Raw genomic sequence first — 110,714 nt, 5'->3', positions numbered from 1 at the left:
TTGGTGACATCCAGCCCACATATGGCCAAGCTCCAGTAAAGGAAGCTCAATCACTGTCGCTTTTGGAGGAGCAAAACCAAGTCAGGATGCTCCGAGTGGTGAGAAAGAGGCTGCCAGGAGGAAGAGGAGCTCGGTTTGGGTTTTTCCTCCTGTTTTATTTATTTATTTATTTATTTTTAAAGTATTAAAAAGTGGCAGTGCTAGCGAAGGGTAATTATCCCTCTGTTCCAGCTGAAATACAATTAAGGCAGCTCTCAATGAGCCCCCGGGATATTGTGGTTTACTAATTAACAAGCGGATATGCTGTGGCCCCTGTCATGGCAATTACAGCATGAGACAGGCTTCAGGAGCTCTAATTACACGTCAGCCCGCGACACACGCTGCAATACAAATTAACGAGGGCCAGGGCTGGTGACAGAGGGAGTTCACCCAGTGAGGGGCTGGGGAGGGACTGGGGACAGGGATGGGGATAGGGAACGTGGTGTGGTCTCCCAGCCTTGGGAAGCAAACTGGGAATGACATTGGTGCATGGCAGTGGTACACGGAGATGCGGGAGCCTTGAGCACACTTTGCTTTGCTTCTGCAGCCTGATGAGATGAGTGGCATTTTGGAGGGCTGCAATGAATAGCAAGTATCACATTTTCCATTGTTAATTCCCAGACCAATAAAGCTGCTGTTAAGAAAAGAAGTCATATGGGAAACACCCAACAGAGCTTTGGCTGCTGACAAACAACTCACATGGCTCCCTGAGCCAAGAGAAATTATTCTGACAAATTGTTTACTGGGAAAAGGGGAGTGGCCCCAGGTTGAATTCACTGAATATCTTTGGCCAGCTATGAAAAAATAGTAGTAATAATAATCAGGATTTTTGTAAATCCAATTTGATGCATTCCATTTTAAAGAAAACTTTTCATTCAGAACATACTAAAAAGATGTATTTAAATTGAGATGTGCACCTGAAGGGGACATTTTGTTTCTGACAGAGCGAGATGACGTTTATAAGGTGCTGCATTTCAGGAAGGGCAGTCCCACAGGAGAGGGATGGGGAACACAATAGGGACACTGGGGTCCTCTGGTGGGACCAGCAATGCAGCACAGGGGACATTGGGACCGTGTGCCACATCCCCCCTAGAAGCACCTCCTCGCTCATCCACGCACAAAACATAGAATAGAATCATAGAATATCTTAAGTTGGAAGGGATCCATAGGGATCATTGTGTCTAATTCATGGTCCTATGTAGGACAACTCAATACGAGAGCACAGAGGGTTCACAGCAGATGGGTGATTTGCCCTGAGAAGCTGTGGGTGCCCCATCCCTGGAGGTGCCCAAGGCCAGGTTGGATGGGGCTCTGGGCAGCCTGAGCTGGTGGGGCAGCCCTAAGCCATTCTGTGATTCTATAATTTCTAGTTGAGGATTTGGGGCTGGGTGTGCCCAGATGGTCAGGACCAGCATTTCTGGGGAGGAAGGAGAAGGACATGAAAGGGTGAGAAAAGGGGAAACTGACCCTGTCCCCACACCCAGATCACAAAGTCACCAGAGGCACAGCAGCCGCAGAGTGGTAGCAGGGGAGGGCAGCACCACCTTGTGCCTAAGTCCCAAAATAGATCTCATTAACCATCGCAATTAACACTAGATGGGCCCTGTCTCCTCCCCACCACCCCAACCAGGGCCATACATAAAAATAACAGTTTATTACACAGCAGGCACAGCCTGGCTTATCGCTACAGACAGGAAATTGCTGCGCAGAAACTGCACGTTTCGCTTTTAATAAGTTTGGCAATAAAATGTCTCATCAAACGAGGCCATGACAGAGCTATAATGAAGCCTCCGTGCAGCCCCTAATTGCTTACTGCTCTCCTGGGGGTGAGCCAGCAAAGCGGGGTGGGCTGGGTTTGCTTTCCTGCTGCCCGACAGCCCCATAGCAGCATCACCCTGAGCTCCCCACCTGCTGTCCCCATGGCCATAGGATGCCCCCAGCCCTGGGGAGGAAGCAGGGGATGGGGACAGCCAGCAGCACGCAGGTGGTTAATAGGAGAAATGGAGATGTGTTGGGGCTGGGATTGGGAAATGAGGCATTTTCGAGTCACAGCAGGGATGTGCTGGTGCTGGCAGGGGTCCTGGCTGGGCGAGCAGCTTTGTTCATCTCGGCACCACGCTCAGGGACTTCACCTGGAATTGCTGATCCACATTCATAAACATGACCACATTAATTGGCCGCCGCCGCCGCCACCTCCCAGTGCAGGGACTTGGCGTGCACTCAGCTCCCATCCCAAACATCCCGTCCCCATGCCTGCAGCCACCACACACAGGCAGGGACACGGCTGGGGACGGGGAGAGGACAGAGGACGAACGCGTCTGCCTGCAGCCACCCACGGGCACCCACTGCAGAGCCCCGTGTTAGACATAAATCACCAACATCCTCAAAAAAGAGATCTAGATCTTTGCAGAAAGCCCTGAAGGCATGGGCAGGGATGGCCAGCAGCAGACACCTTGCCCAAAGAATGACCCAAAAGCTCTCCTTGCAGGGGCAGGAAGGGGACACAGCCACTCGGTGCTCAGTGTGAGCCCAGGCTTGGAGCAGGGCCAACCTCGTAAATTATTCATCCCACACATTCACCCTGTTACTCACTCCGTGATCCGCTTCAAGTTTTACTGATTTTGTTATTATTTCCAACGGCACAAACGCTGCAGAAATGTCCCTGGGCTCCGGCGTGCTGTGTACGCACCACAGCACTGCAACACCAAGAACAGTGCCAGCAGCGCTGGGCCCCACACCACTCTTCTCCATGGGAGCACCCCTTGACATCTCCCTTCCACCTCTGTTCCCACGTTCTCCCTTGTATCAGCCAGTCGTTTTTGCCCCTTTGCATCCTTTCTCCCCAGTGCGAGCTCCTCGCAGTACATTTGTTGTGTTCCCCCCCCCCCCACACTCTTCCTCCCTCTGTGCTGTGGGGTGTGCATACTGCCTGCTGCTAACCCAGGGTCAGTGGGATCAGAGGGGCTCTCACGTGGACCAACTTAAAGCAGTTTTGACTTTTTTTTTATTGTGATGGAGACAAAGGGCACTGCTATTCGCCTGCAACCTGTCCTGTAAAACCAGAAAAAAAATGTTTTTCTTTTCCTCCCAAATGCCATTAAAGCTCTCACCAAGGTTTCTGTGTGAGCACGAGGGTACTGGAGCAAAGCCCATACACCCTGCAAAGCACAGAGCCTGGGAAAGAGCTGGCTGAGCAAAGGATGCAGTTGGTGGACGGGGCTACTGGGGAAGCCAAGGTTGAGTGACCCCCACGTACGACAGCGGTGTCCCAAGGAGATGCTATCAGCCACCACACCGACAGGCACTGGGGGGCCAGAGGGGTCTCCCAGTGCTCCAGCCTCAACCAGGGATCCAGTAGCAAAGCCTCTGGGGCTGCAGCTTGTGCATACAGACCCACGGGGTGACAGAGAGCTGAGAAAATCCCAAAAGCTCCAAGGAGCCAGCCCCAAGAGCTGCACTGAAATAACTGAGCTGAATAGGAATCTCTGCAAAAACTCCTGCCCTGGCTCCCTCATAAGTTGTCCAGCTGCTCTCACTAGGGGAATTAATTAGCTGAGCAGGTGGGACGTAAGGAAGGGAGGCTAAACAGGAGGCAATGGGTTTGAGGAAGAGGTTTGCTAGCTGGAAGGAAAGCCATAAAAGTACACGGAAAAATTAAACGGTGCTTTCAATCTTCCCTTTCCAACCAGGCAGAACGGAGCAGGGCAGAGGGTGGGAACACCCATCCTGCACCCCTACATCCCCACAATGGTGGGTGACATCAGCGTGGTGGCCACGGGACAAGGACGGCTGCAGTGCCCTCTGGAAGACTAGTGATTTTGTTGTTGTATGGCTCATCCCACCACAACAAGTCACAGTCTGCCTTAGGGCGCACGGTCTCTCCGGCGCTGCAGGAGCCTCCCGGCCCCATAGTGAGGATGAGATGGTGGTTGGGCTGCTCCTGGATCCTCCTTCACTTCTGATCACCTCGGACATTGCTTTTGTGAAAACCCAAAGCAAAGCAATGAGAGGTCGGTCTGAAACACTGCTGCTGCTGTGTCTTGGTTGGAGCTGCCCCACCAGGGATGTGCACCCCATGTCACCGCCCCTCAGCTGCGACACTGTCCCCAGCAGCAGCTCCCCACACTACAGCCCTACAGTCAGGGTACCTATAGCCAAACTACAAGCACAGAATGGTTGGGTTGGAGGGGACCCTAAAGACAAGTTCCAACACCCTGCCATGCACTGCTTGGCACCCACCAGCCCCGGCTGCCAGGGCTCCATCCAGCATGGCCTTGTGCACCTCCAAGGACAGGGCACTCACCATTCCTATGGGAAAACTGTTCTAGTGCCTGCGATAACCTCAGAATCGAACACCTCTGTTTAAGCTGGAGCATCCTACAGTTGGGATACACTATGGCTAGGACACCCTATCACCAAGGTACCCTGTAGCTGGGACACCCTATAGCCCAGAGCATCCTACAGGCAAACCGCCCGCGCCCTATACCCGAGGCGCCCGACCGTTGGGGAGGAAGTAGTCCCGCCCCTCCACCGCGACGCACCAACCCCGCCCCTCGTATGCAAATCATTCCTCCCGCTCAGCCAATAGGAAAGCAGAGGGGGAGTGGCCACGTCAGAACTTGCCCGGGCATGCGAACGCGGCGGCTTCCGGGCCGGACACGTGGGAGCTGTGCCGTGCTGCGGTGGGTGCGGGGGTCCGGGCTGGGTAGTGCTGGGGGTCAGTGGGGCGGTTATACGTCTGAGGGTGGGAAACGGGGCAGGCAGGGGGCTGGGGTTGTGTAACGGGGCGGGTGAGGGTATGGGGTTGCGTAATGGGGCGGGTAGGGGCCCGGCAGTAGACAAGACGGGACTTAGGGGAGTGTGCGGTGATGCGGGGGGAGGGAGTGGCAGTGGGGCTGAGGATGGGATTAGCAGTTACAGAGTGTATTTAGGGAGGAGGCACTCACTGTCCCGTGCCTCCCTTCCCCCTCCCCCCCCTTCCTCTCAGGCATGTCTCCGGGAAAGAGCCACGTGATCCCGCTGCTGCTTCCCAAAGCCTCCGCGCCCACCCCTAAGCGCACCCATGGTCCCGCCGGGTCCCCCAGCCCCAGGATGACGCCGCAGGGTCCCGGCAGCAAGAAGAGGAGCCGCAGGCACCAGCGCTTCATGGAGCGGCGGGCGCTACTGGAGCAGAGGGGGCTGCTGAGACCCCGCCGCCGCTTGGGCACCCAGGGACCCCCGGGTGGGCTCAGCAGTGTGACACCGCGTGGCTGGAAGGCCCCCAAGCTCGGGGACGGCATCGCGGGCCGCTGCTCGGGGACGGCCGCGGGTAACAGCATCACAGGGGTCCAGCCGTGCCTCCCACGTCCCAACAAGTATGTGGCCATTGACTGCGAGATGGTGGGCACGGGCCCGCGGGGCAGACAGAGCGAGCTGGCACGCTGCTCCGTCGTCAGCTATGACGGGGACGTCATCTATGACAAATATGTCCTGCCCCTGCTGCCCGTCGTGGATTTCCGCACCCGCTGGAGCGGCATCACCAGGCGGCACATGGAGAGTGCCATCCCCTTCCGGACTGCCCAGGAAGAGGTGAGGTCCTGGAGCTGCAAGAATTAAGGGCTGATAGTTGGGTTTGTGGCGGCTGTGCGCAGTGACTCTGGTGTGTGATTTCATAGAATTGTTAAGGTTGGAAATGATCACTAAGGTCACCCAGTCCAACCCCACCCCTCCCCCGCCATGCCCCTGACCACATCCCTCAGTGCCACATCCCCACGGTCCTTGAACACCCCCAGGGATGGTAACTCCTCCATCTCCCTGGGCAGCTGTGCCAGGTCATCACTGCTCTTTCTGGGAAGAACATTAGCTCAGAAATGGGGCTCACTTGTTGCTTCTCATTCCTTGGAAACGGGGGAAAAAGAACAGACCTGAAGAAACAGCACTGAGTGCAAAGTGGTTTATTCTATACTTAAAGTGCTTCTCTTGCTGCACCGCCCATCTAACCCCACTCTGACTCTTCCAGATCCTGAAAATCCTGAAGGACAAGATTGTGGTCGGGCATGCCATCCACAATGACTTCCAGGCCCTGAAGTACTTTCACCCCAAGGAGCGGACGCGGGACACCAGCCGCATCCCACTGCTCAACCAGAGGGCCGGGCTGCCCGCTGGGGCCAACGCCTCTCTGAAGAGCCTGGCCAGACACCTGCTGCAGAAGAAGATCCAGGTGAGCCCCACAGATCTTGGAGGGAAGTGGGAGTCACGGTTTATGGGGTCCTGGATCAACTTGGGGAGGCAGAGACAGTTTTGTGTGCATGTCCTTTGGTGAAGAGATGTGCTCACCTTTTAGTTCCATCCAGTGTTGCGTGTAAACCTTCAACTCTTGTTCTTAAGACAAGCCAGGAGTTAGACTTGATGATCCTTACGGTTCCTTCCTACTTGAGATGCTCTGTGATAATGTTTTGTTCTATGATTCTAAGTGCTGTGGGTGATTTTTGCCGTCCTCTTTCCCTAATGATGCTTCTCCCTTTTGCTCAGGTGGGCTGCAAAGGGCATTCATCAGTGGAGGATGCACGGACGGCCATGGAGCTGTACAGACTGGTGGAGGTGCCATGGGAGGAGGAACTAGCACGCAGCCAGCCCCCCAGACCCCCCAGCCCCACAGACCCCAGCTCTGACAGCCACCAGTACATGGATGACCAGTACTGGCCACAGGACCTGATGGTGGGCACCCTGTGACCAGGGACAGTGCTCTGTCTGTGGTGTTGGGGATGTCCTGGTGCCTTCACCTCTGAAGCGTGGAGGGACACACGGGGTCATGGTACCACCCTGGAGGAGCGCAGTGGTGGAGTGGTGCTCTTAGGGCTCCTCTGATGCCCTCTCTGGTGTCCTCTTGCTGCTAATGGTTGGAGAGCTGAGGCGAGTGGGTTCTCTGAAGGTTACGTGGTCCATGCTGCACGCCGTGGCCTTGTGACAGCAGTTCAGAGTGGTTGTGCTGCTGCCTGGTTGCTGCAGAGCATCTGGGGCTGGTGTTACACCACCAGTGTCCTCCCCATATTCTTTGCACAGTAAAACCTAGAAGGGAAGTCCAGGTCTAAACAGTTTCTACATCCCATGGGCGACAGCTTAGAATGCACTTTGTCATATTTGTCCAGTTCTGGATTAAAAATGACTGTTGCAAAAGCCTTCTGCGTGTGCTGGTGTGATCGAGTGCTGTGTTCCAGCAGTTCTAACTCACCTGACATTGGAAGATGACTCTTTGGTGGCCTGATCATCGCTGGGGTAAACAAGTCCCAGAGCTGGGGTGGTCCCCTCTGCTCTGAGACTCCTGCAGGGACACCTGCAGTGTGGGGCAGGAGTTGTGTTCAGCCAAGGCTGGGGAGTTCAGAACACACAGCTGTCTCTAGGTCCTGTCTGGTGAAACCAGGGTAGTGGGCTGGATGTTTATCAGCTGTGACTCATCCTGCATGACAGTTGGGCACAGGCAAGAGACAGGAGCGATTGAAAAAAAGAAACAATCAGAAAAGCGTTTCAAAGTCTTAGCCAATGTTTGAGTGCAGCAGTGCAGCTCGTGTGGAAGCATCGCTTCTGTGCTTCCATTCCCAGCTCTTGGAGAATGTGGGATACGAACTGGGGGTTGGGGTGGGTTTATGTTGGCTTGGAAGGGCTGAAATGGCTCTGCTGGGAGGCCCATGACTCCCTAAGGCACAACTGGAGCGATGTGCTGGTGGTGGAGCATCTCTGCAGGGCTTCTGGGGAAGCTTCAAGAAGGAGACGAGAAAGCAAACCCTGGGACAGGTGTTAGGATAGACCTGCTGACATCAGGTTTGCTCAGAATAACACGGATGGCAATGTTCCCCCTTTTTCCGCTCAGCGAACCGATCAGGGCTTTAATCAGGATTTTCACAGATGTCTGTGAATATTCACCTAAATGTCAGGGAGCTGCTGTGCTGTGCTGCTGCTGGTGGTGCTGAGCATCCTCAGGCAGGCAGAGCACAGGAGCCAGCTCCTGGCTGACGTTACATTTCGTGACAACTCAAGGCTGGGCAGAAAAGCCGTCGGTTGTCTCAACGACCCTGAATAATGATTAACACGAGCCCACGATTCCAGCAATGGGAACTCGGGGCTTTTTTATCAGAGGAAAAACATTGTCAAATGAGTTCTTTCAGGCAGCTGCAGGAGCAGGTAACTGATAAGCTCGTCATTGGAGTGGGGCTGAGCCAATGGGAGCCGATGGCGACAGCTTTTTCTTCTGTCTAGCAACAGCTTCTCCCTGAGCAGCAGATAACAATTGGAGCCGCTGTTACAGAGGCCTCCCTTCCCCACCATCCGACTGAATGGAGCTCCTCATGAGGGACCCTCCAAAACTGAATCCGGCGTGGGTTGTCCCATTTTGTGCATAGTTTTGGTGCTTTTGGTTGGGGGCTTTGCAGTTCTTGGAGCAGGGTGCTTCTGCCCTGTGCTGGCTGTGTGGCCGGAGATGCTGGACTCCGCTCCTTCTGCATGGCTGTGGGATGGCCATAGGGTGGATGTTCAGTACACAACAGGGTTTTGAGCAAGAGACCTCCAGGGATGTGTCTCTCACTCTGTAAGCGAAGTCATAGTCCTCAATGTGGTCATGGTCCCCAGCGTGGTCCTGTGCACGAAGCGATGCGGGTACCAAAGAACAACCCCTATCCAAGGGCATTTTGTACTGTGTCTGCTTTGCTGTGGGGACGTGGAGTGATGATTTACCCCATCTGAGGCCGTTCATTGGAAACCAAGCTGGTTTGCAAAGGGGGGGAACCATCCTGCCTGCACCCGGACCCCAGCATCACACTTCTCTCCGCCCGCCGTGGGAATTATAAGGCAGAAAGCTTGCTGCCTGCTCTAAATTAACATCTCGGGAGCCCTATTAACCTACCTGGCCGGAAGAAGCAAATAGGTGTGATCCAGCAATGAATAGGCACATCTGCGGGTCGCTTAGCACTGAGCTGCGGGAGGGGTGTGCGGGTGCCGATTGGCTGCAAAATCCCTTCCCTGCCAATGCAGGGACAAGTGTGGCCTAGCAACAGCTGTTCCCTGATGAAAAACAAGCCACTTCAGCTTGGCGACTCGCTGCATTGGAAAGGAGACGGCACGGTTCCCTGCGCCCCATCTCAGAGCCATGATCCCAATGAGCTGTGAGGTGCATGGGGTGGGCTTGCTGTGGGTACAGCACACAGTGCTAGGAAGAAACCCTCCCAGTGTCAGGGCTTCCAGCAGTGCAGTAGGCTCCCAGTGAGGCCCCATCAGCAATGCAGCTCACAATGAGGCGCAGTGATTTCAACACTGGTAGTCTATAGTGAGAGCTTTAAGCTCTGCACCATCCTTGTGGTGTTCCAGCCTGCTGTTTCCCACCCCTGCTTGCCTTGTGTGCAGATGTTAGAGCACTGAGGGTGGGCTTTTTCAATTTTCTGAGTCAAAAGTTGGGGGCTGGAGCTGTCCAGAGGCCAGGCCCATGCTCATGGGAAGTGCAGGGTGCATCAGGAGTACTCCTCTCTGGGATCTCCTTGCAAAACAAGTCATGCATGAGCACCATGTTTCTTTCTCCAAATTAGGTAACAACAACATCTGGTCACCTTCCCAAGGCCGTCAGGCACAGGGCAGAGCAGCAGGTGTTAGTGTTTGGAGGTCAGGGAGGCATCCTGTTCTGAGCACGGGTTAACAGCAGTGTGCTGCAGTGATGGATGGATGGGTGTGTGATGGGGGCAGGCATCACCGAGTCATAGAACTGCTGAGATCACGCACTCCAACCATCATCCCATCCCCACCATGCCCACCGAGCATGTCCTTCATCGCTGAACATTAACTGGACGGGAGAGCGAGGGAAGCAAAAACGTGCTTCTGCCCTCTGGGCTGATCCCCCGAGGACAGCCCCGGCTTTACTCCTCTTGGCCCGCTGCGGGTGCGTTCAGTGCCGCTGTTCACTAGGTGGTGCCCTCGGGCTGACGATGTCCCAGCCTCTCCCTCCCGGGTAGGGCCTTTGGGATGGCTTTGGGGAAAGTCACAAGCTTAAAAACCCACGAGCTTAAAAATCCCAGGTCTTTCCATTGGGGATGCTGTTCTGTGGTCAAATGATACCCTGCCTTGGAAGGACACTGTCTGTCACACATCAGGGGCACATCCTTTCCCACCACCTCTCGCCCTTGGGAACACCAACGCTCCCAGACTTCTGCCCAGCAGATAAAAGCCCATGGTTCTCCCATCATTACAGTGTCAGGAAGAAGCCTGCTTGTCATCTATCTCTGTGTCACTTCACAGCATCCTCTCACAAAGGATGATAAAGGGTTGTGTCTGCAGCGTGTGCTGCCTTTGGCATGAATGCGCTCTCCATGTTGGATTGTAGCTCAGGAGAGAAAACTTGCAGCAGAAAAACAAGTCTCTCTACCTGCCTGCTTGTGCCAGTGTGTTCTCACTGACAGGCCACAAAGTAACCCACCTGGATTTGATGTGTTTTGACACACTTCCCAAATGCCCGAGGGGTTTAACAACGCGTGAATTTGGGAATTCATCAGTCAGGGGAACGTGATCACACGAAAGGGGTCAGTGGGGATTTTATAATCAAGTTTGGAAGGGAGCCTCCTCACCGCAGCTTTTCTTTGCCTCTCACCAACACCCTCAGTGTTTTATTGCACGGAAGAAGCCTTTCCAAGCAAGAAGGAAACTGAGCTCTGGATCAGCTGTGGGTGCCCCTGTTCAGTGCAGGGCAGCTGAAACACATGGCCTTCACGGGTCCCTTCTGGGAGCTGTGGCCCATGCACTTCCCCTTCTGATGCAAGGAGAGCCCCACAGGACAGCTTTGAGATAGCGGATCTGAGGCACCGTGCTTTGAGAGCACCTTCAGCCCCTACAGGATGAATGGGAGCTGTCCCCTTCCTGACACCCACATCCCTTTCAAATTGTGGCTCATATCCCCACAGCTTTAAAGATAGGAGAGACAGAAGGAGGCATCTAACAGCAAAGAGCAGGTGAGCACGCACGTCCTACTGCTGTTCATTAAAAATAACTAATAATCTCATTTTTTTCCAGCTCAGAGAAAGCGCTGTGTGTAAGTAGATAAGAGGCTTACATACCCAGGAGGCTCAATTAACGTTCTTAGTTCACGTGGCCCCAGGTAGAGGCATTGCTGACCCTGGGCTGCTGCTGCCAACTGTTTAAGGAATAGCTTCCTTTTAAGTCTTCATAATCAGAGGACTTTTTTTTGTTTGTTTTTAAGGTGTTTCCAGCACTCCTCACCTCTGCTGCACTTTGGTGTGATTTTCTCTGACTTCACAGGTACTGCTCACATACCTGCAGCCCAATAAAAACTACTTCTCTTCCCTCCCTTATTACCCAAACTCTTAAACAAAAAGGATTTTTCCTTCTCCGAGACAGGTGAAAGCTTGAGTTGGGAATATTTGCTAAGAGATGCTGATGTTCTTGAGATATTTGGGCACAGCCGTGGCTCTGAGCTGTGCTATGGCAGTGTTAATGGGTACAGTGCTGGCATGAAGAGCTGTCAGTGCTCAGAGGTGCAGCTGGGGCATGGCAGGATGCTCTGGGGAGCTGACCCTACTCACAGATGTTCTGGAACACATACAGAAGCACTCAGTGCTGATCTGAACGCTGCGTGCCATCCCAGGGCGAGGTGCTCACTGTCCCTGTGTGCAGGACGCACTGTGCTCCCAAATTCATCCTGTGTGTCTGCTGTGAACTGCTATGAACCCACAGCACACCCCTTCCCCTCCTGCCCCGCTCCTCTCTGCCAGCTTTCCTCTGGGGCTGCACGGTGTCTGCAAAGGACAATGTGAGCCAAGCTCTGCTGGCTAAGGTGGGGAAGACTTCAACAGCATCTGCACTAAATGGATGAGAGAGAGGACGAAGTGCTCTCTCTGCTCCTGAAAGGACCATTTAATTCACTTTCACCCTCTCCCCCCTCCCCTGGACCTCCCTGGCATGCAGGACACAGGGACTTTTATTACACCGCTGCAAACCTGGAAGGGAACTGATCAGTTCTTTGCCTGTTCCACTCCTTGCAGAGCACTGTCTCCTCTGTTGGGCCACCAAGCTTACGTGCTGGCAGCCACGCACACACTGCCGTGGTACCAGGACAGCTCCAGTGGTCCTCAGAACAAGATTTGCAACAGAAAGGGATGCTCTTAGTACATGTTCTAGAGGGACCTTTCAGAAGCCCTGGACTGGGCTCTGAGCACCTGATCAGCTGTATATGTCCCTGTTCATTGCAGGGGACTTGGACTGGGTGGCCTTTGAGGGTCCCTTCCAACTCAAACGATTCTATGGCTCTATGATTCTAAGCCCTGATAGGGTGACAAGGTGACTGTTAGGTGTGCAGGATGCTGTAGAATGAGTCCAGGCTTGGTCACTCCTCCCTGCTGTTCCCTCGCTGTTTCCACTCTGGGCTCTCTGCCTGCCTCCCTCCATCCCTGTGCACTGAGCTGCAGGACACAGCTGCTCATCAGAATAGCAGAAATTCCAGGAATAGTTGAAATTCATTTGGCTTCCTTCTGCTGGGGATGCTGCAATCTGCTTCACCAGTGCATTTGTCCCACAAATCTCCTTGCCTTGAGTTTTCCAAGGCAATGCAGCCCAGCTGGGCTAATATATGGAGTGCAGTGGTGGGAGTAAGTTTGTCTCAGCTGCAGCTCTATGGGGCTCTCCCCCGTGCAACAGCCCCAGAGGCAGCAGCAGCGTAAGCAGCACTGCTATGGCCCTCAGAGCACAGCAGTGCTCACAGCTCTGCAGCAGTGATTTGCCAGCTGCAGACGGCTGTAAATCAGAGGGGCTGAATCTTCCTCCAGAGCAGACAGCTGCAGAACTTGCTGGCTTACAGGCAAACGGCAAGGGAAATGCTAAGCTGCTAGGGTGGGGCTGTCTCCAGTTAGCCGACCTGTTGCCATGCAAGTGCAACATCTGGATTTTCTTTTGTTGCTCTGACACTGCTTTTCCAGCAGAAAGATGCCCAGCGTTCTGCCCTTCTCCAAGGCCCCACCTTTCTCAGCACTAATCTCCTGGCAGCCACGCTTCCATACTGTAAGTGTTGAAATGCCAGCTGTGCTGCCTGGCTCTGAGCATTCACTTTCTTTACTCTAAGGTGAATCTGAGCACCGTAGCAAGAGCATCAGGCCTTTCAAAATTGGAAGTAATCCCTACCCTTGCTAGCTGGAGTATGCTGCTTTTGGTTCAGAGCAGCCCAGTGAGGTCAACTATCTTCCACAAGCTCCATACCATGAGCTCACACAAAGGGTCTGCCATGGGGGCTATGAAGAGGACTTTTTCTGAGCTCAACAAGCTCCTGGGGAAGATTCAGTTGATAAATAAGAGGCAGAACTTCAGAGCTGAGCATGGCTCATCTGGATAAAAGGTATGTTGATGGATATCATCCCTTTACTCAGTAGAGATAGGGAGAAACCTGTCTGCCAAGAGTTTGCTGAAGACTTTTGCCTCTTGTCCACTGGTTGAAAGAAAACGGAGCCTTTTGTGAAGTGTGTTTACTTGAAATGAGTTACTTGAACTCCTCCGTTCCCTAGTTGTCAGACTGGAGGATGTCTGTGGTGTCGGAGCAGCACTGTTTGCTCTGATGGGACACAGGTCAAATTTCTGGCTGAATCTCTCACTCCAAATACCCTCTCCAATATTTGCTTAAAAATCACTCTTTCCACATCCATTCTGCCAGTAATTTCTCTTACTGGAATCTCTTCTCATTCAAGTGCTGTCAAAAGAAGAAAAATTGCCCAAATAATCCTATTCCCTGGTGTTATCACATACTGGCTGCTCCATCCAGGATGTGCCCGCAGTAAGGCAGAGTCAGAGCTGCCAATAATAATCCTTATTATGGCCCTGCAAGAAGCCTTAAAAGGCGTGGTGGTTATGGGCAGGAAAACCTGCTGCTAGCAACCAGGTCTAGTTTATGCAAACATGACCTGACTCACAAAAGATGTAGTCAGATGGGGAGAGAGAGCTCCTTCTGTCATCCCTGGGCTCTTTCCGGATTACTGAGGGCTGGCTGAATGCTGGGATGAGCCATAGCCCATACCCAAGGCAGCTGGGTACCTTGATGCAGCATGAGCCCCCCGCTTTCCATCCTGAAGGTCAACCTGACCTGTGCATGGGGCAGCACATAGGACTGGGAGCTGAGCAACACCGCTCTTCTGGGAGCACGCTCAAGATCTACAGGAGGATTGGCCTCATTCTTCTGCCTTTTCCTCCTCAATTTTCCATGGCCTCTATCCAATAGACAGAGAGCAGTGACTTTCCTGAAGCTGACATCCCACTCTCCAAGCTGTGGGCACACAGACCTCGTAGCTACTTATCTTCAGCCCAGACTCTCTATTGCTTTGCTCATTGACCAGGGATTGGTCTAATTTAGGGACACATGGCATGAGACACCCTGTGCCCCCTCCCTCCTGCCCATGGTGTGCCCTGCAGTGAAGGCACCTCCAGCTAGTTGATGATTTTATCTTTATGCTAATGGAAAGTTTTCTTCCATGAGGCAATTTTTTTCCTCCTCTAAAATCCAGCCCTCAACTTAGGAAGGACAGAGCAAAGGTCTCTGTATATGACTTGTGGGTTCTGGCTGGCAAATCCTAACATATATGGTTGTTGACTTTTCAAGTTTACTAATGTACAAGTCACACATTTTGTAGACCAGCTGGTGGGAGGTATTTTCTTTAAGCTCTTTGAAAGCCTCAGCGAAGAACAGTGAGCGTTTCTTATCCGCAGGCTACATACTTATTTTATTCTTGAATGTTCTTAGTAACTATTCCCAGATTGAGTTCCTAATTTTCTTTTGGAATAAAGGCCAAGTTAGATTATAGATAGCAAGGGCTATTGGTAGAGAGGAGGGCACAGCTCAGATCCCTTTTGATCACTACATGGTGTTGCAGGGAGTTTAACAAGCCACACATTGCAAGGTGGAAATTACACAGACCAACATTTTGATGAATTATGTAAAGGTTTACATATACATGTTATACACATATAAAAAATACATATACAAACACAGGGAGAAAATGAGCTCAGCCTGGCACTTGCATTGCCTTCGTCACACAAGAAGCTCAGCAGGACTTATCAAGCTGTATGACGCCATGGATAAATGGGGGTGGCTAATTTAATGTCTCATAGCAACAACTTGAAAGGGAAAGTACTGTGTTTGAGTGAAGCTGCTGGTCAATCTGGGGAAGCAGGTTTACTAGAGGTTGGCTAGCATGGCAAGGTTGATGCATTCCTTGAACCAGGTGCCAGGGGGACTTTCTGGTGACTGCAGGCTGCCAGAAGCAGCCTCTTCTGGTGTACTTGTTGGTCGTCCCAGAAGAGCTGGTTTGTGCTGACAGCTTCTTAGTGAACCTGCAGAGATTTACAGCTTTTGCCATTGAATCATAGAATGGCTTGAATTGGAAAGATTGTAAATATCACTCAGCCTCAATCCTCCTGCCATAGATCAGGGCCTCATCCAGCCCGGCCTTGTCCACCCTAGCAGATGACACGCTGTTCCAAATTGTGCCCTTCCTAATGAAGCATGCTAGTTTGTGGAGTTTTGGGGCCTGGAGGTTCAGTCTGTGCTGTTTTCATTTTGGTGTGCCATTGTAGTCCCTGGAGGTGTTCAAGAACCACGGACATGTGGCACTGAGGGACATGGATAGTGGAAATGATTGGGGTGGGTTGATGGTTGGACTGGGTGATCTTAGTGGTCTTCTCACTTGTAACAGCTGTTCTTTTTCTCCTGGTCCCCTTTTTCCCTTCCTCCCTGTCTCTTCTCCCTTTGCCTCTCCAAGCCATCTCTTCTTAATTGACTGCATGTATTTTTTTAAATGAAAGGGCTATACAAACAGAGCCCTGCAAGTGCCAGGCTAAATTCCTAAAACAAGCTTTCTCTTCCGGGAGGAGACCTGAACACATTCACTCATTGATTGGGCCGCTAGCTGATACTCAGCTCACCACCCTCCTCCTGTATTTCAGATAGGTTTCCTTTTTTATTAAACATCTCTAAAAAGACCAACAGATTGCTCGTGAATGACCACACAGTAGAATCCTACAAAGCTCCCATTCATGGCCAAGAAACTTGTACAATCCCAGTGGTGCAACAGAAAGACAGCTCTTTATAAACCAACCTCAGTTAAAAGGTCAATGGCCATAAACTCCCCCTCCCTGCTTTCCTGAAGGCTTTAGGTTTTTAATAGTAATCAGTACTCTTTACTATCATAAGGAATAGGTCTTTTGAAGGATAGGGGGAAGAGCTGTTTTCCTTTGGCCTGAGGACTGCAGGGAAAGGGCGATAGTATGCTGGAGATGTGCCCCAGGGCCTTTTGAAGGGTGCATTGCAATTCCCTGTACCCAGGCTCTTGGTTGGATGGATTAACCCTGATTTGGCTTGGTTTATACTAGTGGCCTCGGAGAGCAGGAGGATGCTTTGGCTTAAGTATGGTCTGAAGCTGAAAGAACCTCCAAGGGAAGATGCCTGTAGATGTGGTCTTTGAGAAAAGGCAATGGAGTTGTGTGGTTGAGAATCCTAAAATTGGATCATCTTTTACGAGGTATGTTTCCACAATGGCAAAACTTTCAGGACTTCTTATACCTGCCTCTTCATTTAGCCATTGAATCTTCCTGCCATGAAACAGCTGCTCCTGCTGCCTGAGACATTCAAGCACTTGATCAGGAAAGCATGGCCAACTCATAGGCCTCTTCAAGGATCTTCCATTTGCAATAACAAGAGGCCATATAACAACACATGGCAAAGAAAAAACAGAAGTAGATCAGATCATCATGGACAAAAGAACCAAGTGGTCTGCGCCTGTGTGGCCAGCTTATGTCTATATGTCTGTTCACAACAGTAGAGCTATGGTAGCACCTATACGTTTAGATTCTAGAGACACAAGTTGAAGGAACACAAACACTGTCTCTTTGGAGCAGGTTCTTCTGGCAGATGGTTATGTTGAGGAGCCTAGAGACATCACTCAAGCGTGTGTAGGATTCCCAATGAAGAAAGTATACATGCTAAGTTAGAACCAGTGAGGCCTGTTAGCAGACATCCCTCAATGGATGGCCTGAGAAGAAACAACTTGCACCACCTTTGGCTTTTAGGAATTGACCTGCATACTTTCAATCTGTGAGTGAGAGCTATAAAGTGAGAGTAACTGATCCTGGAAATGTTAAGTAATGTTCGCAGGACAAAGTCCTCCATTGCAATAAATGACTCATGGGACTGTAAATAGGATGTCTTGCAGCTGAAGTATTTATGAATTGAGCACATATTAACTGTTTCAGAGACATCTCATTATTCAGGAATTAGTGGGAAAGAATTTTGGTTCCCCAAGGCAGCAGGGATGGATGGACAAGTGGGTCCGGATAAAGGCAAGTGTGTGCCCACTCAGGTGTATGTTCAATTTCAAAGGCATAAGCACAGAAACATACATGCTCAGTGTAATGAGAATGAGAGTTTAAATTCTTCCATCAAAAATATCATTCTTCAATTATTTTGGCATATTTAAGCCCTCATTAACATCCTTTAAATCTCCCTTTCACACACGTTGCAAAGCTTTTCAATGAAGGGCTCATCTTAATGGATTTGAAGGTAATCTTGTTTTTTTAGCAAATAAAATACAGGTTTCACTAATTAAAAATGTTTCAACATTTAGATTGGTGTTTTCTTTTCACAGCTTTAATTAAATGGCATCTTGGGAGAAAGCTTCAGGAGTTGGATACAAGTTTCATTTAATAATCCTAATATTGAGGCCAAAAAGGAACAAGCTGTTCTTGAAAGATTTTCATCTGGGAGATGGAGAGTGTGGGAAATGCTCATCTTAGCTACGAGCCACTAGTTCAGGTGGTGGGCTCTGAGAAACTCTTCCTGTAAAACAAACAAGGGGTTCATGAAGCAGAGGCAGCTGGAATGAACGGCTTGGTGGCAACAGATATGGACAGTGAAGTGCTCAAGGTTTGTAAGAAAACTGGTTTGTTTTTGAGGGCTCTTTTAGAACTCTAACCCAGTTAGCCTGAGCTGGCACAGTGGAGTGGGGTGGCCCGCTGCCTTGAAGCTGAGAGGAAAGAGGAGCAGGACACTGGCAAGATGTGAACTCCAATTGGCTTGACCACTAGGAAAACTCTGGTGCAGCTCCACACCCTGAACCTTCTCTCCCTTCTTTCTCTTTGAAAAAAAGATTGATCCCAGCCTGCCTTACAGTGGATACCCTATTGATCCAATCTCATTTCTTGACCCTGTAGTGGCTGGGAGACGTTGCATTGGTCCTCAGCAGGGGGCATGGTGTTCATAGCATGTAAACTGCCAAGGGACATTGTTCTAAGATCCACTGCTATTTTCTCTGTCTGGGAATGGGGAAAAGGAAAAGGCTTGCTTTACTCTGTGTAGGAAGGAGATCGCCAAAGCCAGCTTCCTTTGCCTAACTTGGGGATATGAGTTGCTCAGAGAAGCTGTGGGTGCCCCTCCCTGGAGATGCTCAAGTCCAGGTCGGATGGGGCCTTGGGCAGCCTGAGCTGGTGGGGGGCAACCAGCCCATGGCAGGGGGTTGGGGCTGGGTGATCTTTAAGGTCCCTTCCAACCTAAGCCATTCCACAATTCTATGATTCTCTGATTCAATTACTGACTCTGTGATACCTGGAATTTGGGCTCCCACCTTGCTCCAGTGACCAGGAATAGAGGTAGCCAGGAGGTGAAGATGAAGCTGGCCCTAGTCTATGTGGATATTCACAGCTCTGACCAAGGGACAGCCTGCTGTGCCACCATCCACTGCAAGCTGGAGGAGCTCGGAAGGACTATTTGTTGTTGGGAGCATTTACAGCCTTCACCGAAGCTGTGAAGTCACAAGGGACAAGGAGGTGGGAGCCTGAACATCACATTCAGCACAGAGGGTCTCTCGGTTCACTTCCATCTTTTCCACATTATAAAAGCTATTTTCAAAGCTTGACCTTGTGTTTCTTTATTGGTGTTGAGCAATGACACCACTTCCTCACTCTCAGTCACTTACATCCCTCCCACACGTCTGTTGAAGGACCAACTGTTAAAGGGTGCATGAGCCATCAGCCACTTCTGGAAAATATTAATGTTTTCCTGCCTGATATGCTCAGCGAGCCTGGAATGATTTAAATAAAAAAGAAAGGACAGTTCCACAAGATTTCTGGGAGGAGTCTCCAAAGAGGAACTTGCTGTCAGCCACAGCTCATGACTAATGTAATATAAAAAGCGTCTGTTTGGCAGGGCTTTGGGCAAGTGACTGTTTCAGGAATGAGGGTATTATTTAATGTGCAACACTATATTTAGGATTTGTAGACTGCAGAGTCGCAAGAAAATAATTGCATCAAGGAAATCTGGTGGAATCATAAACCATGAGAATGCAAAGCCTGAATCATCAGAGCCCGCAGGAGCCTGGGATTTATTCCACTGGCAGTCACCACAGCTCATCCATTTGTTGGTGCTCGGGGTATTTCCTCAGCGTTGAAGGGTTTATGCTTCAGTGTCGGTTTGTTTGCTGAGGCAATAACTGCAGCTTGTGAGAATGACTGAAGCTGTGAAATGGTTCGTAGTACCTTAGAAGGCAGATTTCAAGCTGTATCATTTTGAACTGCACTTCCTACTTCTGTCACTGATCCTGCTGAAAGCTCTGAAGACATTAACGCTTGGGAATTTGACTGTTGTTCAGATGTGGCTTTCCACATGATGATTCACACTGTCCTCATCTTGTGCATCCTGGCCTTCAAGAGATTACGTGTCCCTTGCTCTCAAGTATCACTCTAGAATACAAAATACCCCAAGATGAGATGGCAAAGCGTTAGGCTGTGACACCTCCAGCCCTGCCCACAGCAAGCCCCTCCTGCGTCAGCTGAAAGCCTCCCAAGGGGCTATCAAGTGTTTATGGCTCCAAGACACGGTGTTGCTTCTGTCTACAAGACCAGATGTTGCTCTGACTGTTGTGAAGGGGCAAGGATGAACCTAGTGGTCACTGATCTCACCTTTTCTAACACGAAGACATTTTTATCCTCAGGCAGATAAGACACACTCAGTGGTGTCAAGGGCTGGCTCAGGTGAATTTCCCTTCCAGTAGAATTCTTCGTTTTGTATTTGAGCTGGAGAGAAACCATAATGGGTTTCAGTTACCTGCATTTGGGCAGAGAAGACAAGGTTCTTGTCACAGCATTTCAAGGGACAGCAGAGCACACACGGTCCATGTCTCCTGGTTCCCTCCAACAGAAGGGCACGTATACTGTTCATGAAGAGCCACTTTTCTTCACAAGTCAACACAGTGCCATAGTGTCCTCGGCAAGCAGGAAGGAGGGATGGGGCAAAGGAGCACTTCAGAGAAAGAGATGAGAGCAGTGGTGACATTTATTTCAAGACCTTCACGATGAAAGGTTCCCCATGCTCTGAGGACTCATTCATGCCATTTCAGAGCTGGCATTCAACCAGGGCTCAATCCAGTGCAGAATAAAATCAGGCATTATGAAGAGATGGATGGTTGTAATTGAAATAATAACATAAATATAATTGAAATATAAATATATGTGCGCACACACACGCACAGTGTATAAAACCTCCGTGGAAGCAACAATAACCTTTCAGCTCCGCGAGCCAAGCAGCCTATTCCTGTAACCGCCTCTAATCTGTGTATTTGCACCTGGGGTTCTTTAAGGAAACGCAGAGTTGTAATTAACAGCGGGCGTGGAGGAGTCATATGAGTGGGATATTCACACTGCTAGACCAGAGCGTGAATCTGTACCGGGTCAGGAGCATAAAGAGGGCAGGCGTGCCAGCTCCGTCCCCAGAGGAACATTTACGTGCTCTCCGTCATCAAAGAGCCACACAGCACAACTCACAGATTTCCTCCAGTGACCGTAAAGTTTCTCAGAAAACTTTCCTTCTGAGTTAGCCATTCAAAAAGTTACTTTGTGCCATTAAAAAGATCCTTTTGGATTTCGCCAGGCTTCTGCACAGCTCCGGCAGCCGTGGAGTTGTCACCGAGCGGCCGTGAGACGGTACAGTGCCCGCATTGTTGGTGGGAGCCTTAGGGAAGGAGGTTTCTGGACATGCCCTAGCATCCACTTTCAGGTGATAACTTCTTGGCTAATAAACACATTTAAGACACAAAATATGAATTTCCCTTATTGCTTGTGACGGAGTGGCTGCCAAGCATCGGCAATTAGGGCTCTGCCTGGAGAGGGAAGGGGCTTAGGCAGTGCCTTGGGATGCAGCAGGAGTTCAAACTAGCAGCCTCCCTCGCTGTTGGGACTGCTCCTGAACCTGATGGAGATACGCAGGAGAAGCTTCCAGTTGTGCCTGCCCTCACATCAAAGTGTGATCTGCCTCACAGCTTCTGTTACTGCAGCCCCTTGGTAAATGGCAGCTTTTGCACGTCTGCCTTCTTGGCTGTTGTGTGATCTACTGAGCGGCAGTTTGTGTGAGTCTTCTAAATTCAGGAAATCTTATCATAGAGTCATTTGAGTTGGAAGGGACCCTTGAAGGCCATCTGGTCCAACTCCCCTGCACTAAGCAGTGACACCTACAGCTGATCAGGTGTTCAGAGCCCCATCCAGCCTGACATTGGGAATCTCCAGGGATGGGGCACCCACCACCTCTCTGGTCAACATGGTGCCAGCACCTCACTGCCCTTATTGTCCAAAACCTCTTCATGATACCCAATCTACATCTCCCTTCTTTTTGTTTGAAGCCATTTCCCCACATTCTATCACAACAGACCCTGCTGAAGAGTTCTGCTTTATCTTTTGACCCAAGAAGTCCATAGCCCCTTTTTTAAGCAATTTCTTTTCCAGTTCAGCTGGGTCCAGTTCAACTGAGTTCATGGACAGTCTTGATCAGACTGAAAATAGGATTAACAGTTCATGCAACAAATGCACCGAGAATGGCAAATCTCAATGAATCCGCTGCTGTGAGTAATTCACAGCACCACTGCCCTTTGTACAGCTCACCCCAAGTTCCTAGCCCTGTGGTGAACGGTTCTTTCATTTTCACAGATGGCAATGCTGTTTTTTGCCTGTCTTGACTGTTAGAGCCAGGAGTTTGACTCTATGATCCTTATGGGTATTGTCCAACTCTGGATATTCAATAATTCTATGATTCTTGTTGAAACTGGATATTATGTGCAAAATCTACGCACCAAAACCAGCAATGTCAACAGTATTTGGGACACTCCTTGATCAAAATCAAGGGTTTTATGAATCCTATTTCTAATGAGCCTCAGACAGCCCACAGATTAGTTCTCACCCATTCCTCTTGTCAGTGTTGTAGATAACAATGTGTCCTTTGAAAGGAGAGGATATTTGTATTGTTTGTTAAACAGGTTGGGATGCATCCTTTGCTGCCTTAAAGTGACATCTTGGTGTGGCTGGCAGGGTAAAGGCAGAATTTGACAGGATGAGTGATGGCACTGAGAGCAAGGTGGAGACTCTTCTTTGTCAGGGCAGATATTGGGTGGAGGTGTTTGGTGTGTGTTCTTGTTGGTGACAACTCTGAATACGCCAAAAAATTGTCATCAGTGATTAAGCTCCCTCACACAGGGAGGCTTTGGGAATAGAAGTCAATGGCTTCATAATTAGCAAAACTTACTGAGAAAAGCTTCTTGGATGCTTTTTTTTTTTCTCTCATCAAAGCCCTTCTGTCTCTAGATCCCCTTCTGAGCTGGTCTGTTTCCAGGCTCAGCCTTCTCGTGATGAGAAGAAGCGACAGCCCACCCCAGCTCACACTAGGCAGGATGGAGTCACACTTGCCAAAGTGTGATTCATACAGTGACTAAAGAAACTCCGAGGGTGCCTTCTCCTGGGAATGCCATCCAATGCGTGCCTAGCACCTGATGCTGTCTGGGTGGGGAAGCTCTCATGGTGTTCCCTGATGGGGCTCACCCAAGCCATCTGGAGGAACATCTTCACCAATAGGCTTGGATCTGACCAGCAGACCTGTGTTCTAGGAATGCTCTTTATCTGTTAGCCTTGGCTTATAGATCCAGTGTTCATCATACTGCACACAGGTGATGAAAATATAAATTAGTGGACACAGAAACCATATTCAGTCCAGCAGAACCTGCCTGACCATAGAATCATAGAATGAATTTTAGAATCCTAGAACGGTTTGGGTTGGAAGGAACTTTAAAGCCTATCCAGTCCCAACCCCCTGCCATGGGCTGGGTGCCCCCCACCAGTTCAAGCTGCCCAGGGCCCCATCCAACCTGGCCTGAAGCACCTCCAGGGATGGGACACCCACAGCCCTCTGGGCAGCTTGTGTCTGTGCCTCACAGCCCTCTATGTAAAGAATTTCCTCCTAACACCTTAGCTAAATATCACTTTTTCTGACTAGCTGCCATGAGACTTATGTGTCTCCTATTACTTCATGAAGAACTGTACATTATTGGAGAAACTGGGATGTACAGATTTCCTCTGCTTCCCCCCTCCCAAAAACAAATCACTGTTGAGCTGCCCGTTTGCTTCTTGGAGATGACACTGGGGAGAAGTTCCCATGGATGTCAGGATGGCCCTGCTTCCCTGAACCCTACAGCCCCAGCAAGTCCTGAGCAGCGTCCTGCAGTCTGGGCTGGGGACAGACAGGAGCTTCTAGAGGCTGAAAAGTGGAAGTGTTTTTTCAGGCATAAGGAAGCAGTGTCCTAAGCAGCCTCCAGGGCATTCTCCCGCAGTCTTGCTGGTTATGTCATGTCTCTATAGTGAGGTCAGCACTCTGTTATCGAGATGGGGTATCAATCACTCGCTGGCTGCATGGGCAATCTGGTGGGACATTGCTCCAGGAGGGCACAATGCAATGCCTCTCGCCCATGGTCCCTTCTTTGCACCATGTCTGTCAGAGTGCTGGAAAGAAAGGGCTGCTTGTTCCTTGCCTGTCATTAACAGAAAGCGCTGGGAGTGTAATCAGAAATGACAACTTGACTGAAACACGATGCCTCCGGAGGGGCCCAGCCAGCAGCAGAGCGGTGCAGTCCAGCCAGGCACAGACCCCTGGCTCTCCCTCCTCGAAGAAGCAGCTTGGGAAATGCTGTTTTCACAAAGGTATATTTTTCCTTCTAAAAACAATAAATGATGTTATTGAGGGGCAAAGCTGAAGTTTGGTGCGGCCACACACTGTGAGGTTTGGCTGCTTTCCTCCACTGTCTCTATGCTCCTCATTTCCCAAGGAGAATTTGGATGCTTCCTTCTGCTGCTGGGGCCACACATACAGGCAGAACAACCCTCAGGAGGAGCCCTGTACCCCAGCCAGCCCTGACCCTAATCCAGACCTCCACCTCCCTCCATCACTGCTGACCTGCATGATCAGAGACTGAAACCTCAAATCTCAGTGCCAAGGTTCGGTTCACCAAGCTGGAAAATCATGTGCAGACAGAAATGGCCATCCTCAGCTGGAGAAACCAACCGGAGCAAGGGCTGCCCTTTCAGCCCTATGTCCTCCACGATTTGTGCTGATTTAGGGCTGTCTTTACCTCTGAGATACAAGTGATATGGGAACTTTGTTGAGAAAAATTGCTCCAGCACAGATCCAATCTGTAGTCACAGGCATGGACTGATGCTTGGACTAGATGATCTTATTGGTCTTATTGACCTTAATGATTCAACAACTCTGTGATTCAGTCTCATCTGGACAGGGTTTAAGCAAGGAAGGAAAAGTAGCTTTGCGTCTGGCTTGGGCCATGCTTCATTCTCAAGAGCTGTCCTGTCAATTTTCATCAACATTCTTTCTAACTGGTAGCTGGAAAGAAAAAGTTCAGCCCCTACACAGATGTTAGAGAAGAAAAATTAGAGCAAATAAATAGTATCTGGCTTCGTACCAGGAGCCCAAACTATGAACAAAGCCCTACGGCTGGTCACCATTAAAGCAAACACAGGAGAAGAAAGCAGAAACTGGCCAAGCCCTTGATCTCCCCAGCACATGCGCAGCCCCACGCTGATTTCCGTCTCCTCACATCTCCTCCAGCTCTCTCCACACATGCACACACTCACCCTGTATCCCCTCACCCCACTCTGCTTGGCCTGGCCATGCCTGTGCCATGGGGTGATGCTGATTCACATCTCGTCACCGGCCCTTGGATCTGCTGCTCTGCACGTCGTTGGCACGCAGCGGGGCCAAGAGCCTTTCCTGGCGTGAAGTAGGGCACTGGGGCAAGCTCCTGCTGAATGCCGATGAGCGCCAGGCGGCACAGGAGCGAGGTTCCCTATTCTTTTCCCTTGGCTGCTGGCACATGTGGGGCAGGGGGATGTGGGAGAGGAGCGGCGTGAGCCAGAGCCAGCAGCGGGATCTCGGTCACACGCGGGGATGAATGCTAAGCAGACCCCACCGGGCGGGAGCACCCCGATGAATGGGATCCTTTCACATCGGGCTGACAGAGGAGGGATTTCATAGTTCTCTGAGCAGCACAGAGCTGCCTTAATCCAGCAGATACAATGCCCTGCTCATACGGCTCAGGAAACAAAATAAATATGTTCTTGCAAAGGCACCACAATGAAGCTTTCAAGGACTCAGCACGGGAAGGCTCTACCTGGTTCTTGGGTCCTCTCACGTGCGTGGGAGCTGGCAGATGGGCTCTTCGTTTTCCCTCTCTCTTTGCTTTTTCTCAATGCTTTCCTCCACTATTGAGCCAAGCTCTGGGTTGGAGGAGAAGAGCACTTCCATACATGAGCTCAACACAGCAATGTCCAAGTCAGCCCTATGTAAAAAAGCAGCCACGGAGCTGGAGAAGAGCAGTTTGCCCTGTGGGTTTGTCCTCCAGCAGATAAACTAGCCACCAGGACTGCCACAGCTTGGCAAAATCTAGTATACAGCAAGCTCTGAATGGCTCCAAGATGCTGTCTCCACTTGCATTCAGCCACAGCTGGAGAGCAGTGTTTAGCATTAGCAGCTAATGCAGCTGCTTGCTCTAGCCACACACCTGGACTTGGATGTTCTGCCTTTGTTCTGTACTGCTACTGCAGCTACATTAGCAAAAATTAAAGAAAGAAAGAAATCCACCATACAGCCACAGTACTATGGGAGGTCTAAGCCACACTGCACGGGGTGAGTTATGGTACTGCAGTCAGAAGCCTGAGCCCACCCCTTCCTCCTCAAACCATTGCATGCAGCCTGCAGAACAGGTTGGATGCCAATCCCCTTAAGGCACCTATGGTTCCTCCCTTATTTCTGCAACAGATTCACAGCTGAAGGAATCCCTCACTCTATAGGAAAGGGACATGATAATGTGACTGGGATGAAGGAATGGAGGCCCTTCATAGTGTTGCAGATGAAATCTCCCCAGGAACATCTCCATCGAGATGGGCTCATAATACCCAGAGGCTGTGACAGAATCGCAGGATGGGATCCCATGCTTGATGCCTGTCTCCATGCAGAGGAAAGCTCCTGTTATCTGCCAGCCCCAAGATGTGTCTCGATTTGGCCTGGATAATGGGAGCTCTGTGTGTGATTCCCGGCCGACGAGCTACCGGAGTGCCAGACTGTGTCAAGCGGGGTGTGAGTCACTGCTCACAGCTTCTGCTCAGTGGTGGAACAGAAATCTGCAATTCTGGCAAAATTTTGGCCTTTTTATAATCCTCTCTAGCAGCTTTGCCAAGCTGGTATTTTTAGCGTCCCAACCCCAAGCTGAATAGAGCTGCCAAAGGCTGTCATCCCAACTTTCTGCTTCTAATTTCCTTGCAGTGGAGATGCTGAGACGGCTGAGAATATTTCACTTTACCACCTGGCCGCCAAAAAGCTGGGTCTGCATTTTGGATGATGTCACATTTCCTGAGCTTTGGAGAACGATTGTCTCTCCTTTCTCCTTTGGCACAAAACAAGCTCAATCATTTAAAAAAAAAAAAAAAAAAAAAAAGAAACCCCTCATGAGCTGCCAAGGAAATACCAACGGGAGAGACAGGAACAAAAGGCCAACTGTAAACTTAGAGGAGACAAAAGGATTCAATAAATCTGATTATTTCTTTTCCCACCCAGACTGTAGCATCTGTGTCAACTGATGACAAGAAGAATTTGGTGACGTTGGAAGAAGTCGGAACAAACCTGCACTTCCTTCAGAGGCCTGTGCCTACGCCATCCATCCCAGGGGTTGTGGTCAATCTGGCGGAGCTCTCTGACACAAGCTGCCGCTCCCATGCCGCCCTTCCTAGCGGGATTCGTCACAGAGATGTCAAGAATCCTACTAATAGCAGCATGTGCTCTCAAACTCTGTGACTATATTCATTTGCGTGGCCAAGGACACCATTAATAGCCTGCACACATAGTAAATATAGCTACTTTTTAAATATAGAGCCATTGTCCAGAGGTATTTCCATCAGCCCTGTTTGCTCCCAAGCCACTTGGGCCCAGACGTCTCGACGTCCTAAACCTAAATGCAGATAGAGTGTGAGGCAGAGCTCCAAAGGGTGAGATGGAAGGGAAATCACTGCAGCCTTAATGGAAAAAAACATTCCAAGTTGCCACATCTCAGTATTCCTTCCTTATTAAAACCCAAGTAATCCAAAAAGTACAGTGACTAGATTATATCAGAGCTAGATGCTTGTGGAGAAAGGAAAGATGTCAGCCATGACAGAAACATCAGATTTGCTTAGTGGAGCATCTCGCTATAGGAACAAACTGGGGGTTGATACGCTGGGAGTTCCCACAGAAGCAGCTGTCTCCTCCTTGAGCAGTTATTTGTTAGGGCACAGCACTCTCAGCTTGCTACCAGAGTGACCTTAACTTCTTTGAGACTGTTTGCTGCTCCACAGCACCCAGCAATGAGCCTCTCTTCAATGATTTTTTTTTAGGATAAGAACTATCTGATGGTTATTTTGTTCTCTATGCTGTGCCATTCAGAGTTGCACACCGTTTTGGTTTGGGTTTGGGCTTGTTTTTATTTTTTTATTTTTATTTTTTTGCAGGTTGAATATTTTCCCGTTCTGAATGGAGAACGGGAAATCAGTCTTAAAGAGTAACAACAAAAAATAGCACCTGTATGGCACAGATGTGTGAACAGACGATTGCTAAGGCTTAAATACGACAGGGTTTTGCAAATATTTTCACTCAGCAGACAACACTCCACCATCCGTAAATAGCAGCAATTCAAACTGAGGGCTCAAGCTCACAAACACATGCATGAATCACCGTTTTTCTTTAGTCACATTAGCTACTAAATCCTTGGGAACTCCAGGCCTTCTGCTCTCCTTGCTGGGATGGGAAAAGGAAAAGCAAAAGGACAAATGCTGACTCAGAGCAGCAGAGAAAGGACAGGAGGCCTTAAGGGCAGCTCTGCTCTCAACCTGCCTATTCCAGGGGTGGTGGAAGGTGGCCGGTCCCCACTCCTTCACCAAGCAGCATCTGAGCAGCTGCTGAAGCATCTCCCCTCATGCAGTGGATGGCAGCCACTACACAAGCTTTGCTTCCCACATTCAGCCCTGTTGGTGGTTTTGGCAACAGTGTAGGCACGTCAAAATAGAAAGACTTCTGGGGAGAGGAAATGGAGAGAAATGAAAGGGAAGAGGCTTGAGAACAGATCTCTGTCACTGAATAGGCACTGAGAAATAGGCAGTGCTAATTAATGGGCGTTTTCAACATTATGTAAAATAATCTAAGCAGCCCCATGAGAAGAAGAGCTGCCCTGATGCACTGGGGATGTTTGAACCCTTTCAGATCCCAGCTGGCCCCATGCTGCTCCCCAGCAGTGGGGCATTCATCCTCCTCATCCTCCACCCATCAATGAGCTCACCCACTATACACCAGGCACTCCATGGGACTCACACTGAGATGAAACACAGCCAGAATGACCTTCCTTTCCATCCCACTGTTGTTCTCCATGGGGAAGGTCTTCTGGATGAGGGGACAGAGTGTACCCTCAGTAAGTTTGTCGATGACACCAAGCAGGGAGGAAGAGTTGATCTGCCTGAGGGAAGGAAGGCTCTACAGAGGGGTCTGGGTAGTCTGGATCGATGGGCTGAGGGCCGTGCAACTCCATACAGTGTTACTGGCTTGGGGCAGAGCAGCTGGAAAGCTGCATGATGGAAAAGGATCTGAAGGTATTAGTCAACAGCCAGCTCATCATAGAGTTCTCCAGGCCAGGCATACGGGGTTAACTTGTTTCCCAAACACTCTGTTGATAAATTTTACAGGAGGCTGGGAAAGTAATGAAAATAGTCTGCCTTGCATGTTTATTTGAAAAATGCCATAAACCTCCCTGAATAATTTTCACACTGAGGTGATCTGACCGGCCCTAGGTGGTGCAATTAAGTAGGTAACAGCTCTGAATCCCAGCGGGGCATGATGCTTGCACTCCAGTCATTAGCTGTCAGCTCCTGGCTGCTCCCACCTACATCCAGCCCTGGGACCCCCATGCAAATGGAATGTGGGGCTCACAGAAGGCACCTGAGCAAGGGGTATTCACTGGGAGATTCTCAGGTGGTGGCTCCAAAGGTGCAGTTCCTCAGCTGCCAGCATTGCCAGCAGGATGTGTCAGTCCAGTGCAGGAGGACAGGAAGAGGACATGGCACAGACTTCCCAAGCAGACCTGTCCATCCTTCCTGCCTGCGCAGCAAAGGGAAGCAAACAGCTTCTGTTCATTCCTCCTTCCATCTGCTATTGCATGATACAAGCCTGCTCTGCAGTTGTTTCATGTCTTTACCCCCTAAGTGGGGGAAGGGATTTTTTTCTCTTTCTCCTGGGTTTTCATCCCACAAACAGGAGCAGAGAACTGGAATCAAGTCCCTGACACCTCCACCCTGCAGATACCCTCCTGCCACGAGATAGCCCTTCCTCTACATGACAAAATTCAGGAACAAGCACAATCTTTCCTTTGCCTTCACAAGCTTTGGGTGTTTGTCACAGGAAAACAAGCCCAAAATATTGACTTTACATTGAAAAGGTTCTTCTATTCTTGGCTTTTCAGGGCTTCATATATATGTGTATATCTATATATAGATATAGATATAGATATAATTATTCCTATGATTCTCAATTAATTAAGAAGGGAATGGCCTAGCTTGGATATTATGAAAAACTTCTCCAAAAGAGTGCTGTTGCATTGGCATCTCCAAGGCTGCCCAGGGAGGTGGTGGAGTCAGTCCCTGGAGGTGTTCCAGAACCATGGAGATGTGGCACTGAGGGACGTGGCCAGTGGGCACTATGGTTGACAGGTGGAATGTTGAATGAGATGATCTTAAAGGTCTTCTCCAACCTTAATGATTCTACCATCCTATGAATTTTTGAAAGGCTAATTCTTGTAAACTTACCAGCTCTGCTGGCTTTCCCCATCCCTGAGTGCTGTTTCCTGCACACTTCTCTGTGATTTTCTGTAGAGCACTTGGAGTATAAAAATCCTGCTTGTATACATTAGCCAGAATCTTCTCTAATTAAGCACTCTGCTTTAATTATTCTGGGAAGAAATGGCTTGAGAACAGCTAGAGACATAGTGGAGGCTGAAGGTCCCCTCTGCCTGTCCAAGTCACACTCTGCGTGTGACAACTGGTGAAGCTGTCCCCTTGCTGCTCACAGCAGGACAGCATGGTTGGCACCGTGGCAGGCTTCTGGCTGGATGCTCAAACTGTCCTGCACGTGGGTCCCTCCCTGGTCCAATAACCAAAATCTGAAATTCACTTTCAGGCACTGGGTGGGGATGGGAGGATTTGTCCCACCCCAAAGCACGAGTTATCCAAGGTGAGTCTCAAACACACAGGGCTGACTCCAAATAAAAAACACGGCTGCTTGCACTCTGTATTTATGCATCCCTCTGCCCGGGTCTGGGTTCCATCCCACTTTTCCTCCCAGCACAATGAAAGGGCCATTCAGGCTCTCAGCCCCACTGTGGCTCCAGCCCTCGAGCCCTCTGCCAGCACAAGAGCAAGCACAACAGGCTTCCAGCAGGAGAAAATCTCTCCTGGCCTGGCTAGCCTTTACACTTCTTACACATAGAATACACCCCTCAGGCTTTTCTTTTTTCTCCTTTTCATGCTAATTGCTGTGATGGAGTCCATAGCAGCACATGGGGCAGCAGCAGCATGAGCTCTGCACAGCACAGACATGGAGCTCCATTCCCATGGCCCCACTCCTGATACAACAATGCATGGACACAGACTGTCTCATTTTCTGTCCCTGAAACATATTTCGTACCTGGTTTATCATCAATAAAGGAAAAATGAAAAACAAACGTGGACATGCTGCAGCCTGCTCCAGCGCTCTGATGCCTTGAGCCCTAGTAGCTGCCCCACAGCCATCCCAGAGCTGGTTGTTGTCCTTGTCAAACCTTAACCAAAACCAGCACCCTGCCTGCTTCATCTCATCCTCTCCTTTTCTGATTAGATCTATTTTCTCTGCCTATGCAGATTACTCAACCAACTAAGCCAGGGTTACTGTAAGAGGGAAAGAGGGTGACATAAGGAAAGGAATAATATCTTCAAGCTTAATGAAGAGTAATATATTTACCCTGATTTAGATTTACCCTTTATCTTTGAGCATAAGGATTTCCATCTGCTAAAGAAATTCCCCAGGAGAGTCGGTGTGCTTTCTTTCTCAGAGAGGCATGAATCCCATGCTGATCATTTATTCTAACAATTTTATTTCTTCCCAAGTGATGCTAGAGCTCACTTTATTTTACCTGATGGATATTTACAAGGGAGATGCTAGTTGCTTTTAAGATCATAATGAAGACATCATCTTCTTCAGTGGTTGCCTAAAATTCAAGCCAGCACCAGCTTCATTTTTCTCAGCTCTCTGATACAGAATGGACACAAGTGTAGGCATACAACTTTCCTATATATTTTTTTTCCTTGCTGGAAACTGAAAGCTAATCTGAATAGATGTTCAGGAAGAGCTCTGGAGCTTGCAGGGTGACCTTGTTCCTGTTGCCCTACATCTACCAGAGTAGACAGGCTATGGAAAAACTGGGATTCTCTAACTCACACGACCAAAAATAGGACCAGATCATAATGTTTTTTGGACATGGCCAATGTGAAAGCAGAGAAAGATCATCACTGCATCTTCTCTCAGTAGTTGTGTTGACTGTGTGGTGGGCAGCTGTTCTCCCAAAAAGGCACTGAACCCCATTTGCTGTGATTTAGGGTCATTTTTGTTGTGCACAGACACTCCTCCAGCCATTGGGAGCTTGCAAAAATATTTGCAAGTATGATGACTGTACACACAGCAGCACAAAGTCCTACCTGTGAAGGAAACATAAGCAGAAGCACTCAGTTTTTGTCCTGGCTTTTGAAAACAGACCTCATGCAATGAGGGACCAGACACTGGCATTCAGTGGCTGAGAGTATAAACAGTTAGTGAAGAAAGGTCACAGCAAATAGATAACACCTGGGCTGATGAGTTGACATGGGCTCTCCTTACAACAACAGCTCCTGAAGGAGAAACTCAGTTTGTCATGGCTGGAAGAGACATTCACCCTATTCTCCCATATTGGCCCAACTGCTCGTTTCAGACAGGTTTCTGTTGTCCACTCCAAAGAACACAGTGTTTTTTGGAAGCACGAATGCTGGGCTGAATATACAACACCATGTTGTTCACAGTGGGCTTTTCCATCCAGAGCCAGTTTGGATTAATTTTTTTCCTGCAAACAAACAAAACTCACTGTTGTTTCTTTCCACTTGCAGCGCATGCATAAGCTGGTACTGGCACACTGGTAAATGGGGCATCAGTGGTTGGGTTTGTTTGGTCCTCACCAGGAAATGCGGCTTGCCTGGGGCAGCCTGGCCCTGGCTCACTCCCTGCCTCATCATGTAAATGCAGAAGTTGTGATAGGTCTGTGATAAAAGCCCTTACAGAGCTGGGCATAAGGGATTGCCCAAGGACAATCTCCCATTGCCTCACAAGGCAGCAAGGGAACCTAAAGGAGTTAAGCCCCAAAGCAGCGGCTGTGATCACATTGTGCTCTGCAGCTCAGCTGGGCTAAGCCTCATAGAACTGTTCTCATGGAATCATAAAAGCTGGAAAAGTCCATTAAGATCATCCAGTCCAACCATCAGCCCATTGCCACATGCCTGCTAGACCATGTTACTCACAGCCCTTTGCAATTAACAAGGATTTGGCACCAGAGGAGTTAAACTTCAGCAGCAGGCCTGGAATGCACAAAGGTGTGCAAATGGCAGCCAGCCCTTCAGATGTGCCGAGTTTGACCAGGGTCTGCTAAATTCCTGCCTCTCCCCATGCAGTTGACATCTCCATCCCCACCAGCTTGCTGGCTGCTTGCCCTGCCCTGCCTCACTAGGTGAGAAAAATGAAAATAAGGATGACTATGAGAGTGGAGAAAATGCTGCAGCAGCAAAGGTGGTTTCTGGCAAAGGAGGGCTGGCCACGTCATGGATGCTTCTTGACTTCAGCCCTACAAGCAGCTCCCACCTCAGCAAGCAGCAGCTTGCAGGGCAGGATGGAAAAGTACCGGTGAGTGCAGCCAGGAGAGATGCTCTGCAGGCACTGAGCACTCCTGTGCACATATGCACCATGCACACACATACACCATGCACACGTGTGTAGCATGCACGCATGCATGTGAACTGTGCTGTGGTCTTTGGCACTGGGCTGCCTTAGGCAGGACACTCCTTCCTGCATGCTTCAATTCAGGGGGACACTGGAGCCTGCCATTCACCAGGAGCTGCTGCTAATGCACAGCAGTGTCAACTGGGTCTGAGGGCACACTAAAGCAGCATTGCAAAGCTCCAAGGTAGAAAAGAACTGGAGACAAGACCAAGTGGCCTCATCATTTTAAAGATGGTATGAAAAATGGATCTTAGGTTGGCTCTATACTTAGCACTGATCCAAAACCCCAGTACCCAAAGAGGAGGGGTTGCTTGGACAGCCCCGAGGTTCCCAAGCCTGTTCAGGTGATAAATTGAGGTGACTGGCAGGTTTTACCAAACTGCATGCCCAAGCACCAGCAGGTGTCCTGGAGGTGACAGAGCTCTGAGAGCTCTCTATTTTTTTATATTCATGCCTCAAAAACAGGAGGGGAGTGATTTATAATGGAGCAGTGTCACCAGCTGGCATGTGGAAAGCATTTCCTCCCTGTCAACAGGCAGGAGAGGAGCTGGAGGAAGCTATGTAAAACAAGATTTCTTCTGCCTTGATTCATAAAACGTTTCCCCAGATCAGCAGCCGAGCTGCTTTGAGCCCAGTTTGCAGCGTGGCATGGATCAGTCCCTACATTAAGGCTCATCCTGGTGCCACAAGCATGCCAAGCAGCACATGCCAATGACTATCAGCCCATATTTTCTTAAGCAGATGCTACATAAGGAATGAGAAAATTCAGATCCCTTATCTGTGGGCTTCATGCAGTGATGCAGAGGGAGAGGCTTTCCCCCACCTCTGGTGTGATTTGCCCATTAGCTCCCAGCTCCTGCCTACCAGCTCAGGAAGTAATTGGGACTACAGATCTCTTTACAATTCTCCACAAGCACATGAGTCAGAGCTGCTGCCTTCATTTGCTGGTAATCAGAAGAGTGAATGCATCCACACTAGCTCCTTGCCTTTTAACACCCTTAGAGGGGCTCTCAGGAGTTTCAATGCTTCGAATCTAGATCAGCTCTTGGCTCATTATTTATGGCCATTTGTCTCAAAGTGTACAGCATCCCACAAGCTCTGTGGTAAGTGGGATGTGAAATCACCTTATTCAGGAGTGTGGAAGCTCCTATGTTCTCTACCAAAACAGCATTGCCTGGAACATCTACCTCTGTGATTTTCCTGTGAGCTGTTGTCATTAGCATCCCTTCCACGCTCTGCATCACCATCCTCTGACACCATGCAAAGTCTCTCTCTCTAGGAAAGGGGAGGGAAAGGCAAAGAGCTGCCTTGCTCCACAAGCGATAATTTGTTACACCAGTGGATATTTTGGCTTTGCTAGGTGGTAGGCAGTCAGGACTTTACTCATTCCTTAGTTTACATCACTCCTGTGGCTACCACCATCAGGCAATCTGAGTGCTCCAACCTGCAAGGGCACGGCCATCACATACAGTAGTATGTAGAAGTATGTATAGGTACTGCTGCTCTTCCACTTGCATTTTATGATAGGAAATCCAGTTGCTGGGAGGACACAGCTTGCCAAAGGTCACAACGAAACCCCAGCAGAAAGATAGAGAACTGAAGAAAACAGTTTCAGGTTGTCATAGTATTAAACAGAGCATCCTTCCTCCTGTCAGGGTGTAGGTAACCCACAGAAGGCCAGCTCTATAGTAGATACCTTGCACCATGTACCATAATGAAACTTGCCCTCTGACGTTAGCACTATTGACAGATTATTTGGTGTCAGTCAAGTTTCTCATGCTGTTCTGCTTCGCCAGCATGGAAATTCTTGCTGAGAGGGTGCAGCCACCGAGAGCCAACCCAAGGAGGGCAATGGCAATGGTCAGGAGTCACCCTAGCCCCTCCTTGCTTTCTCCAGATAAAGGATTCAGCAACAGATACCTGCTGCGCCCTGCAGGGAAAAACACATCAGCTGGCACAGGAGCCTGTTGACTTAGGGAGGTGGCAGGGAGAGAACAGCTGTCCAGCCAAACTGTGCAGAGAGGTGCGGGGCCATACCTGAGCCCTGCGAACAAGGACTCTCTGTGCATGGACACAGCAGCACTCCCAGTCCTGCAGAGTCCAGCTCCTTGCCAGACGCCTGTGGTCTTCAGCCCCAGGGCAGGAGGACAAGGTGACCAGAGCTGCCTTCTCTCTCCTCAAATCACTGAGCTGCACAAATTGCTCTCTGGTGTAGAGAGCAACTTTAAATGAGACACTGCTCTGCTTTTTACGTGAAGGTTGCAATGCGATCTGTGCTGCCACTGAGACCAACCTGGTTTTAGGTTCTCTTTGGTTCCTTCAAATCCTAAGCAGGAATTCTGTGTTAGGGTCACTTCTTGGATTTCTTTGTCACCTCCACCATGCAGACACTAAGGAAACTGTCCCAGGAACTCTGGTTAAGAGCATCAGAAGCTCTGGCCGGGTTCATACAAGTCCCTCAAAGCATACCCTACTGCTTTAATTCTTATCCCTGCTCAGAGCTGTGTGAGGTCAGCCTGCCCCAGGTTGCTCTGTGGAAGTCTCAGCTCTAACAAACCAGTTCCTTTTCATTCCCCCTCAGCCCATGACTCAAAGGAAACCTCATTCCTCATCTCCAGCACCCCAGAGGGATCCCAGCAGGTACTTGCCACAGTACAGACCTCGGGAGTGGTGGGGTCCAGGTCAGGGAGGCAAATGTGCTGTTGCCTGGGAAGCTAGAAGCTGTTCTCCCCTTCATCCAGTTTCATAAATCCCCCATCTCATGTCATCTCATTATTGCCATGTTGAGAAATGGCCATTTGTTGTCAGTCTCACAACGCTCCCAGATTTCCTAATCCTGGTTCCCCTGATGCAGCATGTTTGAGATACCTCACTGCTAAACCCCTTCCCACCACTTGTGCCACCTGCTCTGCCACGCACTCCTTGCTCGCCGTCTGCCACACAGCAGTGGCAAAAGTGCTGCATCGTTGGCATTCATAGAGCAAAGACATGCCAATAGCACACTCATCTACCTCAGCAGAGAAAGAACCAATGTCACAAACCGACCTCAGCACTAAGGGACATGGAAAATTTGCTGGGAAGAGAGCAGCATAATTCCAGCAGCCAAGAAAGAGCACATCAAAGAAGCATTCCTGCAGCCCTGGCCAGCTGTCTACAGCCCCATTTCCCTCTTCACCTTTTGTCTGCTGCCCTGGGATGCTGCATGCCTGCCAGCCCTCCACCTCAGCACCCAGACATGGAGGTAAACAATGTGGCTGGAAGGGAGGGAAGAGCGGCAAGGAAGAGGTGGCCACCCCTAATTGTCCCAAGAGCTCCTGGGATGCTGCAGTCCTCCCTCCACCCCATCCTCCTCCCCGCAGGCCCAGCAGTGCTGAATAGAGAAGCTTGTTTGGGCATAACCAGGCTGGCATGTGCCAGGGGATGGAGATGAGAGCCACACACAGGACAAGTGGAAAAATCCAACAAACTCACCCTGCTGGCAGTGTGAGTAGAGGTTATTCTTGGCCACCCTCACCCTATACTGAAGACGAGGGCTGTAAACACCGTCCCAAAGCCTTCCTTGCCTCCTGGTACTGCTTTTCAATTAATCTGCATCCTCAGTTTCAGGCAATAGCTCTATATCAGGCAGCAATTCTCACCTACCTACTTAATCTCCAGTGCTGAGGTGTCCTTGTCCAGCAAAAGCCAGATTCATGCCCTCCTCCTCAGTTCCAGTTCACACCCAGAGGCACCAGTGCAACCTCTCACTTGTCGGTTCAAGCACCTTTCCACTTGCTTTCCTCCTTGCCACAATTGAGATTTTATATGGGTTTTGCTTCTCAGCTTTCTTTCCTTCCCGTTCCCTTCCTGGTCTCCAGCAACTGGTTGGGACACAGCCTTCCAACAGCCTCCTGGGTTTCCTCCATAGTGCACAGAAGACATCTGGCTGCCCTTTGCCACATGGAGTTTTAGGCAGTGAGGTGGAGGTGAGCTGAGAAATGGCTTTCTGGAGAGGAGAAAGGGCAGAGACCAGGAGAGACATTTCAGCAGGGAGTATTGGGCAAAGAAAGGGTCAGAGTCCAAGAGGAAAAGGCCAGATCCTGAGAAAAGGGATGGACACAAATACTTTAACATAGTGCTGAGGAACTTGTGTGCTTTGCTTCTCTCCGTAGTCTCCCATGGTCTGTGAATGCTCAACACTTCTAATTCTATTATGTAACTCAGGTTGGATATTAGTAGAAATTTCTTTTCAGAAGGAGTGATGAAGCACTGGCACAGCTGCCCAGGGAGGTGGTGGAGTCACCATCCCTGCAGGTGTTAAAGAACCATGGGGATGTGGCACTGAGGGACAAGGTCAGTGGGCATGGTGGGGATGCACTGATGGTTGGAGTAGATGATCTAGCGGTCTTTTCCAACCTTAATGATTCTATGACCCTCTGTATGCCATCTAGCCAAGCACCATATAGCCAGAGCTGCAAGCTGCAGCCACTGAGCCAGGCAAGGAATAAAGAAAGCAGCGCATCTGAATTGCTGAATTATCTGTACCACTCATAGAGTAGTTAAACATACTGATACTAATATCCTAAATATATCAGTGTCTGCTGCATGAGGAGACGAGGTCAAGTCACCTTGCCTTCAAAGTCAGTGGAGCTGCAGTGAATACAGCCCAGGACTCCTGCCTGTCGGTCCCTATGCTAACCACCAGGCAATGCTCCTCCCTAATGTCTAATAGCAGCTACCACAAATATGCTTCCCTCATCTCCTAAATACAGGAGGAAATAAATGGCCACAGTATATTCACTGAGTCTGTAGAGCTGCTGTTCAGCCCTTGCTCTGCCCTCAGGTAACCCGGGAAAGAGTGGCTCTTGTGAGACACACGGACATCGCTGCCCACAGGATGATGTAAGGTTTGAAAACAAAGTGAGCAGCAACAAAAAGGGGACAAACCAGCATGCAGCGAGAGCTTCATTTTCATTGGAGAGAGAAGGATTTACAAGTGAGCCTAGGTGTTGCTTGCCCTGCCTAGTGACAAGTGCTCAGAGCCACTGTAATGTTGTTTGTAGGCAGTTAAATACATGTAAATCAAAGATTTTAGCATGGCTCTTGGCAAGACGGTGTGCTCCACTTGTTCACTTTTAAAGCAGAAATGATGGTACTTGCAAATGTCACAAACGTGTGCGGAGAGCTCAGGCGGCTCAGCAGCAGTTGCCATGCAATAAAGCAGCAACACAGGTCTCAAGGGCACATCAGTCATCTGCACTTTCCATTTCCTTGAAACTAGGGTAAAACTGGAACCCAAGACCTTCATTTTCAGGCTCACTCAGCCTAAGTAATCCAAAAATCCCAGTAACAGTGAAAACTCCACATAAGTGAGGTCACATCCCACATGCACAGCTCTCTCTGTATGAAAGAAAATAGAGATACAGCAAGGTCTACTAGGAAACTCCAAGTCGTAGAGGCTGCAGAGCCCACAGTGATGTGTTTCATGGATATCTCCTGAGAGATATAGGTGCGGATAAGAGATATAGATGATGGACTTGTAACTGGAACGTGGGCAAGATTGAACAACTTGAGCATTAAAAAGATGAGAAGAGCATCATTGGATGGAAGAAGCAGGCAAGAGCTCTTTCACCATGTCAGAGAGGTCTTCAGGACAGAAGGACAGGCTGGTTGTACCCTCTGTCACAGGGCAGAATTTGGGTGGCTGCAGCAGTGGGAAACAATGAGGATCTTGGAGCTCTCCTCCCTCCTGATGCAGTGTGGTACCACTCCCACACCTGGCCACCCAGGCTGCCCAGCCACGGGGCTCAGGGGAGGTGAGCAGGGAGCATTGTGGCCCGCAGCAGCTTACTTTAATCCCATCCCCGATGCACATTCTGCCCTCCTGAACAGTTTCTTTCTTGCAGCTTGAACACTCCACATTGTCCTTCCCCACCATTTTGTAGGCAAGGCCCTTCTCCTGGTTGCTAGTGTTAACACAAGTTTCCCTTGTTCTGTCCCTTGAAATTTCCAGTAAAGCGCCTTTAATACAATCTCTCTGTGGCTGCTCTAATTATGTGTGAAATATTTTTTCCCCCCATAAACCAAAGAAAACAAATCAACACAGTAAGATCCTTTCTCTCAGGCTGTTTGGCAGGTCTCACGGTCTTCAAAAAAGTTACCAAGGTCCACACAGACTCTGCTGTCTTCTCACAACAGCACTTTTGGGTTCCTGTAAAAGGACCCAACAAAGGAAAGGGTAAAACAAATCACAAAGCCCTGAATACCTATTTTCCCACCTGAATGTTTGCAAGTCAAAGGGCAGGCCGTTTGCTGAGTGGCAGAACAAAGGCCAAGATGCATTTATTGAACCCAAGGTGAGACAGAGAGTTTAATTTGTTTTCAGAATACATGGAGGTGTTTGATCTCCTCCATATTAATGGCCCTCAGCCCCCATAGCTCTACCCTTAGGAAGTCCAGGGCTATATACAGCACTGACAGACTGTGAACACGGAAATCATAGGATCATGAAGTCAAAGAATTGTAGAATCATGGACACATGGTGAAATTTGGTAATCCTAGACTCACTAGAATTGTGGAGTCAGAATCATAGAACCATAAAATCATGGCATCATGTAATCATGGAGTCTTGAAATCATATAATCAAAGAATCACTGGATCTTGAAATCACAGAATCACAGAAACATGGACTCATGGAATCACCTCAGTTGGAAAAGACCTGCAAGAACACCAAGTCCAACCATGTACCTCAACTCAGTCTCAAATTTCATCCTAGAAGCTCAGGCTCTGGACTCAGCTAAATGGAGCAAAGGAGATCTGTAGATTCTTCTTCTACAGCTGCTGTACATAATAGAGAAGCAGGGACGTGTGGCCAACGGCACAGCTGCAAGGAGCTAAAAGGGAAGATGTCCAGAGGAGTGTTTGGTGATAAACATACAAGTATCTCTGTAACCTTCAGTGCTCCTCTGAGGTCCACTTGTGCTGGGGGAAGGACAGGAGAGCCCCAACCTGCTCCATCCCCAACCTGCTCCATAATCATGGGTTTTAAATTGCAGGTTTGATCTGGTACTCTGAAATCTGAGAGCTGAAAGGTGAGACAGGTTAGATCTTCCACTGCCAGAAAAAGATGATGTATGCTATTTGTAGTAATCCAGAGGCTATTTCTGGGCTTCTGAATTAAAGCTCCAGCTCCATCCACCCATCCTACAACCCAGACAGAGAATGGATCACTCTTCTGCATCAAACAAAAAGATGCATTTACTGAAGTCTGAAAAACAAGGAGTGAAACACTGAAACTGAAGGATGAGGTTTCACAACCAAGATTAATAATAAATGAATAAGGGGTGTGGAAGGAACAAACTACACACTCACTGTCAAGCCTGTGAATGGATAGTTCTCCATGTGTCAGGTCTGGAGAAGGCCCTTGTACATCTCTTCTTCCATTCAAGTCTGAGTTCTGATCACTCCAGAAGAAGGACTGGTAGCAGCTAGCAGATGATCCTACATTCACATCTGCTATATGTGGTCCATGCTGTTGGCCTGTGGGGCTTTCAATGGGATTTTGGTTCTCAGGTTGAATTTTTTTTTTACATGTTTTCCTTGCTCACCAGGATGAAACCTGAGATATGAATGGGGAAGGGGAAATGAGTACAACAGGACAGGTCTGAGGGGGTTAAAAGGATCAAGGGGAGTCTGGTGTTAACGGGGTGACAAAAGATTGACCTCCAAAGAGGAGTATCTGCTTCTGATGCTGAAAAGAGCAAAATCCAATGTAACTGTAGCTAGAAAAGCCCACTGCCTGCTGTGAGCATTCCTGGGCTTTCTAGTGAAAAAATTACTTCTGGGCTGTTGCGTGCCAACCAGGCCATCTGTCCACCATCCCTTTGTTTATTGGCTGAAAATGCTTAGTGTGGAGGATTCCTGGAAAGTGAAAACAAGTGCCTTGGCCTTATCCTCTGCAGGGGGATGGCAAGCAGGAAACCCTGCCTGAAGGCAGCCCTTGGCACGTGCTTTTTACTAAGTCTCTTGCTTTCGTGCCTGCTGTTCTTATTTACCAGTATGGTCACCTGAGGCTTCTCAAGAGATGTTCCACGGCACCTACCCATCTCAGGTCAATGGGGATAGGGAAGGAAGTGTCACTCCAGATCCCCCACTTTCCCTGCAGCTCCCTGGTACCTCAAAGGCACAAAAGGGATTGTGACAGCACTCCTCACTGGAGTGCTGACTGGCCCTTGAGAAAAGCAGAAACCTCATCTTGTTTCCCTTTCCCCGTGTTTGCATGGGACTGACACCTCCTGGTGGAAGAGATGCCGGTAATGGCATAATGAAATCAAAGGGAGAAGCTCTGTGCACAGGGCCCTGGAATCTGAGGAGACCCTAGCCCCCTTTGCCAGCAGCTGACCCCATGTGCGTTGTGTGCATAACCTACACAGGCAAGGCCAAAGGGATGGAGAGCTAAGCACCCAGCCCGGCAAGCCTGCTTTGCTTGACGTAATCCCTCCACCAGCTTCCAAGGTCAACAGCAAGCTGTTTGTATGATGCTGGGAGAGGGGAGGCATTCTGGGAGGAAAGCAAACAGAGGAGATGTCCTCTGCCTGCACAAAAGGTGCTGTATTCCCGTGTTGCTCTATCCCAGGCTGGAAGGAACATAAAATTAGCACTGTTTTCATTCATTCATTGTATAAATATTGTGCGTGTTGCCCACTCCCACATTTCCATCAGGGATGGGGTCAAAGCTAGGCTCAGCCCAAGCAGCTGGTTAGCAAGGTGAGGTGAGGGCACACACATATGCAACAGGGAAAAACAGCAAAGGTCCACTCAGGAGAGAAGCTTTCATGGATGGGAGGTGCACACAGCATCACTCAACCAAGGGAATGATCCTCTGAGACAAAAGCAATGTCATTGTCATCCAGAGATGACCAGGAAGGGCTTCATACTTATGGCACGCTTGGAGCACGGACCTGAGTGGACTGAGTGACAACAGGTCCCTTGTGCAATGAATTAGAGAATCAATAAATTTGGAAAAGATCATCTAGTCCAACCACTGACCTATCACCACCATGCTCATTAACCATGCTCCTAATCACCTGCAGGGATGCCACGCACGAAGCCAGACCCCACAGTGTCCCATTTAACAACCCCATATCAGGTTGTGGTCCTGGGATGCCGCTCTCACCTCTTGAAGGGAAGACGACCGTCATCCTGTACCCTAAAAACCCATTGTGTAGGAGGGTACTCTCATGGTTACTGCTCCATGGTGCTGAGCAGCCCCTTGGTGAGCATCTCCCCCCATTACTCCCTCCCATACACCCCAATTGCATCTATCCAAGCAGAGAGATGAAGAGCAAGGACAGAGACAAGACGCTCCATCCAGGTGATCCCAGCACTGACTACGTGACCAGAGATATCCTCACCCCTCCATGCAACACTATTAAGCAATCGCAAAGACACCAAGAGGACAGGAGAAGCAAAAAAGAAGAAAATATTTCATAAAAAAAAAATAAACCTCCTTTCCAAACAGAGCCCCCTCTGTGCTCCCCATCCCACCCGTAGGCCGGGGCTGCTATTTTTATCGGGTGAGGAATAAACCACACTATCGGGGTGGGGGTGCAGGGCGAGCCTGGCTGTTTACGTCTGCTGGCACGGGGCAGCAGAAGGCGGCCCATTGAGCATGTCCCACTCTCTGCTGCTGAATGGGTGCCTTGTGCAGCCGGAGGCTCAGGAAGGGCAGCGATCCCAAGCTGGGATGCAAACAGGGTTGGGAGAAGCAGTGTGTGAGCGTGGGGTTTGCTTTTTAAAGATGGGGTGAGTTTTCCACCCACAGTGACAAGGGAGGATATTCACTCCGACAGGTGCTGTGTTTGGGGGAGGCTCTTCTGTGCCCTTTTTACCCCCAGTGTTGACTATTCAGCCCCCTTCCATGCTCTCTGAGGGTAAAGCATCTCCTGGGAACTCTCAGGCTCCTCCTAATTTTTACCCAGCAGGATTTTGGCTCTGCCTTTCCATCCTTCTGGCTATTTATCCTGCCATGGGACCCCAAGGTTGGACCGTATGTTCCTCCCATGCTACAGTGACACAGGCTTTGCAGACACTTGTACATCACACTGTGGTCTCCCCAGCCTAAGACCATATTCTGGATAAGTGTAGGACCCAAATCTGACATTCTAAACTGATGGTGAGGCACCTGGACAAGATTTGCAGTGCCTTTTCCTGAAGACTTGGCACAAATGTTTAAATTGTGCACTGCCCCATTCAGCCGCCTTTGCAAGGAGTGGTTGGGATCCTGTACCCTTTTCTCATGCCCCTGCTAGTTTTTAAGTGCCTAGTTAGCATTAAATAGGATTAAATAATTCTAGAGGTAACATTTCTAGGACACGAAGCCCTCCTTTTCACCCTGAGAGGCACACAAGGGTTTGAGCTGAGGGCTGTGAGACACTTTGAGCTGGTGGTTGTGAAGAAGGGGCAACTTCATCACACTGAGTGGGTAGGTCTCACCATTTTTAAAAGCCATTTGAGGATTTTATTCATTATTCCTCTGTCCTATTCTCTGTTCTTCTTTTTATTCTCTTTATTTTTTGTTTTCTTGGGGTTATATTTTGGCTGGAAAGCCACCAAGCCTGCTTTTCATTGCTCTTGGAAAACTGCAAGTAACGATCAGCCATACCAATTCAATCTTTTTCTGCCCGATGTTATTTCCTTTTCTGCCTGTTTTCATCCAGCAACTGCTTCTACCATGCAAATTCTGGATATTCAAGAGGCAGATCTATTATTCACTCTTCCTTGGGCACAAGGTTTGTTCTCTGATCAAATATTTGCTCTCCCTGAAGGCTGAGCCTCACTGGGAACAGACACAGGTCTCCTATGAACTTCATAATGACATGTAACAGCCTTATTTCACTGTAAGCACTTCTCTGGTTTGTCACCTGTATTCCAAAGAACTCTGAATTGTTGCTTCCCTGCTTTAAACAAAAACCAAAAGCCACTTATATGACTGTTTGGACCCAGCCTCTGTTCAGTCTAAAAACAAACAAACACCACCCATTCCAATTGCGGGTTATGAATCACAATTTCTCTGCACGTCTCTAACTGTTTTTCCAATTGCTTCTGATGCAGACACAGAACGGGGACAGCCAGCAGGTACTGAGCCATTCCTACCCCTTTCCTGAAGTTGCTAAGGAACCACTTTGTGTGGAGCATCACATTTTCCTAGCTGGTCAGCCCCGAAGGGGAATTTTCTCTGTTCCCTGGCTTCAGCTCACTGAAGGTTCATATGGGGTTTTCTTCGCCAAACCACAGTGGGTACACAGGGCTCCCAGCCCCTCCCCAGCAAAACAGCTCAATGTATACATTTCCCAAAAGGACTTCACGTTACTCAGAGAAAAGGCTGCGGTGAGGCGCGAGATGTTTCAGAGTCCTTTGCACGCATGAGTCAGAACAAAATCACTCCGGGTTCATTTTATAGCTCCTGTCTATGTGCTTTTTTTTTTTGTTTGTTTTTTTTGCCCCAGTTGGAAATACCGAGCCCTGCCTAAAGCACAAGCCGTCATGCTCCCTCTGAAGCACGCCTCGCCTGTCCCTGTGCTGCCCAGGCAGGCGATGCTCCAGCACAGCCTGAGATGGCAGCAGCCCCTGAGACAGACCGAGTGCCCTTTAAGTCAGTGGGAAGCCCTCACTTGACCTTAAAGGACGGAATATTAAGTCTGATGATGATAGGTAGTGTTCTTCTACACCAGAAGGCAGGAAGAAATAACATACAGGAATTTTGGATGGAGCTGCAAATGCCCTGCCCTGTCTAGTGGCCACAGAGTATTTACCCTTGCTGCCCTTCTGCCCCCTACCATAGAAATATCAGGACAGCTTTAATAGTAAGTTTTCACATCTGATGAAGGGGGTGGTCCAAAGGGAAGATTCACAACCAAAATCCAGTAATGATTTCCTAAGGTGGAATAAAGTCAGACTCTGTGACCTTAGTGGTCTTTTCCAACCATAATGATTCTAAGGTCCTCCTGGAAGAAGCATGTCCCTACAATGCAGTCTGGAAGCACTGCTGTCAGGATAATGGATGCCCAGCTTTCATGAGAGGACACAAGCGCAACAGGGGGCTCATGAACTTCAAGTTTAGGAATGAGACAGCCAAGGAAGCAGACTATGAAATGAGGCATGACCCCAGTATAATTCACAGAGGGTAGGAAATCTGTTATAAGCCAGAAAGCTAAGGTGCAGGGAAAAGAGAGGGAAATGCAGGTATTAAAGATAATACTGGAAGAGAAATAAAGGGAGAAAGGCAAAGGACAGGTGCATGGCTTGGTGCATGGAACAGCACCAACAGAAGTGTGCTGAGTCCAAGCAAGGTTAGGGCCCTGAAACAGCCTCGTTGCTTTGGAGCACAATACACTCGGAAGAAGCATCCATACTGTGTCAGGGAGACCAGGATGAGGGCTTTCCTCCACTTAGAACTGTATGAGCTTCACCTTTCCTTTACCCTAGTGGTATTCTTTTCCACATTAAGGAAAAAGGGCTGTATCTCTTGGCAGACCAAGTGCAATGAATGGCTGGATGAAAAGCAGCACACTGCTGAGAATCTCAGCCTGGGCTAGTGGATTATGCAGGTTCAGTCCCAACCCTCTGCTCACCCTCAGCTTTCACAGAGAAGGCACAGAGTTCCTCAATCAGAAGAGGCTTTCCCACTTGTACAGCATCAGCTGTACCCCATCTCCTCCCCCAGTCCCTTCACAAGCCAAAGAGCAGGCCTGCAACATCAGACCCACTTCATTCTTCTCCAGTACAGCTTCTCCTACCCAAAGTCAGCAGCACTCCCCCACACAAGAAAAAAAAAAGCCAGAACATACTACAGCCTCTTCAACACCTCCCCACAACACCAGAGCTGCTGAGGAGTCCAGTACAGGATTTTCCTTGAGGTTTTGGGATAGTTACTTCAGTCTCCACCACTCTTAAGATCTTCTACAACCCTACCCACACAGCCTTCAGACAGCACCATCTCTTAGCCCCCTTCCTCTGCCTTCACATCTCTTATCAGTTATCGAGACGCACCAGGTGCTCTACATTTCCTAACACTGAGCACCCTTTCCCTGTTCCCACACCAGGACCATTTCCACCACCTGTCCCTTCCTCTGCACCCCCACAGCCAGCAGGGCCTAGAGGAGAGGTGCCTAACCTCTCCTCTCTTTGGGCTCCCCCATGCATGTGCTCATTTCTAGTCAGACTGCAGTGATATTGACTGCATTGCAGACACGCGTAATTTGCCCAGGTTCCTTAATTAGATTCATCTTATTTTAGTTTGCATAAACCGTGCTCTCTTTTTATTGCATAAACTATTTCTTCTCTCTCAACCACTTGTGGTGCTCTGTGTAGTTTGCTTCCAAACCAGAGGGCTAAATTTAATCCCCCACTCCCCATTCAGCTTTCTCCATTTACAGTATTTTTTTTTTTGGCAATGCCTCTTTTTTCCCCCTTTCTTTTCTTTTCTTTTCTGTTTTTTTTTTCTTTTTTTTTTTTCCCTCTTTCCAAGAGGCTGGGCTTCCTTTTCTGTCCTTACGCCCTCCTATTTCCCCCTGCCCCCTGGATGCCTGCCTACCTTTACTCTAAAATCCAGAGGAGGATCCAATACACTTAGTGTGCCAGCTCTTCAAGAGGTATCTAAGGAGGCTGACAGGAGTTTGATGGTCTCCCTTGCAGCCAGTGGCAGCTAATGTGGTCTGAAACCCTCTCTCTCTTTTTTGCCATTCACAAACAGCACTTACTCTTCAAGCCTGCTGCTGCTGCTGCCACTGCCTGAAACGACCTGAAATACCACACAGGGAATTGTGATTTCTTCTGGGGAACTGGGAAAAAAATAAAAAAGGCAGGAAAACTCCTCTGGAGATAGCGAAGAAGACATACAGCAACAGCAAGAAGTGGCAAGCTCTTTCCATCTTGAGCACCAAAAAACACCTACTTTCTTTGCCAGGTGTATGGGACTTAGATTCTCCAAGCACTGCACTGAACTGTTAAAGGTAAGGTGATGTGCTTTCCTTTCTTCCCTTCAGGTTACTTTTCCTTAACTTTCCCACTCCTTTCCTCGTTGCTTTAAGGGTGCAGGCTCTGAGTGCTCTGGTTCTTGCCCTGAGCAGAGAAATGTGCAAAAAGTTGTGCAGCGGCTGATGGAAAGTTTTCTGCAGAGCTGAGCTCCTGCAAAGAGAGCTGCTGCCAGAGGAGCCAGCCCGAGTGATGGGGCTGTGCTGCCAGCAGTGCTGCGGGGTGCTCCCCAACTCTGCTGTGGGGCTGCTAGGAGCAGACCCGTCTCTGGCAACCAGGGCTACGCACTGAGCCTTCAGTTTTCTTTGGGAAGGGAGGGAAAGCAAGCCAAGCAACTTGAGAGCGTGCACCCTGCCCCATGAGTGGGGAGAGCGGAGAGGGGACTGCCCCTCTTCTTGTCCCCCAAACCTCTCTCTGAGCTCTCAGTGTATTGGGGTGACGGGTTTCCACTGCCTGTGGCATTTCTCATCCCACTGCTGAGCTGATCTGCTGCAAACATCCCAAAGCATTGTGGTGCTCCTTCTGGTTATCGGTCTGATCGCTGTAATTGCATCATTACTGAGAACACAGAGGGTGCTTGCTGAACTCAGGGGGAGGAGGAGAAGGAGAAGGGATGGGATCAGGGAGATCTGACAGCGTGGCACGTGTGCTCTGATGGCTGTGAGTGGTGCCTGGTGCTGGCGGGACTGCTGGGTGGCATCAAGACCCCAGCACCAGGTGTTACCTGCCCTCCTCCTCTGTGCTTTTAGCAGTGGCTTGCACGTAGCTGAGCTTTTCTGAAAGAGCAGGCAGAGCAGAAACTTTTGTTCTTTGGAATCTCCATCAGAAATATCTCCTTTTAGGTCATTCTCCACTTTTTAAGACTTTTCTCTCGAACCCTGTGCTCAGTAGCAGCCTACCCTCTGCACGTAGCGGAAAGCACACATCTTAACGCAAACTTTTGAGCCAAAAAATGTACTTTTGAAAAGTTCTCCTACTTTTCTAAAATAACTTTGCCAGATGTGGAAAGGAAGGGAATATCCCATGATGAAATATTTGGGAGAGAGGAATTTCTTAGCATTCCTCACCAGTTTGCTTTTTGCCTACAACCTTCATAAAGAAGACATGGGGCTGGGGACTGGGGACTGCTCTGGGTGGGTTTTCAGACCTCACTGAGAAGAGCTGTTGGAAGTTTTGAAAGCTGAACTTTTTTTTTTTTCTTTGCTTTGGTTCTTTGGGGTCTTATTTTCCAGCTCACATGGTGAGTTGGAGGGGAGATATTTCCCCTCCCTGATACATTTGGAGGTGCTGTCAGAGCACGGAGGAGAGGCATCCCCTCCTGCCCTTGCTGGACCTGGGATGTTCTCATGATATGCTCTCAGCAGCCCCAGTGGTCTTTAGGGAAAGACTCCATCTCCTCTGCTTGAACTCTGGTTTAATGTTTCCTATAAGCATGGAAAAAAGTGGGATTTGACAGCAACGTGGGGGCTGGAAAACAGGTGGGCAAAGAGTGCCCAGGAGATAGGAAGATAGGAAGAGCGAAGGAGGCAGAGGAAAAGGAGAAGAGGGTGTTAAATGCTTCAGACTTAGCACCAGTGAAGAAAACAGCAGCTCATCACTGTAAAATATGACCTGTATGGAGAGGATGTTAAGGGGCTCTAGAGGAGGAGAGGTTGGATGGCATCCCATAAAAGACAAATGAATTATTGCAAATTGTTGTTCAATGCTATGGTGTCATCCGTGTGTACAGTGACCAGAAGCCCTGGGGACTCCAAAACTCACTTCATTGCAGGTCTTTTCTCTCCTCCACTCTCTCTGCATTCACAAATGGCCCAGGTCCGGTGACCTCACTCTTCCCTATGCTACCTTACACACAGCAAGGACGTGGGCTGGTGGAGGGCCAGCTGCTCCCAGTTCAAAAATCAACAAGACCTTTCTTAGCTGCTTGAGACATCTTTTCCACTGCCACCCTCTGCCATCTCCTTGCTTCCCCCCTCTCCTTGCTGGCGGTGGGACGGCTGCTCCACCGCAAGCCCAGCCTTCCCCAGACTGAGTCCTCCTCCTCCCACTCCCCCCAGAGCCTCCATGTGTGAACAAGCCGGGCTGTGTGTGCTGCTCGCAGGCAGCTTCCCAGCAGCAGCAACAAAAGCCGTCTTCATCCCAGCTCTGGACCACATACGGAGCCAGAGCGCGACGGCTGCGGAGCAGCCCGCTGCATTCAGGGCTGTTTAAAGAGTGAAAGAGACGGCAAAGAGAGGGAGCTGTTATATATATATATATATATATATTATTAAAAAAAAAATGCTTGAGCCCAGCGCAACAACGGAAACCTTAGAGTTTACTTTTAAAAACTCAGTGTTTCCTTGTGCGAGGGCCGAACAGCCCGGGCTGTGTGCACTGCAGGGCTGCGGGCGCTGCTGTGTGCACAAGGCAGGGTGTGTGCCATGCCCTCAATGGGCTCACAGTGCCGAGCTCAAGAAGCTTTTTGTTGGCCTCATGAATAGGTGGGGGGATTTGTAATGTTCACCGTGCTGCTTTTTTTTTTTTTTTTTTTTTTTAAGATGCTTCCCAGTGAGATTTTTCCTCCGAGTGCTTTACGATGGGCTTTCCCTTTTTTTTAGTAGAAATTTCCACTTCTTGCTTGAATGATATTCTCCCTTCCCAGTGTTTGCTCAGTGCAGACCAGGGTGCAGAAGAAAGGTGGTTGGAATGATGAGAAAGACCAGGGTCTGTGTGGGGTACCCCATATTCATAGAATCATTTGAGTTGGAAGGGACCCTTTGAGGCCATCTGGTCTGGTTCCCCTGCACTGAAGAGGGACACCTACAGCTGCTCAGGTGCTCAGAGTTTCATCCAGCCTGACCTGGAGTGTCTGCATGGACGGGGCACTCACCTCCTCTCTGGACAATATGTTCCAGTGCTTCATGATCCTTATCGTAAAAAACTTTTTTCTTATATTCAAGCTATATATCCTTTCTTTTAGTTTGAAACTATTTCTCTACTGCAACAGAGACCCTGCTCAAGGGCCTGTCCTCCTCTTTCCAGCAGGCCCTTTAGATACTGAGAGCCCACTATCAGGTTTCCCCAGAGTTTTATTTTCTCCAGGCTTAACATCTCCAGCTCTTTCAGCCCCCACATGATTTAGCTGCTGAAATACCCTCCACAGCCAGGCAGCAGACAAGCAGACTGCATTTCTCAGCTCCCCGTCCCCTTCTTTAGAAGCCAAATCATCTGGGTGAGTTCAAACACATGGTGGTTTCAGATGGAGCCATGTTACAGGGATGTGCTCTCATCACCAGAAAAAGGAGAGATGCAGGGACTTGGGTCATGTTGTGAAGTCCCAAAGCCATGAGTTCTCTGTTCCTGCCATGCAAGCAGTGATGAAGCCTCACCTTGGTGTGGAGGCCTGTGACAAACACAGGTTGTGTGGAATTTGAGCTACGGGTCATTTTGGGGAAGGAAGGCCTGTGCTGCTTGTCCTAAGCCTTGTGCTACAGGGATCTGTGCTGCAGGGAAGCAGTCAGTGCTCCTGGGCAGGCAGAGCAGGCCACACTCACGAGCTAGGCCCGAGTGAAGCAGATCTGTCCAGCCAGACATGCCCAATAAACCCTGCTTACATTAGCGGGAGGGTATGGAATGTAAATACTCATGCTTCAAGGCATAATGCAACCACTAAATGCCGAGTGTTAAAAAGAAACTTCCTCCTCAGCACTTTCTTCCCTCTTTTTCGATGATGAGAACTTTGCTCTGAAGTTGGTGATACAGATCTTGTCCAAGACAGGATGCTGGCCTGGACACACCACTGGTTTCAGCTGGGCTGGCAGTTTCCACGGGCCTTTGGCTTCTAAAATGCCCTTGTACTGAGCAGAGGACTTGGGTGTGTAATTAGCAGTAGTGACAATTACTGAAGGACAAAAGAAATTGTCTGTGATGGCCACAGGTTTGGCTTAACAGAAATTTAAATAGGAGTAACGTGACCAGAAGATGGTACATATTCTTCAGGGAAAACTAATAACAAATTACCAAGGAACATCTCATGATTCAGCCTTAGATCATGGACTGAAGGGGAAAAGTTGTGCAAAGAAGGTGCATAGGCCAGCAGCTGATAAACAGATGAAAATGGTGGCATGTGTCCCTTCCAGCTGGAGCTCTCATCCCTCATTCACACCTCGGTGCCCAGCACAGCAAAACCTGCTAAGATCCTTGCAGGTCAGAGGTAAACCCCCAGCACAGCCCTGGAAATCCAGTCCCCAGTCACTGCAGCCTTTACATGGGGCAGGGCAGATTCAGCCCAGCTGGTATAGACTAATTGGTTTCAGAGGACTACTCTGGATTAGCCGTGCTGTGACACAGCAGCCATAGACCCAAGTGTAATTAACATGACATCATCTGTGCCATGGATTCAAGGTTGAAATAATCACGTAGTTCACATATTGGAAATTACAGGATGGCTTTTGTATAAATGATTAACAGTCACTGTTACTTACCCCAGAAAAGTAGTTTCTGTGGTGTTTGGTGTATAAATAATATCCTGTGCCTCTATGGTGCTGAGCTTCAAAGTAATACTTCAGTGCTGTACCATAATGAATACCCTCCCATTCTGTAATGACTGGTCTGCAAATGATGTCTTTTCCCCTGTTGTAAATTATACCATGCATTTACTGCTGCTATTGCATCCCGTCTGGTTAGTAAATAATACTCTCTCCTTACTATTGTATCTGGGGTTTAAATAATACCCTGTCCTCCCGCAATACTTGGCATCTAAGTGTCACTGTGCATGGTACTTTGGAGATCAGAGAACATCCTTTCGCTGCTGAACAAATTGCAGCCTTCCTCTTCATTGTATTTGCCCTCTAAATATTACCCTGCTGTTTTCTATAGCACTTATTGTATAAATAATACCTTGCTGCCTTGTAGTAATTGATATGTAAGCTATACCCTCCGACAGCAGGGTACTTGGGCTGCTAATGCTGCTGAACACACCAGCAGGAGGGTGCAGTGCCTGAGACTATAGTGCATGTAGTCTGTATCCATTTCTTCTCCATGATTATTCCTGTATCAAGTGCTGACAGGCATGCATACATTCATTTACACCTTTCTGTTTGGAGCAATTCTCCTGTTGTAGGCAGGCAGGCTTGTGATTTTTAGGCATGAAGATCTCAAAGGTTGGGAAGTAGATCATAGAAGTGGGGAAGGGACCCTTATATGTCATATAGTCCAATTTCTCTGCAATGAACAGGCACACCTACAGCTCATCCAGGTGCTCAGAGCCTGGTCCAGTCTGACCTTGAATGTCTTCGAGGATGGAGCATTCACCAGTCATCCTTCATTTCAGCTCATCTTCAGTGCTGTGCTTCCAGTTCCCACTGTCATACCCAAAGTGACTTTACCTTACCATTACCACTCCAACCAAGACAGCACTGAATTCAGTGTGGGCTGCAAAACCTTCCTGAGAAGTAAGATAGGTTCTTGGATGAGTTGGACTATGCCACACACCACTTTGATAAGGCAAGGTGCTTAGACAGGTGGCAGCCAGCTCAGCATTACCCACAGAAACTTTCTGAAGAAATATGAGATGGTAACCCTCAATCGTAAACCACATTCTCTATCAGAAAAGTTCTGTTTTCCTATAGAGACCCCCCTTTCAAATAATTTATAGTCTTCTGCCCCTCCTATTGTTCTCCTTTAGCCAAGGTAAGGCATGTGACTGAGATGGTAAGCAAAGGTGCTTTGTCTGACACAAGCCCTCCTTCCAGCATTTCCATCTACACAGTAAACCGATGTACCACAGATAAAACACTGAGCCCTTTCTTTCTTGGGTGCTCAGGCCTCTGCTCACCTGTTTGCATGTTGTTGCACAGTGAGTGGTAGCTCTAGAATCACACCCGAAGTCAGAAATTCTGGGTCTGCTTGTGCTCAAAATATCAACAGCTTTCTCATGCTTTAGACTCAGACTAATGCTGAAGCATTTCTCATGCCTCCATATTGGGGATAATGAAGACAATGAAATGCAGTGGTTGGCATCTTCTCTTCAATCCTGGCATAGTTTGTTACCAATTTCTTCTATTCTCCAACTCTGCTGCAAGAGCAAGTGCAGCTGATTCTTTCTGTAGATCCGTGACGCCCCATTCTTCAGTGATCTCTCTTATCAGTGCTGTTAGTGCAATCAAACAATAGTATTTTGAAACTGATTGGGAATAGAGTCATTGGACACTCAGAAATCTGATTGGATTTATTTCCCTTACAAAATTATGTCCTTTTCCAGAAGTAGCTTTAGGGACTTGAGGCCACATTTTGCAGAAGCAGCAAAGTGCCTGAAGACAAAGAAAAGCACTTCTGCAAATCCTATTAAGCGCCTCACTCATCCATTTGCATCTTTAAGTTCTGAGATACAGTGGATGATTTGGCAGGTAATTAGACTTTTACTCATCAATTTGGACATTCCCAGAAATCTCACAGCAACTATTGGAGAGCACACTGTAAGAATTTCATCTGTTGCTGTTTTGTCAAAACTTACAATCAAGATCTTTCAAAGCTCAGTTCAGAAGTTATTTTCTAATTTTGTTCATGACCAGTAGTGCATGTTTCTTTTGCCCTCCAGAATACTTATATTTTTCACTGCCTTTTGCAACATCTCTATGGTAGGAAATACGTTGATCTGAGAGAGCAGGCATGGAGCATCCAACCCAAGGGGAGCGATCCAGCGTGGCTTTGAACATCTTCAATGCTGCAGCAGCATGCGGAGCTCTGAAGACCCCAGATGCTGGCTGGACAAGCCTGGGGTCTGCATGCACTGATCTTTTGGAGTCAGAACTTATAACAGCCATTGCCCCTCACCTTCCCATTACACTTCCTTTCAGAGTCACAAGTTGAAGCAGGACCGTGTTTGCCAGAATGCTCATCTTAAATGCTAGATAATATTTTCTGTTATGAAACTCAACAGCTAGTCTTACTCAACATTAATCCCATTGCTTGCTTTATGCAAATGGTGTGGATTGATGAGCATTAATGCCACGATGCCTTTTCTGTCACAGCTACAGAATTGCCACAGTCTGAAGACTGTTCGGTGATAGTGCCAAATGTTATGTATGATTAGATCCAGTTCTCATGCTGTGTAAGTGTGTAATAGCCAAGCAGGATTTTCCTTGCTCTATTGTCCTATGGAATTAATTGTTCTGTCTGAAAGTTGAGTGCTCTGTGCAAAGCTGTGGGGACTGGGACTTCCTCTCAAGTACTCTCCCTGTTGTCTATTTGTTTCGAGCAGTTACATGTCTAGACTAGGTTTTAAAACCAGAACTCCAGTTTGATGTCACAAACCCCAGGAGTAAATGGCAACATTTCTATTGAAGCCAGTGGAAACCGAATCCATCCACCAGATAATTTATCTACCCATCCTTCTGGAAAAAACTGCAAGATAGCTTGTTTATAATAATTCATAATCATTACTTATCTTTGAGTTGGTCTTTTGCACCAATAGTATAAAGCAAGTTTTACTTTTTCACCATTTCTCTTGCTAGTGCACTGTGTATGAGTCAAAATACTGGTGCAGCATGCTCTTCATCTGTGTCTGAGAGTGTCTGCTGGTTTGAAACACTTTGCCAGGCAGTTATTTCCCCTACAAGAGAATCTGTGTTGGTGCCTTTCTGTTCCCCCGAGATGTGGGTGCTGTTGGTTTCAAACTGTTCCACATACCTCTGGAAAAGCAACATTTTCTGTTGCCTTTACAGAATGCTTGACCAAATGGTGGGCAACGTTTTGGCTCTCCCCCTCAACCACATCTCATACCCAGGAATTTATTTGCCTCTCAGAAAACTTTGTATTCCCATTTAATTGCTGTTCTGGTTTCCTCCATACCTCATTTTCTCTTTTTGAAGGGATGATGTATGGACTTTGCCTAACAAACTAGATTTGGAGTTAACAGCATTGGCTCTCCGGATGTCTGTGGCTTGTGTTAAGGTTAAATTTCTTTCTACAGCTTGCACCTCACAGAATGATTTTCTTTTTCATGTTAAGAACCTTGTTTTTTATTCAGGATTCTCGTGGTCTCCCCAGATTCACATCTGCTCTGTAGACTTGGTCAGTAGCATATTTTCTAGTTTGCAAGATTATTAGGCAGGATCTGTTGTCTGTCTGTGAAGGGCTAATTCAGAGGAGCCCTGAGGTCTGCTTTGTAATGAGAAGATTATTGATATGCACTCATTGCCCCCAGACTGCAACTAATTTTGGAGAGGCTGATTGTCTCCGTCTTGCTCTCTCTTTCAATGTCACGTCATCATGGTTGCTTCCAAAGTAACACCATTCCATTGCCCATTAATACATTGCATGTGTGTTGAGAGAGTTTTTTCTTTGCACAACATACATTCAAGTCAAAGAGTTGGGGTGTTATTGAAGGGCACTGTTTCTATTCTTCAGGCTAATTTCCCCATGTGTTCAAAGGGAATCAGCCATTCGTTGTGGCCAGGTTTTTGAAAGATGCTGAAATCTCTCTCAGAAAAAAAAAAAAAACAAAATAAAAACAAAAAAAAAAACAGTCTGATCTGTTTCTAGACTGAACATTAAGTCTCATGTGATTAAATTAAATTGATCTCTTTATATTTGCTGCTAATTTCAGAAACTTCTTTTTGAAGAACTTTCTTAAAGTAGTTTTGAACTATCCCAAAATGGGAATCTCAGACAGGGAATTGAAGCCCACTGATAGTTATTCCCTCCCCTTCGCTGAGGGTCCCCTTCTCTGCTGGGTGGATGAATGGAAAACCCAGAGACTCACATGCACCTTCCTGAAGAGCTGGGACAATTTCATAGGAATCTTTTCCATCACCTTGCACCTTCCCTTCCAACTCCACACCAGCTTCACGAGGAAGGACTTAAGCCTTTTGAGGTCTCTGACAGATGGGCCAGGCAACACTGCTCAGCTTGGAACTATTTTCCTGTTATCCCTTTTCCTCTTCTTTTGTTTTGAGCTGAACAATTTGGCTTGGTTCAAAAGCATCACTGACGTAGAAAAAAACAAAAAACAAGAGAAGAATTTATTTTCTGCCTGGATCCCCAGTTTCTTTCTGTCTCAAAAGCACAGAGCAAGCTGAACCAAAGGCAGGAGTTATTGTTTGGATGAAGTGACTTGACAAGTGAATGGTCCTCAGAAGGACTGCTCCTAGCAAAGAGCGCTGAGCATCCCTTGATGTTCCCAGTGTGGTGAAATCCCCTTGGAATGATGGGACAGGGCATCCATTCCCAAAAGGAATAGAGCAATAAACAGAGCCCTTATTGACTGAGCCAGGTGAATTGAGTTAAACACACACTGTATGTCTTGGCTGAGAGGGAAGAGGACACCACATGCCTCCTGGTATGTGAAAGGTTTGAGCATACAGAAAAGGAAGGAATTGTACAGGGATGGAGGGCAACCAGGTGCTGTGAGATGGCGTCAGCTGGATCTTGGGTCAATATAAAGGAAAAAAAAAAACCAAAAAATACTGGAAGAAGAGACAGGACAGGGAGATTGGAAGAGATTTTCAACATACTTACAGGAAACCCCCTACAGTGCTCTGAAGGGATAATCTATATAACACTGCAGGTATTTTGGTTTGGCAATGCAACATTTTTCAGAAGACCTCTTCAATGGCTGCTGTCCTACAGGAATAAGAGACCTGATATAAAAGCTGACATTCCTAGCATGGAGAGATGTGTGAATAGTTAGGGGACAGAAGCACCAAACTCCTGACTTCCCAGCCCATCTTTACAATCTGAATATGAAGTCTGTGATCTCAGTACAATTTGTTAACTGGAAGGCAAAGCAAGCCCAATGCCTCCAGAACCAAGGAGGGAGTAGGAAAACCTACTGCAACATTTTAGTAAAGCCTCTCCCACACTGAAAGAGGTGTATAAGATCCTTCAGCAGCAGCAGCACAGTCCATGGTTGCACTGTGGCTAGGGGCTCATGTTGCTGTTGGAAAAGGTATCTAAAGTCTTTGTGTAAGCTGGTGATTAGAGGCTTGTGAATAAAAGACGGAGGGCTGCTTCTCTCCTGGGAGACTCTCTGCTTACCTGTACAGAGAATGCATACAGGAGTCACAGAGAGTTGGAGCACCTGGAAAAGGGAGAAAATAATAATCTCTTCCACCTCCCCTGGAAATGACACATATCTGTTCAGGAGGAAGAGAATATTTTCTGTCAAAAAAAAAAAAAACAAAACAAAACTTGAGTTCTGGAGAAAAAAAACATTGCCAAGAGACTGTTAAGATTTCAAATCTTGCAGATTCTTTGTGGCAAGTAGTAATATTTTCTCAGACTGCTGGGAGGAGGACTCTCTCCTTCCCAGCCAGTAAGCAGAAAGGCCCTGGCCCTCTCCCATGCCATTTGCCCTTTTGTCTTCTAGATCACCTCCAAGGGGGGAACAAGTCAAGATTCCACCTTCCTAGCAAAACTAAACTGTGCATGTCTTGAATTTATGAGACAGGAAATCTATTTGGGAAGAAAGCTAGATCTGAAACAGCCTCATTTAAGTAAATCTAAGCACAGTGTTTACACAATGTCTGGAATTAATGCAGAGAAAACTTTCAGGTGCCAACTTTGGAAAGAGAAAGTGGGGAGCAAAGAGAGGCCAAAACTGAGCCTGTGATGAAGCTAGAAGCTCTTCCTCCAGGTTGGATAGGAGGTTGTTTTTTTCCACTGTCCAACACCAACAGCATGCCATACATTGTAATGCAAAGACCAGATAGGAAGTGATTGCTCACCTATCACCTTTATGTCCATGGGGTGACGATGTGAGGGGGGTTGGTGTTACCAGCTACATGTGCTCACAGCACAGATGGTTTCAGCAAAAGTCATGACATTCTGTAGAACAGCAGAAGGTATCCTAGGCAAGAGGTAATGGCAGCCTTTGTAACCTACATGTGGTGCATATTTAACAAAGGGATGTTAAAACAAGCCAACAAGCACAATATTGCAATGATACCAACCAGAAATGTGATCACACCCATGTCATTAGCATGACCCAAATGTGCAGTTATTGCAGAGGCCCTACAACCATAGATACCACATGAAATCTGGCTCTCCCCTCAAATCTCTTAGGTTTGTTGTGCAACTTTCCACATTAGTTTTATGTTTTCTCTACCAAAAGGAAAAGTATTTGTCCTCTGTGAAGCTGATATGCCAGGGACCAGCTTCAGGATGTCTCTTCCAGTCCTGCCCAGTGCCTCATTAAGTGAATTTTCACACCGCATTTCCAGGGCTATTTTGGGCAGTGAAGTATTAACAGATATCAGACTTGGACAGTTGCTAGCAAAGTCAGCAAAGAGCTTCAGGCTTATGTCCCTGTGCCTACGGTTTCTGTACTGAAATGTGATCCCACATACACAAGTAAGGTTTCAGCCTACTCACAAAACAAGTGAAAAGACAAATCCTGTACAAATCAGTGTTTCCAACACTGCACATGCACCATTCATGCTCTCCAGCAAAGCAATGGGCCATCCCCTAAGTGGAGCAAATAGCTGCTGTCCACCAGCTTATCACTTATCTCATTTCTTCTTTGTGGGTTAAGTACTTCCTTGCATGCTGAGGGATATGTCATGATTACCAGTGCAAGAGCAAGGTCCTGAGGAGGCTTTATGAAGTGCATAATCATCTTCTTTAAAAGTTAGACGTTAAGTTGAAATGGTGCTCCAGGCTCTGCTACCTGAAATGACTGAGCCACTCCATGAAGGTTTTCAGCCAAGACATCTGTTTCATCTGGACTACTGAGAATTTGGAATAGAAGCTTCAGTGAGCCTCAAAGGCTCATTGTTCCCTTGCATTTGGAGGCTCTAGGTGCTGATTAATGCAACTCTTGTTCCATATTGAGCAGACAGAGCCACGGCAGCTCAACCTTAGTGCTGACACTGTACCTTGCATGACAGACTCTAGCTGTTGCCTCACCACAACGGACATCTCTGCCCTTTCAGGGTCAGGAAAATTGCCAGTGTGTGTTGCAAGTGACAGCCAGCTCTGGTTTTCCTGTGAGAGCTATTTTTTTTTGGGTGGCCAATGGCATATGTTTATGCTATTCTGGAGCAGAAGGCCCATGTGTTCAGCTTGCTTCTGATGGAGAAATGTTGCTGAAATTAATGGTGATAATAGTGTAAAAGCAGTGTAAATCAGGGGTGAATGAGGGCCATTCTGTGGTAGTTAACCAGGAGAGAGAGAAATGCCTGTAAAGCTTTTTGTATTCAGCTGAATGTTAGTTCCAGACCGTATGTCTGAACTTGGGTAGATAACTAGATCTAGCATTCAACTGTCTGGGTTTTACTTAGGTTCCCTTTGGCATCTTACTTGCTGAAGGCTTGTCCACACATCCTTGGGTATTTTAGCTCTTCCTGCAGTGTAAGTGCAACACAATTAAATAAACAACCAAATTATAACAGGCTGGAGATTTTATTGAAGGAAAGGCCATAATGATGCTGAGAAGGGATAACAGAACTATAATCTCTGTTTCCTGCCTTGTGCACAAAGCACACCTCTCTGCTGTCAGTTTGTCATTTCCCATAGCAATCCAAGCCAATGCTGCAGAACTGTTGGCATGAAGGATTCCATCCCTTGATGACACAATATCAGAGCAGTTATGCCATGTGTCTGTTTGATTGGGGGAAAAAGGAGTTTATTGTTCCAGGGACAGTTTCAGAAACAGAGCAGGCAGGAACAGCATCCAAACTGCTCTGTGCATAAAGACCTTACTCTCAGAATGGTTTGGAAGCCAGACAAAATGGAATATTTCTCCTATTTTCTTTACAGCTGAAAAAACATGAAAAATCACAGGAGTGCTTTTATTACCATATTTCGGTTCCAAAGTTTGCCTTATTTAAAAAAAGAAGAAGAAGAAAGAAAACGAGTTCTGCCCACCCACCCCCCCACACACACATTTTTTTTTCCCCTTCCTTCCCTCCCTTTTCCTGGACCAGGCTGAGGTATTTAACAGAAAAGCTCTCAGTCCTGCACAGAGGCTGGGAACATGCAGAAAGGACAATAAGGTGTTTGTTCACAGAGATCATAGAGGAGCTGTCTGTAGTTTTACGTAGGAGAGGAGAAACCACTCTTGGACAGACATTGGGCATGCTGTCCCAGCAGAGCTGAGGGCCCTCCTGGTGTCTGCTGGGTGATGGTGTCTCCTCAAACCTCACCGTGGTCCCCAGAGCTGGACTTGAAAATAATCACACTGGATGGAGGTGTCCTAGGGAAACTGTTATTCCAGAATGGGGAATAAACATTGGGGATGGAAAACCAGTTGAGAAGAGAGAACACAAGGCTAAATAAGTAGTGCTGGTTTTGACTCTTGTTCAGGAGCTTCTTTATATCCACAGTTTTGAAGGAAATGTTGTCTTTGGAAACACCCTTATGCCCAGGCATATCTTCTAGTTAATGAGTGGCATTTTATTAGCTGCCAGAAACAATACGTAAGTGTATTAAAGGTCTTCCAAAACTGAGAAACAAGGAAGCTTGAAGTGATCCATCCAAAACCAAACAAAAAAAAAAAATGACAACAGCAGGATTAAGGGTGATGAAAATAAATTTAATTGCAACAAGAGTGATTAACATGGTATGGAACAAGCAAAGGCCGCAGGAGAAACTGCAGATGGGGCTCAATTAAAATAAGCTAGAAGAGAAAATGCTTTCCAGCAAGCAAACAAGTTAGACTGCTGCAAATGGGCCATCTGGCTATTTTCCACTGTACAGTCTTACTGTGTAGGCACTTTGTTGGACTTCAACTGCCGTGGCTTTTCTTTTTCTTGCTCTCTCCAGATTCTTCATTGCTTTGAAAACCTGGGGACAGGGTTGGAAGAGTGAGAGATTAAACCTGTCTGCACATATGTACACACTTTGCTCCACACACACTTAGATTCTCAAATAAACATATTTATATGCAGCCAATTTAGGATAGTCTGCACACAACCTGATACAGAAGCACGGCCTTAAGGCGTAAAATAAAGTGGCAATAAACTTCAGTAAAAGAGATAGTTGTTCTCTGGGGCAGAGAGTTGCGGAGCCTCCCAGCATTTCCCGACTCTGTCATTTTTGGAAAGGCAAGAGTTTTTCCCGAATTCTTACTGGCCTGGGCTGAGCTGGAGAGGGTCACTGGTTAGGGCAGGTAGGATAGCTGGGATTTTTGTGGCAGTTTGGTTGGATTCTTGCTCCACTGCTTCATGCCCTGTGTGGAGATGGTTATCCTGCAGGGGGATACCTGTGATGTTGTGCCACTTGCGTCACCTCCTCCTCTCCTTTTGCCACAAAAGCTGCTTGCTTTAGCTCTTCCCTCAGCAAACAGAGCTTTACAAGAAAGTAATTTGCAGGACTAGAAGGTGCTCTGTAGCATGCGCCTTATAGAAAGCATAGTATGATCATAGTTCCTTGTGTGTCAGGATGTGAGCTGCAAAAATAAGTCTCTCTCTGTCTTAGGGCAGTCTTGCCTTAGTGCTCACCCTAGGGATAGCTCCACCAAAGGGTCTGCAGAGCTTTTCTTCCAAGTGACGTTTTCCACTAGAAGATAAGGAACTTGCAACAGAGTTGGAGTTTGTTGGCAATGACCTGGTACCACCTGCAGGCTTAGCAGCCAGGTTACTTTGTTAGAGCAGATGAAGTTATTGCCAGAAACCTATGTTACTTATGACACGTATGGGAGAAGCATTGACTTCAGCCACAGCTGGGGCCATCAGGAAGATCCTGAACAGGATCAGATAGGCAGTGAAGATCAGTCATCAGCTCTGAGGGATGTGTTGCACGGTCTGGTTTAGATGCTGAAGTGTATGACCCAATTCCCAGGGCTGTGCAGACAACATCTCCATCACCTGCACTATTGGTGTTATTCCAGCAGATTGTTGTCTTTATTTATACAAATCCAGAAGAGCTCCTTAAAGCAGCTCTTTGCTCATTATCGTGCACTTGGCCATCCCACTGGAGATATGCAAGCATTACAGCATGGAACCTCTGCCATAAAAATGGACAAGAATCAGAGACATTCCCAGCACCACAAATCCCAACCAGTGCTGTGTGTGGGCTCAGGGCCAGATCTCTTTGGCATGTTTATAGGGAGTGCAGAATGGAGATCAGCATTGGAAACAGCACCCCGAGGAGTAGGCTGGGTTTCTTACTGGCAGGGAGAAAACATATTGGAAGAATACACCCAAAATATTATTACTGTTATTTGTTTAACCACTGTTCACAAGGAAAAGGCTTTGCCTCTGGGCTTCTATAGGATAAGAGGAGGTTGGGTTTTTTTTCCTTATAAAAAGCCAAACCAAGCCAAACTGTGAAGATCCTGCTGGCCCCAGCTGTTATCCTACATGGCTATTTTTCCCTGTGAAAGATCAGCATAGAGCTTGAGTGAGACCAAGAGTTCATGGGCTTGTCCCAAAACTTAAAGGTATGCAAAAGTGCTGATCCTGTTCAAGCTCTTTGCAATACCTCATATGTTAACAGTGACTCATCTGTAACCTGGAGATGTTCTCTAAAATGCAGATTAAGCCCTTATCCATCTCCTCCACTGGCAGCTTACCTAAGTCTTTTTCTCCATCCTAATGCCTCTCCTGGGCAGACCCTAGGGATGGCTGGCTGAGGTTGAACAGGGAAAGCAGTTAACTCTACACTATGATTTTGCCTTTGATTCTACAAGGCTGTTAAAAAATTTGCATGATATTCATGGTTCTTCATACTGCTGAGAGCCAGGCAAGATGAATAATGCAAAAACAGAGATTGGAACATTGATACATTTGTATTCATGAATTTTCATGTCAGAAGGAATCGTTCTGGGCTGATCTCCTGTGCACCTAGACCCTTCAAACTTCACCCAGCTATCTCTGTATCAAGCCCAATAACTTACTTTGTCTAAGTCATATCTTGCAGAGGTCTCCAGCTATGGATTTGAAGATACCAAGGGATAGAAACTTTATCTTTTCCCTTGGCACCAGTTGCAATGATCCATCTCCCCGTGTTTAAAATGTGGGCTTTGTTTCCCATTTGAATTTTGTTGGCATATGGCTCCCAGCTATTAGTTCTTGTTATGCTCTTATGTTAAAGAGCCCTTTTGGGGGTTGATCCTTGAATTAGATGATCTTAATGGTCTTTTCATGACTCTATGATTATTGATATTATGTATCCTCATAGCATAGAACCCCATGAAAGTCAAACCTTATCAAAGTCTAATTACGTTATGTTACAACTGTGCAGGCAGATTTATCAGACAAACCTAAGAGTTATACCAGCCAACAGTACAAAGTTGGAAAGCACTCGCCTCAGCTAAAAGATATTTTATGTATTCTTCAGTGCTTAGTGAATTGAAGGCAGTGTCAGATTTTCCATTGTTTTGCCTGCAACTGATTGTCAGTCAAACCAGGAGGTTCTTCTTTCTGTGTCATTGCTAACTATTGGCACAGTGCTCTAGTGTTTAGGACCTGCCCCAGTGCTCCAGCACAGATTAGAAATGAACATCAGCAGGCCAGCAATCTATGCAGCCAGCTCTTTAAGGACTCCCGAGTATGGCTGATTTCACTCTGTTCATCCATAGCAGATGGTGTTTCCAATCCTTGCTTCTGAGGAGCAGAAGGCTCTTCTCTGCCCCCAGACCATCCCATGCCCTGTCTCTGCTATTGCCCAGCTTCTGGGTGCCAAACCCCTTGTCCTCTTCTGCATCACAGCAGCATGACAACTGTCTTTGTTTCCCTCTACTGATGGCCAGTACCATGCCTGTGGTTTGTTTTGTCTGTTGTAAGTTGATGATACACGTATAAATCATTCCTACCTAGAAGGACACACAAACACACACACAACCCTGCAGTTTTTCCTTAAGGTTAACTGCTCTTTAATTCAGATATGTCTGGTTTGACCTTACACAGCCCTACAAAATCTTCTCTGCCAACATGGTCCAGCCCTGTTCTGTCCTGTTTTTCACCAGTATAGCTATCTCTATTAACTAAAGACTTCACAGAGATGACATTTCGCGATGTATCATGTCGAAATGAATGAGCGCACGGAGGTCAATTTTTCAGCAGCGAAAGGCTAATGCTGGACTGTTCAGGAAGGGGTTTATTTTTGGCCACAATTCATGCCAGTGATGTTATTCAGTGGCCCTTTCTGCTAGATTGATAGGCTATATACTCAGGATGTTCCCTGCCAGCTGCCGCCAGCTGGGATCTTTCTGGATCACAGAAGAGAAACGGGCAATATTTGGACAGGTGACCTCAAAGGAAACTCTGGTGATTCAGTAGGTGCGGTCCTTCCTTCTGAGTCACTGTTGAAATGCAGTGCCAAACAATGTCGTGTTGCTGGAGGATACAGTTTTTATTGGAAATATTAAAACCAACTTGAGCACTTGCAGCTATTTTATATCTAATGATATGGTACAGAAGAACTATTGTGGATGATAATCCGTTTGGGATTAATTTAGTTGATCTAACCTATATTGCTTCTGCCATTCAGTGTCAGTAGGATGCTCTTTCCTTTTCATAAGCTTTCTGAAGTATCAGGATGCTCTGAATAGTTGATGGATCCCGACAAGATATTTATTGCATGGGGTTATAATGTCTAGAATCGCATCCTGTGGATTCCCTATATCAATATAGGACCCATTTGCATTTAAGTCTATGTATGCTGTCAGTGCTGATGCTGAAAGCATTGCACTGCCCCACTGTAACACTCACAGCTCCTCTCTATACAAACATACAGCTGTTATAAATCCTTTTTCCCTGTGTTGTTCCTGGCAGGTAAACTATGACCACTCTACTACTAGTGTTTGTGTGTTTGCAAGCCATCACCGCAGCTGCCTCCACAGAGCTCTCAGGTACGTGCTGCAGGGTGCAAGGAGCCAGCACTGAGCACAGTGATCCCATCACCAAATGTGGACATCTCTATGTATGTCCAAGACTTGCCCTGGGTATGCATGGGGCCCTTCTCTGGATAGGTGTGATGCCACCATTTGTCGTTATTGTGCTTGAGAGGCTGGGGAGATAGCTCAGTCAAACGTGGGTTTATGGGGAAGTCAAGGGAATTTCAGCATTCCCCCTTTCTTCAGCACTATCAGTTGTGATCTCATGCCTTGGATGGTACCCACACTGCAGTAGGCCCCTTCACTCCATTCTTCCCCACACCCCCAAATCCCAGGAGCCACCATGGAACAAAAGTAATTGTAACCTCCATTTCTACAAGGCATTTTCAGCAGACTAGATGAAAAGGGTACACTTGAACAGGTCAGCGTAGGGGGTTTTCAAAGCAGACAGAGGCATTGTAGCATATGGAAGCACTGGGTATTGAAGATGAAGTGCACTACTGGTGTAACCCTTGCTTTGTTTGGGAACTGGCAGTCAGTAGCGATGGCCTGGAAGTGAAGATACCTGAGCAATCTCCCCTGCGTGTTGTCCTGGGAAGCTCCCTGAACATCCCCTGCTATTTCAACATCCCAGAAGAAGAGGACACCAATGCTCTGCTAACCCCACGGATCAAATGGAGCAAGCTTTCCAATGGAACAGAGATTGTCTTACTAGTGGCCACGGGTGGGAAGATCCGGCTCAATGCAGAGTACAGAGAGGTGATCTCGTTGCCCAATTATCCTGCCATCCCCACTGATGCCACCTTGGAAATCAAGGCGCTGAGATCCAACCACACTGGGATTTACCGCTGTGAAGTGATGTATGGGATTGAGGACAGACAAGACACAATAGAGGTCCTGGTGAAAGGTGAGATCTTACCCTCGCTGCTTCCCTCCAGGATATGGCTTGGGCAGAAAGGAGAGAAGGTACTTCTTTGTTCATAGGCACCAGCCCTTCTGGTCAGGTCACACAGGGCCATGTGCAGGTGAGCACAAGCCATGGGCCAAGCATTTATTTCAGCAGTGTAAACAAATCAGTAGAATGACTCATGGCAGAATATGATGCCAATAAACTGACTCTTCTGACAGAAAGTGAGTTATAGAGATGGCAGGATGATGTCTTGGCAGGAGGTGGTGCTGGATATGCTGGGCCATTGCTCAGAGGAGTGAATCAGGAACAGGGCTAGTGCAAAGCCTTTTAATTCTTCCAAATATTACAGGAGAAGGGATGCCCTCGGATGCCCTCAGCTGGATAAATGATCTGTTCTGGAAATTTTTTCCCCAAAGTTCATTCAAGTAATAGGTGCATAAAATAAGTGAAGTTGAGGTTCCTACAGTCCTTACCTTTATCGAGGGTTTTGCTTTCAGTGCAGGCCAGGAAGACAGCTTCCACCACAACAGGAAAAGCCAGCAGGCTTCTGCTGGTCTCATGCTCTGGAGTATCCACATCACAGCCCCCTCGTTGCCTCCTGGTGGATTTTGCACTGAACTTGTGCCAGACCAGAGTGTACAGATAGCCATTCTTTGTACAGAGTCCATTTATAAAAAAAAAAATAGATATCTTCAGAAAATCTACAGACTTTAAGTGGTGTGCCTTGGTACAAATGTCACGTGTTCTACAAGGTCCACCAAGTCACCCTTTAGCTTAAGGTGCTCCAACTTAGATCACCAGTATAAATAACACACGGTTTCTCACCCCTTTCTTTGAATCCCTGACTCCTTTGGAGGAAAAGGGGCTGGCTGCAGACAGGTCCACCATGGCCATTGTGTTTTCCAGGTGTCGTGTTCCACTACAGAGCAATCTCCACAAGGTACACCCTGAACTTTGAGAAGGCAAAGCAGGCCTGTATCCAGAACAGTGCCGTCATTGCCACCCCTGAGCAGCTGCAGGCTGCCTACGAGGATGGGTACGAGCAGTGCGATGCCGGCTGGCTGGCTGACCAGACTGTCAGGTAAGGGCAGATAAAAGCACAGCAGGGTTATTTGGGAAGGGCTATTTTAACAAAGCCACTGACGGAGGATGGTGGGAAATGCTAAGAAAACCCACAAGTGTGGCTCAAGTATGCTGAGCCCTGTGTCCCCCATCTGTGGGCAGCTTGGCCTCTGATGTCTTTGCTGGTTCTCAGGGCTGTCACAGGTTGAGGAGGACACTGGCTCCCCCTGTCCTGCTGCCCCATCCTGCTTCTATGCACCTTGTCCCCCAGGTACCCTATCCATCTGCCCCGGGAGCGCTGCTACGGTGACAAGGATGAGTTTCCAGGAGTGAGGACCTACGGTGTCCGTGAGACAGATGAAACCTATGATGTTTACTGCTATGCAGAGCAAATGCAAGGTGACTGGGGGGTTCTCACTAGATGCAGAAGTAGCCAAAGCTCTAATTGTGCCTAGTCCAGACAACAGGGAACAAGTGACCTAGAAGATGACAATTTAAAGGCAGAATTCACATCCCCAGCAAGGCCAAATATTCTCTACAGTCTTTCTGTTAGACCTTGGGCAATTTTAAAGTTAAATGACTAATGTAGCCTACAGGGTACAGTTGGTCTAACCTCCAACAGAGCTGTTCCATCCCACATGTCTCTGACCATCCATTCCAGGGTGTGATTTCCAGAAATGTCCATCACCCATGCTTACAACAAGGATCCACTGAATTATTCCGCTTGTCAGAATTGAAACCGATCCCTAGACTCCAGATAGTTGTGTGTTCCTCCAACTAATTTACTCCATAAGACCCCTTTTCTTTTGGTCCTTAAAGACAATCACCAACACGAGGCTGCAGTTCAGCTGTAGGTACTTGTCATTTTATCCAGACTCAGGAGTGGGAAGAAGATGGAATGGGAACTGGGATTAAACTTTCCAGCTAACCCCTGTGCTAATGGATCATGTGATTGCAGGCAAAGTCTTCTACGCCACCTCCCCCGAGAAGTTCACCTTCCAGGAAGCTTTTGACAAATGCCACAGCTTGGGAGCCCGCCTGGCCACCACAGGCGAGCTGTACTTGGCCTGGAAGGATGGCATGGACATGTGCAGTGCAGGCTGGCTCGCTGACCGCAGCGTTCGCTACCCCATTTCCAGAGCACGGCCCAACTGTGGAGGGAACCTGGTGGGTGTGCGGACCGTTTACCTGCACCCTGCCAACCAGACGGGGTACCCTCACCCCAGCTCCCGCTACGATGCCATCTGCTACAGTGGTGAGTGCTCTGGGTGATGTCTCTTTCTCCTGCCTGCGCTCCTCTCTCTGCAGTAAGAAGGGGACAAAGCACAGCCGCACGCGGTCAGCTTAGGGCAGGCAGAGGGGACAGCATTCACGTAGGAGTCCGTCTTTACAGAAATAGCATGTTCTGAAAACCCTTTTATTCAAACTTATTGTGCCCAGATCTATGCGTGATCTGTGTATCAGGAGGCCTGAGCACCTTGGTATCCATCTTTGTGATCTTCTTGGTATCCATCTGTGTGATCTGTGTTCCAACAACACGTCCTTCCGGTTATCTCAGGGCATTCATTCAAAATTGCTGAGTACAGCCAGTCCTTGCTTGAGCATCTCTGGCTAATTTATTGAATCCTTTAAGATCTGAGAGGCACTGGCTTAAATGAAATAGCAGGAAAATGGAATTGGAAATAAATAGAGTGAGGGCAGCAGTACTATGGGCAAAGCCTGACAGCATCTTGTTAGCTCTCCCTCCCCAGCTGAGACCTGCCTCACTGCATTGCCATCCCTCCCTGACCCTGCTCAGTTTAGTGCTGCTCTGTGAGTCCCCATCTGCAGGCTGACCTGCTCAGTGGGATGTCAACAAGCATATTGTCCTAAGGGACATGACTCATGCAGAAAAGTGATTTGGGTTGGGGAAGGTGGGAGTAAAGCACTTGTTTAAGTTTGCTACACCGAGTGGCCTCGGCTGCCTTGGTGATGGAGGCAGCATGTTTTTATGTGATGAGTTCCCAGGTCCCCAGCTGAGCAGAGCAGGAGGTAGTGATCCTGATGCAACTTCACGCAGTTAGAATAAGGATCCCTCGTACACATTTCCCCCGCCCTCGTGCCACCTTGAGTTCCTGATGCAGGCACTAGAGGTCAGTGCAGACTCGGATATGGGCAGGTTGCTGCCGGGAACTAGCGATGGGAATGGGTGAAGTCCTCTGCTTTTCCAGCTGCGAAGCTTGGGGTCAGTCACTGCCTCTAACTCATGGATATCCAAGATCGGTTTAGATGGGGCTTTTGCAGCTTCGTCTAGCAGAAGATGCCCGTGGCAGAGGCTCAGAACTAGGTGATATTTTAAGGTCCCTTCCAACCCAAACCACACTGTGATTCTGTGATTCTGTGCCCTGCTGCCATTGGAGCCAGCAATCTCCATCTCCCCCCTCCACAACAGCACCAGCAGCATACACCTTGCTGGACTGACTGTGTCCCGCAATCCTTGTTTTGTCCCACAATGTAGGTGATGACTTCGAAGCTTTAATCCCAGGGCAGTTCACTGATGAGGTTGGCAGCGAGCTGGGCAGTGCTTTCACCATACAGACTGTCACGCAGACCGAGGTGGAGCTGCCCCTGCCACGCAATGCCACGGAGGAGGAGGCCCGTGGCAGCATCGCTACCCTGGAGCCCATGGAGATCACAGCCACTGCCACTGAGCTGTATGAGGCCTTCACCGTCCTGCCCGACCTCTTTGCCACCAGTGTCACAGTAGAGACAGCTTCCCCAGGGGAGGAGAATGTGACCAGAGAGGAGGTCACAGGGGTATGGGCTGTGCCTGAAGAGGTCACTACGTTGGTCTCAGGCACTGCTGTCACCAGTGGAGTGGTGGAGATGAGCTCTGTGGAAGAGGCCATAGGAGTGACTGCCACACCAGGACTGGAGTCTGCCTCGCCGTTCACTGTAGAAGATCATGTCGTGCAAGTGACAGCAGCCCCTGATGTTGCCCTCCTCCCCAGGCAGCCTATTTCCCCCACTGGTAAGTCACCAGCACTCCAAGAAGCCTGAAGATTGTCTAAGAATAGTCTGATCTTCTGCCAGTACAAAGGGCATCCAGATCTCTAGAGGTATACAGGCCTGTTTGGGTGCTTGGAGTCGCAGGCTGAATCCTTCCACTATGGGTGGGAGAGGAGGTCATTGCAGGGGGGCTGTGGGCTTCCTCATCATAACCAGGAAGGGGATCAAATGCCCAGTGCCTGAGACTGCAGCAGTGTTATTCTGCATTCCTTTATGCCTCTGGGAAGGGGAAGGTCAAGGGGAGTGGAGGATATAGAGATGCCCAGAACATCTCCTTATAATGCAGTAGAGCTCAATGAATGAGGGATCTCCATCCAAGTGAGTTTGCAGGAGTGATCCTTCCATTGCTACCGGGAAGATCCTGTCTGGTGACGCATCTCATTCCGGGGGTCCTAATGCCCTGTTTCACCATGGCTCCTCTTCCTCCAGGTGTGGTGTTTCACTACCGTGCTGCCACGAGCAGATACGCCCTGTCCTTTGTCCAAGCCCAGCAGGCCTGCCTGGAGAACAATGCTGTTATTGCCACTCCTGAGCAGCTGCAGGCTGCCTACGAGGCTGGCTTTGATCAGTGTGATGCCGGCTGGCTGCGGGACCAGACAGTCAGGTAAAGCCATATGCATGAATGCATCTCTGTGAAATGACTATTCAGCCATGAACAGTGGATGCCCCGTCCTTGGTGACATTCAAGATCAGACTGGATGGGGCTCTGAGCACCTGATCAGTTGTAGTCGTTCCTGTCCATTGCAGGGGAGTTGGACTAAATGTCCTCTAAGGGTCCCTTCCAACTCAAACAATTCTATGAACTTGAGGCTTCTCTCTGGTCTGCACTGCTGCTCTATTTGTCTGCAGCTAAAGCTGTCCCAGCCTAAAGCTGTCTCATCATATAGTGGCCAATAGACCCATTCTTCTCAGTCTGTCCCACTCTTTTCCTAATCTGAGTATATATCCTGCAGTTATTTATTTCACAGTGAGTTGACAAGTATGAAAAAGACAGAGGAAAGTTTGTATTCACTGCCTCAAGCTGTAAGTGCAGATTAAATTTGTTTCCAAGTCATACTGGGGCTCCTGAGCACCTCTAAATGTGTTAAGATATGATGTCCTTTTCCCACGTGTGCCGAGATCCTTCAGCCCAGAGTACATAAAGCTGACTGTGGGTCACCTCCTCTCTTCTTTTGCCAGGTATCCCATAGTGAATCCCCGCAGCAACTGTGTAGGAGACAAGGAGAGCTCCCCGGGCGTGCGGTCATACGGCATGCGCCCGGCCTCAGAAACCTACGACGTGTACTGTTACATCGACAGGCTAAAGGGTATGTTCTCCCCACTCCCCCATGTGTGGGTAACAGCAGTGCTGGGCAGGCACGCCACAGGATGCCAAGGCTGGTGGGGTTCAGACTCACACTCGTTTTCTCTATGACCCTCAGGTGAGGTGTTTTTTGCGACCCAGCCAGAGCAGTTCACCTTCCAAGAAGCTCAACTATACTGTGCGAGCCAAAATGCCACGTTGGCCTCTGCTGGGCAACTCCACGCTGCCTGGAAGCAGGGCCTAGACAGGTGCTACCCTGGGTGGCTGGCTGATGGCAGCCTGAGGTACCCCATCGTGAGCCCCCGGCCTGCCTGCGGTGGGGATGCGCCTGGAGTGAGGACCATCTACCAGCACTACAACCAGACAGGATTTCCGGACCCTCTGTCACGGCACCATGCTTTCTGCTTCAGAGGTACTGTCCCACCCCTCCTAGGTCCTTCCTCTTTGGGGAATGAGGTTTTGTGGGGGAGCATGGGTGCATCAGGGTCCTGCTTAGAGCTCAGTGGGATTCACCAAAGCGTTGCTTCTTCTGGGACCTCAGAAGGACATCCTCATCACTGTGTGTTTTATTTAACTTGATGATAGAATCGTAGTACAGTTTGGGTTGGAAGAGACCTCAACAATTATCCACTTCCAACCACCAACACAGGCGCTAGATCAGGCTGCCCAGAGACCCATCCAACCTGGCCTTGATAATGCCTCAGAGGGAAAACCTCACCAGGTTCCCTCTGTGTCCACTTCTCTGCTCAGCTTGTCTCCCAGTATCAGGGGCTCAGTATACTTTTCCTGCGTGCCTCTTTATTTTGGTATCTGGATCACTTATGGAGCTGCTTCATCTGGGTCTATGAATTCTTGGACACTCCATCCTATGTCTTTCTATTCCAGCTCTGCCATCTGTGGAGGAGGAAGGGGTGACTTCACTCTTTGAAGAAGAGGTGATGGTAACCCAAGTGATCCCTGGAGTGGAGGGAATACCTTCTGGGGAGGAAACAACTGCAGAGACAGAGCTTTCCACTGAGCCTGAGAATCAGACAGCCTGGGGAACAGAGGTCTTCCCAACTGATGTATCGCTGCTCTCAGGTGGGTCGGGAGCTGCCTTTTCAGTCGTGATTGGTACTGTTGTTGAACCAGGGCACTCCTAAAATGAACTGACTGACTCCCTGCTGAAGGGAAGGCCTTACAAATGCAACTGAGGAGGAGGGAGGAACCTCAGAGGTCTCCCTTCATTGGAGTTCACTTTCCATGTAACAGCTTCAGGTGCATTTCGGAGGAGAGTGCTGGGAAGCATGGAGGCACTCAAGACACACAGTGCTCCTTAGGGACACATCATCCTCCACAGGTTACCCTAAAGCAGAGGCAATGGGACAGGAAGGGCACGCTGAGTCTCAAAACAAATGTGGGACCAAGGAACTTGAGTTATTTAAACTGAAGGAAGGACTTCTTGCTCTGCTGCTTTTGCGTTTTGTTGTGGAACAGGATGTGAACTGATATGCAGTCCCACTCAGAGAACTTTTGTGTTTGTTTTGTGTTTTTCACCTTATTAGTTGTGCACACAGGTACAACAGGAGGAGCTACGCATATATAGAACCTTTTGCAGAGTGACCAGCTGTGCAACCAGAATGGCACTGGCCAGCATAGCTGTTGCAAACCAGCATTTACATTGCCAGGGCACTTCACAAAATATATTGGTGTGTGTCCAGAAGGCAGCCTAGAAACAGACCCCCAGTCATGCATGCCCAGGGGACAGAGCCAAGATGTGTTCAGTACAGCAACAAACTTCTTATCTTCCTTACCACGCATCCAAAGAAGCTGTAGTTTAATTTGGTTCCTGGAAAATTAGTGCCACTGCTGCCATTGTCCCATGCCAGAAGTTCACATATTCTGTCAGTTTCCCAGCAGTTTGTATGTGATGGTTATTTAAGACATTATCCTCATTAACAAATTTGAGGGCATCACAGGATTTCTGCCAGAGCCCTTTATCCCAAACGTGATATTACTGGATGTCAGTTGGAAGGTAAATTAGGAAATTGTTAATATTAACTAATTGTCCTATTTCCCTTTCTTTCTTCCCCTCCTTTTCCAGCGAGACCATCTGCTTTTCCTCCAGCTACTGTAATACCAGAGGAAACAAGTACCAATGCTTCCATCCCTGAAGTGCCTGCAGAGTTCCCTGAGTCTGGAGAGCACCCAGCCAGTGGTGAACCTTCAGCATCTGGAGCCCCAGACACGAGCAGAGAACCAACTTCTGGAGGTTTTGAACTGAGTGGAGAACACTCTGGGATCGGAGAAAGTGGATTACCATCTGTAGACCTGCAGAGCAGTGGCTTTGTACCTGGAGAAAGTGACCTTCCCTCAGGGGACGTGAGCGGGTTGCCTTCTGGCACTGTTGATACCAGTGGATTCCCTTCTGCAGAGGAAGAGGTATCAGTGTCTGTTTCGAGGATACCAGAAGTCAGCGGGATGCCATCTGGAGCTGAAAGTAGTGGTCTGCATTCTGGATTTAGTGGAGAAATCTCTGGCACTGAGCTCATCAGCGGCCTGCCATCTGGAGAGGAAAGTGGGCTCACCTCTGGTTTTCCCACAGTCTCCCTCGTGGATTCCACTTTGGTGGAAGTTGTAACGGCAGCACCAGGACAGCAAGAGGAGGGAAAAGGATCGATTGGAGTGAGCGGTGAAGGAGAGCTGTCGGGGTTTCCATCTGCAGAGTGGGACAGCAGTGGGGCCAGAGGACTGCCCTCGGGAGCAGACACCAGTGGGGAGCTCTCCGGGGTGCCCGAGCTCAGTGGGGAGCATTCCGGGGTGCCTGAGCTCAGTGGAGAGCCTTTTGGGGTGCCTGAGCTCAGTGGGTATCCCTCAGGACTGGACATCAGTGGGGAACCATCTGGAACACCCGAGGTGAGCGGCGTGGTGGACGTGAGCGGCCTTACCTCTGGTGTTGATGGAAGTGGTGAGACCTCAGGCATTACCTTCATAAATACCAACCTGCTAGAAATGACAACCCCGTCAGCTGCAGAAGCAGAAGCAGAAGCAAAAGAGATTTTAGAGATCAGTGGACTGCCTTCAGGAGAGACATCAGGCACAGCGTCTGAGAGCTTAGAGGTCAGTGGTCAGCCTTCTGGACACATAGACTTCGGTGGGAGTGCCTCTGGAGTGCTTGAGATGAGCGGATTTCCAAGCGGAGCAGTTGACAGCAGAGGAGAAATCTCTGGGGTGGAAGTCACCAGTGGCTTCACATCTGGAGAGGAAAGTGGGCTCACCTCGGGCTTTCCCACCGTGTCTCTCGTGGATACCACATTGGTAGAAGTTGTAACGCAGACATCGATTGCACAGGAGGTGGGAGAAGGACCATCTGGGATGATAGAAATCAGTGGATTTCTTTCTGGAGACAGAGGACTGTCTGGAGAAGGGTCTGGAGCTGTGCAGTCTAGTGGGCTTCCTTCAGGAACAGAAGACTTCAGCGGAGAGCCATCCGGGATCCCATATTTCAGTGGAGACATTTCTGGAGCCACAGATCTGAGTGGACAACCTTCAGCAGTGACTGATCTTAGTGGGGAGCACTCGGGACTTCCAGAAGTCACTTTGGTCACTTCCGATTTAGTAGAAGTTGTGACAAGGCCAACGGTTTCACAGGAGCTGGGTGGGGAAACAGCTGTCACGTTTCCCTATATCTTTGGGCCAAGTGGTGAGGGCTCTGCATCTGGTGACCTGAGCGGGGGAACGTCTGCAGAAGGTGGTGTAGAAACATCTACTGCTTATGAAATCAGTGGTGAGACATCTGGCTTCCCAGAAACCAGTATAGAAACATCCACAATTCAAGAAATCAGTGGGGAAACATCTGCATACCATGAGATTAGCATAGAAACATCAACAAATCCAGAAACCAGTGGGGAAACATCTGCATACCCTGAGATTAGCATAGAGACATCCACAGCTCAGGAAGTTAGCGGGGAAACGTCTGCCTTTCCTGAAATTAGCACAGACACATCCACAGTACAAGAGATCAGTGGGGAAACATCCGCATTTCCTGAAATCAGAATAGAAACATCCACCTTTCAAGAAATCAGTGGGGAAACGTCTGCATTTCCTGAAATCAGAATAGAAACATCCACCTTTCAAGAAATCAGTGGGGAAACGTCTGCATTTCCTGAAATTAGAATAGAAACATCCACAAGTCAAGAGGCCAGGGGTGAAACGTCTGCGTTTCCTGAGATTACCATAGAAGCATCCACAGTCCATGAAACCAGTGGAGAAACGTCTGCCTTTCCCGAAATTAGCATAGAAACTTCCACGGTCCATGAAATCAGTGGGGAAAGTTCTGCATTTCCTGAAATTAGAATAGAAACATCCACGAGTCAAGAAGCCCGGGGTGAAACATCTGCTTTTCCTGAGATTACCATCGAAGCTTCCACAATTCAAGAAACCAGCGGAGAAACATCTGCATTCCCTGAAATTAGCATAGAAACATCGACTGTCCATGAAATCAGCGGCGAAACGTCTGCCTTTCCTGAAATAAGAATAGAAACATCCACGAGTCAAGAAGCCCGGGGTGAAACATCTGCCTATCCTGAGATTAGCATAGAGACATCCACTGTCCATGAAACCAGCGGGGAAACATCTGCATTCCCTGAAATTAGCATAGAAACTTCAACGAGACAAGAAGCTGGGGGTGAAGCATCTGCCTATCCTGAGGTTACCATAGAGGCAGCCACAACTCAAGAAGTAAGTGGGGAAACTTCTGCCTTTCCTGAAATTAGAGTAGAAACATCCACAAGTGAAGAAGCCCGCGGTGAAGCTTCTGCCTATCCTGAGATTAGTATGGAGACATCCACTGTCCATGAAACCAGTGGGGAAACTCCTGGGCTGCCTGCTGCTAGCACTGACACTGCTGCCACAACTCTGGCCGGTGGTGAGCCCTCTGGTGCTCCTGAGAAGGAAATTCCTGATGCAACATCACACTTGATCACGAGTGTTTCAGGGGAAACCTCTGTCCCAGACGCTGTAATTAGTACCAGCACTCCAGATGTTGAACTAACACAGGGACCAGGAAACACTGAAGAGACTCAGCTTGAAATAGAACCCTCCACTCCTGCGGCGTCAGGACAGGAGACAGAAACAGCTGCTGTCCTCCACAGTTCCCCTCTGCCAGCCACCGCTACTGCTGCCCTGCATCCAGCCTCCCAAGAAGCAGTAGATGCACTGGGACCCACGACAGAAGGTACTGTGCCTTCTCCCAATCCTAACACACTGAGGAAGGGAAAGGAGGGAGGGGGCACATCTCCTCCTGCCTGCCCATGGCAGAGCTGAGGACCAGCCCAGGGGAAGTATCAGGAGGTGCACGGGGTCCTTCCCCTGCAGCAATATGGCAGCAGGCATTGGCTGCTGCTCCTGGTGGAGCTGGCACCTGCCAGGAGTATGACCAGGCATCACCTACCTGTATCCCTGTATCTCTGCGTTATATGGGTGATGGCTGGGACAAAGGTGACCTCTCCCCCTCGTGCTGTTGGAGCAGGGGCTGGAAAAAATGCATTTGTGAATGAGCAGTGTGAGCCACTGGGTGTGATACACCAGTGGAAGGCACCAGAGCATTCACACCCTGTCTGAAATTGCTCTTAGCCATTGCTATCATCTCAGGAAAACAACTTTGTTTTGGTTTGGTTTGGTTTGATTTTTTTTTTCTCATCATGTGAAAAGCAGAACAAAGTCAGCTCCACCCGCCTGAGACTTCCATGCTGGCTGGGAGACATGGCTGGGAAGTTGGATCAGGCATGTTGCAAACCTCTGCCCTGTTTTGTTTCTCTCTCCATGATGTGCTGACTTGCTGCCCTGGGTGTTTCCAAGCCCTTGCTCCACAGCAGCCGTCCATCAGCTGCTTTGCAGCTCCGAGGGGCTGAGGCACAAGCCAGCTGGGGGCAGAGATCTCTGCTCTCAGCCTTGTCGCTGGTGAGTGCAGCATTTGCGTTGAGCACGCTGCTCCCTGCAGTACAAATGTGCAAAGCTCATAGCTCCTGGCAGCTGTGCTGATACATGCACTCCTTTCACCCTGCCCCTTTTTGGTGCTTCAGCAGGACAGGTTGCTGCCAAGAGGAAACAGATGCAACATGTAAATCTGAGTAACCTTGTATGGTGGAAATGCTTCACCAGCTTTCTGATGACACTCCACTAAGCAGTGCTTACGTGCCATGCAGATGCTGCAATGAGAAGGCAAGCAAGGAGGCTGTCATGCTTGCCAGCCACTTCTTGGCCAGGAAGGAGCCCAGTAATGCAGGATGTCCCACATCATCCCTGGCAATGGCTTGGTTTCACTTTGCTACAGCCAGGAGCAGGCTCTGGAGCACAGGCCCCATTGCAAAACCACTCATCTTGTCACATAAACACATCTCTGGTGTTTTTAGATGTGTCATGGTTCTGTTCACGTTGGCCATGTTGCAGAAATATAGCACAAAATGCATTTGCAAAGAGATCTGCTTCAAGCAAAAGCAGTATTCACTCCACTCCCTTCCCGTGCTCCCTCCTGGACTGCTGCTTCCTGGTGAGCACAGACAGGCCTGGATTTGGTATGGGTCTTGTAATGCAGGGCTCTGCGCAGCTCAGCCTGGTCTCTGGCTTCGTTCTCATCCTCAAAATTATTTGGACAAGTCAATGCTTTTCACTCTGCATCATTTCCCTCTGAGAAAACAGGTGACCACAACTCAGCCTGGCTCCCCACACATCCCAGCTGTCTTTGCAGAAAGCCCCCAAAACCCTTCCTGCCCCCCTCATGGGCCACGCTTGCTGCCACGTCCTAGCTTGGAGGCAAAAACAAGTCAGAAGGACAAGGGAAAGGAAGGGAACCAGCCAACAAGGATCAGCAAAAGGAAAAAAAATTGGCCCCAAAGTGTTGTTTTATTTCACTCCTTATTCTTTTAATAAATTACCCACAAGGCTACTGCCAGATTCTTCACAGCAGTCGTTAGCCAACATTCTTGTGAAGCATTTTGAAAGAAAACCATGTGTCAGGCAGCTCATGTGTGAAAAAGTTTGAAACGTGTTCCAAAAGTGAAATGTGTTGTGTATTTGTGAGTCATGGGAATGGCACTAGAGCAGCTGGGGTTTCTTAACAGGTGACAGAGGTAAGTGATAACTGCATAAAGCTTAACTGTGGATTCCTTACACACTAGAGATGGGCTTCAGAACACGTGCTTGGTTGTTGCTTCTCTAGAAGATAACCTGGGGTATAAGAATTGTTTTGTTGATAAGCTGCTTTGCTGTAGTATTTCTTCAGGGTGAAATGCAGTCCAGATTGGGGTCTGAACGAGGCTCATCCAGGCATCAAGAAAGTGTTGCTGACTGTGAATGTGCAGCACCTCTGCACAGGGGTGAGATTCCTCTAGAAAATAGAGCAAAGTGCTGATGAAGAAGAGAAAAGAAGGAAAAATACCCTCAGATAACCTCTTCTGAAATCATTTCTCTTCAGAGTCACTGTGAATGCAAAAAGCCTACAGGGAAGAACCATGGGTTGGAACCCAAAATGCCATTTGCTGCGCTGTGGTTTCTTTTTCACCTGAATCTTCCTCACCTTTAACATCAGCACTTGCACGAGGATCAGTTCTAGTATGTTCATCTCGTGCTGTGCTTGGAGCTGTGGGGTGTTGTGGATGCTCATTAAATGCAATGCATTTTGAGCACTATTAAGGCATGGGTGACTCCAGTTCAGCTCACAGAAGGAGCTCAAAGCTCAGGGCAGGGCACGCAGCTGCTGGGCTCCTGTCCTGCCATTTAAGTGTTCCAGTTTGATTCTTTTTAGTGGGGCGACTTCAGAAGAATTACATTTTTCTGTAGGCTCTACTTCTCTCTCAAAGACAAAGCCACAAACACAAGAGGACTGGAGATTAACACTTGGAATGCCAAATATTCTTTAGTTTTTAACAAAACGGAAGGCTTTGCCTGCACGTGTCCTGTGAGCAGTTGGGTTCCTCCATGACAATGGGAAGCCTACAAGCCTACAGCATGAAGAAACAGCCACAGACTTGGCTTCTCCATCCAGAGCTTCACCAGCTCAGTGGGTCTTTTTGCTTCGGGTAACATTTGAAGACAAATAATTATTATCTGAGAAACACATGCTGGCATTTCAGTGAAAGGCTGTGGTTTGGAGCAGTCTGACCAGCCAATGTCATAAAAATTTCAGTCAAGGGAAAAATAGAAATGTGCTGAAATGGCAGCAATTTGTGTTAAGTTCAGCTTGTCTCTGGCAAAAAGAACTTGTGGAGTCTTCTACCAATGACCCTAAAGCAGCTGGCAGTTAGAATCCAAGTGAGAAAAGGTATTGATGGGATTTCCTCCTTCATATCCCAGAAAACCAAAGGATTGCATTTTATTTATTTATTTGGTTGGTTTTTGTTCTGAAAGATCCTAGCAGAAGCAGCTTTGGTTTAACTTTTACAGTTAATTCTTTTAGTAACTTAATTGCATCATAAGTGACTAGCTGCCTGCATGGCTTTTTGTGCTGGTACTTTATTTAAAATGTGGTGGAATTGCTCTCAGCTCCTTTTCTCTCCTTGTAGGAGTCAGTCAGTCAGATGTTCTTCTCTATTTAGAGTGATCAGTTCAAACTTCCCTGGAGTCTCTGAAAGGCAAATTGAACTTGTACCTGGAACTGTATCTCAGTCTTTAGAGATAATGGTGTAGCTGATCTCTGAATCCCATTTGGATAATCACACCTGCAGGAGGGTGTATAAAGAAAGGGTGAGGAGCACATCAGGGACTGTTGGACATCTGGAAAATGCCTTGTGTTTCAGCCTAATGTGTTTCTCTATTCAGAACAAAAGCAGGGATCCAGATCATAGAGCATTCTTCTGATCTGCTTCCTCACAACTTGAGTAAAACTAGAGTTTGCTCAGGGGATGGGTGATAGCACCCAGCCCATTTGCTGTCTGCTTCTCCTCCATAACTGTTTTAAGCACTGTTTCATGAGTACTCTTGCTGTCGTGGATACAGGCTGTCATTGAGAGGAACGCATAGACTGTGTTGTTTTAAGAAACATTAGTACTGCATTGTCTTGTATTCTCTTCTTAGCTTGGGATGAAGGATTTTGAAAGCCTTCCCTTCTCTCTCACTGTGCGTTCACTTTTGCATGCCATTTGCCTTCTGAGCAAAACCAGGACTGATTTATTTCATTTCTAAAGGATTTCTCTTTCCAGTTTCCATGATCTAGTACTGCACATTGGCTTCAAAGGCACTGGGTGAATACTTATGCTGTGTTCAGCTGCATCAAAAGAAAATAGTACTGACTAAATATAGCAAGTATCTGGCAGTGTAAGAGAAAGCTGAGGAAGAAAATGGTGTGAAGCAAATTCAAAGATTGCACTGTAACTCAGTAACTCCCCTTGCTTCTGCCAGCCAACAGTTTACAACTTCCAGATGCAAGACCCTATTTACGTTAGAGTTTTTTGTTTTAATTTTTTATTTCATCAATTAAAATTATCCAAAATTTAGGCCTTAGGTCCTGTTAGGAGTATAAAATAGAATCTGTTGCCACAATAGGTTTGAATAATCTTTTGTAACTTCTGGGTGGTATTAACTGGGTGCAAATCATCTCCCAAACTGATGCTGATTTTGCTTTATCCCTGAGAGGTGAGTTAATAAAAAGTTGTAAGTGAGCTTCCTATTCTCAGCACTGCAAAGCATTTTCTTCCCTGTCTCTCTTTCAGAGCTGAAGCTCTTGAAATCCAGGGATGCCTCTGTTCTGCATCCCATGCCACATCAGTTGTCCTTTGTTAGCACTGGGTAATAATAGCAGTAGTCTCTTCTTGTTAGCTGATAAGCTCTTGAGCTGCACCTCAAAGCAGAGCTGACTTCTGAATGACTGCTCACCCAAGCAAACAAATAGCTCATGTCTGTGTAAGGGTGTCAAACTCCCCCCTGCTGCAGGCTTTCCTGCTGGGGATGGGCACAGTGGTTTACTGACCTCACCCAGCCACAAACCCTGCAGAAGGGGATGCACTTATGGTGTGTAAAAGGTTAAGAAGGAAGAACCAACAATTGAGTGATAAATGGGATTTTTTTACTGGAGTTCTCACCTCCCGTAAATCCTACGGCTTTCATGTGGTATCCTAGAAATACCCCCACACCATCTTGTCAGGGTTCCCAGAGGCAGCGTGGCGGCTAATTTAAAGCTTACCTTTCTAAAAGACCAGATTTTCTGGGAGGACCAGTGTCAGCAACACTTTCTCCTGCTGGCCAACATGTTTGTGTTTCCTGATACCAGCCTGGTAACTTGATCAAGCTGTAGGTGTCCCTGCTCATTGCAGGGAGCTGGACCAGATGACATTCCAACTCAAACAATTCTATGATTGAGCATCCAGATGGAGATTCAGTCACTGTCTCAACACCACATGGGCTGAAGGGGGAGTTTGGTATTTATGATTATCATGTGCTTAAAATGTCTTCTTTCCAGCTGTTTGCATCATGCTTCTGGAAAAAAAAATACTGTCTCGTTTGTATTTGCTGTCTGTTTTCCAGCTCTGCTGATGAGTATGCACTTTTTTCTCTTTGTGTGCTTTGTACAAGTATATCTGTGTATGTATCTAACATACATATTGTTCACAGAGCTTTGTTTTTACAGCTGATATAATATGCACAGTAATATTATATAAATATCTGTAATAGGAAATTCAGTTCCAGTGTTATTTCCCAGCTGGAGACTTGTGGCAATGAATTTGCATGTGTGTGTCTGCTCCTTCTTCCTTCAGCACCAGGGATGGCAGCTCACAGCATGTCCCACGTGTCTCAGATGAGATCTTGTGTGCACCAAAGCTTTAGTCCACATTGCTGAGTATGACCAAAGACTCATTCTTCCCCACTAAATGTTCTGGTTTGTACGTGCTTTGTTCCCACCTCTGCAGTGTGCTTTCCTTATGATGGAGCCTGATGGACAAAGGAGAGCCTTTCCTTCCTTGTTCAGCTGAAGCCCACTGGGATCAATGCAAACATCCACTGCCACTGCTGTTGGGAAGCCCAAGGATCCTCTAGAGCTGCCATCATCCTGAGGATATTTCATTTTTCTGCTATGTTTTCTGTCTCCTAAGAACTCCAAGAGCCAACCAACTGCAGCTGCTCTCTCCTACCAGGCCCACAGCCCCCGATGTGTCCTGGAAAGTCTCAGCGTATTTCAGAATGTCATGGAAACAAGATTTCAAATTTTATTTGCATTGCATTGAATATAGAAATCCAGAAAGCTTTCATGAGTATTTAGAAGGGAAACCAGAGGAAGAAATTCCTTCTCTCAGTGAAGAACTAACTGCAAAACTGGCATTAAGAGGTTCATCAGCCATCTGAGAATATATTGCTTATATTGATATGATCTAGAATAAAGAAGACAACCCTCATGCTCCAAAGCACAAACCAATTTGCTATCCAAGGTCAGGAAGAGTTCTCTGCATCATTCAGGCACACTACAGAGCATGTCAGCTTTTAGTTGACACATCAGATATTGGCCACTGAACAACTAGACATTCTCACTGCTACTCTGCTCTGGTATTCCCACAGCTGGCATGTTCATCGTCTTCGAATGTTTCCTCACTAACCCCTCTCACCCACAAGGCGAGCATGGAGTGTTAGTCAGCACTTTCACTGCATTCTATTTCTTCTGAGTGTAAAAGAATGAAACATTGTCTTGCATGAAGATCTGTTCAATCTCTTAACATAACCTGCATGAGAGTCCATCCACTTTCTTCATTAGTCTTGTTTCTTGAGTTGAACATCTCTGAATAGTTTTCCTTCTCATTCCTAAGCTCAGAAAGTAGAATTAAGGCCATGCCTGGAGATATATTAGAAGAAGAACTTTAATTCCAGCACAAACTAGATTTTCTAATACATAGATCAAGCTGCCTACCTGTGACCTGTGTCTGTGCTTCAACAGAGTATGGCAGTGCTACCAGATGATGGCATTTAGCATCAAAGCTTGTGCTAACTAGTGAGTTGAGAAACACTGGAGGTCCAATTCTTCCCATACCAACTTCTCTTTTCACCTCTGGGAAAGCAGAAAGCATCTTAAGGGCTGCTGTAGATGGGAAAGTCGGAAAAGTTTCTACTACCATGAGGGAATTGACAGCTGAGAAAGATGCAGAGCTTCTTCCAGTCCTATTACAAGTGAAAAAACAAGTAGTGTGGAGAGCTCCACTGTGCTCCAATGTTCTTCTCCAAAAGGAAGAGGCTATCATAGTCTTTCTTATGATCCTGAAAGGGAGAATACTGCACCACCTTTGAACCTACTTTTTTTCTTTCCTGCACTCACCTTCACTGAGATGACCCCAGGACTTCATCTACATTGTGATTAGGAAAAAACCGTCTCCAGCAATGCCAGCTGTGTGTCAGGGATCTGTTTCAGAATGTTCTTCTGGTTGTGACCCAGCAGAAGCTGGTGTGTTCTGCCCATCAGGTAGATGGTGGACAAGGAAGTTTCCACAGCTGTCAAAGCCACCAAGTGCTGTGTACTGGAAATGTCTTGCTGAGGTTGCTCTGATATCTCTGGAGTGGCATTCAACCATCAGGAGACATCAAAGGAATGTCTTCCTCATAGAGTGGGTTGGGTCTCTTGCCTTCATTCCTCCAGCAGCAGCAGTGGCAGTATGTTTCCGAATAAGACCTGAACAAGTTCTCGCAAAACAACCAGTATTCCCTCCTAAACATGCAAGGAAACAAGTTCTCCTCTTGGTGGAGTTCTCTGCCCAGAGCCCTAATGGAAGCCCTTGATTTCTTGCAGACACTGATGAGTGCCACTCAAGCCCCTGTCTGAACGGAGCTACCTGCGTTGATGGCATCGACTCTTTCAAATGCTTATGCCTTCCCAGCTACGGAGGGGACCTGTGTGAGATCGGTACGGCCTACTCGGCTTCAGCTAATCTTACTAACAGCCTCATTACCTCCTTCCAGCCCTGTCCCCAGGAAGCCGAGCCCAGGTGCTGCCACCAGCCTTGCCCTCATCTCATTAGCTAACCTCTAACAGCAGCTTGGAACACAGTAGGGAAAAGCTTTGAGCCTTTCACTTTCATATTCTGATTCATTTCTTCATCACAGCATCGTGTTCTCTGAGATTCCCGAGAAGGGACCTCTGGCATCTTAAGCTTTCTTGTTTGTGTTCAGCTTCTCTGGTGAAGCTCCGTGCGGACCATGATGGTGTTGATCACTGCATCTTTGGGTCAGGGGTCTTTCTGTTTGTCTGTGACAGTAGGGGAACATCTGAGTACATCTCCACCCCAGGCAAACTTTCTCTGCTAGACTGGAATTTCATGGAAGGATGCTTCAGCAGAGCCATGTAGAAACGATTGTGTTTCACTCTGTGAAGAAGCCTTGCTCACTCCAGGAATCTCCACCAATGTGACATAGCATGACATTGCTGTCAGCTCTTCAATGTGGCTTCCCATGGCAAAAACCAGCAGGGGATGTATATCAGAGAAAACACAAAGTGACCTATTTTTACTTCAAAATGAGGCACACTTTGACCTGCACTAATACTTCTTTTTTGTTTCTTCGAAAAAAGAAAAAAAGAATTTTTTGTTCTTTAAACTGATGAAAGGCCAAACTTCTGTCAGCTGAACTGAGGGGAAGGTCCCCTGCCTTGCTCAGGCAGGAGGAATAAGTTGCAATTCTTACTCACCTTGACACAAGTGATGCTAATATGCATCAGGTTTTTCTTCATCTTTCTCTGCATCTCTTTCTGTTTTCAGTATGAGCATAAAGAGTAAACCATAAAAAGACTCCGGCTTTTTGGGCCATTTGGGTAGGAATGGTGCTGTCTTTATGTCTCTTTGTTAATGTAACCTCATCAGCCTCTGATTTGCCCATCCCTGCTGCCTTCTGTTCTGCCAGAAGTCCCATCCCCTGCAGCTGCTCCTGACCTTGTTTAGTCCAAGCAAGACTTAATCGTCTCTTTTCTGTGATGTATGAGTTCATAATGCCTGCAGCCCATGCTCTCAGAGATACAAGAGGAAAGAATGGCCCCAAATTCAGTGGTGAATGTAAATCTTTATTACTGCCACGAGGCAGATCTTCCTTTCCCTAAAATCTTCAGTCTCCAGGGCTCTGCAGGTGATCTCTGCAATCTGTGCACACAGTCAGTTCTTCCTGTCATGACAAAATTGTCCCTACCGGGACACAAGGTTTTGTTGATCTTTTCCAGTGCGATTGCTTAGAGCTTCAACTACTTCCAGATATTCCATCTGATCTTTTAGAGTGCTCAAAAAACATTTAAATGCCTCACCTAGCTACCAGCCCTCCTGACACCTATGGAGCATCCGCAGCCTTCAGTTGGAAGAGGACCAGGAGGGCAGATCAGTGGGAATTTGTGCTACTGAAGGCAACAGTGCTTTGACCTTCTAAGATTAACAACAGAAGAAAGAAAGTGAGCACGGAAAACCTTACTTAAAGGGAAGGAGACATGAGAACTAATGGAATCCCTCCCCAGGGGCAGCAAGTTCCTGCTCACATCTCTTTGCTCACATCTTGGTAGGGTTGCTTTTCTTCTGAAACCCAGAACCACAGCAAGGAATGTGGCCACCCAATTCCAGGCTCTCACCCCTCGATTCCTTTTTGATGTACAAATGTCGATTCCGGCACGGGGATTCAGGTTTCAAAGATGCTTTCTGAAGTGACAGAACTCTGCAGGAGCAAAAAGAGGGTTGTTGCTTCAGTCATATCTTCAAAAATAGTCAAGGAAGGTAAACAGGGATGGAATTCCTCCGCAATAACTCCGTGTCACTTGGGTTTTCCAATAGCACTTGTCATTTTATGGCAAACACGGGATCTGCAGCATAGGCTTCCCTCTCTTCTGCACTTGCCTTGGGGGCCTTCTGATTATTTTCCCTGGGATGCCGTGCAGACAGCACTGTCAGGTTTTGCTTTTTATTGGAGGAGACCGTGTATTGTCCTGTGCCACAAGAGTGTGATCTGCCAAGAGGTGAGTTGCAAAGCTGTCAGACATTGCACCAACTCCTTTTCATTCCTTCTTTGTGTGTTTCAGACCTGGCAAACTGTGAGGAAGGCTGGACCAAGTTCCAGGGCCACTGCTACAGGCACTTTGAAGAGAGGGAGACGTGGATGGATGCGGAGTCCCGATGCCGAGAACATCAAGCCCACCTGAGCAGCATCATCACCCCAGAGGAACAAGAATTTGTGAACAGTGAGTGCTGGGGGCTGCCTGGGGGACATAAGAACAAGGAGGGGTCCATCCATTGGACTCCAAGCTTATGGTGGAGAGTTTTTTCCAAAATGATGTAAAAAGCATGTGCTAGATGACCCTGGGGCTCCAGGTCCTGAAGAACTGAGCTGGCAAAGAGATGCCTGTGCAAAACGTGGTGAGCCAGCACCTACCCTTCTCTCCCTGTTCTGCTTTCCCAGGCCATGCACAGGACTATCAGTGGATCGGCCTCAGTGACAGAGCTGTGGAGAATGATTTCCGCTGGTCTGATGGGCACTCACTGGTGAGTAACTGGGAAGGGCCCAGCCCTCAGCCTGGGGCAGGGGAATTGGTGTTTCTGGGAGGAATGCTGTTGGGGACAGAGCCCTCGAGTGACGTGGTGAGTGTTTGGGTCAGGTGAGGAGTGAAGGCAGCCCTCATCTACATGGTTTCTCCTGATTCTAGCCAGCTCTGGTGAAACAGAAGCTGTGCTTCTTGGCACCGTGGCCGTGGGCATGTCACTGGGGTAGCAGTGCAGGTAGCCATGGGCTCTGCAGGTGAAGGCAGGAAGAGACACAAAGGAGGGAAAGATCGTGGGGACTCAGCCTCAGGTGTTTTCCTCTCCCCCCAGCAATTTGAGAACTGGCGGCCCAACCAACCCGACAACTTCTTCTCTGCGGGAGAGGACTGTGTTGTGATGATCTGGCACGAGCAAGGCGAATGGAATGATGTCCCCTGCAACTATCACCTGCCTTTCACGTGCAAGAAGGGAACCGGTGAGCCCCTGCCCTGCACCAGCAAGATGGGGGTGATTCAATCAGTGGCTGTGGGGTTGGGGCACGAGGGGAGTGAGCCCTTGTTCTGCCACGGAGCTGTCTGGGAGCAGCAGCCCTATATTCACCCACACAGCTCATGCTGTAAGCCTGCCTCCCGATGAAGTCTGTATGAACTTAACGTTTCTCAAAACTTCTTTAGCAATAGTGCCTTCTTTGTAGTATCCCCATCTGTTCCCCTCCAAAGGAAATGCTCTCCCCATTCTCAGCTAATATCACCTAGTCCAACCATCAACCCATCCCCACCACGTCCCTCAGTGCCACATCCCCACAGTTCTTGGACACCCCCGGGGACTGTGACCCCACTACCTCCCTGGGCAGCTGTGCCAGTGCAGCACTGCTCTTGCTGAAAAGTTTTCCCTCATACCCAACCTGTCGGAATGTTGGGGCAGCACAGGGAAAGCAGCAATGGGGCTGTTGGGTCGGGAGCTGCCTGCCCAGCTAGCAGGGGATCTCCATCTCTTACTGTCTTTGCCCATCACCCGCAGTTGCCTGTGGGGACCCACCTGTAGTGGAGAACGCCCGGACCTTTGGCCGGAAGAAGGACCGCTATGAAATCAACTCCCTGGTGCGGTACCAGTGCGACCACGGCTACATCCAGCGCCACGTGCCCACCATCCGCTGCCAGCCCAACGGGCACTGGGAGGAGCCCCGGATATCCTGCTTAAACCGTACGTCTCAGCCATCCCATAATGCACGTCTGTGGGATGGTGGTGAGGGATCCCCTTGGCCAAATTTTTTCCCACCAGCGCCGCTTTGGGGATGTGGGTATTCAAGGTTCACGTGCAGCTGGGAGAAATGGGAATCGAAGGATCGTAGAATCACAGAATGGTTTGGGTTGGGAGGGCCCTCACAGGTCGCATCCTGGCCTTGGGCACCTCCAAGTGCATTGGGTGGCACTGGGTGTAGCTGAGCCATGGGGAGATGCCTTGCTGGAAGCTTTCCTGAGGTAGGGCTGCGGGGTGGAGCAAAAAGCTTAATAAGAAATTAGGCTACTTAAAGATAAGAAGGAAAAAGGAGCAGCTCCTGCAGCTGGTGAGTAACAGAGGACGGGAGTGGGGATCCGTGCCGAGGGGACAGGGCTGGCCCCAGGATGGGGCAGGGTTCCTGGCCTGCCTGGAGGCGTCCCTGCCCATCCCCAGGCTGCCTACACCCCGCTCCCATCCCTGCTCGGAGCTTCCCAACAATGACCTCGAGCTCAGCCAAATCACATCCATCAAGCGCCGGCCGGCTCCTGGCCAGCTCTGCTCAGCCCAGTCCCAGAGCTGGGGAAAGCAGGCGGGGAGAGACGGAGGAGAGCACATCGCTGCGCTCCTGGTGCTTCATTTCCCCGCTTTCCTCCCTCCCCTGTTTCTCCTCGTCCCACTGACAATGCCATTTCTCCCCGCAGCCTCCAGCTACCAGCGCCGGCTATACAAGAGGAGCCCCCGGAGCCAATCGAGACGCAGTGTCGTGCACAGACCCACCCATTAGAGCGGGGCGAGGGGTGAGCAGAGAGAGCAAAGAGAGATTTTTACGGAACACTCATATTAACAGAGTCGATTTCTTCTTCTTGTTGATTTTTTTTTTTTTGTCATATAAGGAAAAAAATTATATTGCAGACAAACCCACCTTTGTGTGTATATATATATATATATATATATAAAAGGTTTTCCAAGCACCAAAGCAAAGCAAATTAGAAGTCAGCATTCTTACTAATGGTCCGGTTCCAATTATCGTCGTGCCTTCGGGGACAGGGAGGGGGGTGGGATCGCAGAGGGCAGGGGGTTAAGTTAAATAATAAAGATGATTATTATTTTTTTTCCTGACTTTATCCACAAACAGTGTAATTATTTCTGTTATTTAATCTCCGGGGTGAACAGCACCTTTTGGGGTTAATTTTATTTTATTTTTTTTTTCCAGAATCCTACTGCTGCGGCGTGTCGGGGCGGGTGGGGAGAGGGGCAGTGAATGTACCGGGAGGGCTGGGGGCTGCGGTGGGGGGAGCAGGGGGGAGGCTGAGAGCCCCCCACCACCGCCCCACAGCGCTGCGCCCATCCCGGGACGACGTGCTCTTTCCAGGGGACCGTGCGGGGCACCAGCGTTCCCTGCACCTATTTATATTTTTTGAACATATCCTATTTTGAAAGAGTGATAAATAATAAAGAGAGCGAAATCGGAAAGGGTCGTTGTGGTTTTTGGGGGAATGAGGGCATAGGGAGGTGGCTGCGTGGGATAGGGTAGCAGGGATGGAAGGGATCCCTGACCCTGAGTGCAGGAGGTGCCCAGGAGGGGTTAGCCCCACCCCAGGCACACGCTCCAGCTAAAACCCAACAGCAGGAAAACCCACTGCCAGCAGACGCTTCACCCTCAGCCCTCTAGATCAGGGTTTAATTTGTGCTCATTGTAAGGTGGCCCAGATGAGGATGAGACATGCGTGGCACATTTCGCACTGCTCCGTGCACATCCCTGAGTGTCTTGGTGGGGGAGCCCAAATTCTCTCCATTTCTCACACTGAGACAGAGGTGGGGACGCTGCCACATTGCTCCAGGGCTTTCTCCACTGATTTATTTAGAAGAGGTCCAGGAAAATACATCATCTTTTCATAACAAAACGCTTGAAAGAAGGCACCAGAGTTCAAACGGGGTCCGGGCGTGGGGTGCAAGGATATAAGGCACGAGCACCACCACGGGGACAGGCACAGCAGCATCCTTCAGTGGGATGGGATGAGACTGCAGCAGGGCTGGGGTGCAGCGGGGCTGGGGTGTAGGGGAGACGCCTACCCCGTGCCCTGGTCCCATGCAGCCAGGAACAGGGGACCGGGGTGGGGGGAGGGGAGCCATCGTCCTTGTGTGTAGCCCGTACGGGGCCAGTCCCCTGCTGTAGAGAGGGATGCTCCAGCCCAGCATCCTGCTGCATTCAGAAAGTGTAAAACGTAAAGGAAGAAAAACTCAAACCAAAGAAGCTTCCCCCCACCCGGTCACTCCCAAAACAGCCCTGGGTACACCCAAGGCCGGGCACCGTTGGGATGGGAACATCCTCAGGCCGGGCAGGAACCTTCTGTGTTCCTTATCTCTCCTTATAGCAGAAGACCCCAAACCTGCCCTTGCTGGGGAAGCCAAAGCTGCGCACGCCGGGCTCTGCGGGGCCGCAGTTGGCACGGGGCTTGGCAATGGGGTAACGGACGCTGCCATCCGCCAGCCAGCCAGCATCGCAGCGGTCCAACCCGTGGAACTTCCACGCGGAGTAGAGGTGTCCCACTTTGGCAATCTCAGCACCAGTGTCCTGGCACGCCTGCTTGGCTTCCTCCAGAGTCATTCTGGTTGGGTGTTCCAGGTAGAAAACATCCCCTAAGAAGGAAAGCAGGAGGGGAGCTCACGCGGCTGAACACCGCCCGCAGCATCACCGCAGCCCGTATCCTTCGGGACAACAAGGACACGGGATGCCACCGTGTGGCACAACCCCTTGGGTACCCACCTCGCAGTGTGGAGGAGAAGCAGAAGACATCGAAGTGGTGCAGGTGGCGGTGGCGGGGGCCGTAGCTGCGGATGCCCGGGGCGAGGTGCACCCCACCACAGGGTTTGCGGGGCAGGCGGATGGGGTACTGCACGGTGCCATCAGCCAGCCAGCCCGCGTTGCACCAGTCCAGCCCCTCGCTCCAGGCCTGGAAGAGCTGGTGGAAGGTGGCGATGAGGGCACCCTGCTCCTGGCACACTCTCTCGGCTTCGTGGAAGTTGAGGCTGTACTGCCCGCGGGGCGGTTGGTAGGGGAACACGATGCCTGGGGGCACACGGGGAGCTCAGAGGGCAGCACACACACACAACACACACACACACACACACACACACACACACACACGCACACACACGCACGCTCCGAAGTCACGCTCTGCCACCACAGGGCGGAGGACCACCTCCAGCACGGAGGTGCTCTGGGCATCCAGCCACCAGCAGCAAGATGCCAGCGACATCTGGTGGCACAGGGACAGAGGGGCTCAGTGCTGGGGATACATAGAACCACACGTGGGGACAGCGCTGGTGTGCATGGAGGTGGGGATGCTCCGAATAGGGGAACAGGGACATATGGAGCACAGTCCTAGCATACACACGATGTCTCAGGGCGGGGGAACATCACCATAGGAATGCACAGACTGCAGGAACAGGGACATAGAAGACATTGGGGCACAGACTGCCCAGAGCTGTGGGTGCCTCATCCCTGGAGGTGCCCAAGGCCAGGTTGGATGGGGCCCTGGGCAGCCTGAGCTGGTGGGGGCACCCAGCCCATGGCAGGAGTTTGGAGCTGAGTGATCTTAGATGTCCCTTCCAACCCAATCCATTCTGTGATGAACACTATCAAGGACACCAACGGGGGCATGGCCAGACCCTTACCATGGGGATGGCTGCCCCAAGGGAGCACACAAGCCTACAGCTCCCCACTAAGCCCCAGGGCATCACCCTGAGCATCCCAGCCCCCTTCTGCCTATGACCCCTCCCAGCCCACCCACCTTGCTGCCACCCAAGGGCCGTGCTTGCCAGTCCTCACCTCGCAGCCGGAGGTCCACCACGTCACTCTCATCCTCCAGCCCATCGATGACCTCGCAGCGGTATTTGCCGTCATCCTGCAGGCGCACGCCGCTGATGAGCAGCGAGGCGTCACGCTGTCCAGTCCGGTGGAGGTGAGCGCGGCCTCGGAAGTCCCCGAAGCCCATGTAGGTCTTGCCAATGGCCACCAGCACGTCCTGCTCCTTGGTGTAGTCATCTCGCAGCTTGGACCACTTGATGCGGATCTTGCGCTTGGCCTCAGAGTCAGGCTCGTGGTGGAAGTGGCACGGCAGGGTGACATTGGCACCACTGAAGCTGTAGATGGGGTCTTTGGAGGTCTCCACCACCAGCCTGACCCCATTGAAATCAACCACTGGGGACAAGGAGTGAAGATGTGAGGGGACGGTCCTCACCTCTCCCTGCATCTGCTCCACTCCCTCACTCCAGCCACCTCCTCAGCTGCCTGAGCATCTCCTGAGCAACCCATGTGCTCCTCCAGGCCCACAGGTTCCCACCAACCTATGGGTCCCAACCCTTTCCTTGAGGTGGAGGGAGCATTTCAGCCCTTTGCCACACCTCTCCAGTCCCCTCAGCCCGTGGTACCTGTCTCGTGCCCATTGCCATTGTCGTTCATGACGTGGTTGTAATAGAAGCCATTGTAGAAGGGGTGGTAGGAGCTGGCCAGCCGCAGCAGGGCAGCCTTGAGGAGCAGTGGCAGCAGCAGCATGGCTGGGGGTGAGGCTGGATCCTGGGCCTTCACACAATCAGAGGATCATTAAGGTTGGAAAAGACCACAAAGTTCACCTAGTCTGACCATCAGCCCATCCCCACCACGTCCCTCAGTGCCACATCCCCACGGTTCTTGAACACCTCCAGAGAAGGTGACCCCACCACCTCCCTGGGCAGCTGCGCCAGTGCAGCACCACTCTTTCAGACCATACAGTTTTCCTAATATCCAACCTGAACCTCCCCCAGTGCAATTTGAGGCCATCACCTCTCATCCTACCAATGTCTAGGAAACTACCAGTGCTGCCCCTGCCCTCGCAGCCGGTTCACAACCCACAATTGCTTCAAGCCTGCCCCACGCCAGCCACACCTGGCACTGTAGGGTGACTCCAATACAACCAATATTCCCTGGCACACAAGGACACAAGCAAAGAGGTGTCCTCATGCAGAACACCAACCACATCCCGTAGGAGAATCCCAGTGCCCCACGTCCCCACAGCCCTTCTCCTGTGGGCACCCAAGGGTGGCACTCAGGGCGGGCAGCGGGGCTTGCAGGCTTCCCCGAAGCCGGCAGAGGGGGCCCGGCACCCACGGAGCCTCCCGCAGCTCCTGCAAGGAGGGGTTGGACATCCGCACCCCACTCAGAGATGAGGTATAGGAGCGCTGCAAGAGGGTGCTGGAGTCCGCAGCGGGGGACAGTGCTGGGGACAGTGCTGGGGAGAGAGGTGACCTCCGGCCATGCCACCGCGGCAGGGGAGCGCGGCTGGATGCTCCCAGCCCGGGATGGGACGGTCCCCCATCGGCCGGTGCCACCTCTCCGTGCTCCGCGCTGCCACGTGCCGCAGGGCACAGCGCGGTGGGACGGGCACGAGTCACCCGCAGCCTCACACGTCGGGATGGGAACACCGAGCCTCACTCTGCGGCATCCCCAACCTCGTGTGTGGTGACGTGCCGGTGTGCCGGCATCCCTCGCCGCAGCGCCGGGCAGCGCGGTGCCGCTCACCGTGCACGAGTTGCTCACGGTGCGGAGCGCGGCGATGCCCAGCAGCGATGTGCAGCACCCGTGCGGTGATGCCGTCCCTCCTCACCCCACAAAACGCCGCACCCCTTGTGCCACCCAGCCCCGCTCCCAGCCCCGTCCCCAGCCCCACTCACGGTGGGCGGCAGCAGCAGGCAGTGGGCAGCGGGCAGGCTGCAGGCAGATGCAGTGTGTTTAGGACTCTTGCAGGATTGAGAGGAAGCAGCTCCAGGGCCTGCCTCTTAAAGGGAAACACGCCTTTCCCAACCCCCTGCTCTCAGGATGGAGCAGGGGTGGGTGCCCCGAGCCCCCTGCCTGCCTGTCACCCCCAGCCAGAGCCGTGTGTCCTCACTGCACGACGTGTTGCTCACCAGCATTGCCCGCTGCTAGGGAGAAGGTGAGGGGAAAGGCGTGCCCCATTGGGGATGCTGAAAGCAGGGGGTGAGCCCCATGATGCCCAGCGCACAGCCCCACAGAGCACCTTGCATCCCACCACGGGGACCAGATGTAGGCAACGGCAGTGCCACGTGAGCACACTGTGGGAGTGCCACCAGGATGGTGGGTGCAGGGGGTCTGTGCCAAAACCCTTAGGCTGCCCGGCTGCACCCCTCTGCCACAAGGCATCACCCACATGTCTCCGGAGCCAGCCCCGTGCTGGGTGCTGCCAGGCCCCAGGGCCACACGTGTGCCCCGAACCCGCATCACTTTGCTGTTTTACGGTGAGGAAATCAGGCTCGGGGCCCCGCTCCCTACACCCTGCCCCCTCCCCCTCCCTCCCCCCCCTGTGCAGGACGGCGTCAAACCGGAAAGAAAACTCCGCGTGTGAAAATAAAGCACCCACCGACCCCATCCTGAGTGCCCCGGGCCCGTCCGGCACCGGAGCGGGGCTGATAGGGGCTGGGACACGGCGCTATCAGTATGGCTGGGATCGCCGGGACGCAGAGGGTCTCACAGCTCTGCTCGGCCGTCCCAATCGAGGCACAGAGGCACAGTGGGCACTCCTGGCGGTAGGTAGACAACGGGACTGGATGGTCTTTGAGGTCTTTTCCAGCCTTACTGGTTCTCTGATGCTGTGCTGCGTGGCACTGCCACGGGGTCCCCACGGAGGGACAGCCCCGGTGCGTGACGGCCGGCATGACACCGCGCTGCTCCGCGGCCCACAATGGGGTGATTAGCTCTCCCAGCACCGTGTCCCTGTGCTGGAGCCACACGACGGTCCCCTCCCTCCGGGGCACGCTGCTCCTTGGCGCTGCCACCCCATTGTTTGCGAGAGGAGGAAAAAGCTGCAGCGTGCCCAAAGCACCCCGCAAAGAGCTGTGACTGGGAGAAGGGACGAGGGGTGCTTTGTGACCCCACATCCTCGGTGCTGGGAGGATGCTCCCGGAGCTGGGCTCGGGCATAAAGATAGTGTGGGGGAAGCAGCGCTGTGGGGTCAGCGTAGATCCATCCCAGCAACGTGTGGGCTTGGGGATGGGTGAAGCTGAGGGTGTCAGAACGGCTGCTCAACCTCAGAGATGGCGGGTGGCACCTTCGACCTGGCCCTGCTGGGGGATCTCTCGGCAAAACCCTGCTTGCACGGGTTGCTCAGCCGCTTCCAGTGGCTCCAGCGGGAGCTTGTGCTTGGGGCTGGAACTGGGGAGGGAAGCCCAGGTCTGCTGCTGGACGGAGGGGGCCGCGAGCAGCGCTGGGTTTCCGGGTGCTGGTGAGAGGATGCTGTGCTGCGGCTGCTTCCTGCGGGCGGGCAGTGGGGTGCCGCAGCATGCCAGCCTTCCTGCCGCCGGGAGCAGCATCCGAGGGACGGGGATGAGGGTCTGCACGGGCTGCGGGAGCCCTCGCCGCCCTCACCAAGGGAGGAAGGAAACGTTGTGGGGCAGGGAAGAGCTCAGCGTCCCTCAGTGGGGCAGCGATGACAGCTGCTGTGATATGTGGCTTTGGCTCCTTTGGCCTTCCCTTCAAAGCCGTCCCCGGCTCAAGGCTGTCTCGCCAAACTCGGAGCAGCCTGCCCTTATCTGTGTTACCACTTCCCGGCGATAAGGGGGGCACGTCTGGGTGGGAGCGTGCCCCCTGCTCTGCTTCTGGGTGCCGTTTGTCACCATGGTTGTGGTGCATTCAGAAGGTGATGGGGGAGGGGGAGGGAGGATGCAGGGGATCCTGGGCCATTCATGCCAGCTTCAGGTCCCTACACACTGCCACAGCTCCAGCACCACACTCCAGTGCCCCTTCTCTCCTAGGCAGGGGGTCCCAACCAGCAGCCCCCATCCTGCACTGTGCCCAGCAGGTTTGCCCACAGCTTTCTCAGAGCTGCAGCTCCAAGAGCTGTTTTGCTCCAAGCTGGGGATCTGCTCCAGGATCAAAGCCAAAGGAGGATGCGCAGGGCGTGGGGTGCTGATAGCAGTTTCCCATCCCCATGTCCCATCGCATTGTGCTCGGCCAGATGTAGGCATGGGTTCCAGCAGCTGGGATGGGGTGGAGGCTGGGGGGAGGATGCACACAGCCTTGGTACTGTTTTCTGGAGAAAGGAAGGGAACCAGCAGGGTGTGAGGGGAGAAGGGATGCCTCTGGGAGACAGCGAGCACAGAGCAGTGAGCCAACAGCCTGAAGTTTCAGTTTTAATACTGTCAGACACCCTGGAGCAAGGCCGTGCCACATGGGTCCCCCTCAGTGCTTCCCAAAGCCAGCCCAGCCCTGTGATCACATCTTATATACCAGTCCACTGGGACAGTGGTGCCACCAATGCCTTCCAAGCTGCCATCCCACTTGCTGGGACTGGCTCACTGCTTTCCTGTTGCCCATCCCAACAGCTCCAGCATTGCCACGCCCAAAAAAGGAGAATCAGGTTACAAGAAGGGTCAGGGGTTTGCTTTTGGGCTGTTTCACCAGCACCTCCTCCAGCTGTTCTGTGACACTAGTGCTGGCACCCTGGAAATGTGATCAAAAGGGAAATAAACCATTCTTGAGACCCCCCAGGCTTGGGCTGCAGCGTGCCCAGGGTGGGGGTCCCCCACCACTCGACCTCACAGACCCATGGGTTTGCTCCCTTGGGGGCCAGAGAGGGCTCTCATCTGCCACAGGATCAGTGCAGCAGGCAGAGCTGCCGATAGGAGCGGCCTCTCCCCCTCTCAGCACTCCCCTCACACTATGCAGCACTGACACAGCCCTCAGGGAGCCCCAGGGCCTGGCAGAAGGGGTAGGGCTGAGTTTGTAGCCCCTGCACACAGCCGTGCAGGGAGGAGGAGGAATGGCAGAGGCTAGATTTGGTCCCCCACAACAGCTGAGCCCTGAGCTCCGGTGCGGTGCACGCAGGGCACTGCTGCAAGTGGAGGGGAAAAAGAAGAAAAGTCATGTCCAGGCTTAGGGGAGGCTGCAGCCAAGCCCCATGCGCAGGATAGGGTCCCATGGCCAAGATCCATTTGCAGAGGAGGGGGTCTCACTCACAGCTTGTAGGGCAGAAGGGCAGGAACCATCCCCACATCCTACCCGGAGCAGCCCCATAAAGTGCAGTGCTGCAACCCCAGTGCAGGGCAGGGGACCCACTGAGGCAAGACAGCGCCCGGAGCCTCCCTCTGAAATTCGGGGAGGAGGAGAGGGAGGTGTGAGGGAGGGGAAGGGTGTGTGGGGTGGGCAGGGCGAGGGCCGGGTGGTGGGGACGGGGCTGTCCCTCCTCCACGTGCCGCCCCGTGCCCCTACTCGTCGCAGCCCAGCAGCTCCACACGCAGCGTGATGCGGTTGTGCCAGGCCACGGGCAGGACGCGCACAAAGCGGGCACGGAACGGCGCATCGAAGACGTTCTTCTTGTGCGAGTAGTTGTCACTGTTGCCGTGGAAGATCTGAGGGGGGGGGGGAGGGAAGAGAGAAGCAATCAGCATTACAGGGACCCCACGGCCACTTACCCACAGTGGGGGGCTGTCCCCAAGCCCCCGCAGCTCGCTGTCCCCGTACCTTGGTGCTGTTGGTCTGGCTGTCCCTGTACACGGTCCAGGAGGTGCCGTTGTCACTGTAGGCCACTTTGTAGGCTGCCACGTACTGGATGTGGCCGAAGTCGCGAGCTCCCTGCGTAATGATGCCCGTCACCTTCTTCTGGTCCCGAAGGTCGATCTGGAACAGAGATGGGGCTGAGTCCCAGGGTACCCCACAACCAACCCTTGCCCCCGCAGCAGGACTGACGAAATGCTGTGGGGAAATATTTGGCCCCTGAGCAGGCTCAGGGCAGGGAACTGTTCCATGCACATCACTGTGGCTGCTTTCACACCCCGTGCTGGAGAGGTCAGAGTGGGAACGATGGCAAAAATCTCCATTTCAAAAAACATAACTAAAAAGGACTCCCAGAGGAAACGTATTTCCAACGGAAAGCGACAGTGGATGAGAGTGAATGCGGGCTGACATTTGGACTGCAAGGGAGATGGTTTCTGTTGTTTGCTTTGCTTCCTGCTCTGCCACACTGCAGCTGAACAGCTGAAGGACTCCTTAATTTTGTTCCTTTTTTATGTTCACTGAGGGCCATACTAGCCACACATATATGAGTGTACATGTGAATCTACCACCACGTCCACAAGCACACAGCCTTGTGTCAGAGCCCAGTGCAGCATGTCACCACAACCCCGCCGGGAGATGTCCCGATAAGCTGGTTCACTTAGGGCCGAGGAGCAGCTGCTTTTAATCATTCCCCAAATAAAATTAAAAGCGGGACAAATATCTAAACAGCTTTGTCCCATTATGTCATGAAATCATGTGAAAAGTATAAAAACAGCGGAGCAAAGGAAACCGAGAAGGAAATTTCAGAACTATTTGTTCCCATTCCAGCCCGGGAATAGAAGCACAAACCTGATCGTTGCTGCAAAAACAGAGGGGAGGAGCTGGGCTGGGGAACTGGGGTGCACAGAGGCACGCCATAAGCCCTCCCCAGCCCTTACCCACCTGCAGCCACTCGGACTGGTCGTTATGCAGAGCTGTCCAGGCGTTTGTCTTGCCCATCTTGTCCAGGCGGGCGTAATGGGGATACCAGGTAAAGGCATCGATGCCCCACGTCTTGAAGACGCTGGAGGCTGTGATCTGCTGGTCAGAGATCAGGCGGGATTTCATGCCCAGAGGCTCCGAGCAACCTGCCGTGTTGAAATACACTGTAACACAACGGTTTATACAGACAGTGAAAGGGAAACAATCCAAACCACCAACACCCGAACGCAGCCAACAGAGCCCCACGCACCCAGCGGCACGTCCTCATGGTCATAGCAGGACCTGGGGGCACAGGAAGGCACCGCAGAGGTGCAGGGATGCAGCTCACCAGCTCCCCTGGGTGCAGCCAGGATGGTGTTTGCAGAGCAGAGCTATTCCCTGCAGCACAGTGCCTCCTGCTGCAGCCCCGCAGCATAGCCCAGCACAAGGACACCTCGGTCCTGGGTAGCAACAGGATGTGGCCCAGAGCCCAGCGCCAGGCACTGCCTAGGACGCGCACTGGGCAGGAATGTGGGGAGGCAAGGGGCAAGCCGAGGGCTCTGACTAATCATCAGTCACGTTTCCCACGAGACTTTGATCTTCTGCTGCTTGTTATGCTCTCCGGCAGGAAAATCAGCCGGCTCAGGGCTCAGATAGGGAACAATGAGAAACCGCAGACCGAAGTGAGACAGCTTGGGAAGGTGTAAGCAGCGTGAGAGCACAGCTGGGATTAACAGCCCGTGTGCCTCCAAAGCTCCCAGCACCGCGAGAACGAGCGGCCGTTGGCCAAGCAGGGAGCAGGACTGGCCCAGGGGGCATTTACCGTTCATCTCGCAGCCGATGAGCTCGAAGCGCAGCGTGCAGGCACGGCGGCACACCACGGGGTACACACGGATGAACTGCGCTGTGATGGGAGGCTCCAACATGTTGGTCTGCATGGTACCGTAGTCCACGTTCCCCTGGAAAATCTGACACGGCACGCGGGGCTGAGCCCACAGCTTGCTGCAGCCCCCTGCCCACAGCACGGAGTTTGGTGCCCACCACGGGCAGAGTGGGGAAGCTGGGCTACCCGAGGAGTGCACAGGATGGCAGTCATCCCTAACACTCTTAACACAGCAGCAGCTATGGCTGCAGTCCCCAGAGTGTGGCACATGCTTGAAAAGAGTGCTGTCAGGTCGTGTTTGCACGTTTTTTCTTCCAGCACTGTGGAAGTGAGAGAGACTTTTTGTTGGTTAACGCAAGGCAGATATTTCCAGCCCTTCCCTGGATGCAGAAAAAACAGTCAGGATGCATTTGCTGTAAGAAAATGGAGAGCACTGCACTCATTGGCTTGAGGCTGAGATATATGTACTGGGCTCGTACTCAGCACAGAGCACTGCAAGCTGTTTGCCATCACATCCAGGCCATGCCCACATCCCACCATGTGTCAACTACAAAGTCATTATCCCAGTGACAGCAATAAATCAGTGCTGCTCCTTTGGCTGTGCTATGAGCTGTGGGTGCCCCATCTCTGGAGGTGCCCAAAGCCAGGCTGGATGTGGCCTGGGCAGCCTGAGCTGGTGTGGGACAACCAGCCCACAGCAGGGGATCAGAACTGAATGGGCTTTAAGGCCCCTTCCAACCCAAACCACTCTACAGTTCTATGATTCTGGTCAATCAAATGCTGCTGGGATGGCTCTCTGTGTGGTTCTGACCTAATCCCAGCCCCACATCCCAGCCCACCTTGTCTGTGTTGTGCTTTTCATCCTTGCAGAAGGTGAACTCACGCCCATCTAGGCTGTAGGCCACCTTATAGGCACGCACATACTCCGCCTTGCCCACGCGGCGAGCACCTTGTGTGATGATGCCACTCAGCCTCATTTTCCTCATCAGGTTGGCCTGCAGAGGACAAGAAGGTGAGCATGGTCTGCATCCAGATGTAGATAGACCTACACTTTACTCCTCTCGTCTGTACCTGGATCCATGGGCTCTTGTCATAGTTGCTGGATGTCCATGCGTTGACAATGCCGTGGTTGTTGAGGCGAGCAAGCTCCGGTCCCCAGCGCTGGAGGCCAAGGAAACCATAGTAGACGGAGGAAGCCGAGAGCTGTGCATCAGAGATGGCCCCTCCTTCCATGCCCAGGGGAATGGCACAGCCTGAGGATGGCAGCAAAGAGAGGAGGTGATGAGGGAGCAACGCCAGGAGCTCATTTGCTGCTTGTTGGAGTACAGGACAGGAGGTGGCACCTCCACAAGGATGCTACCTCCATCACCACCAGGCTCAGTGCAGCACACAGGCACTGCACTGCTGATGAGATCTCTTCCACAGGACAGGGACAGAAAGGGATCTCTGCGGAATCAGCTCCAGGGACTTACGGGTATGGCAGGTCTTCCCAAAGAAGGGAGAAGGACACTTGCAGGCGTAGTCACCATCCATGTCCAGGCAGGTGCCTCCATTCTTGCAAGGCTCTGAGGAACACTCGTTCTTGTCTAGAAGAGGAAGTGAGGGGTTCAGGACGTGATCCCAGAGCCAGGGCATCCCCCAGAGCAAAGAGCCCTGTGGTCCCCGACCTGTCACCTCGGTGTGCCCCTAGTTCCCTGCTGTACTCACTGTTCTGGCAGTGCACCCCATCATACCCTGTGGGGCACTTGCAGATGTAGTCGGTGAAGACGTCCCCTCGATTCGGGACCAACTGGCACTCACCATTGTTGTGGCAAGGATTGGGGTGGCAGGGGCCTGGGGAAGAAGAAAGGAGGAAAACGGGCTCTCAGCTGGGCACAGGTGGGAAATAAGAGCAGCCAGTGTGTTTTGAGGACACAGTACAGTTCATTTCTGATGAAGCAGTCAGAGCATCCTTGCTGTCCACCAGTCACCTGCGATGGGGACACAGGTCCCTCCCTGAGCCTCACCTTTTTCTGTTTCATTGCAGTTGATCCCAACAAAGCCTTCGGGGCAGATGCAGAAGAAGGGGGTTTCGTTGATGCCAGTCAGGCAGGTACCCCCATTCTGACAGTGGTTCACATCGCAGAAGTCACCTGCCAGCAAAGCCACGTGTCACTGTGAGCCATCCCAACCCTGGGCATCCGACATGCCCCAGCTCCACGCGGACGTGGCCCCATCCCAGGCTGGCAGGGGAAGCCCAGGCTGGCAGGACCCACATGCTGGATGCCTCAGGAAGGGCAGCAATCCACAGAAGCACCCGAGTACAAGCACCCAGGACTCCTTAGGCACAGAAAAATGTGTCAAGACAGAGTTTGAATGTCAAATCAGAGTCCAGGGAACACTGCTGTGCCAGGGAGCAGGCCTAGCCAGGCTGGGGCACCAAGCCACGAGCAGGACAGGATTATTGCAGGGAATCAGGCAGGTCACATTGCTGGCTTTTCCTAACAAAAGTTAGTATTTGCATAACAAAACATTCCTTGTAGGGGGAGCCCACATGCCTCAGCTCCTTTGCTGGAAGCACGGGAGGAAGATGTGTCCTACTCTGCGTGATGCAGCATGGCATCAGGGAACTCCCCCCACCTCCAATGTATTTTGCCCTAAGAGCCACAGAATAGCAGAACTCTCCAGAAACACAGAGCAGATTTCCACCGACGTGGCTGAAAGTTGTACTAACTCCACGCCAGGTGCTGGAACAGTGCATCATCACTTGGTGCCAACTCTGCCACGCCACAGAGCTCAGAGCAAGGCCTCAGGACCACCCCACTACCTGCATGCCCAGCAGACAGCATAGCTCTCATTAGCTTAAGCTATCACCTAGCAAGCTCCTATCATCAGTCTTTTAATAGCAGGGCTCCTCCAAGGTAATCCCACTCTTCCCAATGCTCCACAACCGCAGGGTGCCCACTGGGGGCAGGCAGTCCAGGCAGGACCCTGAGCCACACTCTGATTTCCAAAAGGTGCAGTGTCTCCCTCAGCCCAGCCTCGGGAGGCAGAAAAATTTGGGCAGCAGTTCAAGTTGCTGCCTGCGCTGCCCAGCGCGTTCAGCATGACTTCATGCTCCATCAATGCGCTGCCATGAGCTACGGCGCAGGAGGAGAGGGCTCGAGCTGATCCACTGGGACACCTCTGCCCCACGCAGGTCTGGGGGTGCACCCCTGCGCTGTGGATCGCAGTGCAGCTCCCTGCAATGTGTGCTCCTCGGCATCCCAGAGATGCTGGGGTGGGACGCAACAAGCAAAGGAGAAGCGGTGTAAAATTCCCCACATTTCTTCCCAGGGTTGGTCCCACCGCTGGATTTATGTTTTGCTTTTTGCAAGAAAGCACGCTCTTATCCCCACCCGGAATGATCCCGCACGATCTACGTCTCCACGCCAGCCCCCTGCCCAGCAGCACAGCACGCAGGTCGCAGTTTCCACTCAAGATCGAGATGCTCCTATTTCTTGGCCCTATCAGAGAGGTTCAGCACCTTCATCCTTCCTGCGTGTACTCCTCTGCGCAAGGACAGCGCTGCCGCAGACCGGACAGCCAGCAGCCAAAGCAACAGAGCAGCCACGGCTTTGGGAAATGTTTGCTTATAGGAGCCCGTGGGCTGGCTGGAAGGCAAAAATAACATCCTCTGAAACCCAGCGGGGCTGGGGGAGGCAGGGTCAGGGCTGCCTGCACGGGCACCCAGAGGGGCCCCAGCAGAGCCTCCGGCAGCACCCACAACCCATCCCACAGCCCGCACGTGGCTCTGCACCCCTTTCCCCATTCACCCAACCCTTTGGGGTCACGCACCCCATCGGGACGCGCGGACGGTGCCGCGTTAACCGCCCCCAGGAGCTGTTTACATCGCTTGCACGTTTACCCCGCCTGCAAGCACGAGACAGCGCGGCTCAGCACGGCTCGGCACGGCTTCCAGGCTCCGTCCTACCCGTTCCCTGTGCGCCCGGGGTTGCGCACCCCCACCCCGTCCCGGGAGCACAGCACCCAACTCACCGGCCACCACCACGAGCAGCGTGAGTCCCAGTGCCAGCAGGAGCAGCGTTTGCCACTCCCTCGCGGCCTTGGTGCTGAGTGCCATGCCGAGCCGAGCCGAGCCGAGCCGAGCCGAGCCGTGCTGCTCCACTTCGCCGCGGGGATCGGGGCGGGGAGTGACTCAGCCCAGCCCGGCCCGGCCCGGCCCGGCCCCACGTGCTCCGCCGCCCGCCCCCGGGGCGGTCCCGGCCCGGCCCCCCCGGAGCCCCGCGGGTCGCGGCCATGGCTGGGGGTACCGAAGCAAAATGGGCATCGTAGGGCAGAGTTATCAGTGCTGAGGTGCACGAGCTCAGGATGCGTGAGTGTCAGCCCACAGAGACGCAGAGAGCGTGTGCGTGGCACGGCGCGGGGACGGCTGCCACGGTGCGAACAAGCCGCTCTTTGAGCAGTGTGCACCCGGACCCCGTGCTGGAAAAGCCCCGCTGTGTTTTCCAGGGTTGGTGCCAAGTGAGGAGCTCGGCCCCACAAGGCAGGAACAGTGGGGCTAAGCGCTCTCAGATTGAATTTGCATTCAGCAGCAACCGCTTCTGAGGAGGGTGCGGGAAACCGCACGGTAACTGAATGCAGGGCGATTTGCCTCTGCGCTGGAAATGCGCTCCTCTCCCTCCTCCTGAGCACAAAGCCGACCTTATCTCTTCTTGCAAAATGCTCCGTTTTAGAATTACCCGATCAAATGCAGATAGTTCCACGCCGCTCAATGCCGACTCTTCCCCAGAATTGCTCCCCTCCTGGCTCGTGGCACCGCAGCAGCCCGGCCTCGTGCTCTGCACTTTGACTCATCCTTCCATCTCGTTTTCCATCCCCAGCACCCTGCCACTCGGGCCCAGCCAAGCACGGTGCCCGTGCGGTGCAGCCAGGTGCCCACGTCCCGCTAACAAACTTGTGCACATATCCCTGGAGCAGTGGGGCGTGAGGAATGCGGGGAGCACACATGCAGTGCCCGTACAGATTTCCATTCGTTAGTGATGGAGGGCCCAGCAAGCATTTAGTTTCAGCACAGTGAGAAGCAGAGGCTGGAGAGAGCGGACGGGATGCAGCACTTGCTTTCCAACGACCCCTCAGCCTCAGGGTAATTGCTGCTGTTGTGTTGAGTGGAAAACAAGGTCAGAAGGAGAGCGCAGGGCAAGATTCCCAGGCCCATGCAAAGGCAACTAGGACAAGGGTGTTTGTTTTGCTGTTCAAGGGGCAACTGCCTGGACGTGTCCGAGAGAGGATGCGGGACCCAGAGGGAGCTACAGAGAGAAATCAGCAGCTTCTCTAAAAACAGCGAGCAGAATGTTTTCCTTCTGTCCCCTGGGGCGTGAATGCCGATGTCCCTACTAACATGCATGGGAAAGGATATTAAAAACAGAGATGGGGGGGGTTGGTGGGTCCTGGCTGCATCGGGCTCCACAAATGGGAACCTGTGGAGGGATGGTGACCCCTGAGGTGCGGGGCTGTGTTCACAGTGAGGACCCTGTGCTGGGGGATCCCGGCTGCGAGAGGAAAGAAGCACACGAAGGGAGGGCAGTAACCTGCAGAGCACAGGGAAGTGGTGATGCATGAAGACAGCCCCGCACCACACCCGGCTTCGTGCAGCCAAGTTTTCACAAGGGATGGCTCTACTTGAAAGAGTTTGGCAGGTCAAAGGTCGGGCATAATTTCACTCCCTTCTGCAGGGACTATTTAGGCCTTGTTATAGCAGGATTTACCACTGGGTTTGGTTTCTCCTTCAGGAAGATCTTCCAAGCCCAGCAGTGTTGTAACCCTTTGTGAGTCGCACAGATAGCCCTATCCTGGGCCCCAGAGGTGGGCTGATAAGGAGGGACATAGTGATGGGGCTATATGTTTCTGAGGCACAATCCTCTTTATTTCCAACCTTATACAGAGACGTTTCCCTTGACCAAGGCAAACAACCCCCAGCCTTCCACTTGCTTGAGAACAAAGCCTGTGCCAGCAGCTGCCAGCCATAAAGACCCACGGGTTTTATCTCAGCCCATGTGTTTGCAGTGATTGTTGCTGCACTTTCAGCTACTGTTTGAGCTATCCTTCCCTAAAGTTCAGTGGCTCAGGTTTATCTGTCAATCAGAGCAGCATTACACCCAGGAGAATTCCTGACCCACTGCAGCCAGCCCAGCGCTGAGCCCATCCCATTCCTCCTGCAGCTCCACACTAAGTCCTGGGAAGGTTTGCTGCCCCGCAGAACAAAGCCTCTGTCCTGCCACAGTCTGCTCCTCGGAGCAGGACGATGAAGCCACTCACAACACCATCTCAGACACGTAAGCCCCAGCCCGACCCTAATCCCCCTAACTGGATAACCCCACACTCGGTGCCAGCATCCCGAGCCTCCCGCAGCCTGCTCTGCCCCCACGTCACCGCCCTCCCGCTGCCAGCTCATGGTTTCCGATGGCTGCAAGAGACATCTGTGGCCAGGCCAATCCTCACATCTGGCTCGACTCTTCTGTTTATTTTCTAGAGGGAAAACAAAAAAAAAAAAGAAAGCTTTCCAAATCCTCTGCCCTTTCCACGAAAAGGGCAATGGTTTCTTTAAATATTAAACTCGCAGGGATGCTAATGCTTAGGTAGCAGGAAATTCAGGGCTGTCTGAAGGAACCTAGACACTGAATATCCTTAGGGCATGGAAAGCTCTTCGTGAGCTCCCTTTGGGGTGTGAATTAAAAGGAAGGCAGCAAAGGGCAGCACGCTCCCCTAGTTTGCTCAGCTCCTGCTGCTGATGGTGTCAGGGCTCTGATGAAATCCCAGCCTGTTCAGTTTAAGTCTTTTGCTCTAACCTTGATAAACAAGATTAGATCCAGATTAGAGCTGGTGTGTCTGTGTAAGGTGCTTAATGTAAGCACCTTTATATAACCCCTTCTCTGACTTCAAGTGCTTTGCAGTCTTTAAGGTTTTATGCATGCTGTTCCTCTAACAGAAAAGGTGTTGCTTTGTCTTCACACTATGGATGGGGAACCAAGGGCTAGAAGGGCTTGAAGAGAGCTCCATTTTTTATTTATTTATTTATTTATTTTGGTCTATCTGGTAGGCAAGGACGTGGGCTTGGCCTTTTAGAGATGCATTCTCAAGGCTCATCCCTACCCACTCTGGGAGGGACTCCCTGGGTCAGCCTGGCTGCCGGTGGTGGCAATTCACCATAGAGCTTCCCAGGATGGGAAGGACAGAGTAGAGCCCACATCCAACCCCCATCCCGCAGCAAGAACTGGCACTGTGCCCCAGTGCATGACCGAAACTGCTCATCAATCAGCATGAGTGACCCTGGCATGCCCCACTGCGAGCAGATGCCAGGGGCAGATAAAGCCATGCCTCTTTTGTTCAAGAAGCTCCTGGCAAGCTCTCCCCTTTGACAAAAAACATTAAATTGTGCACTTGATAGCTTTATCATCTAGGTTCCTCTTGATAAGTGAGGTTTGAGTGTGGCATGGTTCAGCTCGCTCTCCTGCTATCAGGATGGCCCCTTGCTCAAGACATCCATGCAGTCCACGTGCTCTCAGCACACACTTCCCCTGCAGGACTGTAGGGCCAGAATGAGCTCCTGATCTGATCAAACACCTGGGGCCCCACAGCACTAATGCTTTATGAATATGTACCAGCAATAATGAACTTTGGGTGCTGGGCCAAGGGCTGCAGGGAGCCCAGAACCTGTCGTACCGGCTGGTTGAGGGTGGTTTGCTCATTCGGGCACGCTCCCTCCTCCATCCCACCCGCCCATCCATGCAGGAGAGGCTCTGCCCAGCCCTGGGCCTCCTTCATTTGCCAAACTGCCTTTGATCTCTGTATCTCAGAGGGTAATTAGAAGGCTGAGCCCTGCCTCGCCCCCTGCCCATGCCTCCCCCATGCTCTGATCCCCCCAGAGCCAGGTGAGGCAACTTGCCACAGCTCCGGGATGTGTTTCTTCCTGAAGAGAGGCACGTTCGGTGCCTTTGAGATGCATTCCAGCAGCTAGATCTACAGCTGTGGTGGCAGAACACAGAGCCCTGTCTTTACTTCTTTGGGGTCACACCTCCAACTCAGGCCCTGAAGCCCACAGCAGTCCTTGGAGGCCACCAGGAGCCACAGGGTCCCCCCATGCAGTTAGGAGCTGCTCTCCCAATCCAAACAGATCCTGGTAGGGTTGAAGCTTTTCCCAGGTGCCTCCAGCCCCGTGGGTTGAAGAGCCACAGCGGAAACCACAGCAAGAGCATGCTTGGCACCAAGCTCTGTGCCCAGGAGAGCCGGCTCAGCTGCTTACTCCTCCTCTGCCACAGCTCCTCCTCTCCTCAAAAGGAAATGAAAACAAACTCCAGGCCAGACATGTGTTCCTAATGAAACCCACGTGTCAGCACTAGGCAGGGCTGCTGCTCTCTCTGGGTGCCCAGACCCAACAGGGAGGATGCACACCTTGGGCACTTCCAGACACATGGCAGAACACTTCCTAGAGCTCTGTTTTGCACCAGACCCTTGTAAATCCTCCCAAGCAGGAAGATGTTTCTCTCTGCCTGCCCAGAGGTTTACACTAACACATGTTTAAGTCATCCACTGTTAGCCACACCCCAGTCCTCTTTCTCTCCTTCTTCATGGGAACTCCCACCACACTGGTGACCTCACTCAGGGCTCTGGGAGCAGTGTCACCCATGGCAGCAGCTGTGACTCTGGCAATGCTCCAGCATCTGAACATCTGCTGCAGCTGTGCCCATGCCCTGCAGGCACCAGAGCTGCCCAGACCTCAGCTGAACTGGAAGGAAAGGGGAGGTGGGAAACAACTGGAAAAAGAAGCCGTAAGAACAGGAAGCCTGTTTCCACTGGAATAGCTCATTTACTCTGTGTCACAGTGACAAGGGTTGTTACAAAATCCAGAAACATTTCAGCAACTTTCCGGGCCAAGGAGTGAATCAATTTGCATTCTGCCATCAAATCCCCTCTTGGCGTATCCATTTTACAGTCCCCTTCTGCTGCCTTGCCACCCTGCCCCACTATGCAAGTTCCTATCTGCAAACCCCATGTGTCCCAGGGGCTGCTAGAGGAGTCCCATGGGCTCAGCTGCAGTGCTGGGTCCCCAGCTGCCCCCACTGGCAACGGGCTGCAGCCCTGACAGCCCCAGCAGGTAAACCACGACCCTGAGCTAGGTGCAATCCCATCAGAGCTGCTGTGAAATGGGGTTCCTTTGCAGTCTTCCTCCTCATTTGTCCTCATCTGCTGCAGGCAGATAGATCTGCCAGCCACAAGGAAGGATGGTGGCACCAGAGCTGCAGCAGGGAGATGGCAGGGCTGCGTTTTGCACGGCACGTGCAGCCCCATGCAGGAGGCACGTTCACTCGGGCTGCCTGTGGTTGGCTGGCATGCTTTGCAGTAGCAGCCAGTGACACGGAGAGCAGCGTGTTTGGGAGCATGCCGTGGCTTTGCCTGGTCTTGCAGCTGCCTGCCAGCTGCTGCACAAACACAGCCCTGTGTGCTGTGTCCCCCTTGCCTCCCACCCACTGTGCTCTTTGCAGGGCTCCGGGATCAGCCTGGCACCCGTGTACATCTATTTTACATTCCCCCCCGCAAGTTCTTACCTCTGTCTTCTGATTTGTCCCCCATTGTCTCACTCCTCTCCCCAACCACTATCTCTGTCCCTTCCCTTTTGCCTTTTCATGTGTTGTTCTAAGTACTAGTTTCAGTTCTCCCACATTCTTCATCTTTTTTTCCCATGCCCCAACCTAACCCTGGGACACCCCTTGCTCTGCTCCACCTGTACAATGCGCAAATGAGACCAGCATTCGTCAGACCCCAAAATGCCAACAGCAGCTGTCTGCAGGCCACATCCTTCCCCATGCTGTATCCCACAGCCCTCAAACCACAAAGCCCTGTCCAGAGGAAAGCAACCCTTTCTGTACACCATCTTCTGGGGGCTAACATGAGCTAGACAAGGCTGATATTTTAGCGTGAAAGAACCTTAGGGGTGTTAGTAATCACAACCAGCACTGTGTCTCCACCTCACCTCAAACACAGCATTTTCTGCACCCTTTTACCTGCCTCTGAAAGGTTGCTGGGTGGGAGGGAGGAGGACGCCCATTCCCTGCAGCACAGCACCCTCTAGCCTCCGCTAGGGCCACAGCTCTGTGCTGGTTTGGAAGGAGGACCACAACCATTCCACCACTCCTGTCTCTCCGCACCCAGCCCCGTGCAGTGCCACCACGGCGTGATTACTGCGCAGCTCAGAAGTTCTGCAAAATGTGGATCCCAAGGAAAATTTGTGGATCAGGACCAGGGTAGTCACCACAGCTCTGGACGTAGCAGCAGAAGTTCCCCACTTGGCTGAGACTGGCACATGGGGATTCCTTTGTGCCCCCCATCCCACAGTTGCCCTGCCTCCTAACCCCCTCAAGCCATTCCCTCCAGCTTCCCACCCCAGCAACAAACCAGTTTCTTTCCCATGACAACCCACCCCATCCCAGCCCTACCTCAACATCCCTCCCAGCTTCCTTTTTACACCTCCATGAAGCAGAGCTCTGGCTCTTTGTTCTCCAACACCATCACCCTGTCCCCCAACCTGCACCCTCATTTTTTGTTTCCATCCTCACCCAAACTCAGTTTGTACTCCCCACCTCCCAGCCTGTCCCAATTCCCACTATTCTGGCACGAAGAAGTGGTTCCATCTTTGCTCACTTCATTTCCATAAACACTGCTCTCTAGGAAGAGGCTCTTCACCTTTCCCAAAGAAGGAAAAAAACAGATTTTCACAGGGGACCAATAATCCTTCTGCTCACTTCACTGAGCTTTTCTGTTTGCAGGATTGCAGCCCCCAGCTCATTCTCCTCATTCAGCACCACTTCTCCGAAGTATTTCACAAGCAGCCCCTGAAAAAGTGTGGGTTTAGCAGCCTCCCTCGCTGTCTTTCTGAGGCTGGATAATCATAGCCTTTCCAAACTCCAGCCTCAGGAACACCGTATAATGGCAAATGTCAGACAGACCGCTTGGAATTAAATGGAAGACAAACAGTTTCTTTTATTCAGTATGACATCTTGGAAGTACTCCAGGAGAAGCTCATACATCTCTCTGGCT

At 50.2% G+C, this 110,714-nt stretch overlaps 4 protein-coding genes across 5 annotated transcripts; 2 read left to right on the top strand and 2 right to left on the bottom strand.

Annotated features, from left to right (window-relative positions):
• The first annotated feature begins 4,678 nt into the window (after nucleotides 1–4,678).
• AEN (apoptosis enhancing nuclease) lies at nucleotides 4,679–7,151 on the top strand. The gene is made up of 4 exons (XM_065734323.1): nucleotides 4,679–4,721; nucleotides 5,027–5,607; nucleotides 6,038–6,238; nucleotides 6,550–7,151. The coding sequence occupies exons 2-4, from the start codon at nucleotides 5,029–5,031 to the stop codon at nucleotides 6,748–6,750; spliced, it is 981 nt and encodes a 326-aa protein (XP_065590395.1). The 5' UTR covers nucleotides 4,679–4,721; nucleotides 5,027–5,028; the 3' UTR covers nucleotides 6,751–7,151.
• A 40,050-nt stretch (nucleotides 7,152–47,201) lies between these two features.
• Nucleotides 47,202–89,065, top strand: ACAN (aggrecan). The gene is made up of 19 exons (XM_065733996.1): nucleotides 47,202–47,472; nucleotides 65,194–65,270; nucleotides 65,791–66,162; nucleotides 67,072–67,246; nucleotides 67,499–67,626; nucleotides 68,186–68,482; nucleotides 69,725–70,237; nucleotides 70,705–70,879; nucleotides 71,455–71,582; nucleotides 71,697–71,990; nucleotides 72,464–72,658; nucleotides 73,662–75,591; nucleotides 75,652–76,793; nucleotides 84,318–84,431; nucleotides 86,574–86,732; nucleotides 86,951–87,033; nucleotides 87,361–87,505; nucleotides 88,051–88,233; nucleotides 88,953–89,065. The coding sequence occupies exons 2-19, from the start codon at nucleotides 65,201–65,203 to the stop codon at nucleotides 89,033–89,035; spliced, it is 6,186 nt and encodes a 2,061-aa protein (XP_065590068.1). The 5' UTR covers nucleotides 47,202–47,472; nucleotides 65,194–65,200; the 3' UTR covers nucleotides 89,036–89,065.
• A 915-nt stretch (nucleotides 89,066–89,980) lies between these two features.
• HAPLN3 (hyaluronan and proteoglycan link protein 3) lies at nucleotides 89,981–94,025 on the bottom strand. Its single transcript, XM_065734322.1, has 5 exons — nucleotides 93,964–94,025; nucleotides 92,686–92,836; nucleotides 92,084–92,455; nucleotides 91,019–91,321; nucleotides 89,981–90,891 (listed from the first exon to the last, which is right to left on the bottom strand). The coding sequence occupies exons 2-5, from the start codon at nucleotides 92,807–92,809 to the stop codon at nucleotides 90,611–90,613; spliced, it is 1,080 nt and encodes a 359-aa protein (XP_065590394.1). The 5' UTR covers nucleotides 92,810–92,836; nucleotides 93,964–94,025; the 3' UTR covers nucleotides 89,981–90,610.
• A 2,397-nt stretch (nucleotides 94,026–96,422) lies between these two features.
• On the bottom strand, nucleotides 96,423–103,786 carry MFGE8 (milk fat globule EGF and factor V/VIII domain containing). 2 transcript variants are annotated; one of them, XM_065733987.1, is made up of 10 exons: nucleotides 103,659–103,786; nucleotides 101,648–101,773; nucleotides 101,349–101,474; nucleotides 101,114–101,227; nucleotides 100,713–100,894; nucleotides 100,481–100,636; nucleotides 99,582–99,726; nucleotides 98,741–98,943; nucleotides 97,766–97,921; nucleotides 96,423–97,653 (listed from the first exon to the last, which is right to left on the bottom strand). In XM_065733987.1, exons 1-10 carry the CDS (start codon nucleotides 103,741–103,743, stop codon nucleotides 97,510–97,512), a joined length of 1,437 nt encoding a protein of 478 aa, XP_065590059.1. In that variant the 5' UTR covers nucleotides 103,744–103,786; the 3' UTR covers nucleotides 96,423–97,509. The 2 variants fall into 2 exon arrangements, with proteins under 2 accessions (XP_065590059.1, XP_065590060.1); XM_065733988.1 differs by having other exon boundaries at nucleotides 98,741–98,925.
• Nucleotides 103,787–110,714: the final 6,928 nt, after the last annotated feature.

This window comes from Cyrtonyx montezumae, unplaced genomic scaffold, assembly GCF_038088225.1.
Source record: "Cyrtonyx montezumae isolate F1298 unplaced genomic scaffold, pur_monq_1.0 scaffold_17, whole genome shotgun sequence".
Taxonomy (NCBI): Eukaryota; Metazoa; Chordata; class Aves; order Galliformes; family Odontophoridae; genus Cyrtonyx; species Cyrtonyx montezumae.
The sequence above is the reverse complement of the archived record's forward strand: the minus strand, read 5'-3'. Positions and strand labels throughout refer to the sequence as shown.

Coding starts and splice junctions, on each gene's coding strand:
- MFGE8 (XM_065733987.1), bottom strand. CDS start 103,743: ATGGCACTCAGCACCAAGGCCGCGAGGGAGTGGCAAACGCTGCTCCTG. Junction 100,895..101,113: donor TGGGAAGACCTGCCATACCC/GTAAGTCCCTGG, acceptor TGCCATCCTCAG/GCTGTGCCATTCCCCTGGGC. Junction 100,637..100,712: donor ACAAGAGCCCATGGATCCAG/GTACAGACGAGA, acceptor TGTCCTCTGCAG/GCCAACCTGATGAGGAAAAT.
- ACAN (XM_065733996.1), top strand. CDS start 65,201: ATGACCACTCTACTACTAGTGTTTGTGTGTTTGCAAGCCATCACCGCA. Junction 71,583..71,696: donor TTACATCGACAGGCTAAAGG/GTATGTTCTCCC, acceptor TATGACCCTCAG/GTGAGGTGTTTTTTGCGACC. Junction 71,991..72,463: donor CCATGCTTTCTGCTTCAGAG/GTACTGTCCCAC, acceptor TTTCTATTCCAG/CTCTGCCATCTGTGGAGGAG.
- AEN (XM_065734323.1), top strand. CDS start 5,029: ATGTCTCCGGGAAAGAGCCACGTGATCCCGCTGCTGCTTCCCAAAGCC. Junction 5,608..6,037: donor TCCGGACTGCCCAGGAAGAG/GTGAGGTCCTGG, acceptor TGACTCTTCCAG/ATCCTGAAAATCCTGAAGGA. Junction 6,239..6,549: donor TGCTGCAGAAGAAGATCCAG/GTGAGCCCCACA, acceptor CCTTTTGCTCAG/GTGGGCTGCAAAGGGCATTC.
- HAPLN3 (XM_065734322.1), bottom strand. CDS start 92,809: ATGCTGCTGCTGCCACTGCTCCTCAAGGCTGCCCTGCTGCGGCTGGCC. Junction 91,322..92,083: donor GGTGGACCTCCGGCTGCGAG/GTGAGGACTGGC, acceptor GTGTGCCCCCAG/GCATCGTGTTCCCCTACCAA. Junction 90,892..91,018: donor CTTCTCCTCCACACTGCGAG/GTGGGTACCCAA, acceptor TTTCCTTCTTAG/GGGATGTTTTCTACCTGGAA.